We start from the raw sequence: 144,179 nt of genomic DNA on the forward strand, positions 1-144,179 counted from the left end.
ATGAAAATATGGATGAAACTGTTACACATTTTTGTATCTCCTCATCATTAGTTTAGAGAAAAACCCTAAAATGTCTACTTTTGTCCCATGTCAACCATTATGAGTGAAGGGGAGTTCAGTTTTTGTATGCATTTTCATTAATATTTTTAATGTACTTTGATTTTGTGCAACAACTTTCACCACCTTTCCATTAATTTGGTGACTCTATTTATGAACACACGTATGAGGATAGTCAAACACAATGAACACATGTATGAGGACAGGATGACCTACCACACAATACATCTCTATCGCTCATCGGTGTACTGATTATATATGTTTTCTATTTGTCGTTGATCACTATATCTTATAGCGATAAGCCTTCTTTATCGCTCATCACTATATTGAGTATTTCAATTTGTGATCATGTGAAAGCCTTTCATCACCTTCTCACTCTGATTTGAGATCTAATTGTCCTTAGGGTTGTGAGGATCTGCACACTCAAGATAACTCTCAACGTGGCTTTGTAGCTATTAATGCTAGCATTCAAGTTCATGCTGTGAAGGACTGAGTCACCATCAACTACATGACCGCAGATCGGTTCTAGATTAAGGGAATTGAAGTTATGAAGATGTGAAAGTCAATAGTAGTAGTTAATCTCAATGGGTATTGCATCATCACAAATTATTAAGTTTAACCCAGGGTCGAAGTTGTGAGGTGGAAAAATCCCTCATCGCATCATCATAGTATCAAGAGACAATTAATGTAATCAATTTCAAAGGATTGTCTTGTCGAATAAAAGCAGATAAATTGAATAGATATCACTCCATCAAAAGTAATCATATAGGGTTTCATATTTCAAGTTGTGAGGTTGTGATGGAGCAGAAACTAACTTAAATGGTTTTCAAATCTTCACATGCAGTTAAGGGGAACCCATGGTTAAGGTGGAGAAGTTGTGAAATTCTTTGTCTGCTTGTTTGCAGGGTTAGCACTATGGTTAAGAATCATGGTTGAGAGGCTATGATAAATGAGAAGTCAATCAAGTTAGCAGTCGCAATGTTGCATAGTTAAGGAAGATGTATTTTTTTTGGTTGTGACAAGGTGAGATAGTTAAGGATAAAGGCATTGCATCATTGCATGTAAAATAAATGTTCAATCCTAGACCATTGTGAAGGTGTAAAGTAGTCAATTTATGAGGTTTGCAAAGTCACTACAGTTAGGTCGCATTGCTATACAAAAAAGTAAATATTGATTTGATTTTAAATGTGCTATGTGTAACCACATCATCATGATCAATGCCTTATCCATTGCTACAGAGAGTCTAACCAATAAATCTTGAGCTATGACACACAAAGAACTAGTGCAAATTAGTGCTAACCAAAAATTATTTCTTCATAAATTCCAACATAACCAGCACATAAAATGGAGACCAAATTTAGAGAAAATAGATAGTGAAGAATATTCCCTTTGTATTAATTATCCTTGAAGATTATACAATATTGATATAAACTCAAATAATACTCCAAGACAAGACAAGTTATCCTCCAATATCTTCCTATATTCTCATATTTGTACATGAATACATCATAAAAACTACACAAAAGACTTATTGGACCGAATGCAAGACTAGCATGACACTAACAATTACATAAAATTTGGACCCTAACTCCACATGTTGAAAATTCTTTTATAGAAAGGATTGCAACAAGCTTCAGATGGGAGGACACTTTGTAGTGTCCACCCATAGTTTATTATTTATTAAACTCTTTTTATGTCTATTTCATGGATGTGCTAGTTTCAAGGATATTATTTCATAACTTGGACTAGAGATATATCAATGATGATTACTTAGTTGACTATATTTCATGTGTTGTTTAATGATTATGGTCACTGGTGCATTAATGATGCTTTAATGATTTATAGTTAATAAATGTGATTTCTTTCATAGAAATGTCAGACAATGCTTTAATGATGATTACTTCATATTTGTAATGATGCATTATTTTATCTGAGCATTTGATGTTTGACTTATAATTATTATTTTACTTACCCCATACTTAGATGTGTATGGTGTGTGTGTTTGTTTTATCTTTTTATTTGTCATGTTTGATGTGGTTAAGGGAGGGAGTCGTAGTCACTTGCTAGTCGAGATCTACATGATGTACCACTCCCTGTCATTGCTTATCTAGTTTAGATATATTTATATACATGTATATGCTCATCTTTTTACAGAATGTAGGTATCGGGCATCGACTTCTCTGAATTGTCAGGATGAGTGTGCTCTATCACAATAACTCAATGGTAAGAATGGAGAGATAATGTTCAGGTCCAATCCCAGCCATGGCCTAAATACTTGTCTTGCAAGGAGAACTTGTAACTAACTTTTCAACCTTTTTAAAATCTGTGAGTTAAACATGTCTGTGTTGTTTGATTTTGAGCTTTGGTCTATTTTTGTAATGTTGCTTTTATGTGGATTTCGCTATGTGATTTATTTGGTAAATGATTTAATTATAATATTTTGGTTAATCATATAATATTGAGAATTATTAAATATTATTTGATTAAAAAGAAAATATTAAAATATGAGAATATTTAATTGATTAAAAAACTAATTAAATGTGTTTTAATTAAAGGTATTAATCTAAATTTAGAAGTGTAAATTTAAAAAATTGGTTAAAGAGAAATTAGAATATGATGATGTTTAATTAATTATAAATTAATTAAAATATGTACTTCAATTTAAAAGATTTAATTTAAAAGTCTCATTTAAGAAGTTCAACAAAATGAGAATTAAAATATTAAAGTTATAATATTGTTTTATTATAATCATTTATTTAATAATAATTAAATTAGAGTTGCATTTAAGCAATGAGCTTTGATTATTATTATTAATTTAAATTATTGGATATGCTTTAATTAGTGCTTGCACTAATTAATAAACTAGAGGAAAATAAAATATAAAAGAATGAAACTTAAAGATAAAGTTATGATTCTAATTTAGGTGTAATTATATTTATTTAATTTAATAATTATTATTTAGGAGTTATACTTTAAATAATAAATTCTAAATAATATTATTAGTTGAATTAATAAATATATTATTAAAACGTCTAGTGAATTTATTTAAAGATATAGTCTAATTTTGGGTCTGATAATATTTATTTAATTTAATAATAATATATTTAGGAGTTCATTTTTAAATAAAGGCTAAATATTATTATTACTTAAATTAATAAATATTATATTAAAAACACTTTGAAAATAAATAAGAGAGCGTAGGTAATTATTTAATAAAGTTTGTTTTAATTAAATTGCATAAAGTGTATGCATAAAATTAAAATATAATAAATTAAATTAAAGAGAGAAAGCTAATTAATTTAATAAAGAGATTTTAATTAAATATCTAAAAAGTTGTGCATGAAAAGGTAATAAAGTAATAAACAGTAATTGATTAGTGAGTTCCCTCTCTAATTGCACAATTAGAGCCCCAATTTAGGGGAGAACTCTTTATCAGAGATCTAAAGCTCATTTTACAATTACACAGGTTTTTGAGAGCAAAATTCAGAATTGGATCAAAAGAATTGTTGAAAGTTTTAGAAGGTTTGGATTTGCATGCATTCGCAGATTGTCTCAAATTTTAGTTGTGGTTTTAAGGTAGAAATTGAAAACTCATTGTAGAATTTTATTGAAAGATATGTCTACTTCATGTCTTAATGTGTGCTTACATAATGCTTATTAATTTACTATATTGATTTTTGGATAAAGAATTATGTAGTAGATTTTGAAAAAAGAAAAAACTTATTAATCAAGAAAAATTTGATTGAGAAAAATTATAGAAAAACTATAGAAAATTATTGTGATTGTATTCTTATAAACCTCTTTCTAATATAACAAAAAAATTGATTATTAAAAATTGGAAGAAAATAATAAATTGAACAGTTAGGGTTTCAAAATAAATTTGTCATTAGAACTATGTGATTATAATGAATTTTCTAGATATAGATGAATATTATTCTTATATCTAACATAATTTAATTGCAATATTTATTAAAAAAAAAAAAAATTAATTGAGAGGAAAACATATTGTAATTAAACTTATGCATACATGTGAAAATAATTATGCTAAAAATAGAAAGCTAAGTATAATATGGTTACATGCATGTGAGAACAAATATGTTAAAAATAGAAACTAAGTATAGTATGCTTACATGCATATGAAAATAAATATGCTAAAAATAGAAAGCTAGGTATAGTATGGTTACATGCATGTGAAAACAAATATGTTGAAAATAAAAAATTAAGTATAGTATGCTTGCATGATTTGAGAGATCAAAGACATGCTAAAATACTAATTGCATTTTTATTTTTATTTTATAAAAATATAATTTAGTTTTCAGATTTATTTATTTAAAAATAATAATAATAATTTATTAATTTCTAAATGAAATAAATATTATCCATTCAGTTATAAAGTGAATGTTGGTATTAGTGATTATTTAAGTTTAATTAAACTTTTAGTTGCATATAAATAATTTGATAATTATTAATGCAAGAGGGAAGTTAATAAATAAATATTTAAAATTTTATTATATTTTAAGAGAAGTTGTGGTAGAGTTCACTTTGTAATTATTTAGTTAATAACTATTTAACTTTATGAGAGAAATTATAAATAATTAAATTAAATTTATAATTTTATCTCTAGTTACATTATGAATTAAAAGAAAAGTAAATATTAATATTGAACTTAAATAGAAGTCAAATTATTATTTTAAAAATGAAATCGATATTAGTATGTAATCTAATAATATAGATTTATGTTATTAATTAAATCATTTATGATTTAAGATTATTTAAATTAATAACATGATAATATTGCATGATATTAAATATATGCACAAAAAGATTGGATATTTAAATACTTATTATTTTAAATAAGTATATTAGCATAAAAATTTATATTAACATGTATAATCTTATTTTATTTCTAAACACATCCTTATGACCCAAATTAAACAAGAGAAATTGGCGGAATTAAATCATGTGGTTGAAAACTATGTATTTTATAATATTCTAATTATAGTCTTGTGATGTTTATTTTCTTGATAGTTTTTCTTTGTGGGTTTTTTAGTTGCCCAAGTTATGAAGTGCACTAGAGGCAGTTTTTGAGATTTCTCTTATGATTATTTGACTGGATGTCATGATGAACTTTATTATTTGAATTGAGATTTATGTTTTATGAGCTCTATGCTATTGAGCATTTATGAGAACTTGGGTTTTGAGAATCAATATTATTTTCGGATTGTCTATTAAGGAACCAAATTCAAACAAATTTTTTTTTGTGGTATGGGACACTATTGTGGTTTGCAATTTTTGGGAAGGTAGTCTAGTTGCATGTCTATGGGAGTGGTTTGTAATGGGGGTTGGGGCCCAAAGTGGCTGCCAAGGTAACTCATTGTAAGTTGTATAACAAGTGATAACATAGTAATTAAAATATCTTGCCTATATCTTTTCCTTTAAATGCATTAAAAACATAAGTTAGAGATTTTTCCTCATCCATGCCTTGAGTGCTTGTATAGACTAAGGATGAGATGGAGATGATACCTTGAGAGGTATGACTAGTTTTCTTGTCATCATGAGAGGGTATTCTAGTTCCACATAGAGTTAGTAGGGAGCTGAAGTCCTGAGAGACTACCAAGGTAACCTTAGAGTTGGCTCATGTGATGACACTCCATAGTATGTAGCCTGAGTCTCTTTCATATTTTTTTTTTATTTGTCTCTAGTGGTGTACTTGTTGGATATTATTTTTGATGGTGTATTTATTGTGAGTTTTTACTCATTGATTGGATGTCATTTATTGTTGACAGTTGACTTTTATTAATGAATGGTCAATTATTCATTAGTGGTGTTTTTATTGTTGGAGTTAGTGATTGGTAGTTTTACTTTTATTGATGATAGTTGTTCTCTATTGATCATTGTGCTTGTGACACTTGACATTGATTTCGAGGTGGTTGTATATTTTTGGTCTTTGTATTTGTATGTTGACTTGGTATAAGATGTTAATATTGGAATGAGTGTCCTTTCAATTTTGATTATCTCTTCTTTTTAAGTAATTTGTGTTACCCTTGAGGTAGTTTTGGCTATTAGGATTCATTGCCTAGGATTATTTTATGATTCGATTATATGTGTGTGGATCGTACATTATCTCTCCTACATAGTGGGAGTGGGAGCCTAATTAGGTGACCATTGAGTTAGGAGGTAGTGCATTCTTACCATTTGGGTTCCCCTCAAATTGATAGATGTTGGATGCTCCTTGATACAGTGGTACCATTATCATTCTTCCTCTTATCTTAATGACTTATGTTCATTTGATGCATCTATATAACTTGTGTTTTGAGATCCTATGGGGTATTTTATTGTATGTTGATGTACTTGTATCTATTTTCACATACCCTGTGACATGTGTGGTGGATGTTATTCATTAAAAAAAAATCATATTATTAGTTGTACTTATGCATTTGATTATATGACTATGTATGTGTTTATTCATTTTATGATTATGGACATTGTAATTGAGACTTCAACTTATTAATAAAACTTTCTTAAATGTGACTCAACATAAAGGAACACTTGAGAAATTGAAACTGTATTTGTAATTGATTATGTGTCTTGATGTGTATGTATATATTGCTTCCACATTATTGTTACTTTGATGTTGTTTAAATGTCTTAAAAAATAGTTCATTAAACTTTGTAACATATTAGGTTTATTTCTTTTGGGTTCCCAAGCAAGTTGTTGCACACTTGCCAAAAAATTGTTGGAAAATAAATACAAAGATATTTTTAAATCAATTACATCACAAAACATTCTTTTTACTTGGCCAAAACTTTGGATGCAGTTGCAAAAACTAGCAAGTGACATTTGTCAGTAGATATCTCTCTCGAAAAATTAGTTTATCTTAAGCTCCTATCATTTTCCATGCCTTTTCTATGTTCTGTATACCTCTAATTGCATCCTAACTACATCATTCAGCTACACTAGTGATTGTCACTAGATGGCAGTACCTTAATATCTAAAATCAATTCCCATATGGTAATATTTGTATCAATATTAGGCCAATTGGTATTCCTGACTACCTCCAATTCATCCAAGAACTTAGTCCACTTGGCATCTTTTATGGCTTTAATCTCAGCAGTTACCTTGGACATTCCTACCTCTATCTTGTCAAGCATGTCAAGCATATCATAAACTGTTGTAGCACTTGCTTCATTATTGCAAAATGACAAAAATCGAGGATGATCAAGAATATTTTTAAAAGAGGATGACCACTCTACCCAATCTTTCATTTTTCCTTCGCTATCCAAAATTGTAGGTACAAAATTAGGTGTACTTGCAAAAATTATCTTCATCTTGTTTTGGCTGAGCTACATATTGCCACCAAAGAAACCATTCAAATATTTTGCCTTATGGATCACTTTTCTAGTATTTACAGTGGTTACCTTTGGAAAGTCTTTTTTTGAGGCAGTAAAGTGACTAAACTATCAAAGAATTTTATGTAGGGGTCCCATGTACTAAAAAGTGGAGATAACAGAGCAATAGCCTCTTCACATTTATACTTTTCTCTTTCTAATGCAAGGTAACTACTATGCACATTTTGAGAAATTGTTTTCAGTACATTGATCTTATGAATTAGCAAGTTCTTCATGGTTCTAATCTCTACATCCTTTCTTGCTTCCAAATTTATTTCATCAATATCCATTGCATGTCCTAATGTTTTTGTTGTTTCAAAATCTTGGCCCTCTCTCTGCACACCTCTGTCATGGATCTTAGTAGTGTTTCTAACAGTTTTCTTCAAAGCTTCTACATCCATTTATAGCTTGATGGTTGTCTACTCCAAAACATATGTTTTCTTCATCTCCTCCTCATAGCTTCTTCTTGTCCTAAGGTGTCTCTCATATGACGTTTCTTCTAGATGAGCTTGAAGAGTATCCATCTTGTTTTTGCTCATCAATTCTACTAAAGTATGTATCCCATATAGCTAATCACTAGAGGTAGATTGCACATTCTAGAAAATAACATTCCCTCTAGGGGATTCCTTGATTTCCATAAGGGTGGGCTTATCATGCTCTGGAGCTAAAATTCAAATCATCATTGTATAAGCATCTATGTTGAAACCTAACCCTCTTAGTTCTCCATGCTAATTTTCATCTTCAAATGAAATTGTTCTTTCCTATCTCCTCATTTGATCTAAAAGAAGAGATGAACTAAGATCCCATCCTGAGAAAACAATCATGCCACTCTTTATTACCAAATATCTTGCCTCTTCGTTTCACTTGTAGGATCATATTCTTGTAGTTTTTCACAAGTCCACCAACTACATCTAAATCACCTAGCTTCATTTGCAGAGCAAGTTCATTCTACTTTATCTTGAATAAGAAACTCTTAAACTCCTCAAACTTTATAGAACTATCTGTAGACACTTAAAATCGTCCCTAAACACTATATTAATTAATTTTAATATTTTCCGTGACATTGTAATTAATTATTAATTAATTAATTTTCTCACATTCTTCTACTTATTTAATTTAATTAATTAATTAAATGAGTTCATTCTCTTAAGTATTTAAATCTAATTTAAATACTTCTAGCCTTAATTTGTTAAATTAATTTAACACATGATCTTCCATGTTTCTCCATTTTTAAATAAATTTTATTTATTTAAACCCTCACATCCCATTAATTCCTCTAAACCCATGATTAAATTTTATTTTATTTTATTTAATCTTAAGCCTAACCTAGAGCCTAGCCTATAACCATCATTTTCATCCTCTTAATCCTACTCCTTATCTAATCCCACTTAATCATTTCTAATCTTCTTCCTAATCCCCCTCATTAGCCTAAGAGTGTGCTCACACATGTGTGAGATGGCTTGCCTACACACTCCCCTTTGCACTCTTATCTCTGACTCTTCTTCTTAAGTTTGCTCACACGTGTGAAAAAACTTTGAATTCTTGACCATTTCTGTGGCTTGCATGTCACCTTATGTGGCATCTACATGGATGCCACCTCACCAAGCCCTCCCTCAAGCCTATAAATAGATGCCTTGTCTCAAGCATTTGGCATCTCCTATTATTGCATTATTACCATGTCATTTTGAGTCTTGAGTTCTCATGCTAGAGTTTGTATTGTAGTTTGATTTTCATAGAGATTTCTAAGTGCATACTAACTATTGAGTAGCTGATTTAGTTTGCCTCATGCATTTTTAGTCTAGTTTTTTCATGTATTAGCATCTTCATTTCATTTACATCTTAGTTTAGCTTGCACATCTCATTATTTTCTTAGTTGCATTCCATAGTTTTATCCTTGAATACCTTCAAGTATAGCTTTCTCCATAGCCATTTCTTGAGGCGTTCTTCATTTCATCTAGCCTAAGTTCATATTTCTTTTTCATTCACACTTGCACATCCACTCAAGGGATTCAATCCATTGTTGTGTTTGGGAGAGCACACCAAACATATGCCCCCCCCCCCCATCTGAACACACCAACAAGGCCTCTTATGGGTGCCCTTGTTGAGCTGTAGAGGTGGCTAGAAGACTTGATTTGTTGGCCACTTTGAGTTGCAAAACTCAAGCAAGCATTAGTTTAATTTTCTTTCATTTTGATGAATTCTTATAACATGTTTTAGTTTGAACTAATGTTTTTTTGTTGATTCATGCTCTCAATAGGTCACATTTTATAGCACACATTTTGACATGCTTGGTGGGACCCATGTCCCTAGTTTCATTTTAAAAATCTGCAAACAACCCTGGTTCAGTTGTAAAACATCGCATTGTCATTTTCGCAAACTGCAGCGTCATCTGAGATTGTCATCTACGCAGACCAACATCTCTGCAATAGTTCACAACCATGCTTGCATTTTCTCTTAAACCATTCTATCGTCAACATTTTTAATCTTTCATCTCTATAGTTTAGTCTGTCGTCTGTGAACTTAGTTCTATTGTCTGCAAAGTTTAGTCTATCATCTGCGAGGTATACTTTATCGTCTACGAATTCATTTTGTCATCTGCGTTGTGTGTAGTTCTTAGATTATCATCTCTGACTTTCGACGTCTTCGAATTTCACATTATCGTCTTCGTATGAAAACCATATAGTTTGCCTTAAAATGTACAAAGTGTCTTCTGTCATCTGCAAGTTTTAGCATCTTCATAGTCTGGCATCTTTGCTTTTCGTCATCTTCACAAACTAGCGTCTGCGCCTGCATTTTGGCATCTCTAATTTTTTAGCAAAATTGTGCAAATGTGAACAATTATTTTTGCTAACATATTGACTTGCAGGCTTTACTGACGATTTTGATGCAGAGAATTAACCTTGAAAACCTAAAAAGCAAAACCAATAGTGATTTTATCACTAAAGGAGATTTGTAGTGATTTTTATCACTTAAACCTTAAGGGCTAATGAACTTGTATTGATTAAACACTTTCCTTTGAATGCATGAGTGTTTAGGTTAGCCAACATTTAGACTTGGTACTTAAAATTGACGTGAATGTGTAGAGTAGCAACCGTTTAGACTTTGGTGCTTAAAATGGACATGAATGTTTAAGGTAGAAGATACATTTGGATTTGGTGCTTAAAAAGAATTCACACCATCTTGAGTGCTTTAAATGATAATGGACATGTATGCCTAGGCTAGACAACATTTGGAATTGGTGCTTAAAATGGAAATGTATGCCTAGGCTAGATCACATTTGGGTTTGGTGCTTAAAATGAAGTCATACACTCTTGAATGCCCTAAAGTAAATTGACTTTTTTTTTTGCATTTTACTTTCACGCACTCGCTTTACTTTCTTGTTGACAAACTCACATTTTCATTTATGTTGGTGTTATTTCAAGTTTGAAAGAACCTTGCATGTTTTAATCACGAGTGTCTTCAAGTAGATAGAAAACTTAAAGCTTCATTGGGAAAGAACAAGTGTCTTTTAAACCCCAAGACCACTTATGTATTCTCTCCCCTTGCACCTTCGGGTGATCTTGGGTGCACAAGAAATAAGTGGTTTTGTTTTTCTTTTTTTTAGGAGGCTTGCTTGAGGATTTCATCACCCCTTGGGATGACCTCAACTCCAGTGTTCTAGCAGAGTATAAAAATTGGGAGGTGAATCGAAAGACACCTCTCTTATAAGTGGAATATTGTCACTCTTGGCTAAGCTCCAAATAACTTTATACCTTTGGAAAGTGAAGGAGGAGATTTGGGTTATCGTCTCCCCTCGGCTGTGTGGCAGTATTTCCTTTCATCTACAGATTTGGGCATCACATACCTTGTGTATATCGAGGACGCCCTTTAGATAAGCCTTGTTCATCCTAAAGATAGCCTTCTTAGGATTGTTCGCATGTTTAGCATGCTTGTTCAAACATTCAAAAACCAAAGCCAAAACATCAAACAAGTTCTAAAATGAGTGAAATTGTGAGGTAACCTTTCATTGAGTGAATTAGGTTAAGTGAGATCTTCTTGACTCATGGTTCCTTTTGGCAGTTTGCATTTTGAAATTGGTTGAGTCTAGTCACATCTTATTGCAAAGTTTTTGGGTACTTAAAATTTGGGTCGTGTTTTATTCCTTCCATGACCGATAAATTCAACCAAGTCAAACATAAGAAAGTGAAGTTGTCCAAACCACCCATCTACAAGGAAAGGAAGAACCTAGCACACGATGAAAAATAATTTTGATACGCAATCAAAGACATTCAAAAGGAAGAAGCTAGACAAGACCTCTATGGTAGAATTGAATACAATAGAAAACTTTGAAACTGGTCTGCTTTCCCAGGAGTGAACCCAAGGTTTTTATTTTTAGTGAACAAGGACTGAGTTAACTGCATTAGTGACCACAACACTTTCATCTTTTCATATCTACCTACATCTTTCCAAACTCCTAGTCTTGGATTTTCAAATTTTCTTTTAGAGAGCTTAAATCTTAAAATATCTTTTGACATTGCAACATTAGACCTTTCATCTATACGCAAACATTTATCCTAATCACACTTACTTATTTGGGATCACAAGTCCATCTCCAAATAGTGAGCAATCAACTTGGTGTCCTATCTTGCCTAAAGATCACTTGGCTATCCTTGGTAGGAGAAAGATACTACTATCCTCTAATCAAACTTCGTTTGCTAAACCAAGGTCTTTTGTTCACACTTGGGTAGTTGACCCTTTAATCACATAAGGTTAATAGCTCTCATCCTCTTTTTCTTTTTCTTCCATAATCTTTCACCCATTGGCTTGGTCACTCTTGTATGGTACACACATGATCAGAAAGGTTCACATTTAATCCCATGTCATGTTTGTGGGAATCAATGAGGCAATCAAAGATGGAGAATCCTTTTCCTCCACTCACAACTTCATTAGGGAGCACAATTCCCTCTAGTTCGAACCTTGGTATGCCTAACTCAACATCCACACAAGAACCAGAAGATCCCTTCCATAACACAACTTTGGGGGATAATGACGAAGAAGTATACCAAGATGAAGATCCTATTGATCCTAACAATGTACCTAGAGATGTTAGGACATTACTTGCAAACCCCTACAATGTGGAAATTATGGAAAAATCCATTAGGGCAAACAAAACTGAGATATTCCTAAATTTGGTCAAGGATGGTGTTAATGTTACCCCAAGATTTGATGAGAACACTTTGTTTAGACAAATTACAAAAGGTGGTGCTCCCATATTGCCCACTTCAAATGCAGCTCCAACTTCTAGCAAAGGGAAAGAAACCATGGTAAAAACTTGTGCTATGCCTACATCTAGCACTTCAACACAACCCATATTTCAATTGAGTGTAGAACATATTCAACAAATCATTAGTGTCATGCCCAATGTCACCACACATGCTAGTATTCCATAATCTTCCTTGACAACCTCAATTGTGGGATGCTTAGGCATTGGACAAGTGCCTACTCAACCAATGGCAATTCCGACACAACCAATGCACTCCTCTTATTTACAAGTGCCAACCACTATGGTAAAGACATCCATGCCAATTCCAACAACTGCATATCAATACATTGGCCAAAGTGGAGTACCTCCACCACCTCACACTACATTTGGGACTCCTTACAATTTAGGAGGTGGATTTGTGAACTCCCAAAAATCACAAGTGCAACCTAATCAAGATTTGTCTCAACAATTTCAAGAATTGTGAAATTTGATCCTTAACATGAACAACAAAGGGGTGAAGGATGTCTCTTTTGAGGAAATTTTTCCTTTTCCATTTGATAAATCTATTAATATGGTGCCATTTCCACTTGGTTATGAAATTCCTAAATTTTACAAGTATATGGGAGAGACATGCCATGTCACCCATCTTAAGGAATTTTCTATTTTGTGCCAAGAAGTAGCCTACAATGATGACTATCTTAAGAGGCTCTTTGCACGAAGTCTGGTAGGCCCCGCACTTAAGTGGTTAATGAATTTACCTAAGGGCTCCTTTACTTCTTTCAATGATTTGACAAGCAAGTTTATAGCACAATACTCTTACAACATTGAACATCATGCCTCATTGAGTGACTTGTGCAACACAAAACAATGAAATAGAGAAACTTTTGCCAACTTCCTACAAAGGTGGAGACATCTTGCTAATTGTATGCCATATAAAATTGAAGATTCCCATCTTGTGGTAATATTTATCAAGAACTTGATACCCAAAATCTATTTCCACATGAAAATGGCTAGCCCCAAAGACTTTTCCACTTTAGTCAAAAAGGGCAAGAATATTGAAAATGGACTTTTGGAAAAAGGTACCATTAAACATTATAGTTCATCATCCTCCAACAATGAGTAAAACAACAATAGAAAACCTAAATTTTGGTCCAAGAATAAGGGTGTTACACATGATGGTGTTACTGATGTCAAAAACCTTCAAGGAGGGAACAACAACAACTACCGCAATCAAAACAACAACCATTCAAATCATGGCAATCAAGGCAATCAACAATTTCGTAGTCAAACAGAATTCTTTCCACGCAACAACAACTACAATCGTGACTATGATCGAAATAGAAAGTTCACTAACTTTTGTGAACCTTTGGAGGCCTTCTTTCAAAAATTAGTGGATCACAACTTGATGGTATTTCCTAACACACGTCCTTTTGATGAAAATCAACCAAAGTCAAAATGGTATAGGGAAAATGAATATTGTAAATATTATTGTATCAAAGGACATGACACCAACAAATGTATCAAGCTCAAAGTTTTTATCCAAAATCTTGTTGATGATGGGGAAATTGAAGTAGAAGGAAGAGAGATCACAATCCCAAGGGATCCCACTCCTTTTTCATTTTGTAGAAGATTAGAAGGTGCACCAGTAAATTTTTGTCCAATAAGTGAGTTTGCCAAAGTTATACCTAAGTCTCTCACCATAACAAAACCACCTTCCACAATAGTTCCAGAATTAGCTAATGAGGATTCAAATTCTTGCAAGGGAAAAGAGAAGGTTGAAGATACTAAAATCAACACCACAGGGAAGAAGGTTACTTTTGCTGATTTAGGAATGGGAGAGTATAAGTTTGAAAATGCCTTTTGTATTGGGCAACTACCACTCTCCCCCCGTTCCTTTGGAAAACCTTCTCAATTATCACCTTCTACTAATAAGGAAACCATGCAAGTTAGCAAGACAACATTTGAGCATTAGGGTTCACATAGTGGTGAGCACATGGAAGATAATATCCTAGATTGGCTATATTATGATGGAAAAGATGAACCTATGGAGTTTCCTAAGGATAAATATGTTAAGGCACCTCCAATTATTGAAAACATAGGATATCATGGTACTGGCCTTGGACCAAAAGAAGACAGAATTAGACAACCCTTAGAAGATAATAGCTATCCTAAAGGACATGGATTGGGATCCATTAAACCTAAGGTGTCCTTTGCTGAAAACTATTGTACGGTTGAACCTAATTCTAAGACTAAAGAGGAGGAATTCTTCAAAGTACCTTTCCAATACATTGAAGATGACCTAGATAACTATGTCCACGCCATTACCATAGATGACCTTTCATCCATTAACCTACCTCTCACCAATCCTGACATGATAGATTGGTACCTTCAAGATACACCACCATCTCTTGACATTTGTAAGACTGATGAAGCAGTGATGGCACTTTTTGGCCTTAAGAATCTTAGAGATTACGAACATGAGATCCAATACAATGAGGAAGCCTACTTTGGTAGCCAATTCAATTCTCTTAGTCGCAAAACTGGAAAAAAAAATGGAAAAAAAAAAAAGAAACATCCTCTAGCGAAAACTCCTCTAGGGCACTTTTGGATGACGAAAAAGATAAAATAAAGGATGCATCTTTTGGTGAAAACCTCTTAGAGGTTCCAGAAGAGGGAGAGCTTGACTTGCCATTTAGATCTTTGCCACCAAAAAAGTCACCTATTTTGAATGAAGACACAATTCCAGTCAATTTAGGAATAGAGGATAATCCACAAATCACCTACATTTTTGTTACCTTAAGTCTTGAGGAACAAAAAGCCATGACCGAATTCTTGAAAAAGGGAAAAATTAATTTTGCATGGACATACAAAGACATGCTTGGCTTAGACACAGATTTGGTTTTGCATCATTTGACAGTTGATCCAAGATTAAACTAGTGAAGCAAAAGTTGTGCAAAATGCACCCTAAGGTAGCACTTCTAGTCAAAGAAGAGTTGCAAAAAATGTTAGAGGAAAAGTTCATATGTCCTATTGACTATCCTGAGTGGGTCTCCAACATTGTTCCTGTAGGGAAAGCATATGGGTGCATCTGTGTTTATTCAAATTTTTGAAATTTAAATCTCGCATGTCCTAAGGATGATTTTCCACTTCCTAACATAGATATCATAGTGGATTTGACTGCTGGACATGAGATGTTGTCTTTGATGGATGGATTTTCTAGTTATAACCAAATCAAAATTGCAAAAGAGGATCAACATAAAACAGCATTTACTACCCCATGGGGAACCTTTTGTTATCAAGTCATGCCTTTTGGCTTTAAAAATGCCAGCACCACTTATCAACGTGCAATGACTACCATATTCCATGATCTTCTACATGTCATAATGGAGGATTATGTTGATGATATCCTAGGAAAATCCAAGACAAGAGAATCCCACATTGATGTCCTTACCACTATTTTTAATAGGTTGGAGAAATACAAAGTGCACCTTAATCCTAAGAAGTGCGTATTTGGGGTCAAATCAGGCAAATTGTTAGGCTACATTGTGTCAAGAAGAGGTATTGAGGTAGATCTAGCAAAAGTGAAGGCCATCATGGATATGCCTCACCTACCACATTGAAACAACTCCACAATTTTCAAGAAAAGTTACAATCTATTAGGAGATTTGTGTCACAACTAGCAGATAAAGTCCATCCACTTCAGCATTTGCTTCACAAGGGAAACAAAGTTTCAATGGGATTGTCTATGCCAAAAAGCATTTGAAAAAATTAAGACATATTTGGCTAATCCTCCAGTTTTAGTACCTCCAGTTGCAAGATGACCATTGATTCTATACATTTCAACTACTTCAGTTGCCCTAGGAGCACTTTTGGCACAATTAGATGAAAATGGGAATGAGCAAGCCATAAATTACCTCAGTCGAACACTAGTTGGCTATGAGTTAAATTACACTGCTATTGAGAGAGCATGTTTGGCTGTAGTCTTTTGTATGCAAAAACTACGTCATTATATGCTTAATCATACTACATATCTCATTGCCAAGATATATCCACTCAAGTATTTGTTATCAAAAGTCGCCCTCACTGGTCGAGCAGCTAAATGGGTCTTAATTTTAAGTGAATTCGACATTGTTTATAAGGATCATAAGGCCATTAAAGGACAAGTAATTGCAGATCAACTTGTTAAAGCTCCTCTTCAAGGAGACTATCCCATTGTAGCCGATTTTCCAGATGACACAATTATGACCCTAGCCCCTACTACACCATGGAAATTATTTTTTGATGGATCCTTTACACAAAAGGAATCGGGGGCAAGAATTTTGTTTGTGACACCACAAGGGGACCTCATCCCTAAGTCTTATAAAATTTCAATCCCTTACACAAAAAATATAGTTGAGTATGAAGGTTTAGTCATAGGACTACATCAAGCTATCAAATGGAATATCAAAAACCTTCTTGTCTTTGGAGACTCACAGTTGGTCATTAAACAAGTCACAGATGAATACCACACCAAGGATGAAAATTGTTGCCCTACCGCAGAATAGTTGAGGATCTTAAGCAACATTTTACAGAGATTGTTTTTCAAAAAATTCCAAGGGCTAATAATAAAGTAGCAGATGCCATGGCTACTATTGCCTCTATGATTGCCATGCCAGAATATAGTCCTAAATGTGAGTTTCTCATTGAGAATCTTTTTACTCTTGCTTATGAGAAAATTGATTCAAAGTTGGTGTGTGAGATTTTTGGTCCTGAGTCTCCATGGTATGCTGAGATCTTTTCCTATTTACATCACAAAACCATTCCCATAACCCTCACCCCAAATCAAAACAAAACCTTTGTCTGCCAAACTGCCTGATATACCATCCTAGGTGACACACTTTTTCGAAAACACTTTGATGGAACCCTCCTCTGATGTCTCAGTTCAGATGAAGCCAGAATGGCATTAGAAGAGGTTCACCAAGGGATTTGTGGTACCCACTCTAGCAGCCTTACGTTAGCAAAAAAGCTTCTTAGGATAGGTTACTATTGGCCCACCATGGAAGCAGATGCGTATCATTTTGTGAAGAGATGTGTTCCTTGTCAACATCATGGTGATTTGATACATGCTCCCACCTAAGACCTTCAATCCACCATCACCCCATGGCCCTTTTCCCACTGGGGATTCGATCTTGTTGGTCAAGTATACCCAAATTTCTCAAATGACCACAAGTACATTACTACTACCACTGAGTACTTCACAAAGTGGGTCGAGGCTATTCCATTAATCTACATCACTTGGAAACAGATCTCAAAGTTCATCTTGAACTACATTATTTGTCATTTTGGTAATACCTCAAGATATCATGACTGATAATGGAACCCCTTTCAAAAATCAAGAAGTTGCCACATTGTGTAGGAAATTCAGAATTACCCAGCATTTTTCCACTAGATACTACCCCCAAGGCAATGGCCAAGCTGAAGCTACCAATAAAACCATCTTGAAAATCCTAAAGAAAATCGTTGATGTAGCTAGCCATGATTGGCATATCCAAATTGCTCCCGCCCTTTGGGCCTACCATACCTCCATCTTCACCCCCATAAGAGCCACCCCATTTTCCCTTGTTTATGGTTCCAAAGCCATCTTTCCCATCAAAATTGAGCTCCCTTCCCTCAGAATCTCTCTCAAGAATCTGATATCGGAAGAAGAATATCGAGTTGCTCACTTGCAAGAGCTGGCACTCCTTGATGAGAGATGACTCAATGCCCTAAACCACCTCCGCATGTATCAAAATTGCCTTCAACTTCAGTATCACAAGAAATTCAAGCCACGGGAGTTTGAAGTGGGTGACTTAGTTTTGCAACATAATATGAAGAACCTCCAGAACTGTGAAAAGAAATGAAAGTTTAAGGCAAATTGGCTAGGTCCATTTATCATTATAGCCAAATATGGTTCTAGAGCATATCAGATTGCTACTCCAGAGGGAGATCCGCTTCCTAAGCCTATAAATATCCAACATCTCAAGCAGTTCTATGCTTGAGCCTTTGCAGTTCCTGTACAGTGTTTATAGTCTCGCAAAAATCCAAAAAAATTAAAAAAATCCAAAAATCCAAAAAAGTTCATAAAATGTTCCTGAAAAAAAAAGTATGATTGATCTATTGTCCATAAGGCTCATTTCACTTCACTCCATTCCACCATTCCATTTCCCTTGTGCAAAGTCTTATCTAACCTTTTGTGTTTCATGCATTCAATAAAAGACCTCTTGTCTACGAGGCTTCATTTCACTTCCATCTTTTGAAAGACCTCTAGTCTGTGAGGCATTTTTTCCGTTGAGTGATTGTCAATCCCATTACACTGAGCTTTTTCACAATAGTGACCACACTTGGACTTACACAAAATCACTATTTGAGACTTAATGATTCAAGAAACTTGTTCACTTCACAGCCTTTTTCAAAAATGCATGATTTTATGATCATTGATATTTCAACTTGACACACTTTTATAGGATGAATCCTTCCTATAGGCGACATTGTGACATTCACTTCTAGACCTAAGGTTCTTGGCAGGAACTATGGACTGAATGACTACTTGGTCATGAGGTCTCTTTTTGGTTGATTTTATTTTTTTGTGTGTTAGTGAAAGCCTTTTATAGTGCACCTTGATCTTCCATATTTTGGTCATACCTGAATGGCTTTCATTGACTACACATGTTTTTGTGGTATGATTTTTTTTTGAGGCTTTATTTCATATGTGTTAGTTTTAGGTTATGTTAATGCATTGTGTAATGAGGGCAATAGGTTAGCAGACGTCCCACCAAAGATCCCTAAAAGACTTTGGGTGTGCCCAGACCTCTCTATTGCATATATGACATTTGATTCATCATGACTATACAAACTAAACTTATCATCCTAAAGTCTCTATGGTTTTGTATGTCTAGTCCATGCAAAAGAGTCATGACATTTATGCTTCTATAGCATATAATGCATAAACTCATTTGTAAAAATAACTTAAGGTGTGCTCTCTGTATAAACACAACGGAATCTCTTGATATCATGTAGTTAGGATGCATGTAGTGTAGGTAGGGTTTCATTCGAGTCGTGCTTGAGACAAGGTTCTATTTATTTCCCTCTTCCTATGCTACGCTACTGGGTTTCTATGAGTGACAGTTATGATAGATATTCATTCATTAGTTCATTTCCATTAGATTGCATTAACTTCTCATTATTGCATTCGTTCATTTTCCATTGCATTAGTGTTCATTTGATTCATCTCATTTAGTGTTCATTAGGCATTTTTAGTTCATTTAATTAAATTGCATTAGATCATTCCATTCATTGCATACCTTCATTTTAGTCATCACGTCTAGGGGAATATACATCATAATCACATATCACATATATATAGTGCATCTATGTACAATAAAAAAATGCATATATCTCATAATCGCCCACTAATTTGCATCACACACATGTTAGGCATCACGTACATATGCATACATCATAAGAAACATCATATAGCATCACATCCTGCATTACAAATGTTAGTATCCACATCATAAACATCATATGCATCACATAAATCCATACACATATAGAGTCATCGAATCATGTCATGTATATATCTCAAAAAATAGTGTTTGTACAGTCCATATACAAATCATGTAGAATCATATAGTACAAATGCATCATCAAAAACTTACTACATCTACACATATATGTCAAAAACTTATCACTATATAACATCAAGCCACTGGCTATGAGGACCCAGCCCCCCCTGAATCCCCCCCTCAAGGAGGTCTTTGTTGTCCTATGGACTGCTCTGATCTAGCTTTTCCACCTGAAATCCATGAGCTGGCTCCCCTCTCAAAATTTACCTGTCATTGATCAACAAGCATGACCTCAATATAAAGCGACCTATAATAGGTTGCCTCTCGTATGGTTCATGCCTCTGCTCGGTCATCACTGAGATAGTTGCCCTAGGCTATACCATCTATATGGCTATGTCCCTCTACCTGCGTATCCATCCATCTGCGCTTTATGGGTGGCCCACTCAGCCTGTAAGGCAGCTAGCTCTCCTCGGAGCCTCTCCAGCTCTGCCCGCCCCTCTACCCCTATGTGGGTGCCCATCTCTGCAAACTCCCCACCATCCACCCATGCCTGTAGGGCCTGTAAGGCCTCCTATGCACTATCCCCTTGGCCCTTTGCACCTACAACTCTGCTTGTACGACCCCCATGGCCTACTCTAAGCTATCTTCTTGTGCTTGTTGCACCTGTGCTATCCCCTGTAGCCAAGCTACCTCTATTTGCAAGTTGTCCCTCTCAGCCCTAACCATGTCTCAATCCTCTCCCTGTACCTATCCTTGTGGAGGTGCTTGTGGTGGTACCTACGACAGTGCCTATGGTGGTGCCTAGGGCTATCCCTGTACCTATGCCTGGGGTGCTATCTGTGGTGGCCTCTATCCTGATGTTGGCCCTGGCCGTCTCCTCACTCAAACTCTGCACTCATGAGATCCCTCTTGTGCCCCCTGTGCTGGTGGTGGCATCATAAGTGCCTACCCACCATCCCCTACTCCATCCCCCTCCCCCTGTGCTTGCTCTACTGTTGGAGGTGCCCCTAGCACTATAAGCCTGACCCACTAGTGGGTTGCCCACCACAGTGCATATGTCGGTGTCATACCTACATCTCTCCTGTCTTAACCATGCACCCATGGCACTGCTACCATCCCCAACCAAGAAGCTCAGGCCAATCGTAAGTGGTCCCATGTCCCCACACCCATCCGCACTCTCGTGACACAACAAGATATAAAAATCTATCTGGTACTATGTCTTGTGTCCTGTCAAACTATCATCGCACTCGAGAGGGCATGTAGCACATGATCACATGCATGGATTGGCCAATGGTCTAATAGTTAGTTTGTGTGTACGGGAGGTACATCTTGTTAGTGTAGTTTTTTTATTTTTCCTATTTTGCTAGGTTTTTCTTACACTTTTAATAATCTAGCTTAGGTTTATAAAGCATGTCTTGTTAGGTGAATGGTTGTGAGGTGTCACCTTCCTACATGTGAGCATCCATTAGCTATCTTAGGAAGATACTTTGCTATCTTTAGTCCGATAGATGGTTGCTCCTCATTGGTTGGTGTTTCCACCTCCTCCCTCTTCCTAGCCTATATAAGCATGCTACCTGGTTTGTATTTGTATCTCTTATTTTTGCATCCTCTTAATGCTATTTTGCTTCCAGCATTTGCATTACTCTCTTGGAGACTAACTCTATGATGCTATTTTGATTTTGTATCATTTGCATTCATAGTTTAGATATTTACTCTTTGCACTAGTTTTCTAGATTATTAATCTTTTCAGATTCTAACATGGTATCAGAGCTTTTCTATGTGCAAGAGTAGATTTTAGTTTCCTTATTTGAGAGATTTGGGGGGGGCAAATAAACTTTATTGTAAGTTTTTTGAAAAACGAAGTATGCTCTTCTCTTGCATCTTTGGATGATCCTGAGAATCAGAAAAGTTAATAGTTTTTCTCTAGGGTTTCAATCTCAAATCTGACAACCAACTTGCATATTTGGAGTTTTCAATCAGTTTTGCAGGTTCCAGCATGCCATTGATGGACTTAAGAAGCTGATCTAGCATTTGCATGTCATATTTTGGTTGCTGGGGTCATTTTTTAATTTTTGGAGCCATTTTTTACTGTTAAAGGCGTCTGATTTACACTACAGCAACATCTTTTGTACATCAGCAAGAAAAACGCTTTTTGAGTTTTGTTCGCAGCCCTGAAAAACCATCTGGGTATCTTTTAGATTTTGCATGCAAGCTGTATATTTTTCATAATCAAGCATGCAAAGCTATAGCCATACCCCTCTCCGTTGGCAGTCGCAGATTTGAATTCAGTTTTCAAATGTCTTGTTCTTGCTCATACGGACTCCGATTTTGATGATTCGTATTATGAAATTGGCTATTTTTTTGTGCTTTATCCACTAGTGGAGTTGGTTTTTTATTTTCATGCACGAATTCTTCAAAAATTGCAGATTCTCAGCCGTGACTGTGCATAGTTTTCATTTTGGAAACTTTGAAGCATCATAACTTTCTCATACGACCTCGTATCGAGGTGATTTTTTTTTTGAAAGTGCATGATTTTTCGAGTAGATCATAGTGGTGCTATTTGTTTCCTTGATTATTGTGCCCAATTTTCACTTTTAGTATATGCTCTTCATGAGGAGACCCTATCAGTTTTTCTTCCATAGCTTGAGCATAAGGACGTATTTTTTCAATCCGAAAAATGCGTTGGAAAGCTGGTTCTGAGATGGAGATGACGGCACAAGCTTTTTTTATTTTTGCTACAATTTGGTTGTCTGTTTTGGCAGTCAAAGCCAGATGTTCTATTTTGTCTTCCAAGAGCCATATCTCGCTCATTCGGACTCTTTTCTGGGCTCGCCAGATATCATTGGAAAGCTAGTTCTGTGAGTTATTCAGCTGCAGAGGTATTTTATCCAAATTTTTCTCTAGGTTCTTTCTCCTTCGAGTTTTGCACTTTCACACTCTAGCAGATTACTTGGATTCTACAAGTCCTAGAATCTCTTCTTCTGTTCTTTTGGCTCACTCTTCTTTCTGACTTCTGAGCATTGTATGCTTCTATTCTGTTGCATTCCTTTTTCTGTAAATGCACTGAGATAAAGTGCCTGCTTTTGCATATCTAGGATTTTGTACACCTTGTGTTTGTTTGTACTCGCACTCAATTATAAAGTGCCATGGGGGGTCATGATGTTTTGCCATTTTGTGCTCATCCACCTTTGTTAAGTGAATTTGTCTTCCACGACATTAGCCCATGCAGTGTGTCGGTGACACCGCCCTTTATCCTGTGCTTGTACTTCTATTGCACTATTGGTGTTCCTAATTCTTCTTCTTGTAGATGTTTTTGGCATTGCATTTCAGTGTTCCTGTCACCCCTCTCCTTGTTCAGCATTAGGGGGGGTTCACTTGTTGTTCTATGCTTCTTTGGTTGATGGTTCATGCCTTCTATTTCCATGGAGGTTCTACAGATCAGCATTTTGACAGAGTTTGCAGCTTCATGCTTCAGAGATGCTTCGTGCTCTTTTTTGTTCCTCTCTTTGGGACATTTCCTAGATTGGAGGCTTGGTTTCCTTCATCTAGTTCTTTTTCTTGTATTGGGTACCTGATCAGGCCTTGTTGTCGGGACCCATTTTCTTGCTTTCATAGCTTTGCTAGGTTAGCATCCACCTAAGCTTCACTTATGGGGGGGTGTTAGTGTAGTTTTTTTTATTTTTCCTATTTTGCTAGGTTTTTCCTACACTTTTAATAATCTCGCTTAGGTTAATAAAGCATGTCTTATTAGGTGAATGGTTGTGAGGTGTCACCTTCCTACATGTGAGCATCCATTAGCTATCTTAGGAAGATACTTTGCTATCTTTAGTCTGATAGATGGTTGCTCCTCATTGGTTGGTGTTGCCACCTCCTCCCTCTTCCTAGTCTATATAAGCATGCTACCTGGTTTGTATTTGTATCTCTTATTTTTGCATCCTCTTAATGCTATTTTTCTTCCAGCATTTGCATTACTCTCTTGGAGACTAACTCTATGATATTATTTTGATTTTGTATCATTTGCATTCATAGTTTAGATATTTACTCTTTGCACTAGTTTTTTGGGTTATTAATCTTTTCAGATTCTAACACATCTGATCCTCTATGTCATCCTCGCCACTTGCTGCCAGTGTCTACCCCCACCGCTCTATCCCATCATAAGGAGTCCACTCAAAAATGATGATCTCATCTATGCACTAGCACTAGAATCCCAAAGATTATGTCGATGCATATTGCATGGAAAGATGGTATCTGCAAGCGAATGGCTCTCTAGGTTGCCTAGTCTCCCACTGAGTGATAGGCCATGTGACTCTAATGTGCTCCCATGACCAGACCATTAGTAGCATCAGTCCTGGTCCTGTAGTGTGCTGGGTCCAATATGCACACATGTGCAAATCATGATATAGCTCAGCCAAGATCATCTGTCCCTAGCAGTAGACTACTCCCTCCTCCTGTAGCACAGTGCTCAACACTCGCGCCCAACCAATTGGCCACCCATGTCCTGCATGATCTGGCAGCATTTTCCATATTAGTGAGGCTAGGTATATAGTTAGCCTTGATAGCCTCTGCTCTAGTGTGCCCCACCACGATAACCATGACCCCTGGACAGGTAGTCAATGTCACCATCTGTTGAAGCACTCCCTCAGGAACAGATCAGAATCCTCTAGTACATACTTTGGGTATGCGCCTCTGATTGGTACTCACAGGATCCACCACACATCTAGCAGTGTGACTATAGCCTCCCCCATCGATAGATGGAAGCTCCCTGTAGGTGTATGCCATCGCTCTATGAGAGTCGATAGCTGCATTGAATGGGCCCTCAGATTCGGCCACTCATGTATGTGCTCTAGGTCGCATAGTCGCATGTGTCCCCAATCCGCATCTGTGAGCCTCTCCTATACTGCCATGGTCGGAGGATAGTGCTCCCTCGACCTAAACACCACTATGTCCTCCTACAAGATAGACGTGCAAAGTATCAATTTTTCTAGCCTATGATGTCCCTAGAATGGGCCATCTTCCCTCCCCTCATTTTGGTCTAACCCAATTGACACACCCACTAATCATCGCAAACGTCAATATGGGCAGACGCTAATTAGTAGAGATACCGATCAGCGAAAATGCTGATCGACAAAGACGCTAATACCCGTAGATGATAACCTTATATTGTCTGTGAAGATGACAAACTATTTTTCATCATCTCTGCTTCCCCTTCATTTGCGAAGATGACAGGATGCACCCTGTCATCTCCGTGTCACCTTTCGCCCTTTTGGCATCTATGAAGACAACAAGATCGATCCTGTCATCTCCATGGACATTAAGATTCATGTTTTGTCATCTACACAGACGACAAGGTGGAGACTATCATCTCCGCCCAAGTCTCATTTGCAGTGCATTTGGGGTATAATAAATGCGCCTAACCTAGCCTAGTCCTACCAAAACACGAAGAGGATCAGATGACTTATCAGTGGGCCCATCTCGACTACTTGCTAATACTCCTGAATGCACTCAACAAGCTACAAAAAATCAATAGGGTCCATGTTTTCTCTGGATGCTCTACTCATGGTGTGACAATGACCTTCGTTGAGCCCCTTGGAGGATTATATAGGCCCACCTTGCGGACCCCGTTTTGAGCCCCTATCTTCCCTAAGCTTTGTCCATCCCCTGTTTACCTGCAAGTCATGCAAATGTTGTTATTGATTCCCATTTTCTCTGCTTTTTCTTTTTTTTTAAGACCTTTTTTGCGAAAATTGCCCAAATTTTATTTTTTGTGCAATTCTTGTGAGGGGGCACCCTCTTCCTCTATCTTCGCCATAGGACTCCCTCCTTCTCTGGGGTAACCTGTATTTTTTTCCTTTGATATGATGTCGTCCTGACATTACATCAAAGAGGGGCAAAATGTAGATGCTTAAAATCATCCCTAAACACTATATTAATTAATTTTAATATTGCTCATGACATTGTAATTAATTATTAATTAATTAATTTTCTCACATTCTTCTACTTATTTAATTAAATTAATTAATTAAATGAGTTCATTCTCTTAAGTATTTAAATCTAATTTAAATACTTCTAGCCTTAATGTGTTAAATTAATTTAACACATGATCCTCTATGTTTCCCCATTTTTAAATAAATTTTATTTATTTAAACCCTCACATCCCATTAATTCCTCTAAACTTAAGCCTAACCTAGAGCCTAGCCTATAACCATCATTTTCATCCTCTTAAACCTACTCCTTCTCTAATCCCACTTAATCATTTATAATCTTCTTCCTAATCCCCCTCATTAGACTAAGAGTGTGCTCACACGTGTGAGATGGCATGCCTACACACTCCCCTTTGCACTCTTGTCTCCCAATCTTCTTCTCAAGTTTGCTCACACATGTGTGAGAAAACTTTGAATTCTTGACCATTTGCATGGCTTGCATGTCACCTTATGTGGCATCTACATGGATGCCACCTAACTAAGCCCTCCCTCAAGCCTACAAATAGAGGTCTTGTCTCAAGCATTTGGCATCTCCTATTATTGCATTGTTACCATGTCATTTTGAGCCTTGAGTTCTCATGCTAGAGTTTGCATTGTAATTTGATTTTCATAGAGATTTCTAAGTGCAGACTAACTATTGGGTAGCTAATTTAGTTTGCCTAATGCATTTTTAGTCTAGTTTCTTCATGTATTAGCATCTCTATTTCATCTTAGTTTAGCCTGCACATCTCATTAGTTTCTTAGTTGCATTCCACAGTTTCATCCTTGAATACCTTCAAGTATGGCTTTCTCCATAGCCATTTTTTGAGGCATTTTTCATTTCATCTAGCCTAGGTTCATATTTCATTTTCATTCACACTTGCACATCCACTCAAGAGATTCACTCCATTGTTGTGTTTGGGAGAGCACACCAAACATAACCCCCCATCTTAACACACCAATAAGGCCTCTTATGGGTGCCCTTGTTGAGCTATAGAGGTGGCTGGAAGACTTGATTTGTTGGCCACTTTGAATTGCAAAACTCAAGCAAGCATTAGTTTAGTTTTCTTTCATTTTGATGAATTCTTATTACATGTTTTGGTTTGAACTAATGTTTGATTTTTGATCTATGCTCTCAACAGGTCACATTTTCTAGCACACACTATCATCACTCATGAATTCATGAGCTTCAATAATCCTGTCATCTATCATCTGAGCCTCTAGCTACAATTTGTTTTCTCTTTGACCATCTTCTGATGCTTGACATATCAAATATCTTCTCCTTATATCATCAAAATAGTTACTTCCCCTTGGCAAAATTTTGAGGTCTTTTTGTTGGGCTTTCTCTGGTAGTTCAACCATTTTTTGTCTTTCGCTTCTCTGTTTTTCCCACTCAGAATTCTCAGGAATATCTTGTTTAGCTTGATCTTCCTCTAGTTGGTCCTTGGAATATCTTTTTCTAATTGCCTCTAGAACTTGGGATGCTAACTCATGAAAATTTTCCACGCATTTATCCAATTTGGACCAGTAGTCTTCATCAAGATAAAAACCTTTGAATGATGAATTTGCCTTTTTCATCTCATATTCAAAACTAACAATATCCCTATACTTAATCATCCTCTTCCTACATACATCTTCATTAAGCCTATCAGTTATGACATCTTCTTGCCACATGGGTTTTGTAGGAGGAAAATTATATCCTCTCAGACTTTTTAGGGCATGTCTAATTACAATGAATGGGTCATAGGTTCTAGCTAGACCAACTGGTTTTTTATAGTTTCTCAAAAATCCATTGGTTTTTTTAATGGTATTTTTTCCAATCTCAACATCTCCTACTTTGGTGATCTACATAGGAAGGTTCCCTTCTTGAAACCTTTTCCTAAGTATTCTCTATATAAGGAAATCAACTGCCAAAATACTTCTACAAACCCTAGCCTCTTAGGGACATATTTGGGTAAGATATGCGGTGGCTGAGGGAATGCATAAACCCTTATAATAGTATACTCTTCAAATAAAAAGACACTTCCCCAATCATATGTCAATTGCTTTCCAGCATCATAACACATTTTAGGTTTAACAATCTTTCTAACATTCCTAGGGATTCTTTCAACTAACAATCCTATCATCTTTAAAACTAGATACACAAAATCATTGTAAAAGGAAATGACATTAGAATATGGATAGAAAATTTTCCATACCCTTGTTCACTTTTGTACTAGTAGTCTGTCAACCTATTCTTGTGTTGATTTGAAGAAACTCTAATAAAAAATCTTAGCATTCATGAATAGGATCAAATGCATGAGTAAGGAATAATGATGGAAACTGAAATCCTTCAAATTTCCTTGTTGGACAAAAGTGATCACCTTATGGATCTGATCAATGATATATTCCAAAAAATCATATCCAATATTATGATTTGGGTCTTGGATATTCAGAACCATAACATAATGTTCTCCCAAAGCTTCCATGGTTCTATTTGAACCTAGGGTTGTGTTAATTCCAAATACAGTATTGTGAAAGTATCTTTGGAAGAATTCCAAGGGCATAATCTTGTCAATATCTTTCCTTTTTGGAATATCTCCCACATTCTTCTTTGTAGATGGAATATGTCTAGTCATGTTCCTGCCCATGTAGAAGCTCTTATGATTCTTGAAATTCTCAGTTAACTTCTCTATCTCTATTGGCAGTGAAATAGGTCCTTCCAACTAGAAAGCTTCTAGAAATGTTTCTTTATCCAAGGATAGAAAAATACTTCTATCTTTTCTATGAAATGACTTGTTGACAGGATTATAGCATCTAATTAGTGCTTTCAACAGGTCCACGTCTACAAACACTTTAGGCATAATTAACTTGCCTAAGTTTCTTACCCAAGGGTTACAAATTGGAACTTTCTCTACTTTGTTCTTATAAAAGTACTAGAACAACTTGTATCCAATTCTATCAGGAACCTCCACATCTCTACATAATGCAATGGATCTTTGAAAACTAGGTCATTGGCATTTTGAGTATTCATAGAACCAAGCAAAATATGAATCCACTCTTCTACAAATGTGTTGGGTAATTTTGGTTATGCAGTTGATTCTTCAATTACTACTTGTGCAATTAATTCTCCTTCTCTTTGAGCCATTTCTACAAGTAATTTTGTCAATTCTTTAAAATATATCAAGAAAAATTAACATATCCCTATTTTGAAACTGTAAAGTCAATTTTGAAAGGGCTTCAATAGTCATAAAAATGAAAGATTTTGACCTAGGTTTTTTTAAAAGGGTTAACAAATTTTAGAAACCCTAAGCAAGGAAAACACAACTCTTTCATGATTTTCACATATGTTTTTGACAATATTCCGGGCAAGGCAAAAATCAAACCAACATATTGAATGCTAAAAAATCCCTAGAAATCACTCTGCAACTTGAAATTCACTCAAAAAATCTCCCTATCTTTCAAACCTTATTTTATTCTATAACGGGAGCATAGCATTAATGGCATTTAAGGTCAGCACACTTGAAAACCTATCAATTCTTTAAAAGCTGGCAAAATCTACACTTTTTCATAGCTTTGTACATCTAGCTCATGTTCATTTTTTCTAGCTCAGACATGGTCATTGAAATTGCTTTTATGGATGAACCTATAATGCATTTCAGATAATGCTCAAATTTCCCAAAAAAATTTAACAAATTTACAATACATTCATGTTATAGAAAATAATGAATTTTTACAAGTTTACTATTTATATCGAAGGAGTGTCTTATCAAATAAAAGAAAATAAATTAAATCGATATCACTCCATTGAAAGCAATCTTCATTATTTGAAGTTGTGAGGTTGCAATGGAGAGCAGAAATTATGTTAAATGGTATTCACATCTTCACATGCAGTTAAGGGTAATCCAAGGTCAAGGTGGAAAAGTTGTGAAACACTTTGTCCCCTCATTTGTAGGGTTAGGACTAAGGTTAAGAATCATGGCTACAAGGCTATGATAAATGATAAGACAATCAAGTTAGCAGTCGCAACATCACACGATTAAGAAAGATGTACATCTGGTAGTTTTCAAGAGGCAAGATGGCTAAGGATAAAGGCATCGCATTATCACATGTAAAATAAATGTTAGATCCCAGAGCATTGTAAAGGTATAAAACAGTCAATTTATGAGGTTCGTAAGGTCGCTGCAGTTAGTTCACTATTAGTCCTTAGATAGTTTTGACATTTGAGTGTCAACACATTTAATCACTTTTTGTATTGAAGTCAAGTCAGATTTTCAGTAAGTGCTTAGTGACTTTAGGTGTTAAGCAATATATAAGTGTTGAGTGACATATAGCTGCCAAGTCACAGTTGATGTCGAGCAAGCCAGAATGTTTCATATGTCGAGTGAGCTGAGAACATAAATGTGTCGAGTGAGATAGAGTGTAATAGGGGCCAAAAAATCCAAGATAGTATGTGTGTTGAGCATCAGTAGTTCAGTGTGTGTCGAGTAATACAGAATTAGCATATGAGTTTGTGCCCTTAGAAACTCAGATGTAAACCATTTTTGGAGCTGACATAGAGAGATTTTGAAAGAGGAAAAGGATAAAAATGAATCTTTTACATTCCCTATGCGATCTACATGCAACCAATCGGAAAAATGGAGAAGAAATGCAACCAATAAGAAAAATGTAAGGAATGATTAGGAATTTGAGATTCAATATGGATCATAGATCCATACCTAACCCTAAGTCTTCACAATCTTTAAAAGGAGGTTGAATAACCCATTGCATATGCGGATGAAAATAGTGTATGGGGAGATTATAGAAAAATTACAGTGTGAAGAAGGAAAGACTTAGAGGAACAAAATAGAAATTTCATATCTAGTTGATCATAATAGTACAAGGGACAAGAGACATGATTAGATATCAGATCTTAGAGGATCAAGATCAGAGAGAGAGCAGCTCAAGTACCTAAATCTAGTAATTAGAGATTGCATACTATTAGGTTCATTTTTCTAATACTTTCTTGCCATTGTATTAGAAGTTAGAAATCTTATATTGATAGGTTAGCTTAACAGCTAGGTAGAAGAACCTTTGAAGAAGGTGATTAAAAATCTTATGTATTAGGTGGGTTTAATAGCCTATTGTAAATCCTTTAATAGGGTGACACTTCATGTAAAGTGTTTGTAAATCCTCTAACTAGGTCACTATTAACATAGTGTAAAAGTCTTTAATAGAGTAGGCCTTTCACAGGGCAGACCAGCAAAAGTGGTTGAACATTTATTGCCACAATGATTTTTGTGGGTACCATCCCCACCCTAGTTTTACCTTCTTTTTCTTGGAGGGTTTCTAGGTTACCAAATCTGGTGTTATGTGTTATTGTATGTGATTTACTTCATATTCATTTATATATTTACTTGCATGCAGTTTCCTTTTCAATTATATATTTAAATTGTAGAAAAGAGTTAAAAGTGTTGTACTTTTGATTCACCCCCCCCCCCTCAGAAGTACACTCCCCAATTTAGACATTCCAACAATTGGTATCAAAGCATAGGTTCTCATAAGGAGAAGCCTAACAACTTAGAGAAAAGGTGTAATGCCCCGCCCGGAGATCCTTGGAAACAAGGATGAAATACAAGCCAAGAATTTTTTTTTTTACAAGTATGAATGCACATGACAACATCATATAGGGATCACAATGATTGCAATGGAAGACTTCACCACCATCCCGGCAACCAACGAATCTCCAAACGCCACTACCAAACTAACACACACAAACAAAGCAAACAATGACAACGCACATGATGAGGGCACAAGAAACAACCACTCATCAACAAAACACCAAGATGGGGTAAAATGCAAAAACTTGAAATTTGGCTAAGCCTGAAATCCTGAAGTCCTGAAAATTGGCTAAGTCTGGATTTCTGAAGCCCTGAAATTTCCTAGAATCGATAACTTATCTTTGAGATGTCTGAAACCTATCTCAAATGATTTGTCACATATATTAAAATATATCTTAAGTATAAAGAATTAAATATACGTCAACTTATACTTAAATGATATATTTTAAACCCTGAAGGACTACAACAGAAACCCAAAAACTAAATTTCAAAAGAAACCTCCTGAATATAAAATGCAACAACATAGGCTTGAAGAACGCCCAAAAGGGTATTCAAATCAACTATCAAAATGATCAGAACACTACAAAAAGTGCTCGTTGTTGGCACGCGCAGGTTTTAACCAAAGAGTGTGTGACACTTTTTTACTAAGGGAGGGTGACACTTCTCCCATACTGCGTGCAACACTTCTTAAGAAGGCGTGCGATACTGGAAAAGTATCGCGCGACATTTCTCATGAAGTTGTGCGACACTCTTCCAGTGTCGTACGATACTTCTCCAGTAATGCGTGCAATACTTTATAGTATCGTACGACATTCTTTCTATGGGTGTGTGATACTTTAACAGTGTCGCACAATGCTAAACAAATGTCACTCATAGAAAACAAAAACACTTCAAGAAACTCGAAAAAGGCCAAACACACAGAAAAAGCTCCACACCGGGGAGTACCGGATCCATATTCTGAGGTGAGAGCACTCGAACAATAATAGAGTAACTGAAAGATAGAACACTAGAATCTAACCATCTACCAAATAGAGAAGGGAAAAAGTACAAAAAGGAAACATCACATTCAACTGAAAGAAACATCACAATAACATAGTTAACATTGCAATGAGAAAAATAACCAACTAAGTACGCGGTTCCTCCCAACCGTCAATAGCATCATAAGACCATCGTGGGTCCTAGCCATCCCCCGCGCGTAACATCCCAAACCACCGACCAGATCATTGGTACTATCGTAATAGGGACATCACTACTAAAAAAATGCAACAAAATAAGCATAAGGAAATCTAACATGCTAGTAGAAAAGCATAAGATAATCCTATAGTAGCTAACATCACCTATCGCATGCTAAACAGCAATAAGCAACAGATATGCTAATACAACAATTCACAGCATCTAATCATATGTTAAACATCATGATAAGGGAATGCGCCAAGTAAACTAACATCATCTAAACATGATATACAAGCATCCCAATGAAAGCATAAATCACATGAAATCATACTCCGAAACTCAAAGTACCAAGTGAAGACATCTAGCAATGGTCGCACTAGGAAAAAAGATTGTCTCTGTACACCAATCCCTAGCAGTGGTGAAGGTAGCTACGCCTCCCAACCATGTGGCACCCATAGGTCCACACCCGCTATGCTAATGGAGATAATGATCCAACCACAAACACACATAAAATACAACATCCATGGCTAACACTCACGCTAGACAGTATGATGGCTGCAACCAAGAACCTAAGACAATGCAAGGAGTACAGGTCCTAATCAGACACTCAAAAGGCTACTAAGTAGGGACTGACATCATGGAGAGTCGTTTGGCATCAAAAAGCCCAAGCTTGGATCGTGTGTCCTCAAACTTAAATGGGTGCTCACACATTGTGTCCTCGAACTCAATCGGGTGCTCACACATTTTACTTATCATAAGTTTTATTAACAATCACACATTTTCTTTAATTATCACTTATTTAAAACTTCATATCCTTCGTCAACCTTCGGCGCCATAAACGCCAAGCTGCAAGATAGAAGCCCCCTCCATATGCTACCTTACCCTACCCATGCTCATCCTACAAAAAGTGCCCATGGGCATGCATACTCCCATCCCAACCCCAATGATCATAACTTCTAGAAAATCCACGAAAGATCGAGCCTCGCAACTCACCCAACAAATGTACGCGCACGTACTCGTGTGTGGCGCACCACCATCACGAAGATCATAACTCAAGGACAAGAATGAGAACACAATGCAAAGAAAACACCCAACCGAAAGCAACTCAAGAGGATGGATTCTACATGAATCCCAAAGCCAATAAAACCATACATCATAAAATCACTCAACCGGCCTCAATCTGAGAGTATGGATTCTACACGAATCTCAATGATGCGACAAGACCAAACATCATGAACCTACTCAACCGGCCTCAATCCGAGAGTATGGATTCTACACGAATCCTAGCATTCACGAAAGAAAAGCAAAGGTCTAAAAGATACAAAAATAACAGGTATAAAATCACTCAACCGAACACAATGTTAGGAGTACGGATGCAACATGCATCCCAATGCAACATAAAAGTGTAATAGTGGTCTGGCTGATATCCAAATGGATCATCCAGGTCCACGTCCCACATTGTGATAAGAAAACTTGAGAAAACAGGGTGGCACGCAAAATGAGGTAAAAACCCCAAATTTTAGAAAAATTCCAAAATTAAAACCCATTTGGCCTTTGGGTTCAAAAACCCCAAAAATCCAAAAATAAATGGAATCGAACACCGTATGAAAAAATGGCCAGCATAACGGCGTAAAAACCCAAACCCCCATTTCAAAAATAGGGAAAACGTTCATACCTGACCAACCAGGCAGAACCAACAAACAGAAACGGAGGGGAACACTAGTTCTCATCCTCCTAACATACAGCTACAAGAAATGGAAGCAGAAACGGAGTAAAACCAATAAAACAGGAAGGCCCTACCTAATGGAAAAAGGGGCAGAATCCGAAACTTGCACGATAAAATAATCAATCCGCCAAAACTGCTAAAACTGACGGCAAAGCAAGAACTCCTCGAGCTGAATCCAACGAGACCAACCTCGTAAAGATCCCAGGCTCATAGCTCCCAGAATGAACAAAACAAGAATCCTACAGAAGAGGATTTCCAAATTGCTCTCCAAATTTCAATTTCCAAATTGTGATAAGTGATTTATGAAATCACTTTTCCAATTCTTATTCACTTTTTGGGTGAATAGTCAATTCTGGAAAATAGCTAGCTAGAGTAGTTAAACTCCAAATCGACCCAAATGAAAATAGGTTATTATCCGTAATGGAACTTCACCTTAAGGCAAAGCTACCAGAAATTAAATCTGAAAAGATTAAAACCCGAAAACCCCAAAAACATAGAAAAACACTTAACACTTTCGCAACAAATGCGAACTTCTAAATGCACAGACACACTCACTAGTCTAATCACATAATGCAAATGAGTTCGGATTTACTAATCACCGAAAGGTTTAAATTAAACATTTAATAAAGGATACGTCGACCATACAAGGACAACATTGGTAAAATATGAATGGCTGAATCACTAAATCCATGTTCCACTACCAGGGATATAAATCTTGCACACTAAACAACACGATCAAGTGCAATTGCATATAATAACATAGCCAAAGAAATAAATGCATTAAATCACCTAATTTAACCATTTATTTAATTATATTAAAATAATCTATTTACATCACTCACACAACGCAGGAATGAAGTAAATAACCATAGCATTAAATCCATCAAATAACATAATCATTGGTATGTCCAAATACCAGATAACCAGATATCATCATGAAACACACTGTCATCTCAAAATGGCATTTTCATGCAATATGATTAACTGAACAACATAGTAGTCTAATATCTATGATATTGGAATCAAAGAGTAACATCTGACCCTCGGGTCTTCTCAAATGTAAACATAACATGAGTAACAAATATCTCTCTAATCAGAAATAAAACAAGGTAAATGTCCGTAGCACATAACCAAATAATCCAACAAGAACAATCCATTTTAATTACTTAAGCATTTAGTAATGATTGATTACTCTGCATTAAAAAGGCATTTAAAACACATAAGCAAACACAATCATAAACATGACTAACCACTGCTACAGAAACCTAGTCCAATGTAGCATGGTAAAAAGTACACAGTGCAATCTCTGCACACATCTCAAGGTAATCACGGAACAACCTCATGATACCACATCGATCCTGGTAACCACTGGCACAAACCTCAGTGAACCAAAAATCAAATCACAATCTCAAAGATCAGTCAAAAGCATAATCAAAGCAACTGATACAGAAACATAAATCCAAACACCTCAACAGTGTAGACCACTCAGGGTCACAATCATGATCCATCACAACAAAAGATCAGCAAGGTTGCATCCATCAGGATGACTAACAAAAGTCAAATGGGAGAGGCACTACAAAAGGTCTAAATATGGAAGTCTTCAAACTTGGAAGATCATAGACAATCAAGTGATTGATGTGCATCTAGCTCTACACAAAATGGAAGAAGCTAGAGAAGAGTTAAGAAAATTCTTAAAAAGAAGGAAGGAGATAAGCATAGCTGAAAATGACATACACTACAAGGAGATTGATACCACATAAGTTTTTTCCAATGGAGACTCCAAGGAATTTGATACAGCAATAGCAAAACTAATGGAGAAAAATGGGGCACAAGCTGAAGAAATCAGATTACTCAAGCTTGAACAAGAATCACAAGCCATAATTCTTTGTGAAGTGACTGAACAAAAGAAAAGAGCTATTGAAGACAAGGCCATGATAGAAGATGATAAGAGAAATCTTACCAACAGACTAGAAGAGAAGACAATTAAATTTGAAAAGATTTCAAACATGCAGCTAGATGCCTTAAGCCAGATAATGAATGCTTATCATGAGCTAAACATGAAGGGCATTGAGATCTCCACCTTGAAGATGCAAAATGAATAATTGTAGAATTAATTGACAAGAGAAAAGGAGATAGCAGAAAGCTACAACAAACCCAATGAGGCTATCAAGTACTTTGAGCAACTACTGAAATCACCAAGGGCTAGTAATGATACTTCAGGACTTGGTTACACTAGCACTAAACAAGGAGAATCGTCCAAGACTATAGAAGAAAGAAACAAAAAAGGTAAGAACACTAAACCTACTTGTCATTTCTATGGTAAAAGGGGACATACCTCTAATGTGTGCAGGAGCAAGAACAGTCATCAACATGATAAGCCTACCAATGCAAGTTTTTGTCACAAGTGCAAAAAGAAAGGACATCAAGCACATGAATATAGAACCAAGACCATGAGGACATCAAAATTTGAAGATCACTACTACAATTGCAAAAAGTATGGACGTAGAGCATTTGAGTGCAGATCAAAGCCTATGTGGACACCTAATTAGCCTACAAGAGGAAACAACTATGGTCATCACTACAATTGGGATTACAATACCAGGTATAGTTGTCACTATTGTTAGGAATATGGACACATTCTTGAAAATTGCATAAGGATGCATTTTAGAGGAAGTTACAGTAGATGGTTAAGTCAAACTACATGTTTCAGTTGCTTGAAGACTGGTCATATCAGCAGGAATTGCCCAACAAAGTCAAAGGCATCCAAGATAGAAGTAAACAAAGAAAAAGAGAAGGTTGATGTTGAATAGATAAGAGGGCAAATGAATAAGACTTGGAAGAAGAAAGATGATTGTAGCACATCTAATGGAGGAACCACTTCACCCAAAAGGTCAAGTGATCACACTCCATCCAACTAAGAAAAATAGATGTATGGGACTGATATACAAAGTTATATCATACATCATTCCCAAAGAACAAAGGAGTATTGGAAGGAAGAAATTAGCATAAGAAAAGATGCCAAGAAAATTTTTGAAGAAGATGTCGAGTTACCCTTAAATGTTGATTGAAACTCCAATGGATGTCGAGTTTCCAATAGCTACCAAGCTGATAGTTGAAGCCGAGTAAAGTAGAAGTCTAGTGGAGGCCAAGTAAATGAATTACAATGGGAGTCGAGTCATGTTGAATCCTTCAAGTGTCGAGTTTACAGTTGCATACATGAAGCATTTAATGCTAGGTCTTTGAAAGGTATAAGGTCAAATTTTATTCATTTTTATGCCATTCGAACACAAAGCAAAGATAAGAAGAGTGAAGAGGAAATCAAGAAGCTACCTTATAGTCATTTGCATGGATTTCAACAGCAAGTTAGCACGAACTCATCAATTCAAAGGTATTTAACAAGTGCCAAACTACACAGAGTTAAAGTTTTTAATATGTTTAAAACCCTAGTTCGATAAAATGGCCTCTAGTTCAATAAATCCCAAGGCAAAGAAAGATCATGAGATCCAACTAGTTAGCAATGAAGTCAAACAGTCTAAATTTAGGCCAATTCTTGAAGTTGCCTATAAAAATGACCTGGTTGGCGGATTATCTATTATCCCACCTAAGTTTGTCATGGTTCAAGATGTAAGGAAGTGCTAAAATTGCAAAATTGGTGCCATAGGTGACCTAGAAATCTTCCATGCCTATGATAAGCTATGTGACAATGGGATATTGAAGGACGAGTTCCAAATTTTTGAGAAGAAGGGACTAACCAAAACCCTAGTTTTCCCTATGGTGTTTAAAATAGAATGGATTCACATTGTTTTGAGTTGAATTCATGATGGATATTTATGGTTAGAGATAGAACCTATCAAGATTACAAAGAGGATTGTGCATAGGGTTACTAGTCTCCCAACCCTAGATCGGTCAAAGACTTTGAGAAGTGACAGAAACGAGGTTATAGAGAAGAATACTGGTGTGAAATGGAATAATAGGGGAATGAGTATTGATATTGTTACTAAACCCCTGCTTGATTTTGCTATGAGGATAATTTCACATAAATTCTATTAATCCAATAGACTAAACAATGTACCCTACATAGCTATTGATGTGGCTTATAAGTTGGTGAAGAAAGATCATACCTATGATCTAGCAGAATTTATTTTGCAGCAAATTAATGAGAACCTAGGAGCTATAAGGAGATCAAAAGGTGCTCAATGAAAATTTCACTCAGTTCTTATGTGCATATTCTTTTATGTGATGGAAAAATTCCCTTTAATTGGGAAGGTGAACTGGAATTCTAACAAGTCTGCAGTAACACAAATCAATGAGTTCATTGATCTGATGGGTGACAACTTTGAAGCCCAAATGACTAGCTACTTTGAAGACTTTAAGAATTCTATGAAGCAAAGAATGAGAATATCAGTTTCATTGGTAGAGAAACATGTCAATGACATATGTTTCTTGGTTGATATTGACTACACCTACATCCAAGCAGCAATACCAAGGGTAAGATGGCTAAGGCCATTAGGATATGAATTTGATGTGGATGAAGCCTCAGCAACAATCACAGCATTGCTAGCAGAAGAAATTGATAAGGTAGCTCCTCACTTTGGAACATATGATTTTGTCAAGTCCAAAGTTGAGAGTGAATTGAAAATAGCCTCTATCATCAAGAAAAAGGATAAAATGGTAAGGAAAATAAAGAAGACATTTGGAGCAAACATTGAAGGAGAAGCAGGAGAAGAAGAAGTAGAAGAAATGGAAGGAGATAGTAAGAAAGAAGAAGAGCAAGGGCAAGGCCCAGTTGAGCTGACACAAGGCCAAGGAGAAGACAAGGAGGAAGGTTCCAAGGGAGAAGAAGCTGAGGAAGCACCAACACCTGCCAAAAAAAAAGAAGAGAAAGGCAGAAAAATAGCCTTCAACTCAACCTAAGCCCAAAAAGGTCACCAAACTAGCTCAAACTAAGCCAATAGAAACAAGGGCCACTACAAGGGCAACCACTCAAAAGGCCAAAGAGGAATTAAAGGAAAAGAAGAAAGCCACTACATAGCCTATTGAAGAGCATAAGAAAAGAAGAAGGTATGTGGCTTAGCCAGATACAAATGATGAAGAAAGGACAGAGTCAAAGGACATAAGCCAATTTAAAGTGGTAAGTCATCCTACAAAATTTGCAATTGATAAACTATGTAATAAGATTAAAAATTCATATTTAAATGATTTAAAATCTATTAATTTCAATAAGCTCAGTAGGGAAGAGTAGAATAAAATAGAGGAATCTATGTATGACGTGATGGCAGAATTCAAGAACACACCTCTAGAGCTTGACAATACCATGCCAAAGGAACTATATGAGATAGTTGAGAATAAGTGGCATTATTGTCTAAAGATGGAAAGGGAGATCATAGAATCTACCCTAGCTCAAGTGAAGCCTGATATGACAAAGGCTCAAATAACCAAGGCAAACAAGAAACATAGTGGGAAGTTTGCACCCAAGTATAGAGCCTTTTGCATTCTTCAAACCAAAGTTGAAGATGTTGTAAATAAATCCACACAGATATGGAAAACAATATATAAAATTACTAATGATAAAGTTGAGGAAACCAATAAGGTACAAACTACTACCAAATAGAAGGTAGAGAAAAAGAAGGCAGAAGAGTAGAAAGGAGAGGCAGAGACAAAGGAAATAGAAGACAAAAAGAAAGGAGAAGAAGAAAAGAAAGATGAGGAAGAGAAAGGAGAAGAAGAGAATAATGAGAAAGAAGAGGAATCAGCTAAGGGAGAAGAAACTATGGCAATAGTTGATCAGCAGCAAGAGCAGCAAGAAGAAAAATAGAGTGTGCAAGACACACAATTGCCACCTCCCAACCCTCCTCACACAACCACTACACCTACAGAAACAATAATCATAAAGGATTCTAATGAAAATAAAACTTAGAACATCAATCCACTTACTGCAGAGGATTTCTCAAAGATCCTTCACCAATCTACTCTATAGGCATAGTTGTGTACAAGCCCTATATTGGTGAGTGTAGATGAACTACAAAGAGTAGTAGCAGCCCCACAAAAGGAAAAGGTGAAACCTAATGATCCACCTTTCACATACATAGCTACTAGGACTAAAGTTTTGATACTTCCACCACCACCTCCACCAAGTGCAACAAGTGAAACTATTCAGATGCCGAGTGCAGAGGAGAGGAAATTAAATGAAAAAGAAGATGCAGCAAAAGAAAAGGAGCAGGCTACAATTCAGACATTGGTAGAATTACCAAAGATTGGCACTCCTACTAAGACCATTTCGGAGCCGAGCACTGATTCTATCCCCTTGTAATTTTCAACTCCAAGCTCGAGTTCAACAAGAGTGACCAGGGTATTTCACTATGGAGACCCTGAATTAGATGAAGATATTGTGATTCCTTCCTATGATTCCAAGACTATCACAATGGCACAAATGATTGAAATGCAAAATGTGTTGGATATAAGGATGAGGCAAGAAATACTGAGAAAGGAGTTCAAACACAAGCAAGCACTTCATGATATAAAGGACATCTTTTTGGATGCTCTCAGCTTGCAGTCACTAGATGAAGCCAAGCCAATAATTAAGCAACTATTAGACATAGTTGACCAAGTGACAAATGAAGACCAAGACACCAATGTTAAACTCATGGAAAGGTGAATGAAAAGATACCAAGCAGGATTGCACTTGAATAGGTAGATTTGGCCAAGAAAATTGATAAGGTCAAAATTTTCCTTGAAAACATTTTTTCATTGTATAGGAAGTTGTGTGATTTTTCCAATTTCACACAAGAAATGAACCCAAGAATAATGAGCTTGGAAAGAAGCTTGAAACTCTCAAGTATGCAATGACCTAGAGATCTAACTCAGAGTGAGAAGCATTTTTCACAATCTCTTCACACACAAAGGGAGTTAGTTGTACTAACAGCAAAGGAGGCCAATATCAAGGCAAAATTGATGCAAATTCAGTCCTCCATAACTCCTCATTTAGAAGTCCTCCACAAGGAACAAGTTTATGCTAAAATATTTTTAAAGAAAGATCCAAATCTTTCTACCCTTGTTGGACTTGTACACCTTGTTGCAGAGACTGCCATCCAACACAAGTCACTTGACATAGCTTTGGAGAATTGGGATGCAGCTCTAAAAATAATAATGGAGGTAAATAGTATTTTTTTGGCTAAGTATGGTATTACTCCTTAGAACCCTTTGACATAAGTGTCAAAAAGGGGGAGATAATAAGAAAAAGGAGAGATATATGTTTTGATAGCCAAGAGGGGGAGATACAAAAATTTTGGCAATCATATGGAAAGTTACTCTGATAACAAAATGCAGATATTTCATAAGCATTAATATATCAAATACAGAGACATAGGTACAAAATATAGGTACAGGATAGAAGATAAAGAGTATCAGGTGCATTTCGCATAGAATTTTGGTTGCAAGAGTGACAAGGAAAAAATAGCTCAGGGGGAGTTAAGGTATTTTGAACAAATTTTGAACAATTTTGAAATGTTGTGGATAAGATACTCATAAGGATAGACTAGTAATGTCTAGTTAAGTGTTTTTGACACTCATGTCAAAGGGGGAGATTGTTAGTCCTTAGATAGTTTTGACATTTGAGTGTCAACACACTTAATCACTTTTTGTATTGAAGTCGAGTCAAATTTTCAATAGGTGCCAAGTGACTTTAGGTGTCAAGTAGTATATAAGTGTCGAGTGACATATAGGTGCCAAGTCACATTTGATGTCAAGTAAGCCAAAAAATTTCATATGTCGAGTGAGCCAAGAACATATATGTGCTAAGTGAGATAGAGTATAATAGGTGTCGAGCAATCTAGGACAGTATGTGTGTCGAGCATCAGTAGTTCAGTGTGTGCCAAGTAATACAAAATCAACATATGAGTTTTTGCCCTCACAAACTCAGATGTAAACTATTTTTGGAGCTGACATAGAGAGATTTCGAAAGAGGAAAAGGATAAAAATGAATCTTTTACATTCCCTATGCGATCTACATGCAACCAATCAAAAAAATGGAGAAGGCATGAAACCAATAAGAAAAATGTAAGGAATGAGTGGGAATTTGAGATTCAATATGGATCATAGATCCATACCTAACCCTAAGTCTTCACAATCTTTAAAAGGAGGTCAAATAACCCATTGCATATGAGGATAAAAAAAGTGTATGGGGAGATTATAGTGAAATTTTAGTTTGAAGGAGGAAAGACTTAGAGGAATAGAGTAGCAATTTCATATCCAATTGATCAAAACAGTACAAGGGACAAGAGACACAATTAGATATCAGATCGCAGAGGATCAAGATCAAAGAGAGAGTTGCTCAAGTACCTAAATCCAACAATTAGAGATTGCATACTATCAGGTTCATTTTTCTAATACTTTCTTTCCATTGTATTAGAAGTTGGAAATCCTATATTGATAGGTTAGCTTAACAGCTAGGTAGGAGAACCTTTGGAGAAGGTGATTGAAAATCCTATGTATTAAGTGGGTTTAATAGCCTATTTTAAATCCTTTAATAGGGTGACACTTCATTTAAAGTGTTTGTAAATCCTCTAACCAGGTCACTATTGACACAATTTAAAAGTCTTTAACAAGGCAGGCCTTTCACAAGGAAGACCATCATAAGTGGTTGAACATTTATTGTTGCAGTGATTTTTGTGGGTATCATCCTTGCCCCAGTTATACCTTCTTATTCTTGGAGGGTTTCTAGGTTACCAAATCTGGTGTTATGTGTTATTGCATGTGATTTACTTTGTATTCATTTATATGTTTACTTGCATGCAATTTGCTTTTCAGTTATATGTTTAAATTGTAAAAAAGAGTTACAAGTGTTGTACTTCTGATTCACCCCCCTCTCAGAAGTACTCTTCCCAATTTGGACATTCCAACATTCACATTGCTATATAGAAAATTAAATATTGATTTGATTTTAAATGTGGTTTGTGTAACCACATGAACATATCACTTTGCATCTGAATTGATAATCAATGCCTTAACTGTTCTGAACTTATTTTGTAGGGTCGCAAGCTCAAATTTTTAACTTCGGTTAAACCTTGCGACAATGCGGTCCTAAGCATTCACTACTCCATTTGTATTAGTTCTCCTTGAAAATCATGCAATAATGATGTGAAATCAGAAATACTTCAAAATATGACAACTTATCATTCAATTTTCACTTGTATTCTCAAATATGAAGATGAATACATCACAAAATGGACACAAAGATTGATTGGACCAAATGCAAATAGCATAACACTAAAAATTGCATAAATTTCAGAACGCAACTCCACATCCTGTAAATCCTTTTATAGGAAGGATTGCAACAAGCTTTAGATGGGAGGACACTTGTCAGAATTTAATTTGAAAGAAAATACACAGATATTTTCATTTGGTTACAATACAAAACATTCTTTGTACTTGGATCAAAACTTTGGATGCAAGTGCAAAATTGGTAGGTTGCATTATCAACAAGTATCTCTTTATTAAATTCAATTTGTCTTTAGCTCCTATCAGCATCCATGTTTTTTCTCTATTATTTATGCCTTTAACTACATCCTAACTAGATCTTTTATTGTACTAGTCATTGTCACCGGATGGTAGGGCTTTGATGTCTGCAATGACTTCCCATATGGAAATATTTGTATCTACATTTAGCCAAGTGGCATTTCTAACTGCATCCTACTCATCAAAGCATTTGATTCACTTGGCATCTGTTATTGCCTTGACTTCAGCAATTACTTTAGACATTTTTGCCTCTATCTTGTAAAGCATGTTAATTATATCATAAACTATTGTAACACTTGCCTCATTGTTGCAATAGGCTAAAATCCTAGGTGATGATCAAGGATATCATTAAAATAAGTTAACCACTCTACCCGGTCTTTCATTTTTCCATCATTATTCAAAATTGTAGGCATCAAACCAAGTGTACCTATAGAAATTATCTTCATCTTATTTTGGATCAATTAAATTTTTCCACCAAAGAAACCGTTTAGATCCTTTATTGATCATTTCTCTAGTGTTTACAGTGGTTTTCTTTGGAAATTTTGTTTTTTGTGCCATCATGTGTACCAATCTATCAAAAAATGGAGTATATGGCCCCCATGTAGTGAAAATTGGAGATAACATAGCAATAGCTTCTGAAGACCTATATTTTGCTCCTTGTATTGTAAGATAATTACTTTACACATTTTGAGAAACTATCTTTAATGCATTTATTTTGTGCATCAAAAAGCTTTTGATTATTCTAATTTTAGTATCCTTTCTTACCTCCAAATCTTCTTCATCAATCTCCATTCAATGGTCTACTGCCTCCCCTATTTTAGGTACTTGGCCTTCTATCTGCACACCTTTGCCACAAATCTCTATAGCAGTTCTAACAATTTTCTTCAATGATGCTACTTACATTTCTAGCTTTATAGTCTTGTGTTGCAAGAAATATGTTTTCTTCATAACTTCTTATGGTTTTAATGAACTTTTCATAGGCTCCTCCAAGTTGAGCCTTCAAAGTATCCATGTTGTTTTTTCTCATCAGTGCTACTGAAGTATGCATCTCATATAGTTGATCACTGGAGGTAGACTGCACATGCCAAAAAATAACATTCCCCCTAGGGGATTCCTTGATTTCCATAAGGGTGGGCTTATCATGCTTTGGAGCTAAACTCTAAATTTCTATAGTCTGAGCATCTATGTTAAAACCTAACCCTCTTATCTCTCCATAGGGATTCTCATCTTCAAATCAGATCAACCTCTCTTGTCTTCTTATTTGGTCTAGCAAAAATGATGAGCTGATATCCCATCCTAGGAAAACAATCATACCACTCCTTATCACAAAGTCTCTTTCTTCTTCAATAGTGAGAGTTTTACTTGTGGGGTCATATTCTTGTAGTTTATGCACTACTCCAGCAACCACTTTGTCAGAAACACATGGCTTCATTTTCAAAGATAATTCATTCTACTTTATTTTAAACAAGAAACTTTTAAATTCATTAGATTTGATGAAGTTTTCATCACTCATAAATTCCCAAGCTTCAATGATTCTGATGTAGGAGCATCCTAGGTTGTACTTCTATCCTACATGTTTTCAGTTTTCCTAGTTTCTGTTGAGTTGCAATGTCTTGCATTGCCAAGTTCTTAGTGATTGTCAAGCATTTAGTGGATGTCGAGCTTCCTAGTTGATGCTAAGTTCTCAGTTGTTGCTGATTATTCTTTGGTTTTTGAGTCATCCTTTGGATTTTGAGTTCATGTTGTTTTTGAGTTCATTTGGATGTCAAGTTCATGTGGATGTTGAGTTTGTTTGGGTGTTGAGTGTCATTATTTCATGAAGCCTTCATTTATCAAGTTTTTTGTGTGTAGTTTCCTATTGAGGCCGACCTTTGCATTTAATTTAGTATTAGATATCTATTGTGAGATAACTTTATATAAGAGTTTATTTAGTTGTATTTGCAACAGGTGGACTTGTGGTCGTGCGTGTATTTAAGAGACCTTGGTTAGAGTCTTAAGGGGGTAACTTAGAGAGAAGGAATAGAATGCAAAGTTGGATCATCAATTATTGTAATTGAAATTGATATATGGCCATAATCTAGAAGGCCTTACAGATGGACATGTAATTGATCATTGTTGAATATATGAGTGAAATATTTTACTTCCTCTATCTCTTGAATTATTTATATTTGTTGTTATTTTCTTTGGCCCTAGTTCTTTGTACCTTCCTATGTTTGACTCTGTCATCAATAATTTGAGCTTCTAATTGCATCTTCTTAGCTCTCTACTCATCTTTTGATGATTGAGATACTAAGAACCTCCTTCTGATATCATCAAAATATTTACTTCCCCTTAGTAGAATTTGGAGGGCATTTTGTTGATCCTTTTCTAAGTATTCCACCATCTTCTATCTTTTATTCATCTATTGTGCCCACTCAGAACTCTCAAGAATGTCCTCTTTAGGCTAGTCTTCTTGAAGTTGATCTCCATCATTAGTGAACTGAGAAAAAAAAATCATCATCTGAATACTCAAGGTCTAATTTCTTCAGGGACTTGTGATGCAATTTTCATCAAAATTCTCTACACATTTATTCAATTTGGACCAGTGGTCTTCCTTAGGATAGAATCCCTTAAAGGATGGATTTTCTTTTCTCATCTCCTGTTCAAAGCTAAGAACATCCCTAAAATTCATCATTCTTTCCCTAAAGATATCTTCATTTAACTTATCAACAATGACAACTCCTTCCCACATAGGTTTTGTGGGAGGCAAATTGTACTCTCTCATGTTCTTCAGGGCATGTTTGGATATATTGAATGGATCATAAGTTCTAGTTGGCCCGGTTGGCAATTTATAAAAAAAATTAAATGCATTGGTTTCCTCAATGGCATTTTAACCTATTTCAAAATCCCCTACCTTAGTTCATCTACACAAAAAGGATCCCTTCTTGACACCTTTGCCCAAGTATTCTATATTCAAAGAAATCAATTTCCAAAATACTTTTATAAACCCCAATCTCTTAGGGACATATTTGGGTCAGATATGAGGTGGTTGAGGGCACCCAAAAACTCGTATAATAGTATACTCTTCAAATAAGAGAACACTTTCCCAGTCATGTGTTAATTTCTTTCCAACATCAAAGCACATTTTAAGTTTAACAACCTTTTTGACACTCCTATGGATTCTTTCAATTAGCAACCCTATCATTTTCAAAATTGGATAAGCAAAATCATTATAAAAAGAAATGACATTAGAATATGGGCAAAAAAATTTCCATATCCTTTTCCATCTCTGTATTGGTAACCTTTCTCCGCGTTCTTGTGTAGATACAAAGAAGCTCTGATCAAATATATTAGCATTCTTGAATAGGATTAGATGCATGATCAGAGAGTAGTGATGGAATTCAAAATTCTCCCATTGTCCTTGCCAAGCGGCAATGATCTCCTCATGAATTCTATCAATGATATACTTAAAAAATTCATACCCAACATTATGATTTGGGTCTTGGATATTCAAATCCATGATATAATGTGCTCCTATAGCATTCATGGTCCCATCTGAACCTAGGGCTTTGTTGATTCCAAATACAGTATTTTGAAAATATCTTTGGAAGAATTCAAGGGGCATGAACTTTTTGATTTGTTTCTTCTTTGGAATGTCTTCAATGTACTATTTTGATGAAGAAATGTGTTTGGTCATCGCCCTACCCATGTAGAAGCTATTGTGCTTCTTTAAATTTTCATTCCATTTCTCTATCTCAATTGGTAGTGACATAGGTCCTCCCAAGTCAAATGCTTCTATGAACATTTCTTTATCTAAGGATAAGAAAATACTTATATCCCTTTTGTGGAATGACCTGTTATCAATATTTTAGCACTTGATTAATGTTTTCACCAGGTCCATATCTACAAACACTTCTGACATAATTAACTTGCCCAAGTTCCTTTCCCAAGGGTTACAAACTGGAATCTTTTTTGTTATATTTTTGTAGAAATACCAAAACAACTCATATCCATTTCTTTCAGGAACCTTTGCATCTCTACAAAGTACATATGTGTCCTTGAAAGTGTGGTTGTCTACATTTTGGGTATTGGATAAACCAGGTAAGATATGTATCCATTCTTTTACAAACATGTTGGGGACTTTTGGATGTACAGTTAAGTCTTCAATCAGTGCTTGTGAAATTAGTTCTCCTTCTCTCCGGACTATTTCTACAAGTAATTATGTCAACTCTATGTACTGTATGTTGAAAAGTCATTGGAAATCACTCTAAAACTCACAATTCACTCAGAAAACTTAAGCAATTATAAAATTGGTAATGAAAATGGGAATTTCCCTATCTTTCAGACTTTATTAACTTCTACAATGGGAGTGTGGCATTAATGGTATTTAAGATCAACACCCTTGAAAACTTATCAATTCTTGAAAAGCTCAAACATGGTTGTTAAAATTGGTTTCATGCCTTAAAACTGACAATTGTGACATTGTGAAGACCACCTTATCACCGCTTTGCCACATTTTCCTCACTTTTCTTATTTTTAGCTATGACTATGTGAACACCATTACCCTTTTAATGTATTGCAACCTTGCATCTTATCTCTTTAATTGTTGAGTTTGGCTTAAGATGTTGGGATTACCCTCATTCGCACTTTATCTAACATCTGGCACTTTCGCTATTGTTTATACCCTATCATCTTTTGTCCTTGCGATGTTGCAATGCTTTATAGTCTTACCTTATCGCTTGTTCACAACCATCAAGAAAGATGTTGAAAACTGTGTTATGTTTTTAGAATTGAGAGTTGCGATGGTATGAAAACCACCTTTCATTGTTTCACCACAGTTTCTTCTCTTTCTTTGTTTCTAGCTATGACCATGTGAAATAGGGTTACCTTAATTGTCTCACAACCTTGCATCTATTTTTTTTAACCACTACTTCTACCTTGCAATGGTGTGATTTCCTTTATTTGTGCCTCTGCAACTTCATTTTTCTTTTCTCTTATGACTGTTGCGATCCTGTAATAAGATCCTTATTATATAATGAAAATTTGGATGAAACTGTTCTACATTTTTTATATTATGAATTGTTAACAATATTGAAATATGCATAAAATTATAATGCAATTTCTATAATACTCATAAACCCTATACCCTATACCCTAAACTGCCTAAAAAGAATTAATAAATTTCTTATACTCATTATCGCATTACATAATGAAAATATGGATCAATGTGTTGGTAAAATTACCTTAATTGTTCAATAACAATATGCAAAAATGGATGAAATTGTAATGCATTTTTATAATACTCAAATTGCTTGAAAACATTTTAAAAATTTACAATAAATTGCTTGTTTGCAACCTATTTGAATGTTCAATTATCTGTGGCCACAAAGGTGCGAAGCCTTTTATTTGTACATTCAATGAAAAATATAAGCATAACAATAAAGTTTGGGACCCATGGATACGTGATCGAAAAGAAATACCAAACCAAGAAAGAACATTACTATTGATTGAGGTTTTCGATGCGACAAAATAAATGTCATTAACTATAACATTTTCTTTTTTTTTGATCGAAGGTTTCCACCCTAACAAGTAACCTTAAATTCTTTCAAAACTATAATTTTGAGTGAGGCAGGGTGTCAAAGAAAGATACTGAGAATGGAAGCTGGGGTTTCATAGAATTAGGGTTGCCCGTGCTTGTGGAAGTTGTGGAAATGGATTTTGGAACCACAACTTTCAAGTGATTTATGCCTTCCACTCAAGATTTTGGAAATAAACTAAACCAAGGGTTTTGTTTGAAGCCACACATATTTTATGGAATGAGTGCTAAGAATTCTTAATCAATTTTGCTAAAAAAAAATGAATGAAGTTTGTTTGGCATGAGATTTGAATTTGGTCATGACAGTTTTTTTTTTTCATAGATTAAGTTGGACAAAATAAAACAAAATGGAACCTTTGTGGCCCAGAAAGAGAATGGAAAAGAAGAAGAAGAATGTTTGAATGTTATAGTCCAATGAACAACACAAACATAGGAGGCATAAAGAAGAGGAAAGGCATCTAAAACAAGATCTATTGGAACATCTATAGCTATCTTCTCAAAATTCAAAAAGAGTGAAGGAAGGGGAGGTGGGAGTTAAAGATAGGTGTGGGGAAGCCGGGGATGTATGGACAATGAAGATAGGATATGAATTTTTTTTGTTTCATTACAGTAGAAGATTGGAAAAATGCCCATTTTTTCAAGGATGGACAACAAATATAGGCAAACTCGTCATTCCAAATGTATTTGTCAATACTGGCCTACTGCAAGAAATTATAAACAGATATGATCCATAAATGAAGATAGTCAAATCATAGTCTGGTAAAGCAATAATTAGCATTATGAAACCTACAATTGAGAAATTTTTTCAACTAGAGATGGGTCACAAAACAATTTTGAATAAACCAAAATTAAGAGAGGAATATTTTTGTATGGAGAGCTTCTACAAGGTTTCTTTGTTGCCAGTCCATTGCCTGAAGATTGGAGGTGCAAGGGCCATATTAGAGAGAAATGAAACTCCACCATTTGATATGAATATGTTAGACCCTCACCTATAGTATACTTGCATGTCAATTGGATTGGTATTTGGAATTGATGCCCCCCCGCCCATGCCCCTACTATTGGATATTTTATTGATGGTTGTTGCACCTGACGTTAATCAAACTAGCCTAGGAATTTTGATTTTGTAGCATTTGTTGCTAACAAGATAAACAAGGACTTGCTCATATTGAAAAAATATTTGTCCAAGTTGTGTTTCAAGAATTACTCTTTTTTGATGCATATGTTTCTCTTCTTCAGCCAAGAGAATAATGCTTAGGAAGAAGGACTACCAATTCAGGAGTATGATGTTCAGGGGTTTGGGTAGCCTATACAGTTATGGTTCAAGGTTTGGGTTTGGACATGCTCGGTTTCAAACTACTTATGTTTTGAATAGCACTTTGTGAAATCACCTATGCAATTGCTAAGGGGGGAGTACAATCATACTATGTTGTTGGAGACAAAAATGTTTCTAAGGCCTAAACAGTATCTTGACCAAAGCCCAATAGACCACAATTGGGGTGAAAATTTCACTAGAATTAGAGTATATGGTTATGAAGGATGCCCTCACAACCTCCCCATCACAGTACTTGATCTAATTGTGTATCTAGAAACTGTGCAACAAATGGCAGTCTCCAATACATAACACTTGACTTCAAAGAACAAGTAATCATTATTTCCTCACACAATGTCATTTAGGGATTTCGTGGTCATGACATTATAGAGTTTTGATTGTATATTGAGAAACTTAGTAGATATGGACTAAGTTAGGGTGATTCAAGGAGAGAATTTGATCTAGAGGGATATATATCAAGGGAAAGGGCTTCTCAGAAATTATATCCTATTGAACATAAGGAAATACTAGTTGATGATCTTATTAGGAACTTGGAAAGGGATAAATTTGTAAGAAAAAAGATGTACAAAAATGTGGAGAGAAATTTCAAGTGGAAATTAAGAAAAGGAAAGATTAGTATAGACCTTCTCAGTGGTATCACATATCCACTTAGCAGAGCTTTCAAATTGTTAGAAGAGAAAGATGAGATTTTGAGTAATGTTCCCAATGGTTTGTTGCAAGAACAAGCAATTTCCATTGCTCATATATCACGTCAACAATACATACAGGTGGAGCACATAGAAGAAAGAGAAGACAATTATGGTTAACATTGACCAATTTCAAGGGATGTTATTACTAATGAATTGAGCTTGGAGCCCCCTACATAGTACGATCAGTTGATATTAGTGAAATTGAACATAACCAATTCGTATGTAATGATGATTGCATATATTCCAATAAGTTTATATATTTATTATTTCAATATAGATGAAGGAAGTTAAGCCAAACTTAAAATAATTTGGATGGTAAAATGATGGATAAAATGTTATAGGATAAGGTGCAAAAGGGACTTGAGGACATAACTCCACATAAGGTTAGGGAAATAGTTAACAATGTTGGTGTTTTGATATACCAAGGTTTCCATTTTCAATGTGCAGTAGTGCATGAAGGTTATAAAAAAAATGAAGATGGAGTAAAAGGTTGTAAACTAGAGGATTCTATAAATCTTGCTAACACATCAATGAAGGATCCATACTAGAAAGCTTTATTACTGTAGGGATTGGATGACACATATGAAAGACGAATTGTGATGGATAGTAATGAAGCTTTGTGTCAAATAAAAATCCATAAACTAAGCATAAGAGACTCAAGACACATGGCATCATTGAATGTCACTACTAGAACAAAGAACCAAGCTCAGGTAGATGATTTGTTCAAAATGATGAACAAGTACAAATCATTGTTTGAAAATTTAGATATTGAAAAGAAAGCATGGAAACAAAAAGTGATTACGTTGGATAGCAGGAAATGAAAAAGCTTTAATTTTGAAATTACATACCACTATTAGGGACAAAGAGATATGGATGGAATGGAGAATGTAATTTTCTAGTGCAATAAAGCATAGGAATTGGATAACATATTTACAAAAAGACATGATCAGTTAGATGACTTGGCAATTAGAATTGTTGAAAATAGATGTCACAAGTTCATGAAGATGGTGGACAAGTATCGAGTCCTTTACTTGGGCACTTTCAAAGCTATATGAGAGAATGAGAGATCAAAGGTTAGCATTAAAGAAGACTTGAAGATAAATGATCCTCTAAACTCAAGGTGTGAATGGTTTGGACATGATATCTTGAAACAACATGCAGACTGCGCTAGGAAGTTATGCTTTGATATGATGAAACTCAAGTGTGATGTTACACATGTATTGTCCAGCGTCCTTGAAAATGATTTGACAATGCCAATATAGAAATGGAGATTATTTTTTGCTGATAGTTTCTCAAATGGTCTCTCAGAATTGAAGACCACATATGACATGGTTGATCACGTGTCAATGATAATGGATAGAAGGGCCTGATAGGAATTTTCAATGCAAGTGTCAACAAAATATGTGTACATTTATGAGGATGATGACTATGCCAAACATGTGTGTAATGTATCTAAATTCTTAGCAAATTGAAAAGGCAGTAATGATGCTTTTTTGCAATATATGTAGAGATTGTTGACATATTTGTTTTCTATTATTAGAGCTAGAAAAAGGAAATGCATCCCATTGTCAACCATGTACATAGAAGTTGCATACAGAAAATGCATTTAAAAAGTAAAAGTCTACTTATGAATTTGGTATACTTTCTATTATTGGTAAGGATATGTTTCTCAATTTCAATAGTTTCTTCTAAAGGTATTGTTGAATCGATTTTGATATGGTTTCTCTCCACAAAGCAATACTTGCCTTTATTGTATGTTGATAATATCTAATTGAAATAAATTGAATTTTAATTGTTCGCTTTTTTGAAAGCCATATTCCATTTCATGTCAAATATTATTGGTTTCTTGTAGCCTCAAAACCATGCAAACATTTTTTTTAAAGGAAAATAGCATTACATTCAACCAGTGTTACACCAATATGGGGGTACTTCAAGACAGTGGGACACCAGTTTCTAGGACATCGAGAAAATGGGCCTCATTTTTGGGATGGCAGGGGGACAGCGGCAAGGGGAGGATAGGCTAGAGAGGGGCTTTGTATAGTATACATATAGAACTTGAAATGCTAGTTATGAAATGATGTTTCAATAGTTCACTAGAACATACCAAATTAAAATACTTGAACATAGAAAGATTGCAACATGAATTAGAAGCATTGACATTAAACATAGTTATTACATACCCAATAATAACATTCAAAAATCAAAATTCAAATAGAAATTCAAGTACACATCCCAACGGCAGCATAGTTGCAAAATGGCAGAGGTGGGGGTGCTTGGGTACTCAAGTACTTGGTGTGGACATGTCTTGAGCATGGAAACTTCAAGGTTTGGGAAGGGAGTGAGAGTCTCTGAGTTGCACTACATTTAACCAACCACAGAAAACAAAAGTAACACATACAAATTTATAGCAAAGAAATACTTCATTTGCAATCTCTTACATCTATTCATCAAATTTCTTGCATTGCACAGTGTATGAAATGAAATGAGTAGTAATTTACCTCAGTTAAATAAATTACAGATCATATGACATTACAATTGAAAGTCATCTTATATGAAGAGTTACTTAATAAGAAAAAAACTTCAATCCATCCATGACATTCATTGCATTTACTCCTTGCAAAATAAGAGCAGCAATACGTATATAACAATGGCATTCCCTTAACATATTGAAGAGTAAATTGGATCTATAATGATTTATAAACATTAATAGTGTACAAAATATATTTTAGATATCAATTATCAATGCACCAAATTGTCAAATGTAAGTGCCACTGGTCTCCTTTTTTTCAGAAGACATTAGTTTATATATTGAAACATTTGGTTCATCTGACATTATTTGCTACAATTGGGATTTGTCATTGAAATGAACAACAGCCACATGTGGCTCAAAATATTCAATTACATAAGTGCATCTAACCACATTTTCATGCACCTTCACATCTATGCATTGAAGATGGGGTGGAAGTTGGTTGTTGCCCTCTATCAAAAGGAAAACCAGCCATGTCAATGTACTTTGCCTTCCACCATACAATATAACCTCTCAAGACATCTAACATGTCCTCATACGTACTAGTTGAGTTGGAGAACATTTTCTTGTTCACAGCAAGTGAATCCTCCATATTTTGATTGATCGGCTATCTTTCATGCAAATGAAGACAGTACTCCATATTTTTCTATTTAACCTTTATAAGCAACATTTTGAGCTCTTTGTTTTTCATTTCCAATTCAACATTCTGCAACTTTAGGTGCTAATAATCTGCTTCACATGCATCCAAATTCTCTAACAACAAAGATATATATTTCTCTTGAAGCTGACTATGTTTCTCTTGAAGTGAGCTATTGAGCTATCATCCATAGTGAGATCATTTGAGGCTACATTGTCCCCATTGTCATGACTATTGGTTGGCCCCACCACACCACCAATATTTGATACAAACAATGAAGGTACTTCATCTGAAATTTGACATTGCCTCCCATTTGATGAGTCGTTCATCTTTCCACACTTCCCAAAAGTAGCAAACTTTGAAAATCCTATAGTTGTAGTCATGGGAATATCAGACAGTGATTGATCAAGAGCTTCCTTTCTACGGACATCTTTGCGACTACCCATGACTGCATCAACATATAATAACTATGCTTACATTCCAATAAGAAAGTTTAATAAAAAATCCCTTAGAAATAAAACAAAATTTTCATTTTGCGAACACAATGAATAGAAAGGTGTCACAAAATAGCATCATAGGTAGTCAATATTGTTTACTGGAGGTAGGAGTATTGACTTAGTACTGTGATAAGATTGAATAATCTCCAATTTATTATAACATCCATCAAATTGAAGAAAAATATTCAACAATTTATGATAAAATTTATTGTACATTTGAAGTAAACATTAGATATATTATAAATTGAAATAATACTCTATAAAAATAGTTGATCCTATTCAGTCATCACCAATAGACTAAACACAACTAAAAAGACAATAATTATAAATAAAGTAGAATCGCACCATAGAACAACCACAATATGATAACAACCAATTATGACAAATATGCTAGACAAATTTAGATTTTCCTTGATGTACATTAACAAGAAAGCGTAACAAATCAACATGCATAAATCATAAAACATAGTTTGAATGGTCCAACTGAACTGGAAATAAGGACTTAAAATAGTAGAGAATTTAACAGATATAAATGAAACAATTGCACATTTAGAATAAGCATTAGTTCCAATTTCATTGAAGAAGGGCAGATTTTGACCAATAGCATCAACGGTGCTTAGTAACCCTACTAACAACATTGTGTACACTATTCAATGAAAAAATTGGAGACCATTGCTAGTTACAATGGAATATAAAGAAATCCCTAATGTTTTGACACTACTTTACCACTTCTCCATTATTTGTTTTGGGCAACACAACAAATTATTTCATAAAATCTATAATGCCTCTTGGGTTCCTTGTGCACCATTGGAGAGGTGATACCTAACATGTAAATTCTGAGGCTACATCTTTTAGAGATAGGAAGGGGATCACCAAATTCTTTGGTCACCTTCAATGTGTCCTACACTTTACCCTAACATTATGCACACAAGTTGGATGAGTGTCGCCTCCAAATAAATGACATCAATATATGTATAAATCAATAAACTATAAGCTTGGGGAAAAACAAAAGAGAGACAATAATACCTTATGTTGCTCCAAATCTGTATTAGAGGACAGGTCACAAATGTTCCATGCTTCAAATGAATTGAATGAGTCACTTAAAACTTCAAAAAAAGAATGAGGGTATGGTAGCCTAGCAGTTGGGTCAAGAACCTCTACAATTTTTCCTTTTGCAGCCCCTACACAAAGTGGTTTGTTGTGGCACATCACATCACTGCCCAGACCTTCGATGATACATTTACCTACCAATATACCCTAACATCATAGATCTACATGATGACCAATAGCATAAGAGAAAACTACTTCCTCTTTGCCTCCCTCATCATCATCCACTCCCTACAATTGTAAAATTTTCTTAGAGGAAACCTAGGTTGTCTATCCCAATTATGATTATATTTGCTTACAAATAGAAAGAAATTATACATCTGTCACTTTTATTTATTCATGAGGACTCTCCAACTTATCCTATGCATCTATCTAACTTTCCATGCCCTTTTCAAAAGGTGTGAGTTTTTTATTGTCTCATGGGTGTGAGCCTATAGTTCCAACTAGCCTTATGGATTGCTCAACCAAAGAATTGTGTTACATCGCAACATCTCTCCTCACTATGTCCTAGCCCAAAAAGAGTAGAAAAACACTTTCTCAAATTACATTAACTCTAAACCAATCTTCCTTTGGGCAATAATCCAAAATACATTACATACATCTCCATCTGGGGCCTTCATCATGGATGGAGTGTTAAAGGAAACACCACCACTATTGATTTGCATTACATATATAACCAAATAATATATGTATTAAGTCACATGGATGCTACTATCAATATTCCATACACTCAGGTCTCTATTGATCACTAAATTGAATGTAAGAATACTACTTCTTCAAGATGTTCAACTACAGACTGTTGTCCTCCACACCCTTGAACCACCATTACCATTAAGAGTGGATTATAATGAAATTTAGAATACCAATAACATATTTATCGAATAACGCATTGCCTGTGCCAACCACATACTACTTCCCCAAACTTTAATCTCATTTTCATCAACCAACATTGCTTGTGTGTGCTTTCCTAAAACAAACTTATTGTCACTCTTGCATTTCACCAATGTCAATTTAACACACTCACATACAGAAGTTGGGAGAGCAAGCACATTCTTGTCTTTGTTAGTTTGTGGTGACTAATCAAGAAAATACTATATGTACTTCATAAATTCTAAAAAAATTTGGGTCGTGGCTGACATGTGGCCGACATGTTGTAACCCTAAAGCGGCATAAAATTACTTGTATAAAGGGATTAGGGTTGGGTATTTTTATTAAGTTGTGATGCAAAATTGGTTCTTGTGATAGTATTGAGCTGTAAGGGATTACAGATTGTAATCAAGTTGTAATCACTGGATTGTAATAATATCAAACTTGCTATTTGGTGGACATAGCCTAAGGATTGGGTGAACCACATTAAATCTTGGTGCCTTGTGTTCTTTTCTGTGTGTTCTATTATTTTCTATTATTGGTTATATTTGCATGTAATTGTTATTTATATATGTGGTTTAATCCTAACAAGTGGTATTAGAGCGAGGTTGTAGTTTTTCAATTATCCTCTACAAGAAAATCTCACGATTGAGTGGGAGTCTCACGGTTGAGTGGGAGCAATGATAGACAAGGGTAATTTGAGGGTTGAGAGATTTAATGGGAAGAACTAGCAGTTATGGAAGATGCAAATGGAGTACTATCTTTATCAGAAGGATTTATGAAAGCTATTGGAAGGAAAAACCAAGAATCAGGGATCTATGTCAAATGACGAATGGGATCTTTTAGATAGAAACACACTTGGAAGTATTCGATTATGCCTGGCACCATTAGTGGCATTTAATATTACAAAAGCAAAGATAAAAAAAGAGTTGATGAAAACCCTAGTGACATTGTATGAAAAGCCCTCCACTTCAAACAACGTATTTCTCATGAAGCATTTATTTAACATGAAAATGATAGAAGGTGGATCTGTTGAAGATCATTTAAATCAGTTTAATACTATTACTATTTAGTTATCTTCTGTAGGTATCAATTTTGATGAAGAAATTAGGGCTCTCTTGATTTTGTGTTCTTTGCTTGAAAGCTGGAATTGCTTGGTAATGGTTGTGAGTAATTATGTTCTTGGATCTGGTACCCTAAAATATGATGATGTGATCAATTTTATTTTGAGTGAGGAAACTCATAGGAAATCCTCAGGTGGATCTACATCAGGAAGTGCTTTGAATGCACAAAGTCAAGGCAGAATGATTGATAGAGGAAGTAATTCTGGAAATTGCAAAAAATCAAGAGGAAAGTCAAAGGGGAGGAGTTTTCAATTGAGAGGACCGAATGACTGCTGGTACTATGGGAAACTAGGGCATAAAAGGAAAGATTGTTGGAATCGAAAGAAAAATGAAGGAGATAAACCAAATGGAGACAAGGAGGCAAATGTGGTAAGTAACAAATCCGAAGAGGATGCTTTGCTTCTGTCTTTAAAAAGTGTTGATGATTCATGGATTTTAGATTCTGGTGCTTCATTTCATGCTACACCTCATAGAAGTTATTTTATTAATTATGTCCAAGGGAATTTTGGGCTTGTTTATTTGGGGGATAATGAACCCTATCAGATTGTTGGAAAGGGAAAAGTTAAGATTAAGTTGCAAAATGGGAATCATTGGCTACTACATGAGGTTAGAGATGTTCCAAGGCTGAGTAGGAATTTAATTTTAGCAGGGCAACTTGGTGACAAGGGTTGTGTAGTTACTTTTAATGATAAAAATTGGAAGGTTACAAAAGGTTCTCTTGTAATAGAAAAATGTGTGAAAGTAGGCACATTATATCTTTGTACAGGTCATATTGTTCCTTCTACTTTAATTGTTTCAAATAAAAATGAATGTTTAGGAACAATTGTTGTAGTTAAGCAGGGAGAATAGATAGCTGCTATAAATTTTGATACAGCATTGTAGCACAATAGACTTGGACACATGAGTGAGAAAGGTATGAAATTACTTCATTCAAAGAAAGTTTTACCAAGTCTGAAATGTGTTAATATAGATTTTTGTGAAAGTTGTGTGTATGGAAAACAAAAGAGAGTATTTTTGTAAAGACTGGGAAGGAAAACAAACAGGAGAAATTAGAGCTTGTGCATACTAATGTATGGGGACCGGCTTAGGTATCTTCCCTTAGTGGCTCTCATTATTATGTTACATTTATTGATGATGCAACTAGAAAAGTATGGGTTTATTTCCTTCAACAGAGATCTGATGTATTTTAAACTTTTAAGAAATAGAAATGCTTGGTTGAAAATGAGACTGGTAAGAAATTCAAATGTCTCAGATCTGATAATGGTGGTGAGTATTTGAGTCATGAATTTGAAGATTATTGCTACACTAATGGTATTCATAGACATAAAAATTTTCCAAGGACTCCATAGGAAAATGGAGTGGTTGAACGCATGGACAGGACTATAATGAACCGTGCAATGAGCATGAGGTTGCATGCTGGTGGGCAGAGGCTATGAATACTACTATATATTTGATTAACAGAGATCCCTCTACTCCTTTGCATTTTTGTATTCCAAAGGAAGCATGGACTAGTAAGAAGGTGAGTTATTCTTTTCTCCAAACCTTTAGTTGTGAAGCATTTGCTCACATAGATTCTGAAAGCATAACCAAGCTAGAAGCTAAGTCAAAGAAATGTGTATTTTTTGGATATGGCATTAATGAATTTGGTTATAGGCTTTGGGATTTTAAAAATCATAAAATTATAAGAAGCAAGGATTTCATATTCAATGAGAAAGTGTTGTACAAAGATCTATTGCGGCAACATGAGAAGAAAGAAGATGATTATGTAGTATTGGATGATACTCCAAAATTTGATGTTCCAACTATTCCTCATGATGTGCAACAACTGCAACAAAAAATACCACACACAACAATGAATGTTAGATGGTCAACAAGGAAAATTAGACCTCCAGAAAAATTCTCTCCCTCTTTGTATTCTATTTTACTTACTGATGTTGGTGAACCTGAATGTTATGATGAAGTTGTGCAGTTGGATACTAGGATTTAGTGGGAGTCTATAATGAAAGATGAAATGGACTCTTTGCTGAAGAATAAGACATGGGATTTATGCAAGTTGCCTACAGGTAAAATGGCTTTACAGAATAAATGGGTTTACAAGTTAAAATAAGAGGAAGGAGGTAAGAAAATATTTAAAGCCAAGTTAGTTGTAAAAGGATTTGCACAAAAAAAGGGAATCAATTTTGATGAGATATTTTCTCTTGTTATTAAAATGACTTCTATCCGTACTATTTTAAGTATTATGCCTACTGAAGATTTTCATTTAGAGAAGCTTGATGTTAAAATAGCCTTCCTTCATGGTGATTTAGATGAAGAGATATATATGGCTTAGCCACGAGGATTTGAGGTCAAAGGTAAGGAGAACTTAGTGTGCAAATTGAAGAAAAGTTTATATGGCTTGAAACAAGCACCTCGGCAATGGTATTTGAAATTTGACAGTTTTATGCATGAGCATGGATACAATAGGTGTCATTTAGATTATTGTGTTTATTTTAAGAGGTTGGATGATGACAGCTATATTATTTTATGTTTATATGTTGATGATATGCTTGTAGCTGGGTCTAACATGGATCATATTAAGGGACTAAAATGCCAATTAGCACATGCATTTGCTATGAAGGATTTGGGGGCAAAAAAAAAATCCTTGGTATGAAGATTTGTAGAGATCAAAAGAATAGGAAATTGATTCTATCTCAAGCTGATTATGTTGAGAAGGTGTTGCAAAGTTTCTCTATGGAGAAAGCTAAAGTTGTCAGCACACCTTTACCTATTCATTTGAAGTTGACTAAAGAGATGTGTCCCAAGACACAAGAAGAGGAGGATAAGATGTCCCAGGTACCCTATGCTTCAGTTTTAGGAAGCTTGATGTATGCTATGGTATGCACTAGGCCATATATTGCACATGCAGTGGGAGTCATTAGTAGGTATATGAGTCATCTAGGAATTGAGCATTGGAATATAGTCAAATGGATTCTCAAATATTTGAGAGGAACATCCAATAAGTGTTTACACTTTGGGGGCTCTACGACTGATTTACAGGGCTATGTTGACTTAGATTTGGTAGGGGATATTGATACCAGGCAGAGTACTACAAGTTATGTCTTTATCGTTGGTGGGGCAGCCGTGAGCTAGGTTTCTAGGTTACAGAAGGTTAATTCTTTATCCACTACAGAGGCAGAGTATGTTGTTACTACAGAGGTAGCCAAGGAGATGATATGGCTTTAGTTCTTCTTGAAAGAATTGGGACATCGTCAGAAGGATAATTATTTGTTTAGAGATAGTTAGAGTGCCATTCATCTTGCAAAGAATTCAGCTCTGCATTCAAAGACCAAACACATACAATTGCGGTACCATTTCATTCAATCAGTTTTGGAGGATGGATAGTTAAAACTGGACAAGATACATACAAATGACAATCCAACAAATATGTTTACAAAGGTAGTGACAAGGGAGAAGTGAACTCCTCTTCAGCTTCGGTTGGTCTTCTAGTTTGAACATGAATAAAAGAATAGCAGAGTCTAGGGTGGTTTAATCCAGTGGGAGCCCCATGTGGTAGTAGTATTGCTACAAGATCAATCTCCAAGTGGGAGATTGTTGTCTAGTGTGGAGTCTAATCAGTCCCCAAGTGGGAGATTATTAGTTTGTGGTGACTGATCAAGAAAGTATTGTACATACTTTAAAAAAAAAAATCGGGCCATGGCCGACGTTGTGGCTAACAAATGGCTAACATGTTGTAACCCTAAAGCAACATAAAATTACTTGGATAAAAGGGCTTAGGGTTAGGTATTTTTATTAAGTTGTGATGCGAAATTGGTTCTTGCGACAGTATTGAGGTGTAAGGGATTACAAATTGTAATCAGGTTGTAATCACTAGATCGTAATAATATCAAACTTGTTATTTGGTGGATGTAGCCCAAGGATTGGGTGAACCACGTTAAATCTTGGTGCCTTGTGTTCTTTTTTGTGTGTTCTATTATTTCCTATTATTGGTTATATTTGCATGTAATTTTTATTTTTGTCTGTGGTTTAATCCTAACAGTCTTTACACTCAACTATTGTTGCAACAGTGTCTTTCATGGCAGACGTATGACATAGAATAAATCATTCATTTTATTTTTAAATATCAAACCAAAATGTTCACAACCACCAAACATGACTAGTGAAAATAAAAATAAAAATAATACACAATTCGATCTTACATAAATAGAAAATAATATTGTGTGTTCCTCGTTACCTCCACCCTCTCACTTCTAGAAATAGAAGGGATCCCCCTTATATCATCCTCAAAGTCAATAATTTTTTTAGCACTTACAAAGATTCTTTTTCCTCTACCAGACTTATTTTGTCATGCATGAGATTGTTGTGTGCAACTCTTACCACCTACAACTGAGGTAGAAGGTGGTGTATATGTTGATCTTTCAACAACACCATCCATAGAACTCTTATCAGCTAAATATGAAGTGTCCTGTTAGTAGAAAATTTAATAAATATCATCATATTTCTCTAAAGTGGTTCACATGTTTGCACATATTTTTTGCATAAAGAACAAGTTGTTAAATCAAATTGATCATACCATGATCTCTCTTCTCTTCACCAATGCTACAACCCTTTTCAATCTCTCCTTCTTAAACTTATCACTCTCTTAGTAATGCATTTCCTCTTCAATCTTGGCCAGACCCTCTTCTGGAAGGCATTCAACTAAGGAGACCTTGTATAGTTTGCATATGCATTGTTGTAAATGCCTTCTTTGAGCATCAAACCTTATCATCATCTAGTAATCAACACTTGTGGCCCTCTTAAAGTCGTATCATGTTGATTTTGACTCATAACAACATCGCTTTCTATTCCTTACAAAAGGCCTCCCACAGTAAGGTGCCACAATAAATTGGAGATTGTGAATTTGCAACCTATGCAGGTTCATCCTTGCAATGTCCCAAAACTTCTTTCCCTCATCAATAGAATAACTTCTGACAAGGTAGTAATATATCCTCCTTGGGCAGACTTCTCGATTCTATATTGACCCCTCCCCTACATAGAGGGAACAATAACACAAATATAAACATTACCATACAAAAAATACTTATAGCATGTAACTGTAATACATACGAGTGTCATCTTCCTACAGATTACATCATTTATCAACAATGAATACAAAATTCAAACCTCACTACAACTAAGGGACATGTCACCAGCAACATCAGTATCACACTCGTGAATTGCAGCATCTCCCACGACTTCCCTCGATGGAAAATCCACTGCTCTAGGTTTTTGGCTTTATATTTGAAATTAAGTGTAAGTCAATGCAACTATTCATACACCATTCATTTGAACTATATGATGTTGAAATGACTGTAAATGATAATGACTTTAATTGTCACACTTACATGGCCATCTCTGCCAAACCTGGGAGAAGTCCTCTGCACAACAATCTTGCTCTCCTAAGAAAGGAAATAAAAAGAATTACACATTTTCAACTTTGTTCTCTGTACTTGGAGGATAATCTATTTTTTGGGTGTTTTCAAACCACTACATCTTACTAGCATATTTTTCATATCCGCTCTTTCCTTTCTATAGGGAACCTCTTTCATATCCACAAAAGGCTTTGCTCTTTCCCATATGTAGGGCGCCTAAAGTGAATCACTGATTTCTTTTAATTTATTCCTTAATTGTAAAATCCTATATAGTCTACAATAATATAACAAGACTGTTACTAAACACAGCTTCCATATACATTTAGTGCCCTGCAAATCCTAACAGTTTTGTGAGGTTGGTCTTTTAAAAAAACACAATAGAAATTATTGCTTCATTGTCTCCAATCTTTTATATTTGTCTATATTTAAACTTATTCAAATTTTAATCTATCTATATGAAGCTACTATTTTTTATTAAATTGTGTTGCATAATGTACTATTGATGATACCTTTTACATTTTTCATTTGTTTGTGGAAATCAGGTAGATTGGAAACTAATGCATTTCAGTCTAGATCTATCAAGTTGAATGGTCGCAAGCAAAATCTTTCCTTCAAAATAGCAATATGATTTAATCATAGGTTTCTCCTTAATAGTACTTAACAAGGGTTGCGTTATTTTTGAGTGAATTGTTGATGTTTGATGTTAAATACATTTATATCTCCTATGTTTGGTTGTAGGCATATGTAACTCAAGATGATACTCTAATTGGGACCTTGATCGTGAGGGAGACTATAGCATACTCTACTTGTTTGAGACTTCCTAATAAGATGCCCTGGTCAGAGAAATCAGCACTAGTGGAGTCTACACTTGTTGAAATGGGTCTTCAAGAATGTGCCAACACTCCTATTGGAAATTGGCACTTGAGGGGAATCGATGGTGGAGAAAAGAGAAGAGAGCATTGGCTTGAAAATCCTCATAAGGCCAAGGTTGTTTTTTTCTAGATGAACCAACAAGGGGTTTAGATAGGTAAGAATCAGTCACTCTAATTGTTAATTAGTGGCAGATCCTAAATCCAGAATAGCATCAAAGAGGGTTTTAATGATTTTTTATTGTTCCTTATACACCACATAATGCTCCATTAATGAATATATTATTCTTTGCAGAGCATAGACTACTAACTGCTAGTGGTTATGACTAATTGGGTAGACTATTGATTATCACTAATTCAAACTACATGTATTGATATGTGGTGAATTGTTAATTCTAGTGCATCTACATTTTTTATTACCCAAAAATTAAGAATTTGGCGAGGGATGGGCATACTATTATAGCTTTAGTTCATCAACCAAGCAGCGAGGTGTTTGAACTCTTTGATAGTCTCTACTTGCTTTTTGGAGGGAAAATTGTTTACTTTGGCTAGGCATCTCAGACATGTGAGGTAAGCTTGCTTTGTTATAATGGTTGGTTGCCATATTTAATAATAGTAGAGTTATTGTCATTGGGCTTAGTTAGATGGTAGGTTGTTGTATTTAAGAATATTTGAGTTACTGCTACCAATCTAGGAACAAGAATTTTTGAAGTTGTACAAAGGATTTAAAGTTGGATCAGGATGTAGTTGAAGAATAAGTTGATGGAATTCTTTCGATCACAAATGAATTGTTTCGAAATTTCTACTGAAAATTGCGATCGTTGGTAGATACATTCAATGGATATTAAACATTTCTCTACCACTAAAACTACAAGGCCCATTATGCATTGTATAATGGCTTCCCTCTTTTATTAAACTATATTTCCTTTTCACTTGAAAATGACAAGATGAATGTCAATTCTATAAACTATTTGAAATGAATCAAAACAATTTAACAGTACTATCAATGAAGGTCAACAGTCATATTACTGAGAATGTTCTTTATATACATATGTTACATAAGTAAATACTCTTAATATTATCTAAAAATTATTTGTATTATATAAATCAAAAGTAGTTATCATTTATGAAATAATAGCACACATATTAACAAGGAAAAAGCATCTAGAGAACACTCAAACTTGTAGAGTGGTGACCTAGCTAAGGTCTGAGCATCAAAAATAGAAACAAATACAACAGCTTTAAATAGCTAGAACTATTGTTTTTAGATATATATTTTTCCCTAAATGGAATGTGCTTATTTAATACCCTTCATATGAAATTCCCCATTAAAAAATTGCTACATTGATTGATGATTATTGTGGTATTAAATATTGATCTAAACTAGATTCTTGGATTCTCACAAATAAGAATTGTTGTAATGTTTGTAGTTTTTTTAGCAAGCAGGATTTCCTTGCCCACCTTTCTGGAACATGTTTACCGTACAAGGTAAATGGTTTATTAATGCATACAGAAAATAGACAAGAATATGTAACACAGTAGTATTCCTTTTATTATTCACGTGTATGTTGAAGATACCACAGATTGATATGATTGCTTACAATGATGATTACAACCATAATCCAAAGTCCATTTCAAATGGTGTACATATACCATTCTGAAGGGGTGACTCAACTGTCACATGTCCTTTTGGATGCTAATCTACCCATCGGCTATTTTATAACTTTACCAACAACATGCTAATCTACCCATCAGTTATTTTATAACTTTACTGACAACATCATCCCCCCAAAAATAAAATTCATCTCCGGATGAAAATTACAAAATATACACCCATGTCGCTTTCTCTGCTTCCAACTCTTGGGTACATTGAGCCAAGTGTCGATGTACTGCCTTCAACTAGATGATCAACTCCTCCCAAGTTCTCTATGCATCCACCATGACAGCTTCACATCCAACACCTACTCCAAGTGCCTCAAAGTGTATCACCCCTCTCGAAAGGCTTGCTCTATTGTTCTCTCCACCTCTGGCACACAAACACTCCATGCCTGCAACAGCTCCAGGTCTCATCAACTGGTCCTACTTCCCACGATTGATAACTGAAGCGATTAGGGATCTAGGGGCAGCGCCCTCACGAGGTCAAGGGGTAGCGCCCCCACCACCAAGACCAAATTAGTACTCTCAAAGCCACACAAAATTCCATGGAATACGTTGTTTTTGTGGTTTTCTTCTGATCCCACACTCTTTCTGGCAACTACTTATGTTTTACTACCTGTTTATATCTTTCCCTTCCCTTGGGCATCATGTATTATTCATTCTGAACATTTTTTATTTATCATCATTTTAATTTTTTTCTATATCTTTCTATTATATGGCTACATCTTTCTCCTTTTCTCTTTTTATTTTTTGCGGCAAAGTTTCTTTGGTGGCAATGATTCCCACTTTGTTGTCCTAAACTTTCCCTAAAATATCATGTTTGTGGCACAGTCATATGCTACATTCAACCTGCTTCACGTCCGTATGGACTATGCAATTCGGTCATATGGTAACTTTCCTTCATCCATACGGTAACTCTTCTTCATCTGTAGGGAAGCTCTTCTAAAATTTGTATGATGGTCACTTGGTGAGATGGTTTAAGCTTAATCCTCCTGAACTTTGTATGGGTTGTATGGTGCCTTCACATATCTTTTTGCATTTGTACGGTGCCTGTGTGGATTGTGTATGTATGGTGCCCAACCGTATAGGCCTTTTCTAAATCTATATGGCGTACAGTCTTTTTCCCCTTCCTTGTTTTTCGTACGGTGCCTACATGTATTCCTTTCTTCCTTGCTTTCTGTATAGTGTCCGACTGAGCTGTATGGGTTGTACAGTGTCTTTATAAATCTTTTTTATTTCTTTTTCTTTTTTTTTCTTCCTTTTTTTATCTTTTTTTAAATCAATTGTTCGTCAACAAGGGAGTATTTCTTTCATGATAGATTCTTAATTTTGACTCATTCACCGCGTCTAGTACTTCCTTCCTGTCAAGCATCCATAACTTAATCGCCCCGTTATCACCAACTTCTTGTATTTTGTATGGTCCTACCCACTTGACTCTGAACTTTCATTCTACCCATTATACTTCAACACTAACTGGCCTGGTTGAAACTTATTTAATTTTAGGTATTTATCATGCCATGCTTTGCGCCTATTCTGTGTCACCTCCATGGCCCATTGTGCCTACAATTGTCACTCATCAAGTTTATTTAAGTTACACAATATCTCCCTTAGGTTTTCCATATTGCCTAATTTGTTCTTCAAACTCCATACCATGAATTCTGTCAACTACCACTCCTTGCCATCAATAACTGTATTCTTGATTTTAAAACCTTCACTCTACACTGCTGAAGTTTTTATTAAGCCTTTCCTCTTTGTTTCCTGTGCAAATTGTACAATGTGTTTTCCTTGCTGTCAGCACCTTTCTACTAATTTCGTGGTGTAGTATAACCTTTTCTTTCCACGTAGTCTGTTCACCGTGTACTGTACGGTAGAATCTGTCCTTTTGTTGTCTTTAGCTTCAGTCGTAATGATCTTTCCTTCTTCCACTTCTTTGTATTCCTTCAGACATGCATTTTCTTCTCCCTTTTCATCAACCCTTAACATATTACAGCTCAGAAAGAGCTCATAATCCTCCAACTGCTAGTGGAAAAGGTCATTCAATGAGTCTAGATCATCCTCATTCAACCCTTCTTCCAGTCTCAATAATCCCTCTTCATTAGGTTCCATTCTCTTCTTCCCCTCGTTATCCCCTCCACCTTCGCCTTTGAAATCCGACGATGTTGCCTCCTCACCTACCATTTATTTGTGTAGGTTAATTATGAATCTTCTGCCGCCGCACTCCATTAATAGGGTATTTCATTTTCAGTCATGTTTTACGTTTGCTTGTACTAACCAACTTCATCCAAGAATAGCATCATATCCTCTTCTTTTTAGTGGAATGACCACGAAATCCAATAAAAATGGTTGTGTTCCAATAGTTATCAGTTGCGCCATCAAGGTTCCCAATAGTTTGATCTCATGTTGGCCTGTCGTGAGGAACTGAAAGGTTGGTGGCCATAGTATAGGTTGTCTTAACTTTTTCCATACATATTCTGGTAACACATTCATGCCTGACCCTCCTTCCACAATTGTGTCTATCAAAACAGTTCCCAAAATGCCCATCTCGACTATTGTTAGATGTTGTCTTGTTGTAAGTGCCAATAGCATTGGGTCTATTGTCGTCGTTCCACTACTGTCCCTTCCTATTTCCTCTGTCACTTTAAAAAATGGTGTCATATTCGAAATGGTCATCCGTAACTGGGTCATTGTGAGAAGGTCACTTAATTTGATCAAGACTTCCATTTGCATCACCTGCCTTATTATGTTTTTCTCAGCAGGTTTCTTTTCGAGGTTGCAGCAGTGTCTTTTACTTGCAGTTTTCCATCTAACTTTGTTCATGCTTGCCGCAACCTTTTCTTCTCTTCCTCTACATCTGGGTACCTTGGCTTCTCATCATGCTCCCGTGTGACAGCTAGTATTTTCTCATCACATGCTTCAATGCTTAACAAATTCACCGCCTTCTTTAGGCATTTTGAATCCTCATGGTCTCTTAGACTACACCATCTACATAATAGTTGTGGCATCTCCTTCGTGGTACAATCTCTATCGAAGTGCCCCCAGAGGTTGCATGCATGGCACTATATCATCAATCATCCACTCATGTGGTACTGTATTCAACTTCAGCCTCCATTATTATTGTTATTATTGGTGTTACTGGTGTTGTTGTTTTGTCCACTTTTGTTGTTTCTGTACCCACTTGAGGTGGCACCGTCATTGTTTCTATTTTCAATCCCTCATGAAGTGAAAGTTTCCTATGTCAGGAGCACCTATTGATGCCCTCTTGTCTTCATATTAAATGGGCATTCCTTTTTGGAATGTCCCATAATTTGGTAGATATCATAGAACTGATTCTTCGGACAGGTGTGACCTTATGTCTTGCATTTTGTGCACCATAGCTTATTTTCCTTAGTCTGGCTATTCTCTTTCTACATATTCTTGAAATCTTTAATCATTCTGATCATATCCTTTTGGAGAGCTTGGACCTTCTTACTATTTCATCACCACTGTTATCTTCTTCAGAAGACAATTCATTTGAGTTAGATGAGCTACTTTTCTTCTTCTTTTTCATTTTCTGTTCACTCTCTAAGTCCATCACTCGTTTGTATGCTTTGGTGTATGACGATGGCGGCACAATCTTCATTTTCCTCTTTAAATCCTAGCGTAGTCCTTCAATGAACCATCTCTTTTTTAGCCCCTCCGCTGGCTTACTTTCCATTTTATTTACTAATTCTTTTAGTTTTTTAGCATAGACATGGACTATTTCATTTTTACCCTACTTTGTGGTGTAGATTTATGCTACTATCTCATTGTCGTCTCGTAGCAATTGAAATTCGATGATAAACTTCTTTTTAACTCTCGCCCATGTAGTTAATTTTTGGGGATTGGCATCGGTAAACCAATCAATTGCTACACCCCTCAGGGTTGCTAGAAATTGTCGGACCCACTCATCTATGTCGATTACACCATTCGCCATCCAAATTATTTTGCATGTCTTATAGTGTCTGATTGGATCGGTCGTTCCATCACCATTAAACTTTGGCAATTCTTCCTTTGGTCCTACCATTACTATTTGAGTTTGAGGTATTTGTTGTGTACCCACGTTGTTCTGCACACCTGCGCTATTTCAGATAGTCATCTTATTTCCAACAGCCGCATTACTTGGTGAAAAAGAGTATTCCTCAAGCGAAGTTGTCCGTCCAGGAGGTGTATCATAGACAAAGAGTTCACTCCATGCTCGTGCTCTCTCAGTACTCAAAGTCGTGCGAGTTACTTTGCTTCCGTTTGGATTCTCTACCCTCGGCATATACAAGTTAAGGAATTCCTCCCTTGTTTCTTCTACCAAATTCCATCGCTGTCGAATCTCTTCTAGCAATTCCTCGGCACTCCCTTGTATGCTAGGTGAATGCACTCCCTCTATCTGTGCCCTTTCACCCTCTCAGTGTCCGTCAACAATCTGCTGAAGCCTCCATCTGCGCTTGGCTTGTTGTGCCAAAATTAAAATTTCTTGTGCGGTGTGTATTTAATCTTTTTCCTTTATCTTATCCCTATCCTTGTTAAGTTGATTCGACATTAGTCTTCATTCCTCTGCCTTCATTCCAAGTCCATTGGGCAACGACACCAAATGTTTACCATACAGGGTAAACGATGTATTAATGCATGCAAACAATAGACAAGAATATGTAACACATGAGTATTACTTTTATTATTTGCATGTATGTTGAAGATACTACATATTGATATGATTTCTTACAATAATGATTACAACCATGATCCAAAGTCCATTCCAGACGGTGTACATATACCATTCTAAAGGGGTGAATCAATAGCCACACATCCTTTTGGATGCTAATCTACCCATTGGCTATTTTATAACTTTACCGACAATATGCTAATCTACCCATCGGCTATTTTATAACTTTACTGACAACAGAACCCATCTGATCACTTTCTAAGATGTATTAGCTCATATTTTGACAAAGTGAAGGTACACTGAAAGGTTCAATGAAACTACGGGTACTTTCTACATCTTGGACCTTAATTTGATGTTGTGAATCTTACAATTCATTGAAAGGTGTTTGTTTCATGAAGATTAAGCTTTTATTCATGTGATTAGATCAAGAGATTAGATGATCCTTTTGACAAAATCACAACAAGCCAAGCTACCCAAACTCTCGTGGAGAAGTACCAGCACTCTAAGCATCATCAAGCAGCACAGGCCAGAGTACGTGAAATATTGCAAATTGTAAGCTCCATTGTTTTGAATCTTACTACTCTAATATTGAAGGAAATGAATTTGTAGAAGCATTTTGTGATTTAAAATTTTGATTTGCAGAGAGGAACGGTGTTGGATTTAGGGGGCACCCAAGCTAGTTTCTTGATGCAGGGCTACATTTTAACGCATAAGTCATTTATTAATATGAGCAGAGATGTTGGGTATTATTGGCTCAGGCTTGTCATTTACATTTTTCTCACAATTTGTATTGGAACCATCTACTTGAATGTTGGTACATCCTATAATTCCATACTAGTAAGACTTCATTTTCATGTCACCCGTGAGATTTTTATGGAGATATTTTTGTACTACTCAAATTTTTCACTTAAACATGTTCTACAACATGTGTTCAAGCTAGAGGAGCTAGTGCTTCCCTCATTTTTGGCTTTGTTACTTTCATGTCTATTGGAGGCTTCCCATATTTTGTTGAAGATATGAAGGTAAATTCATGTGCTAAAGATTGAAGCTTTGATGTTTTCATCTCTTGGCTGAACTAAATGGAATTATCTTCAGCTAGATCATTATGGATTGTGGAAATTTCATGATTATAAATGAAATTATTACTTTTATTGTGTGATGTAGGTATTTCAGCAAGAAAGGATTAATGGGCATTATGGAGTTGTGGCTTTCATGGTGGGCAATACTCTATCACGGACGCCATATTTTCTTATGATTTAAATAATATTAGGGGACGGTTTGTTATTACATCGTTAGGCTACATCTTGGGTTCAGCCACTATGCCTTTTTTGTGTTGTGCCTATATGCAAGTGTTACAGTGGTGGAAAGTCTCATGATGGCCATAGCTTGTGTTGTGCCTAACTTCCTCATGGGTATTATCACTGGTGATGGCATTTAGGTAATTACTTTTTATTCTTGCTTTCTATATTTTTTTTGTTTTTAAAAAAAAATCCTCAAAAAAATATCAAGGAAATAAGATCTAAAGATCTTCCATTATAAAGTTGGACAAGACTAAACTAATATGGAATTTAATTTCTAGATTCAATTGTACATGATTTTTAGTATTGTTTTACATCGTATTCTATGGTGCATCATTAGGAAAGAGAAGGATAGTAAAGAAAGAAAGATATGATTCGAGACTTGAGAGAAAATTCAACTAAACAACTAATACCCATGGCCTAACCTCTCGTATCTGAGTTATGTCACTATTAGCCATTAAAAATATTCATTTTGTGGTGTCTACTTATTCATCTTTATCATCATTATGTTCATGCTAAGGATTGGATCATCTTGACTATGTTGTGATGATCAAGATTTTAAGTGCATTTCAAGAATCTAAATTTAAAAAAATTGAAGAACCAATTTCAGTAAGTTTATTATTCTCCAAATCTAATGACCGTCTTTAGATCCTGTAAATCTTTGAGGTAGGATATATACTACCTTTTGCTTGATTCTAATGCTATAAAAAAGATTAATAAAATAGTACTCAATTTTATATATATATATATATATATATATATATATATATATATATATATATATATATATATATATATATATATATATTTCATATTTTATGATCTTCGTGTGTACAATTTTTTTCCAGTTTAAAAGGTAGGGTTTATTTGTGTGTGTGTGTGTGTGTGTGTGTTGTAGAGGGTATTCATGATTCCCCAATACAACTCTGATAAGTAGATTACCTAGAAGACGGAGAATTATGTCTCTTCTCGTTCCTCTCTTGGTGTCACCTCCTCTCTGTAAAAGCTATCAAAAATGCCAATTAAAGACTACCTGATCAATACCTAAAATTGAGGGATCTTCAAAGAAGATCTCATACCCACATCTTTTATGAGACAATTATTGGTGTTGGTATACCAATAAACAGTACTCTGCATACCCTTTTGAAAAATGGAGATGATTTTTTATGGATTGAAAGCATATTTAGTGGAACTTTGACGGGAATGGCTTCCATCTGTCAAATTCGGGAGATTCAAAGACAGGGTATGTCCATCGACTTGCGCAGTGCGAGGGGGACTTGTCTTTGATGGATTGTGGTACTTGTATGGTTGCAGTTGTGTAGAGGCTCAAAGATATCTGTGGAAACGTTGTTGTCAGTCAAGTTTATTTGAGCAATTGTTATGCACAGTACTCGCAAGACACATTTTTCAGTGAAAATTCTTCATCTGGTGAAGTAGAAGATCGAAATTGTTTCCTGTATTTTTTAGTGTTTGTGTTCTTCTATTTAAGGGGTAGTGAATCATGCTATGTTCTTGAAGGATCGAAATAATCATGTTTATATTGTGATCGAGTGTTTGTTTAGGCTTTGAAGCTTAGATTTGAAATGGTGCCTCAAAGAACTGAGATAAAGAAAATAGAGAAGGTGGTGGCTACAATGCTAGGGGAGTAATATATTAAGACAAAAAAGAAGAAACCCTACCTTTTAAAATGGAAGAAACAACAATATATTCAACAATTCTCATACCGGCAAAGGTGAAGTGGCGTGACTGACAAATCGAGCACCAGTATTTTGTCAATTTGATGCTCCTTCACATTCTTCTCAACGCTATTTGATCAATTTGTTCTACACTACCAGGAGAAGGCCGAAAATATGTTCAACTTTTGTAAAGAGAAAAGAGAAGAATGAAGCTTTTGCATAAGGATGTTTACAAACATTTTCACTCCAAGAAACCCTACACATGCGGTAACTTCCCAGTCAAAGTTAGGGAAAATTTCACTGCAGTTACCTAACTAAAAATAGGACGAGTTAGGATGACACGATTTGGACTCAACATGTGGTCGATAGTTGCTATGGTTAGGGACTAGGACATCGGAAAAGATGACATCGAGGAAAGCAGAGGTGTCAGATAGGAGCATTTGACACCCCATGATCGTTGGCGTTGTGTTATGGGGACTTATGGATGGTATGTAACACTTAGGCATGGGGAATTTTGTTGGAGGATAGCTAGTCCCAACGTTTTGTGTTCAATTGGTAGGACCACTTTGTTTTTTAAAGGCAAAGGTTCAATTCTTCCGAGGAACATCTTAGTGCCTTTGGATGGGTTGAAGTGATATTCTCACTCTCATAGTAGTATGTGATAGTGTTTGATTTCTTGTTATTGAGCATTGTTATGTTGGTAGTTGGTGAACAATTTTATAAGATTAAAATTGATTACATTTATCAACAAATGTTTCACTCCCCCCTTCTGAATTGTAAAGCATGGACTTTACTTCTTAACAAGATGGGTACCCTCAACCTCAAGTCCATATAGTCTTTGAAGAATATGTCTATCGGTCATCCACCATCAACCTAATCCTACTTTATCTGCTTCAATGACTCAACCCAATCCTCCTTGATCCTTAAAGGAAAAATTGGCATCGTCGGTCTTATATTGGTTTGAGGTGTGTGCAAGGTGCTTGATGTATAAGCAACAAATTGAGGAGGAGAGAATTTATAGGAAGCACAAAATGAGGCATGAGAACCTCATTACCAATGCTATTCCCACAAATAAAGCTTCAAAGACAATAAGGTTGGGGTTCCATGGAAGGGAACTTCTTATAAAATAGAACAGAAGCCACTTGCTATTTTTAGGGAATATTTTTAAGCTAGTGATGTATATTCAAGCTTAAAACTTAGTTCTGAAAGATAGGGAGGTTTTGAATTTAAAAATAAATAAATAAATTATTTCCCTCTAAAACTACTTTTTAACTAAAATTAAAAATATTAGATGTTTGACAAGTGGGACAAAGCATTCTTAAGGTGGTGGGGCTATTTCCAACCCCACCCCTTTTTCACCGGCTTCCTAGAAATTAGGCGCTTCTACTTTTTAGGAGATGATTCTAAATAATCTCGTAGCAAAATATACTTTGCTCATAAGACCACCCACTTCCTAAAAATAGAGCTTAAGCCCCCCTCATAAGATCACACCCTAAGCTCCAATAGTTACGAAGGATGAGAACGCCACTACCAACCCATATCAACCTCAACCAAAACAATCAAAAATCACAAAATGTCAAGCAAGCAACTTGTGTGATACATCATAATATAGACCCCAAATTTGTGATGAAAGAGAGCTCTCGTAATTCTATGTTGATGCTAAAATGAGTAGGTAAACGCAAGGAAAAAAATCTCCATTACAAGTTGTATAGCATAGACAATTATGTGTACCGTTAAAACCAAAAACAAGTGGCATTTATGACTTGTGAAACTCCCTAACATTGAGTCCCTATCTTTGATGACAAAACCTCTTAAAGAATCCTACAGTTCAAGCCTTCAAAAATGATATTATATGATATGATAGATTTTAATGATGTCCACGAGGCTAAAGTAGGCTATGGGACCTACACGATCACCCCCCCCCCCCCAAGGCAAGAGCGGAACTAATCTAGCTGCAAAGTTTTGATTAACTTGTATCTCCTTCTCTGAAGTTTGATAATCAGAGACGTCATTCTCTTCACTTGATCTTCCTCGAATAAGTAGTTGAAGTCCTTGTTTTGTAATATCTTTGTATAACTGGATCTAATGTCCTTGTATGCTAGGCAATCCTTGACAAAGTGTTGCTTTGTCTCTATTGCTCCCATCTTACAGAATAAACACGTTCTATCTGCCCACTCTTCCTTTGGAACTTTCCATCTACCAGTTTCACATCGCAGTCGGTCTGAACTAGTTTTGAGTTGCACCATCAGCATTTTTGCTCTCCAATTAATAGGTGCTCTTATATAGGCCTTTTCATCATGGCTAGAAATGGGGTTAAATTCTTTAGTGTAATAATATTTTTTCTGCCCTATGTGCCTTGTCCATAAAATATTGTGAAATTTTTCAATGACAAACTTCTTTATTTCTTTAATGCTATCCGGACAAGTATGGATGTTGATATCTCATTTTTGCATCCATTTGTCATTTTGCTTCATCCATGTGCTTTTTCGCTTTACAAGTTTTTCATCTACGACTAGCTTGGGCCAACGATGTGTTTCTAGACCTTGGATTTTCTTTAAATAGCTTAGCATCCAAACCAATGTGACAACTTGTAATGGAGAGGAACCCACCTTTGCCAATAAGATCTCATACGGCATTGTGGTCTTGACTTTAAGATTGCATGTGATGAAGTACTTTTGAATTCTTTCTACCTGTCGCCATTTTTGTTCGAACATACCACCGCCCCACACTTCACATCTGTATAGAATAACCAAAGCGATCAGCAAACCAAAAGAGTTTTCATGGTCGTCCAATCCCATAATTCTTCATTCTTGCACTTGTTTTGTAGAGAATATAACACCTTCCAGCCCCTTTGAATCTTTTTTGATCTACATGTATCCCAATTGAGTTTGTTATGAAAATCTATGCCCAAGTATATGTACTCCTCCACAATCTCAAGAGGGTTACCCTCAAATAGGAACTCATCCTGTATACCCTTATTCTTCTTCAGTGAGAAGATCATACCTTTGATTTTGCTAGTGTTCACTTGCATTCCCATTTCATGGCAAAAACTTTCTAGTGCTTTCAAGTGTTCTTTCAAACTTTTAGCCATTCTAGCAAGTAGGATGAGATCGTCTGCATATAAGAGCAATCTTATCACAAAGTGGGCCAATTGTAGCCCCTCACTATTGGTCTTGTTTATCCATTCTTCTAACTTGTCAATATAGAGCCTGAATAATGTTGGAGATAGCAGACACCCTTGTTTAACTCCAATATTGTTGCCAAAATCCTCTGATAGCCCTTCCATCGTTCTGATTTTAGCTTTGACCTACTCATACAATTTGTGAACAGTAGACCTAAGTTCTTTAGGAACTTCCAACTCTTTCATTCTATCCCAAAGTTTGTTACGAGGCACTGTGTCAAATATTTTTTTAAAGTCCACGAAACAATAGAAAGCCTCGGCCCCCTGAATGTCCCAAATTTTCTCTATCAAATATCTAAGAGTGATGTCGTGTTTTATAGTAGTGTTTCGATCTAAAGCCTACTTGCCCTTTTGCTTTTTTGCCTTTTGTTTCAGCTCATTTATTGATTTTTCGATCTAAAGCCGGCTTGGATTTTTGCTCTTTTGCCTTCTGTTTCAGCCCATTTACTAATTTTTCATTCTACCATGCTACCAAATAACTTTCTGAAGAGTGGATTGATCATGATGGTTCAATAATTAGAAGGGTTGTTTATATCTCCGCTTTTGTGGAGTGAGATCACCATACTTGTTTTCCAATTTATAGGGAAGCCTTCTCTATTGACGTTGTTGAAAATCTTAGTAATGTGTGTTGTCAAAGTTTCAACACCCCATTTTAAGTATTCATCCTATAGTCCATCTATATATTGTGCTTTACCAATAGCTAACCTCCTTATGCCTTGAATAATATGCTTCTAGTTGAATAACTACTTGTAGTCTCAGTTACCATAGTTTTATGTTCTCCTAAATCAAATGTTTTCCATGGGTCACCACACCAACAAAAGATTGTTTTACACTTTATAGCCTCTTTGCTTGTATATTAGCTATTTAACGACCTTCGCCTAGGCCTAACTAGCATTTTGTGCAATGTTTAATAGTCAAACATAGTAACCATAAATATTGTGTTTCAGGATGCAAGTTCAATTAACGTCTAGGCAAGAGTTATGAAAATAATTATTTATTTAACATACTTGTATTGGAACAAAGGAGACTTTGCCCTAGAAATAGGAATTTTTGCATGTCCGTATCAACCATAACGCACAATACCACTACAAAGTTTAAATAGCGTATCGTATAAAAAGGTGTTAGAACCAAGCACAATTATCAAACACCACACCAATGTCTATGCCAGCATCAAATCAGCATTTTACTGTTTTTAATATTAAATTAAAAATCATTTTACAATTGTATCTTAAATTTAAATTTAATTAAAAATTGTCGTCATAGACATCGCCAATCTAGCACTTCGTTTGGGGAAACAAATTTCATCAATTAACATATTATCAGATTTCTACAATTCATTTATAAAACCAAGTTCTTTTCTGGATTCGAGTATGTTTATTTTTTAACATCAACATTTCGATCACATGCATGATCCATCATCGTGACGGAAAAGTGTTAGATTAGAAAAAGTAAAAAGATGCAAACCAAGCCTAGCTCAAGAACTTAAACTAGGCAAAACAAAATTAAGGATGCATAGAAAAATTGTAGATGCCTCGCAATCTGGTATTTGTCTTGTAGTACCTTGATGTATGTAAGATAATTTAATCAAATTTATTTGTGAGACAAATGTCCTCGAAAACATTTCTAACGTAATCTGCTTTCTTTTCTGATGTACTCTAGAAGTCTATTCTGGAAATAAATGGTTGCTCACTTGAGACGAGCCCTTGACTGGTCTAATCCAGTTCTATTAACTTACAGAAAAAAAAAATCAACCTTTAGTAGGTTGTCCTTATAATACTAGTCTGTTACAAGTATCTATCCTTGGGAAGTTTGTAGTAACATAAGCATTCAAAGTGTCACGATAGCAGTAAGCATGCAAGCCCTCATCCACGCTAAGAATATTGCTACCATTTATGCCAAAATCAAAAGAGCCGTTAACTATTGAATAAATGAATTTATAGCATTGTAAACGTATTTCTTGAATAATATAACAGATCTTTGTGCCATAGATAGCAACAATTTCTCTCTCCAGCCGTAAATTATAGCAACAAATTTTCTCTCCAGCCGTATCTTATATGAAGACCCTGTATACATAATTTGTTCAACAAAGTAAATCTCTTCTTTAGTATTGAAGGCCAACTCATAAGCCCCCATAAGGAAGACTGTAGTTTTATTGAATACCAATTTACAAGGTGACTTGTCTGCCCCTTGCTTAACAAGAATGGAGATGGAGATGCAATTGCCTCCCCGAGGCCACTATCATGTTGCATGTGATCTAACCAGAAACCATGCACGGATGCAAGGACCTATTGTAATGATAGGAAATTAATTGGATGAAATAAATGACTTTTCCAATCTATACCCAGAAATATCAAAACACTGCAGAATGATCTCTGGACATCATCAATGATCAACATATCGGATCAACCTCATCCACTTTTTAAGTAAGCAGATGCTTGATAGAAAAATAAAATTAGTATTACATTAGTCCAAAGCTGCTTTGTTCCACCTCCCATTTGATGGTCTCGGTATAGCTTCAAAGAGTGGTTTAGCCACAGCAGCTGTTAATACACTCTGATTGTCACCCTTGGCCACCCACCTAGATCTTGATGGTGATATTTTTCCAGGATCTTGCAAACTTGGGGTGCTTGATGATCTCCTAACCTTGGACGTCAAATCTTGCCCAGCCTTACCATTCCCCGGACTATCGCCAAAACCCTTCAGTGAACCAAACCCAGCAACAAATGCATCGGCCATATGAGGGTCACTGACTGTGAATGGATGGTCAGTGGCACCAGTTGTATCACTAGCAAGAGATACTTTACCACCACATTTGGGTCTTAAAGACAGGCCTTTCCCACCTCTCCCGGTTGAACTGGCTTCCTGCTTGATTACACTTTCTGTTGAGCCTAATGAATAGTCTGTGCCTTCACCCTTAGACCGCCTCCTTACTGAGCTTTCATTTGTTTTCTCAATTTCATTGTAACCTGCATCTGCAACAAATCCCATATTGTGGATGCCATTTGTTGTACTTTTTGTTGCATCTTCACCTGTAAAATCTACCCCAAGCTTCATCAATAGATCTTCAGCAGAAGAAGTCTTAAACATTTTATTAAAATCTTTGGATCCATCATTTGCATATGTTTGAGGTGGTGTTAATGGCTCACACTCCATGCAAGATTTATTGTCTGTTTTGTATACAGACATCTCTGTTCCTTCATTACCCTTTCTCTGACCTGGCGAAAGTCCATAATAACCCCTCAAGAGACTCATAGCAACAGAAACTGTCTTTTTCTCAGATCTCTTTTGCTCGGGCACATAGATGTCGGAAATACTATTACAATAAGATGAATGAATTCCATAGCGCGGTGGTCTCCCAGAAGGAACAGAACTGCACAGAAATTCAATCAAATGATTAAAAGGATCACAAAAATCTAGTTCAAATGACTTAAGTAGACACTGGCGTACTGCATAAGCAAACCAATTAATTATACAACAATTTAATCATAGGAAAATCAGAACCAATGTTGTATTTTCAGTCAACTGTGTTCCATCAAAGCCAACATCAAGAATACCAAGTAAATTATTGCATAGGCAATATCTGAAAAGGCAAGTAGGTTTCTTCTATTCTAAGAATGTAATCAATTTAATTGATTTGTAAAATTTAGAATGCTCATTAGAAGGAACGAGGTCTAGCAAACCTTTCAGAATATTAAGACTTGGCTGACAAAAGTTGACCATTAACATCAATTTGTTTTTAGATTTGTGTTAATTGTCACTCCCAACAGGATTACCAAAATCTTAACAGTTGTATATTTTATATCTAATATTTGAAGATTGATCATTGTTGATGACTTTTAATATCCATCATACCAGATTGGTCTGTACGACCTTTGAAATGCATCATTCTAGTCTATAGGTCAAACAACACTGCACAAGGGAAATTATCCTTGTAAAAATGTACAGGTGATAGGGATATATAACTAAGAAAGAATTAATTAATTGCACAATATATAGGTATATATATAAATGTTTATGTACAACCACCATACATCCTTGGACAATTATAGGTCCTCCACCAAGAGGACTCCACTCAGCATCATTATATCAATCATGCCAGCTAATTCCTCTTCATGGAGTTGCTTAACAAGTTGGTTAATCCACAGCATGAGTTGCAGGGCACAGTTGTGATAAGAGAATGATCCAAGTAACAGTCACTGACCTCATGGTTAGACGACCCATTATGCAGAAACACTTTCTCCTACTTGGAGAAATATGAAACATTTCAATAAACATGTTGAAGCAAGGAGCATCTATAATTCATGAAATATCAAACTACAGTCGTACACGAGGAAATTATAACTGAAAATTATATTAGCACCAACGTACACATAGCAGCCCATGCATTGAACTTAAAATAGTACTTAGATAAGCCTAAGAGTATGAATGTCACCGATGAGAACAGGCTCCTATATGTCCTATTGACAAGATGTATGCTGAAGAAGAGGTGACGAAGATTCAGGAGCTGCTTCAATGGAGATTAGTTGTGGTGCATGCATGTGTGTTGAATCTGCTAAGGGATCCCAAGAACGATGATGTGATTGATACATATTAGTTGACCCCTGCAGAAACTTCCATACCCACAAAAACCAAAGTCAGAGCAGTAGTACTTTTGCAGAGGATGTACCATTAGCCAGGCTTGCTCCATGCTGTATTTGTTATTAGTTTTTTCAGTTTTACTGTTCAGTGTTTATCATACTTACTAATTTGAGGTCTACAACTTCATCTTTTTAGGATACATGACTTTATTGGATATGCTACATAATATCAGTCTTCAAAATGGCCACTACAATTACTTCTTCAAATTTCACTATTGTAAATATCCAGACTTGCTCCACTATTGTTATTTAGTTTTCTTCAGTTTTTTTGTGTATATCATACTTACTAATTTAATGTCTATGACTTAGTCCTTTTTTAAGTTTTTTATGATGCATGACTTTATTGTATAGGCTCCATGCTATATCAGTCTTCAAAATTGTCACTAAAATTATTTTTTCAAATTTCAGTTTTGTGAATATCAATTTTCATTGGTAGTCAGACCGTTTACATCTATTTTAAAAAATTTAGCTTCTTTCCAATGAGAACTTTTAATACTCGTTGAGATTGAAGTCGCAATTAGAGCTCAATGTAATTACAATTTTCTTATATTTTAGTATAATAAATATGACAATTCTATGCTATATTTCAATCATTATTTACATTGCATGCCTCCTCCCAAAGAGTGCTTGAAATCTTCCAGAAATTCCAAAACTGCATCCCATGTTCATAACTTAAGAGCACGAGCAAATTGTTAAATGCCTAAAAGAAATACCAAAACATAACATTTCGCAGCAAAGACTGCCATTCCGAACATCATTAAGAAGGAATTATTGATACTCTCACATGATTAGACTATAAGATTTGATAGGAAAGATCCACATGACATAGGGATATGCTACTAAGATCTCATCTTGTATCACTTGAGAATGTTTTACATTTAAAGAAATTGAAGCTTTGAGGAAAGACACATCTCAAATATCAACGTAAAATATCCCCTTTAAATGAAGAAATGGGAGGACAAAACAATACAATAAGAAGCATTTAATTGATATCTTGATAACCTAAGAATAGCATAAGAGCTTCACAGACCAGCAATTTACATTCTTGTGTTCTATCTGACACCTTAAATAATTCTAGAATGTTTGCACTCAATACATAGTTAATAAAGACCATTTGGGGAATGCTAGTACATTCTGGAATGAATTTCAAATTGCATGATTCATTCCTATCCTGGATCCCTTTCACTAGATTGATTCTGGAATGAATACAGAACATAAAGTGGAAAAACAAAGTTTTTGCATGAAATTACAGTAGCATTATTCAATAATAATAAAAGAGAATGCATCAAGGTAAAAGTATCATAAATCTAAAGAGGTAAGCCCCTAACTGTCCAGAGTGTTGATATTATGTTTAGAGGCACCATATACACATGCCTTAATCATCAAGATTGTAGCATTGTTACCATTAATTTATACCATGCAGTCTAGTTCAAGTGTATATTGATCATTACAGAAAGATCAGCTGGCAGAAATGTAATTAAAACCCACAATTGCAGGTTTACAAGCTAGAAATGTCTCTGCAAAAATGTATAGAAGTACCAGCCAAGTAAGCAAACTGAACAGATAGTGCGCAATCTCAATTTAAAATCGTTATTTCAATGAAGACAATGAGCCATATGTAAGCCATGTTTATTAAAAATATGAAAGACTTCTAGCCTTCTGCACCTCAACTTCAATAAATATGAAGTAAACTATTATTCAAATGACCTCTATGGCTACAAAGAAGGGCAAGCTAACAATTGTGATGAAAAGAGAAATTTTCAAACTTTGATTCAAATTTATATTTTTTCAACTGTGCACTTTACCATTTGAATCTTGAAAAAGGGAAAACATTGACCAGAAATATCTCAGGCAGTACACTTATGCAACAAATGTGAGACACTTTTCAAGTGCATAAGAAACTAGCTAAGCAATAATTCATACACTAAAACTAATGCATACCAACGTATCAAAATATAATCAATGCAATAATTTCATGCAACCAAAGATATACATACCAGAGGTGCTAAAAAAAGCATTCCCCTTGGTAAATCTCTGATTGAGCACCTTCAGAGAAGAACAAAACTTGCTATCATGAACAAATTTAATATATTTTTTGAAAAGCAAACATGTTGCATTATCAATCATCCATAGCTGGCCCCAGAAGAATACATTTGATAAATGTTTAATCCAAATCAAGGGGGAACTTCATCAAAATCAATGTATACCTGGGTGTTTTGGCATTATTTGATAAAGCAGCTGAAGGAGGATGCCTTCCAGGAAGAGGTATGTGCAAAGTCTTGTGAGCAAACATTTGAAGATCTGTCATCAATCCATTCATCCGTTTTATATCTGATACCTGAACCCAGACAAAACATTTGATTTTTAACCATGCTCTAGTAGTAATTCAAGACAAATCAAAAAGAATATGGTGCCGAACTCTTCACAACAATTAATGGCACCTCTTAACATTAGTATTATAGCAGATTTCCACTATGCATAAAGGTATTATTGCTTGTTTCTGGATTTATGATTGTGTACGAAAAATTCTTACACAATCATAAATCCAGAAGCAAGCAAGAATGCAACTTAACATTAACAAACAAACAAACAAAAATTTTAAAATAATTGAACTGATTTACAACCTAACAGTTCAAATAAAACAAATGAACCATCTTGGTGAAATAATTATCTCAAATGCAGTAGGATCTCTACAATAAAATCATAATTAATAGATCTTAACTTTAATCCGGATTAACCGTATTTAGTATTTACCATTAAATTGATCCAACAAAATAAAGCTAGGCAGCTAAAGGTTTTATGGAATCAAGCAGGTACAGGTGTTATGCCGCTAAATCTCCATTCTAAAAAGAACTCACAACCTAAATTTCAAGAGAAATGCAAGGATCGGCCACATATTTCCTTAAGAGACTGCTATCATTTCCATATACAATAACACTCACATAGCAAATTTCATCAGAATACCAAACTACAATGAGAAAGGTTCTTGCATCGACAACTTGAGATCTATAGTAAGAGCACCATCTGTGCAATAAAATCAATATTCAATTGGACCAAACTTCAAGTTCAGAATTAGTACCCTAGCATTGAAGGCAATAATTTTTCTCTACAATTTCAGATTGTTAAAAAAGGTTGCAAAGGTATTTCCAAACTACACAGAAGAATTATCAACCCATATTGCAATACTAGTTCAATTAAAAGAAGTAAAATATACCAAAAAAGTTAGAATGCATTTATTAATTTAACATTCATCATTCAATATCAGTGTACTAACCATCAAGCTTCCCAAATAAGTCATAGCTTTTTACACTAATACTATCCACCAAAAATTTGAAAACTCATACATGACCTGTTACTTTAATTTGATACATATGATGAAATCAAAAATTAAATGCTTCCACATTAGTATAATCATTGATTAAAACTTGTCATATCAAATACATTAGGGTTTTGGCCACATTCAGGTCTTATTGATTAATAAATTTATAAATTAATCAGAGCATCATTGTAACAGAGTGGTAAAGTATGGAATATATAATACTAATTATAAAAGATCTACAATGCCCTTAGAGATGTGTTTGGATTTTCATGTACATTTCTGATGCTTCATTATTTTAGCATGTTTCCTTTATTTTATGCATAGTGTGGGGATGCACTAAAATTCCCTTTGTGCAATCATGTTGTGTGATCATGTTTCATTGCAATTTCAGATTCGAACTCATTGATTATGGTCACATGAACTTTTTGACATTCTTATATTTTTCCAACAACCAGTAAATATAAAGAAACCTCCATGTTAGTCATGAATTATATGTCACCCAGAGAAAAAATTAGTCTGCATTGTTTACCATTTTAATATTTTTATGCAAAAATATTGTAACCTCAATACATCATTTTCAGCAGTAGTTTTAATGGCAAAAGTGATCCCATCTGTGAAAAACTTGGAGGAGTGATTCCACAAATTGTCAGAAGGCTCAACCAAACCTATACAACCACCCTACCATTTTTGCAGGCACAGTTAACCTGGCCCAGGCTTGACCAAAGCCTGTAACTATATTTGTTATTGCTTATGAGAACAAAGGCAAACCATAGCACTCTTGGTTTGCATTTTAATTTTCCTTGATGTTTTGTCTTTTAACCTACAAAGAGTAGTCACAATGTGTTATATTACAATGCATTTCTTTTGGCCTATTTAATACTCTAAAACGATCTCGTTGCTTACTTGCAAAAACGTTCCCATCTGGAGTGATTCCACAAATTGTCAGAACACTCAACCAGACTTATACAACCACCCTGCCATTTTTGCAGGCACAGTGAACCAGGCTCAGGATTGACCAAAGCCTGTAGCTATATTTGTTATTGCTAGGCACGCCATAGCACCCTTGGTTCACATTTTAATTTTCCATACTGTTTTAACTTTTAAACCCAGAAAAAATAGCCACAATGTGTTCTATTACAATGAATTGCTTTTGACGTATTGAACACTCTAAATGGAACTAGTTGCCTACGAAGCCATGTGTACATATTATGTGCTGAAAGGAAAAACCCTCTGTCCATAAAATAAATTGTTGACAAATTACTGTATAGTAAGGTATTTATAGTTTTATGCACCCCGTAATGGTTAGATCATAGCTCACCTCCCTTAAAAACCATAGCATTTAAAGACAAACTTGTAATTTCATGTGCTATAAACCGGGTATAATTATTTTATCAGCATTTAGAAGTTTCAATGCATCTGCAACTGGACATTCAAATTCAATGTTGATTTTTCCTGGCCTATTTTTTTGCACTTGATGATAGTGCTCAAACACATGTTGAGCAACTAGCAAGCAGCAGATCATACTTCATAAAAATACAAACCCTCATATCTCAAGTTTTCAAGTGTTGGTTACTTATGGTTCTTATCTGACGACGAACAAAAACACTTAAAATACACTTTCTTTGAGAATTTCATTCCTTGGCATTTCGTCCATTCTCTCAGACCTTCTCCACTCGTTGAACCACCAAATTGCATGACAAAATTAGGAAGATGTCAGATTTGAAACTTTTTATTTGAGAAAACTGCTCTTGGCTGATACTGGTTGGATTTCATTGTGTTAAACACTTATAAATAGCAAGAGACTCATTTTCACTCCAAACCCCACAAATTTGCAGCTCTATTACCAGTACCATATCCTAGAAAACACCATAAGACGAGAAATGTCGTACCTTTCCCAAGTACAAAGGAAATACCTCCGTAGAAACTTCTGATGAGAAAAGATTTAGAAAAAATTGTTTTTCTAGAATGACGAGTTTTTCAATTTCAAGCATACGAAAAAATATGTTTAGATGCTAACAATCTGATTAGAGAGAGAGAGATTATTATACTGGCCACACATGTCAATGTAACTTTATTTATTTCTCGTACAATATTATTGTAAATGATCATGGTTTTCCGAACGTTTAGCATAAAAACCTCTACCGACTAAAACTTGCACTTCTCCGAATACTGACGCCTCAGTTCCAGGTATCTACAGTTAAAACTTTGGTAGATGGGTAGAAAATCTTGTGAGAAAACCTTCTGTACATCACAGTGAAAACTAGAGAACTAATCAATTAGACGATTTAACTCCTGAAAGTATACTGAAAAAAAGGGTTGATCAAATAAAATTTGAATATTCGATGGAAATGTGATCTTGTACCTCGACTCCGTACTTAATGGCAATGCCCGCCAAGGTGTCCAACTTTGACACAGTGTGCTCAATGTAGTTATTAGAAGCTCCTCCTGCAGATGATGATGGCGACGATTCCGAAGAATTAGCGGCTTCAGATCTCGTTGGAGAAACAGAAAACCCCGGATCCATCCTTCTCTCGGCCTCCAAACGAACAAACATATCCTGAAAAAGAAAGGAATGCCCCCCATGCCCCATCAGGCCCTCATCCCCAATTTCCACCTCATTTCACATGCCGCAACAAAAACCCACAAAATCCCATTCCTCTGATCCCGATCTGCTACAATTCGATTCAACAAAATTGAAGGCAAGAAAAGGCAAAACCCTAGCTATGTCCAATTTCGCCAAATGTGCATCAAATTCGACACGGAAGGCGGCGATCGAAATGCAGATCGGCACCTGCAACCTCCGATTTGCTTGATCCTTCATACGTAAGCTTCGATTAGTGGGTTTATTCGCTACTTGGACCGGCGGAAACACTGATGACAGATGTACCCAATTTTTGCAAATGATGGTTAGAGAAAAAGTATGCGGGTCAGGCCGAGTCCTGGCTTAAACGCTGGACAAAAAGTTGACATTTCGAATTCGTTCAGAGTAAAAAATGTACAAATCTTGTTGGTTTACCACAAAAAAACCATAAATTTCGTTGGTTTACCATTGCCGACGCGTTTTGAACCGTTAAACTAATAAAATTAGTGAAAACGTGTACCCCAAATGCTCTCAAAGCCTGGCTGCGTGTCGGTGGTCAGCGGGTAGTTTAATTGTTCATGCTTTTCCATCATCACCGCCGGGCTTGCCGGAAAAGAATCACATATTTATATTCGGAGTTTTAGGGTTTTCTTATCGCCTTTTATTTGTTTTTGGGGGAGGTTACCCACAAACTTGTCTTCTTGTTGACTCCAATAATGAGTTCTGTCTTTGAACTGAACATCCTTTGAGACCAGTCGTGTGACACGTTTTCAAAGTTTAATTTCATGGAGGAGAATTTCAGATCCATCAACTAGCTTGGATATTTTGATCACTACATGGACATTTTGCATTGTTTCCCGATCCCTCACCACATATGTAGACATTTTGTCCTCTCAAGGTAGTGGGTATTGGGTTAAGATTGTGAAAGCTACGACAATAGACAACTCTTTTTTAAAATGTGTTGTTCAAAATATTAAAAAGATGTCATGGGTAGGACAACTCCTTTGAATTTATTTTTTAATAACAAAATTTTTATATGTTTTGTGGTGAGAATTATGTACTTGAGTCCTAGGATTGGACCATATATTTGGAGTTAGTTTTGTTTGATAGATTAATTTTAAAATTGAGCTTGTCTCTTTTAGTATATTTGTTTGTCTTTATTTTTATTAGAGTAATTGTGTGTAATAATAGTTTTATAAGTTTGTGGATGAGAATTGTTTATGATCTAATTTTAGGTTGTTATTGATAAAAGTTATTCTTGAAAGAAAATATCAAATTGTAAAGTAGAGAACTTTAATCCTAATGTTGTGCAAGGATTTTTCCTTCTATCTCTTTGACACAATGCAAGAGCCTTCATCCTTTTCACTTGTGTTTTGTGTATATACTACTTTAGTATGTTAGAAACACTAAATTAAAACAATCAAAAAGCATTTGCATACTAATTTGACATAACTTCATGAGAGACAAAGTGAAGCCCTCAAACGAGAATATGAGCCATGGATAGGCTCTCTCAATGAGGATGATCACTTGATGTAGAGTTGTGTCTAATAGCTAAGATGACTTGATTATGTATGTATGCTCAAATGCTCCAATGGGCTTCAATGGAGGATTTTTGATAGATTTTGGTGAATAGATTTAATGTAAAAAAATGGCTTCTCAAAATGGCATTATGGCTTTTACTTTCTAGATTGTGTTAAAATGGCTTAGGAGAGGATTCCTTAAATAGGCAAAGGGCTTGAGGGATCAAGGGCTAGGATGCAAGGATGAGAGAAAGCTTATGGAAGGTTTAGATTGAATGAGATGAGAGCACGTGGATTGTACTTCTTTACAGCCAATCAGGGAGTGACACATGTCACGGGGTCATTGTTTAGAGCAAGAGGGGTTGAGGGGTCAATAAAAGAGGCTCAAAGCTCATAAAGACCCTCATAATGGCTTGTAAGAGCAATGAATGGGCTTGTAAGAGTCATTTATGGCTTTGTGGGCTTCATAAAGTTTTATGGTTGGGATATTTGTGAGAGAGTTGAGATATTTTGACTTGGGTTGGATTAAAAAAGTCTTAAGCTTGACTTAGGAATGTGCAAATGATTAAGGTTTGGATTAGGCTTGGGTTAAGATTGGATTAGGGATGTTAGAGATGGGCAAGTGGATGGCATTTAATGAGGGTGGGTGAAGGAGGAGATATTTGTTGGCTTTGGCTTGGGTTAGCAAGTCTTAACCCATGTTTAGGAAATGTGACAAAGTTAGGGTGGGGATTAGGATTAGGGTCAAAGATAAGGATTGACATCTTCTAGAAGAGTTTAGGCTTTGGATGAGGATGAAGACTTTCTAGAAGAGTCTAGAACTTCACAGGATGAGGATAAATAAGGTTTTTAGTAAATAAATAAAGTTTTATTTATTTCAAGGGTTTGGGTTGAGGAGATATTTATTAAAATATTTTTAATAAACATGAGGATTAATATTTAATCTTAATTAAATATTTTGAGTTGGGATTAGGGGTAGGAAATGATGGGATTAGCCTTTAATCGAAATTAAAGAAGGATTAAAAGATTTTGGAAGAGGTTAGTGGTCTTAAGAAAATTGGCCAAGTTTTGGGCAAAAAATAAATTAATTATTTATTTTGAGATTTTTGGTTAATTTATTAATTAAATAATTAATAAATAAGAAAATAATGTTTATATAAGATTTAAACATTTTTGGGAGGGATTCCTTAATTAAATATTTTTAATTAAGATAAAGGGATTCAATGGCATAAAAATTAATTAATTAATTAATGATGATGTCATCAAGGACTTTTTCCATAAAATAAAAATATTTTATTTTCTAAAGGATTTTTTAGGTGTCTACACTTTGTTGTTCTTGTAGATCATTTGGAGCAAGAAACTTGAGGATTGGACAATGAATGCATAACCAAAATGAGATTAACATCAATGGCTAAACAAATGGGTGCTATAGAAAATGGTGAGTTATTAGATGTGTATGCACACATGGAGACAATTGAAGATAGCTAGGAATTATCCAAAAAGAAACCCTTACTAGAGGAAAATACAAATGAAAAGCCCATTAAAAATGCAATGAACAATCAAAATTCGAGAATGAAAAAAAGATACAAGTGTCTTCAACTAAGAAACAAGGTTTTTAAAAAATTATTCAAGGGAGATTTGACACCTATGATGTAGTGCATGGAATCATACTTATGTTCATGTCACATCTTTAGTTGAGTTATGGGAGAGTTTGGATTGCCCTCCAACCAAAACCATGTTTCTTCGGGTTGCTTGGATTGAAGGTCCAACCTTTATCATCTACGATTTATAGTTAGAAAAGAATCGAAGAATATTTCAAAGTTCAAAATTTGGAAACTTTATCTAGTGGAGAAAAATTGTCGATGGGCTCTAAGAAACTATGCTAGCGAAGTCTAGCATGACTATACATGTACAATCTGGTGATCTAGTTGCAGTTAAGAATTAAGAATTTGAATCTGGTTGGCAATGGGATGGGTCCCTTTAGTAGAAGGAGGATAAGACAACCAAATAGAAAATTTATAGAGAAGGAAAATGGCTCCCACCTCTTGGGGGGGTTTTGAAAGTCAATAATGATGCCTATTTTAAGGGGATCCCTAGATAAGCAAGAATTGGTGGCATTGGTAGAGGTAATGATGGCACTATGTACTATCATGTTCTTTTTCTTCATTTACAAATGACGACATTCTAATCATTTGTTGGAGGCACTTGTTATATTGCATGTTGTTGAATGAGTGTGCTCTCTCAGTTGGAGAAGGGTTATTTTGTGAGTTTGATTCATAAATAATGGTTGGCATGTTGAATGATTGCGAGCTAGATGGAGATTTTTTGGCAATTAGCATTGGTCGCTAAGCATATCCTAAATCTATGATGTCCATGGGAATAATTATCTTTTTATTAAATTCCTAGGGAATGGAACAAAGTGGTAGATTGTTTAGCTAATTGGTATTTTAAAGGCTTAGAAGATTGGGATATTAATGGTTGGAAAGCTTTACCTCTAGATTATTTGAAGACTTTAGTAAAATTTAACATGAATGATAGAATTTTGTAATTGACCCTTTCAAGGTATTCTCTTAAGTATTGTCTTATTTTCCCTTGCTTGAGGTCTATAGTAGATATGAGACCTTTTCTCTATATTGTTTGATTTCTCTTGAATAAATTTGCATCCCATTCTTTTCAGAGAAACAAGGTAAAATATTAGAATACCATCTCTATGGTGATATTATTGAGTATATTGTAGAATGCAATGTATAACTGTCATTTTTCTTTTTTTAAGGAGAATACCATAAGAACTAGACTTTTACAAATGGGTTAAACAAAATTAGGAGAACATAGAATGGGATATTGAAACAATAAAGGGGTGTGGTAAAGGTTATATTTCATGCATTTCTAGAATTATTGACCAAGTCCAAGTACTACCTCAATATACATGGGTATTTTGTGACCAAGTTTACTACCTTCGAGCTTGGACCTTTGATTTCCATCCTAAAGGCTCATCTCTCTAATGCTACCAATGTGGATAGAATTATCATTATTAAACTTATCCTTTAGACCAATCCTCGAAAACATTGTGTCTCAACTTGGTAGAGTCATGTCGTGTAAATATACATTAATTAAATTTTACAAAATATGTATTCATCCAAGATTTTGTGTAGAAATGGATCTAAATAAATCATTTCCAAGGAATATTAGATTGTTTAACTTAGGGTTTCAATTGGAACAACCAACTATTTATTTGAACAAAACTAGTGTGTACTTCTATTGCTGACAAGAAAGTCGTCTTATTCAAGACTACATTAGGATCTATTGGGTCTTACTTCACACATTCTTATTTTGTTAATATCCAAAGAGCTAGTGAATAAAATATCCTCTTGTTAGATGCCAACATTATTGTAGCTTCTTCCCCTCGTACTAATTTGTCTCCCTCTACCTCCACACTTCAGTCTCCCCCTATTTTTCCTAGTGAGAAACTTATGGGTTACAGAGATGATATTGCATTGTCATAAAAATTTAGCACCCATAATTGATCCTCTAGGACCTATTATAACACCCCTCCTTTGTTATCATTGTAGACTTCATTGTTAAAGTCCTATCAAACTCCTCTGCAGACATATTATCCCTTAACTAATATGTGAAATGCAATGCTTTGTTATGTAGAGTAATTATCTATATCAAATAATGATGGTTATTTACTTTCTTAATGATTATTCTTTAATTGTTCTTAGTTAGTAAATGTAATTGCTTTCATGATGATTTCCTATGATATGTCTTCAAATAATGATTATTTTATCTTCACAATGACATGTTATTTATATTAGAACATGATATTTATACTCATGAGTTATTTATGGTACTTACCCCATACTTGCATATGTATGGTGTGTGTGTCTATTTTACTATTCTGTTTGATGTGCCTAATGTGGTTGAGGGAGGGAGTTGTAGTCTGAAATGTCCCCTTTTCTAATTTTATATGGTATTTCACACCTCTAATCAGATTTTCAAAATCAAACAACTAATATCACAAAGATCCACCAGATTTCTCAAGAAACCCCAAATCGGGTATGCCAAAAATTGTGCCAAAAGCTTCACAGCTTCACCTATTATTAATAAATCTGAAAGTGGACATTTTTACAAAAAATTTAGCAGCATAACAGCCTACAAAATGATATTTCCAGATCCGTATAGCCTTTACACAACAGTTCTCAAATGTAGGACAAAAACTATGCTCATCGGGCTCCCGAAATTAACACAAAAATGCCCAGAAACACCACAAAAACACTAATAATCTATCTCATAAGTTTAATCACGTCCCAATACATATATTCAGCTCTATTTTAACACCTTAAAGTCTAAAATATAGCAGCAACCCAAACTGATATGAAATACTCAACTGAAAACACCAAACTCATACAAAAAACACAACCGAAAACCCACAAATCTACATTGTTCAACACAAAGGCAAACTCTGTATGAGCATGCACATGGAATGGCTTCAAACTCCTGTCCTTAGCCTTCCTGGAAACCTGCAAACTCCTGTTCTTGGGTCTCCCTGGAAACCTGCAAACTCCCGTTCTTGGGTCTCCTTCTCCACAGGTTTGGCAGCCTTTGAAGAATAACAAAGAATGAGCAAAATCAAGTTCTGGAATCAGCCCAAAATGCCTCCAAACCCCTTAAAAGAGGGCATAACTGTAACTCACGTCCAAGAGAGGTTAATGAAACAGATTTTAATAATAATTTTCATTTATTAGTCCAACGGTTTCCAAAGATTAACCCCCTTTTTCCGAAACTTCACTTTCTTGGGCTTGCCTGCCTTAGCAAAGATTATTATTTTTAAATTATTTGAAAAGGGGACACGACAAGTCCTCCCCTCCCAAACATTGCTTGTCCTCAAGCAATGGCTGAACAATAAACCAATCAATCCACCTGGATCCCAAATGTAGTCATGAACTATACTACTACCAATTAACACAGGCTCCTGCAATATCCTTTGCAATATGACCAAGAGGAATCCATAATCAAACGGACAATTATAGCTCCACCAAACTCCAAAATCACAACTTCCATAGTCAGAAACCCATGAGACACAAACTCTTAGAACATCAAAACCCAAGTAAAGTGGACTACCAACACAATAAATACCATCAATGCATTCCACTGGCCTATACGGAATGTACAATCCAACTTTGCAACAATGGTGAATGCTCCCGAATGAAACTGTACCAAGTATGGAGAATCCACACACTATACAATGCTTGCAGTCAACACAACTCTGTAGATCACCGACCACTATCTCATAACCATAACTACCATGCACCCCTGATGGTGAAAAGCCATCACAAGATAAATAGCAAGAATTCGAACCCAAACCAAATTTTCCTTCCATCAACTCTCAACATAAGAATCAAATGCTAACTGATGTACATACCTTGCAATATAATGTTGATAGAAAAAACCAACCTTAGTCAACAACTCACCAAGAACAAGTGATACAACCCACTGTGACTGATCACCAGCTAAGTCAGGAGATGTCATAGCCAAAGGAGTAGAATCAATAACAACACCCGCTGAAGCATCACTCTGAAACTCCTGCTCTAAGTCATGTATTATCAAGCTATCAACTGTAGAACCTATTGCCATGTCATGCCCATCACAACCCTCATCCTGAGGTGTCAAACTATCCCATAACTGATGACAAGCACTAGAAGCCAAAGTACATCTTTGTATCATCATCTCATCAACATGGTCATCAAAGGTAAATTGATGAGTGTACCTCATAGTGTAATGTCGATAGAATGCGCCAATCTCAGTCAGTGGCTCAGACTGTAATCCAGATGAAACTAACTACAATTGATCATTAACCATGTTAGAACTAACTACTACCTCCCAAGATATCACCAAGGGAGTAGTATTACTAGCAGGAACCATGCCAACTGCCGACTCACCAACATCACACATGATCTTTGATACATCTCTAGTCTCCGTGCCTTCAATACTAGAGGCCACCACCCTATCAAGCATACAACAATCTGCTACAACACCCAACTCAACTAAACCTGACTCTAGTGGGAATGAACCTGATATGCCAATGTTAGTATCAAGGATGGATGCATCCCCATCTCCGCTGTCTCTGACAATCTCGGCCATGAACATCCTCGAATCACCAAACACCATAGCTTGTGACTGTATAGAATCAAGTAAAGATTGTAGTCGCTCTAACTCCATGGTCACCTTAGCCAAATGAAACTGTGACTCCTTGAAAGCCAACTGTGTACTCTCAAGAATCTCAGAAGTCACCTCAAGCTGCTCAGTAAGCTCACTCACCTCATCTTCCTTGGCCAACAATGCATCATATGTTGTACTACCCCACTCCATAAGATAATCTCTGTCGGCTACCAACTGCATATAATTCTGTCTCAAAATTTGAATAGCCTCCCATAGAGAGTGGATCTCTATCAAGGAAAGATAACTTCCTTCCTGCTCATCACTAGTAGGAGAACCCCATCCATAAACTGCTAACAACTGACGAGTAGCATCAAAATGTTGGCAAGTGATAGCAATGTCTCGGTCACTAACTCTCAACTGATTAGACACCTGATGGCACTGGCTTGACTGTCTCCTACAAACCTCCTCTGATGCACTGTCTAAAGGAGTATAATCAAAGTCACTAGTCTCTAGAGTATTACAATCCATATCCTGTGAATCAAATCTAAAGCTCATATCAACATACGGAGTATCAAAAACATTAGCACTGCTGTCCAACTCCTCTGCACCCAAGGAAACTAAGTTTTCAAAACTACCCACTACATCCTCCTGGATGTCATCAATGCCAATATGATCCTGGGACTCATCTGTACACACTGCCAAATATGAAAGATCATCAACAAATTCCAGCAAACATGGTCGACTGGATATATGAACAAAGCCCAACATCGGTGTATAAAAACTAATACCAACATCAGACAAGATATTGGCACAAGAAAAGACAACACCATGTAATCTGCTAATCAAATCCATGATAGCACCCAAAAAAACACTGCTACCAAAAAGTGTTAAAGATCTCCTGTCAACTGAATCCCAAATGCCAATATAACAATCTCGAGTCCATATCCGTAAACTAGAATCAACTGGTAACTCAAGCAAACTCCTCACCTGAGTAATATGACCAATACCAACTAACTCCACATACCTGTCATGATGAGATAATGAAGTCACAATACTATCTTTGTTCACCTTCAGCTGGCTGGACAAATCATGTGAAGTACTACCAGCCTCAACCTCATGTGGTGAAGCATCTAACTGTGCCTGGTACTCTTTCTTAGAAAAATCATGAATGCTCAATGTCTGCTCATCTCTACCATGTATCTCACCATCCTGCACAACAACATCCTCATAATCATCATCTGAACCCACTACACTGTAGTCACTGCCTGTTGTAACTATACCATCCTGAATACCTGTGGCATCACCCTTTGACGACCTGTAAACAATTGTCTCAATTTGAGTATCAAGTTGACTGTTATTATCAATCTGCGTAATATCCTTTCCCACCACCTCCTGTGGCAGAGTAGAATCTGAGACCTCTACCTGGCTATCAGCTAGTTTCTCAAACTCCTCATGCAAGTTCTTGGGAATTGTGTCATCTGTCCTGTGAGAAAATCTGCCAAATAGAAATCTAGTCAACTTATCCACCTTAGCTGGGTCGGACAACATGTCATTCATTATACGGTGGTGCTCAACCAACTGTTCAGACATGTCATGGCTTATTTTCATAAGTTTATCTCGAATGTCTAAATAACCATCCTTTCTACTGTTTTGACTCTGGATATCAATTGTCCAAGATCGTGTCCTCTGAGACTCTGTACTATACCTGTCCATTCTGGATAAAGTAGAGTGTAACTCCAATAGGATATAACTTCTTCAAACACCAAGAACTAACATACAAATGATTAGAAGTAGCATGCAACCATAGATTTTGACATGCAACTAATTAGAAGCAACATGCACCCACCAAATTATGACATGCAAGATCTGGGTAGTTGTCAAAACTGACATGCAAATTTCTACAACCACCAAATTCACCAAGAACTAACATGCAAATGATTAGAAGTAGCATGCAACCATAAATTTTGACATGCAGATGATTAGAAGCAACATGCAACCATAAATTATGACATGCAAGATTTGGGTAGTTCTCAAAGCTGAAATGCAAGATCTGGGTAGTTGTCAAAACTGACATGCAAGCTTCTACAAACCCTCAAGCTGGCAAGATCATGGCTCTAATACCACTGAAATGTCCCCTTTTCTAATTTTATATGGTATTTGACACCTCTAATCAGATTTTCAAAATCAAACAACTGATATCACAAAGATCCACCAAATTTCTCAAGAAACCCCAAATCGGGTATGCCAAAAATTGTGCCAAAAGCTTCACAGCTTCACCTATTATTAATAAATCTGAAAGTGGACATTTTTACAGAAATTTTAGTAGCATAAAAGCCTACAAAATGATATTTCCAGATCCATATAGCCTTTACACAACAGTTCTGAAATGTAGGACAAAAACTATGCTCATCGGGCTCCCGAAATTAACACAAAAATGCCCAGAAACACCACAAAAACACTAATAATCTATTTCAGAAGTTTAATCACGTCCCAATACATATATTCAGCTCTATTTTAACACCTTAAAGTCTGAAATACAGCAGCAACCCAAACTGATATGAAATACTCAACTGAAAACACCAAACTCATACAAAAAACACAACCGAAAACCCACAAATCTGCACTGTTCAACACAAAGGCAAACTCTGTATGAGCATGCACATGGAATGGCTTCAAACTCCCGTCCTTAGCCTTCTTGGAAACCTGCAAACTCCCATTCTTGGGTCTCTCTGGAAACCTGCAAACTCTCGTTCTTGGGTCTCCTTCTCCACAGGTTTGGCAGCCTTTGAAGAATAACAAAGAATGAGCAAAATCAAGTTCTGGAATCAGCCCAAAATGCCTCCAAACCCCTTAAAAGAGGGCATAACCGTAACTCACATCCAAGAGAGGTTAATGAAACATATTTTAATAATAATTTTCATTTATTAGTCCAACGGTTTCTAAAGATTAACCCCCTTTTTCTGAAACTTCACTTTCTTGGGCTTGCCTGCCTTAGCAAAGATTATTATTTTTTAATTATTTGAAAAGGGGACATGACATAGTCACCTATGAGTAGGGATCTACACGATGTACCACTTATTGTCATTGCATGTTTAGCTTAGATATATATAGGCACTTGTGCGTGCTCATCTTTTATGTAGGTTGTAGGTGTCAGGCATCAACTTCCCTAAATTGCTAGGATGAGTGTGCCCTATCTCAATAACTTAATCGTAAGAATGGGAAGAAAATATTCAGGTCCAATCCCAACCAAAGCCCGATTACTTGTCTTGAGAAGGAGATCATGTATCTGACTGACTACCTTTTTATAACTTGTGAGTTTTTCTTTGTGTGTGTTGTTTGATTTTGACTTTGGTTGGTTTTTCTTATGTTATTTTTATGTGGGTTTGACTATGGGATTTGCTTGATAAATGGTTTAATTATTATGCCTGGATTAATCTTATGACATTATAAATATTAAATATTAATTGATTAAAAAGGAAATATTAAAATATGATGATATTTAATTAATTGAGAAATTAATTAAATATGTGTTTTAATTTAAAAGATATAATTTAAAAGTCTAATTTGGAAATTTTGAGAAAGAGAACTAAAATATTAAAGAGTAAATATTAATTTATTATAATTATTTAATTATTAATAATTAAATTAGAATTATATTTAAATAATGGATTTTAATTATCATTATTAATTAAAATAATAAATTATGATTTTAAACATGTCATGCAAAATAACTAAAGTGAAGAAAAGGAAGAAAATAATATTTTTAAAATAAAAGTGCTTTGAGTGTGCAAGAAAATATTTATTAAATTAATTAATTTAATATTTAATTAAAAATCAATGACTTTTATTAAATTAAAAATTAAGAAACCCTAGTTAGGGTTAGGACTCTTTATTAGAGGTTTTTTGGTCATTTTAGAGATAGACAAATTTTGGGAAAGCAATTGGATGGAGAGTTAGAATTAGCAGGTTTACACAAAGGTTCATGGTGATTTAACATTGAAGTTAAAGAGTAAAGTCAAAACTTGGGAGTATTTTAGATCATGTGTTTTGGGCTTCTATTATCTTGGAACTTCTGCTGGCAAATTTGAGGTAGGATTTGAGAACCTTTTAAATATTTCTTTTAAAAAGATTGTCTTCTTCGTGTCTATGAAGTTCTGTTGTAGTGATTGTTATAATTTATGAATGAATTTTATTTGTGAAATTTAAAAGGGAAATTACTTATAAGTTATATTATTTTGGAGAAATTAAGAGAAAGCCAATTTACTATTCTTGTGTAGAAAATTCTGATAAAACTTAAATCTTGAAACCCTTGTTTTAATATTAACAAAATCATGTTGCATGAAATCTATCAAAATCATGGGTTCTTCTTGAGAAAACTTAAGTGTAAAACAATTAGAAAATATGAATATTCATCCAATTTAATATTTTATTAATTGTCTTTTTTAAATAATTTATAAAATTAAAAAATAAATTGAAAGTCAAAGATGAATTTGACATTGTCATTCAAATTAGAAGTTAAAATCTAATACTGGAATAAAATAAAATTGAGAAAAATTATATGTTAAACTGAACATCTTTTGAGAACAATCGTGTGACACATTTTTAAAGTTAAAATTTCATGGAGGTTTTTAGATCCATCAAAATGCTTGGTAGATTAAAAATCACTCACCACATATAGATATTTTGTTCCCCACATAGACATTTGCATTATTTCCCAATCCCTCACCACATGTGTAGACATTTTGTCCTCTCAAGGTAGTGGGTATTGGGTAATAGATTGTGAAAGTTGTGACAATTGACAACTCTTTTTTTAAATATTTTGTTCAAAATATTAAAAAGATGCCATAGGTAGGACAACTCCTCCTTTGATTTTCTTTTTTTTTTAACAAAAAATTGATATGTATTGTAGTGAGAATTATGTGCTTGGATTCCTAGGCTTGGACCATATATTTGGAGTTAGTTTTGTTTGATGGATTTATTAAAAAATGAGTATGTCTCTTTTAGTGCATTTGCTTGTCTTTATTTTGATTGGAGTAATTGTGTGTAGTAATAGTTTTATAAGTGATTATTGGTGGATGAGAATTGTCCATGATCTAATTTTAGTTTGTTATTGTTACAAGTTAATCTTGAAATAAAATATCAAATTGTAAAGTAGAGAATGTTAATTCTAATGATGTGCAAGGGTTTTTCTTCTATCTCTTTCGCATAATGCGAGAGCCTTCATCCTTTTGACTCATGCTTTGTTGCTCTTGTATATCATTTGGAGCAAGAAACTTGAGGCTTGGATAGTGAAAGTAGAACCAAAATGAGATTAACATCAATGGCTAGACAAATAAGTACTACAGAAAATAGTGAGTTATTGGATGTGTATGTACACATGGAGGCAATTGAAGACAGTGACAAATTATTATCCAAAAAGAAACCCTCACTAGAGGAAAATACAAATGAAAATCCCATTAAGAATGCAATGAACAATCAAAATTCAAGAATTAAAAAATGATGGAGGAGTCTTCAACTAAGAAACAAGATATAAAAAACTATTCAAGGGAGATCTAACACCTGTGATATTGTGCATGGAATCATAATTATGTTCATGCCACATCTTTAGTTGAGTTGGGAGAGGTTGGACTTCCCTCTAGCCAAAAACATATTTCTTTGGGTTGCTTGGATTGTAGGCTCGACCTATATCATCTACAATCTATGGTTAGAAATGAATCAAAGAATATTTCAAAGTTCAAAACTTGGGAATCTTATCAAGTGGAGAAAATTTGTCGGTGAAAAATTATATGTCAAACTGAACATCCTTTGAGAACAATCGTGTGACACATTTTTAAAGTTAAAATTTCATGGAGGAGGTTTTCAGATCCATCAAAATGCTTGGTAGATTAAAAATCACTCACCACATATAGATAGTTTGTTCCCCACATAGACATTTGCATTATTTCTCAATCCCTCACCACATATGTAGACATTTTGTCCTCTCAAGGTAGTAGAATACATGTGAACTTTGAGACTTTACTCCATATGTATACCTTATGATTCGAGACTTACTACATTGTTTGACTGTTTAAACATTGATTTGTACTAACGATGCTATGAGGTGTTTCACCTTATGGTGATGATGTGAACTATGGTATCTTGACGAATAGGTTATATGCATTCAAATAGTTTAGTATGCTCTATTGATGATGTTTATAATGTTTTGGGTATACATATGCATTATGATGATTATTTTAGTATTTTAATTCAAACTGATGATTATGTTATGATGATCCAATTATGAGATTAGTGATGTTAATCTATTTGAATAAATTTGAAAAGCTTATTTAATTGAAATTTATAATGTTTTAATCAATTTGATTATGTAAATTTGGTTTGTGTGTGTGTGTGTGTGTGTGTGTGTGTGTGTGTGTGCACGTGTGTGTGTGTGTGATTTTATCAAACTACTGCTATTTGTATTAAGTGTGCAAGAAATTTAACCATGGAATTAATCAAAGAAATAATAATTGGCCCTATGTGAAAATTGTAAGACCAAGGTTGAATCCAATGAAGTGATTTGAACCTCATTGTCAAGTGTTTAATTTGTATCATAATCTGAATGTATGTGTATCATTATTATTTTTTTTACGTGTCAAATGTTATATAAAAGTAAATCTTATGGCGTCACTTGACACTCATTATACGTAGTGAGTATTGACATGTCAATTAGGGTTGGAAATATAACCTATTAACCTAAAATTGTTTTAGTTAGTAACCTAACTTAATTCCCCTTGATTAGGGTTTAGTGGAAAAGTTACATCCTTAGGATTTTGGAGATCAAATATTTCAAGCCACTTGTATAGGTCATGAATTGATCCTAGAAGCCAAATTTATTGTAATCCAAATGCCCAAGTGGTAATGGTATGGGTTAGGAACCTTTTCCACCCTTCTAAAATATCTCAATTTTCCTTTGTTGCAAAAATGGATCATCTCCATGAAGTTACCCAAGTTTACACTCTTGCTAAGAGGTTGCTTTTATGCTAGGGGCAAGTAGGGAGAGCAAAGGAGGCTTAGAGTCAAGTTGAAGTTATTGCTATTTTTTGGTGGTGAGTTTAGAAGAGTTGGAGGGTTGAAGAGTTGGAGGGTGTTCACCCACTCTCTATTTTTAGAGAAGTCAAGCTTTGGAATTGGAAGGAGGAAAGGATTAAGTTCATCTCAAAATTCATTCTTTCCATAAATTTTGTGAAGGTAGGTTTCTCCATTGCCACATATATGTTCATTTTGTTCATTGCTTAAGTGTGTGTCTAAATCTCTTGCATGTTTGGAGTTGTGTTTGTATTGTTATCACATGAGGGATGAGTATTGTGGGTTTTTACTTGCTTCCTTTACATGTTCTTTTCCTTGTTTTGTTGGGAAAACTGTGAAGGGAGTGTTGGCATTACTCACCCTTGGATAGGGAAGAAGTGGCCATGTATGGGGGAAGGGGTTAGTTGGACACCAAGATAGTGCAGAGTCTCTCCTCGTGGTGAGGAGAGGGAAGAAATGCAAGTTGTATGAGCCCTTGCATGCCAATGACATTGATCTTACTTTGTGGGGGATAAGGAGGAGGAAGTATGAAAGTTTATGTGAATTTCTAGCCTTGAAAGGGCATCTATATATGTTTTTATAATTGGGAAATCTCCTACCTGGTAGTCCACCTTCACCCCTATGTTATGGGATCGATGTGAACCCAATTGTACAAGCCTTAGAAGGGTGTTCTTATTTTGTGTTTCAAGATGTGAGATTTGATTTGGTTGTCACTTGGTTGGTTACAATTTCTCCTAGCTCGGTGAATGACCTTTCAAGGCCTAGGATGGGAGGTGAGCTCTTCATGGTTGTTCTATGTGTTTTTTGCAAATTGCTTGGATAGGTTCTTATGATGGAGCAACCCAGTTTTGGAGCCTTGGTAGTGTTCCTTGAGCCTTTTGTTGGAGACTTCTCCTTCTGATGACCTTTTATTGTATCTTGTAATCTTGTTATAAAAAGAGAATTTGTATCTCTATTGAGACCTTCTGGATTGTATTTCATGATGTAGATGTTATTGTAATAAAAAGAATTATGATCCTTATGTATAAATTTGATGGTAGAACGAGAAGATGTAAAATAGATCTCATTGCAAATCACTTGTAATTGCTTAGAATAACATAAATGCATAAATCTAATTGTTTCACAATTCAACCTCATGTAACCCTTGATTTAAATTTTGAATACAAATTGATTGATTTTATTACAGAAATGTTTTTCCATGAAGAAATTCAAATTAGATTATGGGTAGATTTACTTATGTTATTAAAAATCAAATTTGATGTTCAATTGATATAGCTCTCTATAATTGCATTTCAATTTAACATAGTGAATTAAATGGTAAATCAATATGTTAGTATCCAGGTTAAAACCATTGCATTCTACCTATTAATTCACCCCTAAAACATTTGATACACTCCTAACAATACCACTATAAAAAAGGAGATCCCCATAACCCATTTGAACATTTCTGAATTTTCACAAAAAAAAAATTCTCCCACAAGAGCCTACATGACTCTGAAAAATGTATGGGGGATAATTAGATCATCTCCATACAAAATTTCAACTTTACATGGTCAATTTAAGATAGGGGAATAGTATCACTTGGCATATACCCCTTAAAGTCAATTTTTCAAACTCACGCCTATATGGAAATTTGGGAGAAAATATATCTAACTAAGATTGGAAGGGATGAGGGGGTCCCAAACCACCCCCCACCCTCAACATTTCCTCACTCATGCAGGTATTCATATGCATGTAAAAAGGTCAAAGAAAATATAAATTGCAAAGTTAAAACTTATCCTAACTACCCACCCTCCTAAGTCCCCACCTATAAAACTTTATCATTAACTAACCACCCATTTAGTTTCACTTTTTCCCAAACTCCCACCTCTTCTCCCATGCATCAAAAAATGCAACAATCCATTTCCCTATCATGTGAGTTGGAAATCTCCACCCCCCCCCCCCTTCCTCATGTCTTGATTTGGAAGGAGCAAGTTGGGGTCTAAATCAACACTTCTATGTTCACCTTTTTGTCTCTCCATTTCTTCCCCAACTTCCATGCAATTCTCCATCACCCATGCTATGCGTGAAGGAGGGATAACATAACTTGGGTGCATTGCTTAAAGCAACCAAGTGGCCTGCAGACATGGGTATGCACACTCCCTTGTGATGTCATTCTGAAATGATGGGCCTTGGGTGTGAGATGTGTAGTAGACTTGGTTAGGTGAAGTTTTAGTGGTGTTAAGGGTTAAGGGGTAGTTAGTATCCTTTAGCTAGAAATTATTAAATTATAATGATGGTTAGTATTTTATGGTGATTTGAGTTTAGTATATATTTCGGATTTATAAATGTTAGTAAGGAGTATATAGTTAGTAAGTTTATTATAGTTGATAAATGATTAGTATTAAGATAGTTTTAGTTATTAATTAAAGGTGTTAGGAGAGGGTTAGTGGAAAAGTTAGTGATGTTCATGCATGGCTTCCTCTAAAGCCTCCAAACGTTTCCAACACCCAGAAACAAGATGTCCATCCTTTCCACAAAAATTGCAAGTCTCAACTGATTTCTTCTTAGTCTTGGAGGAAGACTTGGTAGACTTTGAAGAAGATTTACCCTTGGAAGGGTTAGCTAGAGGTTTAGGATCAGTTTTTGGTGTATCTTTCTTCGGTTTAGCTTTCAATTTTGGTTTCCCCTGAGAAGACTGAGCAACCAATGCTTGGCTGGAAGAGCCGAAAGCATCCACTTGTTGGATCTTTGCCTGTTCCTATGTCAACCGATCACAGAATGCCTCAAAAGAAGGCATTTGATGTTTGTTGCCCAAAGCATCCATAGTGGAGTAGAAAGTGGAAGAAAAGATCTGATAATGTCCTCACAACTTTGAGAGTATCAAAAAAATACACTCATCATCTGTTTTGTTTTGCCAACATCCTTGCAAAATTGTACACGGAGATTTGAACTTCATCAAGAAGTTCTCAATGGTGGGAAAGCTGGTAGGTGTTAAAGAAGTCAACTCTGCATCAAGTTGTAGCTCATAAAACTCATTCATTGTGCTAAACAAGTTGTGAAACTTGGTCCAAATAGCCCAAGGAGTGATCAAACCATCCAGATGAAATAGGAGACTATTAAAGATGTTTAGTACAATCAAACCCATGGCTTCATCCATTTTGGTTATATGTTGAAGAACCTCAAAAGGGCACTGCAAGATAGGTTGATTCTCATCTAGACATGACCATAAGCTACGTGACATAAGAAGTTAAGTCATGTGTGCTTTCCAATTGTGGTAGTTGTGTGGTGTTAGCCAGGCCACAGAGGGGTCTGACATCAAGAGAAGAAGACAGAAGTAGAAGGATCAATTCTGAATTAAATTGCAAAAAAAAAAATGCACCCCCCCACAAAATATAAATATATCCCTTGTAAACCAAAGAAACAACTATGGGAAGCACAAAAATTGAGAAGAAAACCTAGATGCTAGATGCAAAGAGGGAGGACATTGAATCCTCTACTTCAATACCAAAAATAGAAGCTCAAATGGTCACATCATTAAATGAAACTAGCATCATTGTCTCTGGTTTAGAGCTAGCTTTTTAACACTTCTTTTGGATCGAAAAAAGACCTTTGTATGCTCAAGTTATGGCCAAAAATGAATTGTTCCAAAGAGTGAGCTCTCTAGAAAATTATAGACACTGGAAAAAATTTGACGGTCATATGGCCTTCAAATGGCCGTCTACTGGAAAAAAAATCTAGTCATTGGAAAGATGATGTCGGCAGACCATAAAACAACATCAACACTTGAAAAAAAATTTTGTCGAAAGTTTTTTTCCAGTGATTGGGAGATGACATCACTTGTCAGGAAAATGATGTCACCTAAATAGAAGGTGATGTCACCTGGCTACAGTGGTCGTTAGGCGATGGGACAATGATGGTGGTGGTCACTGGGCAGTGTAGTGTGGGTGGGCGATGCACTGGCGATGGTAGGGCACGGGCTTGGCTGCGGTGGCGCACCACTTGAGATGAGGTGTGGGCGGGGTGCCCATGGTGGCGAGTGGTTCGCTAGTGGCCGCCAAGTGGTGCGCTCAAAAAATAAGATTTTTAATTTTTTTTTTTAAATTTGAATCTGTACAGCTCCCGAGAGGCCATTTTTTTTTCTAGAGGCTATTGTAGTCAAAATTGACAAATTGTATATGAATTTCGATTATACCAAGCCTACTAAGTGCGATGGTGGTGTTCGTTTTTGCCCAAAGTAAACCAAAAAAAGGTGCCTCCTCCAAATTGAAGAAAAAAGACCATGAAAAGATGGGTTTTTCATCTTTGAATCACGACTTCAAGATCTCTAGACTAGGCAACAATAGGGAAGCTCTAATACCATATAGAAGTTGAGAAAACCAACATCATAGTTCGTTAAGAACACCTACATGCAAATAACCTGTTGCTAAAGGAAAACCAAAGAAGGAAAAAAGTGCAACTTGGAAATCTCAACAAAGTGAGAGCATAATGTATTCCAAGATAATGAAAAAGAAATTACAAGCGTTCAACCTTAAAGGTGAATGAAACCCTAAAAAAGGGAAAAGAACTAGGTTGCGCATAATAATTAATATAAAATATTAATTATATGCACTTAAGAAATAGCTTAAGTAAACTAGAGTAATAAATAACTTAATTAATTAAATCAAGACAATCTAATTAATAAGCATAAATAAATAAATAATCTAACAGTTAGGATAAAGTGATAAGGGTTAGAAAATGTTTACGTTACTAAATTAATTTTGGGTAATTAATAAATATGTTTAGTATTTAAAAATTATATTTAGTAAAAAGGTACATTTGAATTGAGATATTTTAAATGTGTAGTTACAATGTTATTGTATCATCTTAAAATGGAAGCACTTCCATCTTAAGAGCGTTTAGCCCTTCGAGTAAGTGGTCTAGGGTCATGTCAAGCACCTTGAATGGGTCTTTGCATGGATCTGGCTCTTTTCCTCTTGTTCTACTTCTCTTTTTCTATTTCCATCTTCTTTCTAACAACTTTCTCTATGAAACTAAGGACTTTGACTTTTTGGGTCAAGGATGACCTTTTAGGTCAATATTGACCTAGACCCTAACCTAGGTCAAGGATGACCTCGACCTTGACCTAGGGTAGGGTCGACTTCATCTCTAACCCCAAGTCCAATTTTCAAGTTCCAGGAGTTTTGAGATATCGGGCTTTGGAAAGTTTCATTTTCTCAATTCCAAGTTGGTTGTTTTGAGTTCCAGAATGGTACACTCTTAAATTACATTTAATCTAGGTCCATTTCTAGGAGTTAAGGTTAATTGGGATTTAATGCTCCCATGTCAGCCTTCTCTAGAAGTTTGTGCCCTAGATCTCTATATAAGGAAGCCTTCTCTCATTTTGACATCCATCATCTACTATCTATGAGCAAAGTTATTATCTAATGTTTATGATAACATCTATGATCCATTATCAAGTATCCATTTTCAAGTGAGCAAGCATTCTATCATTCAAGTTTTCCCTTGAAGATCAAGGATTGAAGCATTCAAGACTTTGAAGGGATTTGGTTCAAGCATTCAAGATTCATCATTAAAAAACCCTAGATCTATCCATCATGGTGGTGTGATCTTCCTTCAAGATCCTCTGTTCATCTTTAAGATCTATTCATTCTTCTGTCAAGATGGATTCCAATCATACAATCATAGAGATTTTGATTTACATTTGCTAATGTTGTGTTCAAGCTTTCATATCAATATACTTTTTTATATTTCAAATACAATTGCATATCTATTGAATATCATAGCTTCATTGTCAAATTTACTTCTACTATTTGCTAGCATTCTCTATTTCAATTCTATGATTAAGGTTGATTCCAAACTGGGGTTTGACTAAGGCAAACCCCTCATCTAAACAACAAAACTATTTTTCTTGTAGGTATAGGTGTGGAACAATGAATTAAAGTGTAGATTTGGATACCCTTTCTGTCAAACTTATAGGATCAGTGAATAGAAATTTTGTCGAAGCAGTGCAAGTCAAGGTCAACTTTTTGGGGCACAATTGTGCCTTGGGGTAAGATTGTTTTGCACTATTTGGGTCAAGGTCGACTTGCCTTCAAAAGGACAAATGTTTTCTAGGTTTTCTCTGTCTCGACATTTCCAGTCCATAGTAGATTGCAAAATTCTCTGAAACTATACATAGACATCAGAAATCACCATTTTCTAGATTTACCCTACTTTGAGGTTAGTATTTGTCTTTTATTCATTCAAAGTTTCAAGTACTTAATTTCTATAGTAGATTATAGGATTTTCTCCTTTCTTCATATTCTCCATCATTTGATTCATTTGTGCATTGATCAATTTAGATCATTCCTTTTTGGAATTTGGGTTAAGGATAGATCCTATATTCTCCTTCACAAATTTCTTTCTATCATCCATATATTCCTCTACCCAATAAGGTGAGCACATACACTCATTTTTCACCTTATTCATTTTGGTGAACCCGACAAACTTATTCTCTTTTCTTTTGTGGAATTAGATGCCCTATCAATGTATTTTGCAGTGTTAAATTTAATTTCATATTTGTTAGGTATTTTCTTGCATTAAGATTAGATTTAGTTTATGCTCTTGCATTTTAAAATTCGAAAAAAAATTCTATATATTCATTAAAATACAAAAACATTTCCTACATTTCATTTACTATGAAGATTACTAAGATTCCTTGGTAAGTGGTTATGTTCTTTATTACCCTTCTTTTAGCATCTCTTTACCATACTTATGATGTTTATGAGAGTACCATTCATTTTATTATGTTCCTGATCTTTCATTTTATTCTTGCTTATTCTTTTATGAATTTGACCAATGGTAGGCCGGGCAGTTAGGGAGGTATCGCCCCACCCATGGCATAAAGTTCTCCTTGTCGTCAGATTTTCCAGATGGCTAGATTGATGCTCAAATAGATGGGAAATTCTAGGATGGGCAACTAGCCAGCTGGCAGAGGGCCTCCAAGATGGAAACCCCAAGATGGAGAATTGGATAGTTTAGCTAGTCTTCCTACATTCAAAATTTTCATTGAAGACTCATGTGGTAGACTTATTGTTCTTTTTTATTATGTCAAGGATCAGGTAGATGATACACCATCTCCTAATCTTCCTATCCTGATTTTTATTATTCTTAATCTGATGCCTAATTCTTCATCTATTAATCCTCGTTCTTCCCATACTTATGATGGAAATCAAGCTATAGTTTAGGATGTGGATTTGCAAGATTTCTTTGATTTATCTTCTCCTCTAATTCATGATGATATTAAAGGAAATGGAAAAGACACTTCTTCCAAACCTATTATTCCACCTTGTACAACCTTTTCTTATGAGGGTGATAAACAATCACCTCTTGTAGAAGCTTTACATGATATGCACACTACACGATATAATATGATAACTAAACAAGGTTATAAAGGTTTAGGGCTTGGAGTTAATGAGCATGGTATTAAGTATCCCATTCATATACCTACTAAACCAGATTTGTATGGTGTTGGTTGTTCAAAGTCTCAAGTTAAGGTGAAAGATGTTAATCATCATCCTCCTCTTTATAATTTGTTTCCTACACCTACCTTGGATAACTCTAATATTTGTTAAGAGGTGGCTAAATAGGTGTATGTTGAATTAACAAATTCCAAAAAAATAAAATTAAACTTATACTGAAAGATGCCTTATCCAAGTACAAATGTCCCTTTCATTATCGTAATATGCACTTACTTGTTGATTGTAGACATTTCAAATTGTATGTTCGCGAATGAGCTGCTTTACGAATTATATCTCACTCTTATGCAGTTTTACAATTCCTTCATAATTTTGATATAGAGGATTCCCCTCATTTTGATATAATATAGATTTTTACTCCTCTTGTCTCTGGACTAGGGGGCAAGAGGTGTATTTTCATCCAGTCTTTTAGGATCCATTAGGTCTTATATTAGTCTTAATTGGTATTCTTTGCTCCTACTTTTCTATGATTTTGTATTATTCTCTATTCAAGATATCTTTTCTATGACATTTTTTGTAAAGGTATTCCTTGTCTTCCTCCCTTGGGGAAAGGTTCCTCCTTCTTTCTCTTTTTCTAGGGAACTGCTTTCCTTAGCTTAGTGGTACTTATTTAAATTGAAATATTATTTCATCACACTAACATGTTTTGATTATGGATAACCTTTTTATACAAGAGGTTGTTGTCCTAACTCATCACCTCTTCTCAATGTTAAAAATTATGTTCTTTATAAACTCTTACCCTTGCTTTGGTGTTAGACTTGTTTTCCTCATTCCAAAGATTCCTCTTCCTTTTTTTTAGGGGGCTTGATGATTTAATCTTTGTTCTCTTTTGGTTTATCTTTGAAAGATGATATTTTATCTAAATGCACTCCTCTATGGTGGGGGTCTTGTTGATATGATCTCTTTCTCTGAGGATCCTTTTTCCATGACTAACATATCCCTTTTCATGATTATATATGTTCTTGGTTGTAAGGATCAATATCTTTTGCTAGGAATATGGTATACATTATTGTTAACATGATATCTCCTTGCATTATGAAGTGGGTATCCTTTTCCTCTTCCTTATCATGTCTAGTAGATAGCCACAATAAGGAGGGGGGGAATATATAGGGTCTCTGTTTTTATGCTAAATCTTTGAAGGTAACATACATAAGTTGCTAAATCCCGAAGAGACACACATTTTTCAAATTTTAGTATGCTAAATTCTCTAAAGGTAACACACATAAGTTGCTAAATCCTGAAGAGACACACATTTTTCAAATTTTCAATATGCTAAATCTTCCGAAGGTAACACACATAAGTTGCTAAATCCTGAGGAGACACACATTTCATATTCATAGTGATACAAGAAGGTGGATCTATGGGTATTCTAGAAGCCATCAGAAGATGCATTACAATTACAAGCACAATTTTTGGGTGAACTATTAGGTTTGGCCACCTATTTGTCTCTCCCTCTCTCTTGGTGATTCATGATAAGGTGGGCATCTTACTAGTCGAGGTAATCACTTTTTCTTTTCTTTATTTTCACTTTCATGCTAGAAGGACTGGATCATGAAGCTATGATATTTATAGGGTTTCTCTTATCTTTCTTATGTAATCGTTTGTGCTTTTATGATAGCTTTCCAAATATGATATTAGTATGAGAAAATATTTCTTAGCAAGGTTTCTTGTGCTAGTTGATTTGGGTTTGTTTAGTACTAACTCTTCTTTTGTGTTGTTTTGGTTACTTTTTGTTTCACACCCTTGTGTGTGTACGTTGAGTTAGAATCCTTAGCTTGGGGGCTTGTGTCATTAGCTAAGTTTTTTTTATCTCATTGTGAATCCACTTGGATCTCTTCTTTCTTATCCTTTATCAAGAGTTTGCATTGAATCCATACTCTTTCTAAAGTGAGGGCTTAATGTATCATCTTAAAATGGAAGCACTTCCATGTTAAGAGTGTTTATCCCTCTAAGTAAGTGGTATGGGGTCATGTCAAGTTCCATGAATGGGTCTTTGCATGGATCTGGCTCTTTTCCCCCTATTCCAATCCTCTCTTTCTATCCTCTTTTTAACAACTTTCTCTGTGAAATTAAGGACTTGACTTTCTAGGTCAAGGTCAAACTCGACCTTGAACTAGGTCAAGGATGACCTTGACCCTGACCTAGGGTAGGGTCGACCACATCCCTAACCCCAGATCTAATTTTCAAGTTCTGAGAGTTTTGGGATATTGGGCTTTAGAAAGTTTCATTTTCCCACTTCCGGGTCAAGTGTTTTGGGTTTCAAAATGGTACACTCTTAAATTACATTTAATCTAGGTCCATTTGTAGGGGTTAACGTTAATTGGGATTTAATGCTCCTATGTCAGCCTTCTCTAGAAGTTTGTTCCCTAGGTCTCTGTATAAGGAAGCTTTCTTCTCTCATTTTGACATCCATCATCCACTATCTATGAGCAAAGTTATTATCTAATTTTTATGAGAGCATCTATGATCCATTATCAAGTATCCATTTTCAAGTGAGCAAGCATTTTACCATTCAAGTTTTCCATTGAAAATCAAGGATTGGAGCATTCAAGCCTTTGAAGGGATTTTGTTCAAGCATTCAAGATTCATCATTCAAAAACCCTAGGTCTATCCATCATGGTGGTGTGATCTTCCTTCAAGATCCTTTGTTCAGCTTCAATATCTATTCATTCTTCTCTCAAGGTGGATTAAAGGAATACAATCATGGAGGTTCTGATTTACATTTGCTAATGTTATATTCAAGCTTTCATATCAATATACTTGTTTGCATTTCAAATACAATTGCACATCTATTGAATATCATAGCTTCATTGTCATATTTACTTCTACTACTTGCTAGCATTCTCTATTTCAATTCCATTATTAAGGTTGATTCCAAACTGGGGTTTTACCAAGGCAAACCCCTCATCCAAACAACAAAACCATTTTCTTGCAGGTACAGGTGTGGAACAGTGGATTAAAGTATAGATTTGGATACCCTTTTTTGTCGAACTTATAGGATCCGTGAATAGAAATTTCGTCGGAGTAGTGCAAGTCAAGGTCAACTTTTTGGGGGCACAATTGTGTTAGGGTAAGATTGTGCCCCACTATTTGGGTTAAGGTTGACCTACCTTCAAAAGGACAAAAGTTTTATAGGTTTTCTCTGTCTTGACATTTCTAGTCCGTAGTAGGTTGCAAAATTCTCAAAAACTATACATAGACATTGAAAATCACCATTTTCCATATTTACCCTACTTTGAGGTTAGTATTTGTCTTTTATTCATTCAAAGTTTCAAGTACTTACTTTCTATAGTAGATTACATGATTTTCTCTGTTCTTCATATTCTCCACCATTTGATTCATTTGTGCATTGATCGATTTGGATCATTCCTTTTGAGAATTTGGGTTAAGGATAGATCATATATTCTCCCTTCACATATTTCTTTCTATCATCCATATTTTCCTCTGTCCAATAAGGTGAACACATGCACTCATTTTTCACCTTATTTAGTTAGTTCTTTAGGAAAGTAATGTTACTTTAGTTAGTAATTGTTATCATGTGGATAGCTAATATATTAGTGTTTTATAATAGAATTAGTGTCTAGCTTTTATGTTAATAGATTTTTATGTTAGAAATAAAGTGAGTGGAATAGTATGAAATGGTCAATGAATTGAGTATTAAAGGGATGTAGGTTCATAAGTGATAGTGGTATATGATTTTATGGTAAGGTAAAATGTATGTCAAAATCAATTTAATAATGAATATCTAAATGTTTGATTTAATTCTAAATAGTTAGGTTATGATCGAGACAAAGTGTTAAGGTATTTCTAGGGCAACCTAAATGCAGGTCAGTACACCTTTAGGTTTAACTTGTAAGATGAATTGAGCACAAAAGGTATAAAATCAATACAACCTAACTTATGTCCTCAATAGAAGTTATCCAACCTTTATGTTGCATCTAAACATGAAACTATAGTCTTATAAACCAACTTATTCAACCAGACATAGGTTTTCCTATAGCCCTATAACTTAGGGTTTCAAACCCATGCAGTAGGATGGAATACCGACTCTACATCCTCATGTGTTATAATTTGAACTTAATTGTATACCTAGACCTCATAGCTCAAAACTAATTGTATCATATTGTCACCTTCTATAACATACTCAATGATGGTATATATTATTATGCGTTAACTTAGTTGATATTACCTACTAAAAAAAAGTGTTGGTGTATTTTTGCCCTAATTTTTGGGCATGAAAACAATAAAGGGATGTGGTAAAGGTCATATTTTATGCATTTTTAGAATTATTGACCAAGTCCAAGTACTAACTCAATATATTACATGGGTATTTTGTGACCAAGTTTTCTACCTTCGAGCTTAGACCTTTGATTTCCATCCTAAAGGCCCATCTCACTAATGCTACCAATGTGGATAAAATTGTCATTATTAAACTTAGCCTTTAAGCCAATCCTCAAAAATGTTGTATATCAACTTGGTAGAGTAATATGGTGTAAATAATCCTTAATCAATTTTTACAAAATATGTATTCATCCAAGATTTTGTGTTGAAATTAGATCTAAATAAATCATTTCCAAAGAATGTTAGATTTTTTAACTTGGGGTTTTATTTGGAGCAACCAATAGTTTATTTGAACAAAACTAATGTGTACTTCTATTTCTAACAAGAAGACCACCTTATTCAAGACTACATTAGAATCTATCGGGTCTCACTTCACACATTCTTATTTTGTTCATATCTAAAGAGCTATTGAACAAGATATCCTCTTGTTAGATGCCAAAATTATTGTAGCTTCTTCCTCTTGTGATAATTTGTCTCCTCTACCTCCATGCTTTAGGGTTCTCCTAGTTTTCTAGTGGGAAACTTATGGGTTACAAAGATGATATTTTATTTTCAAAAAAGTTTAGCACCTGTAACTAATTCTCTAGGACCTATTAAACCATCTTTTGGTGATTTCAAAGTCTAAATATCTATTATGTTTGATCATAGCATCATGCATTTATTTCCCCTACTTCTTTTCAAAATCCATGACATTCCCAAAAAAATTGAGTCTGGCTTGCTTGGAACATGTTGCAATTTCCAATAGTGTCCTCAAGATATGAGCCCAAATTTTTCTTGAGGCCTAATAGTAGGATTTTCTCTTGAGTTTTAGATTTGTGGTCATTCTTGATCAAATTTAAATCTTGAAATTAAGAGAATTTAGTATAAAAGGACATATCCTCTCCTCATTTGGATTTGTTTATCCAAGTGAAAGAAAATACATGATATCTCATTCAAGTGCAAGTTATTGTCAAGCAAACGAGTAATTTGAGTTGAGCAATCGAGGATTTGAATTCAAAAGTTGAAGGAAAGCATCCAATTAGAGATCTCCAAGTATCCATTTCTTTAAGATCTATTCAATTAAAGGAAATATTCTCTAATTGATGCAAGTTTCTCCCATGATGGCCAAGTAGAGGAATTCTCAATCAACAAATAAATTCCATTCTTCCATCTTGTTGATATATGATTCAAAAGATCATTTGAGTGAAAAGATTGTTGCAGAAGACTATGTTTTTCAATCATTGTTTTGTTACTGATGTCAAACCTGCTACATGTTAGTAAGACAATTGCTTATATGTTTCAAGCACTATCACTTAGTTGATTGATGAGAAGGATTTGATCAACAAGGTGTAACAAAACCACCTAGAGGAAAGGTTGAGTTATGATTATGTATTGAAGTGCAAGAATCAGTTAAGACAATGATAACATAATATATTGATGATCTACTTGAGGTTACAAAATGACTGGCTACACTTAGAAAGTTTAGAAGAATAAAGTTAAACAAAGTTTATTTGCTAAGCTTGGCCAAGTTGATAGTAGCTGCCGAGCAAAGTTAGTGCAAGTCGAGCAAAAAATCAATTGGAGCCGAGTGAAAGCAAATTCTAGTGGATGTTGAGTAATTTAGTAGATGCCGAGCAAGTTAATTGATGCTGAGTTATTTTCAATTGATGCGGAGCACCAGTAAAATCTAGTTAATGTTGAGTGATTTTACAGTGGATTTCAAGTAACACAGTATGTGCTGAGCATCAGAAGATTGATAATGTTGAGCTGCTACATTATGACAAAGATCAAAGATTCGCCAAATGAAAGCTAAAAAGTTTGTTTTCTTGGAACTTTTGAATTAGGATGAAGATAAGATTGATGAGCTGGAGGCACAAAATCCTATGTAAACCATTTTGGAGGCAAATTCAAATGGATTCTAGGAGAAGTTTCTAGAAAAGACAAGATATGGGGTGGATACATTGTATCCTACCTAATCCATCAAAAACTCTAATTTTGGTGATGGATAATGATCGAGAAATGTGTTCTAATTTCCTATATATAGAGATGTTTGGTTATGAAGCAAAGAGGTTGGAGAGTTTTGATGCAAAAATCTGACAAGGAGAAGGAAAGGGGTTTTGCTTCATCAAATGACCCAAGAGAAGAAGTCTATAATGGCATACTAAGCAAGAATGCTTGAAGAGGTTGGATGCTGAAAGGGTGAACAAGTTGTTAGAGCTAAAAAGATTGGATGCCAAGCATAGTTGAGGACTGAATAGTGATCTGTAATCAGCAAGTAAGGTTGTATGTTGTATCAGATCAAAGCTTTACTGTTACTTTCTAACAATTGTATAAGCCTAGGGTAAATCCTTTGGAGTAAGGTTGACTTAACAGTCATTGGAAAATCCTTTAATAGGGTGACATTCTAAGTGAATGGCCTAAAGTCCTCTAACAAAGCTCACTTTTAACAGGATGATTGAAATCCATTAACTGGGTCACATTTAATAGTGAGTATTGTAACCTTTAACAAGGTTGGCCTTTAACATGGCATCACTTAGAAGAGTGAAAAAGGAGTAGCATGTTACTAGTGGGTTTTCCCAAATTGGGTTTTCATATTAAATCATTGTGTCAAATGTGCTGATGGATATGTTGTGTTTTATACTTTAGATTTTTGCATGTTGATTTGACAGTAACGTATTAGTTTTAGTTAACACACAAGGAATGCATGCATGGTTAAGGATGTTTTATGGGTTCACTGAATTGTGAAAAGTTTTATTTGTATATCTAGACCTTGAATAACTATTTTACCCCCCCTCTCAATTATTCTAAAAGAATTCCAACAATTGGTATCAAAGCCATCTACTTAAGAGGATTAATTTTAAGGTACTAGAAGCACAAAGATCAAGATGTCAAAAAGAGAGGTACCCATGCTCAATAGAGATAACTTTCCTACATGGAAAATTTTGATGAAGCTACACCTTGGAGGACTTGGAGATTATGTACAATCTTGCATTGTAGTAGAACATGTTGATCCAGTAAGAGCCCTAACTGCTGAAGATTTGAAGAAAAAGAAAGAACACAATCAAGCAATGTTGGAGATTGCCTTTGCCCTAAGCTATGTTGAATTTGATGATATCAAAGGCCTTAAAATGCAAAGTAGATGTGGGATGCCCTAGACACCATCTATGGAGGAGACAAAAATGTTCAAAGAGCCAAGTCAGAGAGCTTAAGAGATAAGTTTGATGACATGAGAATGGAAGAAGGTAAGAATATTGATCAATATGTTGCTAGGATAAAAGAAATTGTTAGTGCAATAAAAGGTGCTACTAGTAAAATAGATGATGATATTGTGCTAAGTAAAGTCTTGAGAACATTGCTACCTATTTATGCTATGAGAGTATCTACAATCCAAGAGTTAAGATGTATACCAGGGAATGATCTAACCCTTGAAGGTCTGGTAGGAAGACTCACTCCCTTTGAGCTATCTAATTTTGACAACTATAAACCAGAGAGTATTGAATCAAATTTCAAAGCAAAGTTGTTACTAAAGGATTCTGAGGAGGTGAAGTAGAAGAAGAAGAAAAGAAAGATAAAGTAGGCATCCAGTGACAGTAACACAGATGAGGAAGACATTGAATAATTGGAAGCATTTTTGGCCAGAAGATTTCACAGAGGAAAAGGGAAGTTCAAAGGTAAGTTACCTATCATTTATTTTAATTGCAATGAAGTTGGTCATATTGCAACAAGATGTACATAGAAAAATAACTTCAGAGAAGGGAACACGCACAAAAATAGAAGAGAAAATGATGGAAGAGACTACATAGACAAATGCAAGAAATCATGCTACATTGCTGATGAACATGACTTTGATGAAAATGATGACGAAGTGGTATATGTTGCAATGAAGGATGAGGCAACTACACTTATGACTTGTGTGAACAAGAATGACAAATAGATCATTAATAGTGGATGCTCACATCACATGACTAGAGACAAAAGTAAGTTCATTACCTTAACCTGTTATGATGGAAATAGTGTAAGATTTGGTAATGATGCACCATGTTTTTTAAAAGGAAAAAGGGTCTATCAAACTCAGATGAGATTTCATGTGACAATGCTTATTATGTTGAAGGATTGAATTATATCTTGTTAATTGTGTCACAATTGAATAATTTGGAATGCAAATTTGAATTTGAAAATAAATCAACCAAGATATATGACACAAATTGAAACTTGATTGGAAAAGGTGATCAAACTAGAAGTAATTTGTTCTATCTAGATATAGAAGATGCTACTTGTTTTATTGCAAAATTTGATGATGTATGACTTTGGCACAAGAGATTATGTCATGTTAATTTTGATAATTTGATTAGTATCAGTAACATGAAAAGAGTTAGAGGTTTGCCTAAGTTCAAGAAATCAGAAAATATAATGTGTAAAAAATGTCAGCTAGCCAAGATGACAAAGTCAAGCTTTAAAAGTAAAGCTTATACCTCTAAGGAAATACTTGAAATTGTTCATACTGACTTGTGTGGACCCATTGAAGTGCAAAGCTACAAAGGAGATAAGTATATAATGTTGTTTGTTGATGATTACTCTAGGATGATGACAAACATGTTTCTAAAACAAAAATTAGATGCTTTTCAAATGTTTAAATGGTACTTGGCAAGAGTGGAAAGAGAAATAGGTAAGAGTTTCAAATGCTTGAGATCAGACAAAGGAGGAGAGTTCACTTCAAATGAGTTTGAGATGTTCTGTAATGATAGAGGAATCAAAAGATAGATATCTGCACCTAAGACCCCTCCACAAAATGGAATTGTTGAAAGAAGAAGCAAATCTATAATGGACTGTGCTAGGACACTCGTGGTGGAGAAGAATGTTGCTCTGAAATACTGGAGAGAAGCTGCAAGTATTGTTGTATACACCTTGAATCATGTGCAAGTTAAGAAAGGTACTCATTCAACACCTTTTGAACAATGGTATGGATATCCACCTAATGTGAAATACTTTAAGGTATTTGGAAGCAAATGCTATATTCTTAAAGATGTTAGGAGTAGAAAATTTGATGCAAAGAGCGAAGAAGGTATATTCCTTGGTTACTCCACAAGAAGTAAATTTTATAAGTGTTTAAATACTAACACTAACAAAATTGTGGAAAGTGCAAATGTGAATTTTGATGAGTTTACAGAAGCAAATGAGGCTGAACCTACAAAAGAACTAGAAGCATACAAATCATTTGTATACTATTATAAAGGAATGCCTATTGAAGAAGCTGTCATAGATCACGTTGCAAACCAATAGCAAGTCTCAACAATTGCCTAGTTACATCCTATGAATGCTGAGTTGCAAAATGAGGAAAATGTACAATCTAACTTTGAGATTAGCACACATGAAAGAGATGGTGAAACACCTGACAGAGATTTACATTGTGATATTGAAGCTGAGAGATAGAATGCAACCACAAGAACTGAGCCTATACTGTCCAAATATGTCAAAAGACAACATCTTGCAGATCAAATCATTGGAGACAAAGATGCAAGGCCAATGACAAGAAATAGGTTGAGAAGTGAATCATGTTTGTTAAGCATGAAGGAACCTAAGACAGTGAGAGATGTATTCGAAGATGATGACTGGTACAAGGCTATGGAAGAAGAAATTCAGCAATAGAAAAGAACAAGACTTGGAGTCTAATTCCTAGGCTAGAAGATAAGAATGTGATTGGCACAAAATGAGTGTTTAGGAACAAGTTAGATGAGAATGGTGAAGTGACAAGAAACAAAGCAAGACTAGTTTGCAAAGAGTATGCACAAGAAGAAGGAATTGATTATGGTGAAACATTTGCCCTTGTTGCAAGAATGGAAGGGGTAAAAATTTTGCTTGCTTATGCTGCATACACAAGTTTCAAAGTTTATTAGATGGATGTCAAGTCTACATTTCTAAATGGCATATTATAAGAAGAAGTCTACATAGAACAATCAGAAGGTTTTGTTGATAAGAATAATAAGAACATGGTATGTAGATTGCACAAAGCCCTGTATGTATTGAAACAAGCACCAAGAGCATGGTATGAGAGACTTCATACTTATCTTGTTAAGATTAGATTTGAAAGAATAGATGATAAAAACAATTTGTACATGAAGATAGATCAAAAAAAGGTATACTATTATTTGAAATATTTGTTGATGATATCATATTTGGAGGACAAGATGCTCTGTGTAAGGATTTTACAAATCAGATGAAGCAAGAAATTGAAATGTCAATGTTTGGTGAGATCAAATTCTTTGTGGGATTACAAGTTTATCAAATGAAATATGGTGTATATATCACCCAGTCAAAATATGTCAAAGAGATATTGAAGACATTTGGACTAGAGGATTCAAAACCAGTAAGTACACCAATGGTAACTATAGACACCCAAAATTTGGCAAAGACTTAAATTATGCAATCCTGATCAATCAAGATTGAATTAAAGAGAAATCAAAAGAAACACAACAGACTTTTAAATCAAAAATCGCATCAGGTCATTAATCACCTTTTAAATCGACAAGACCTAGATCAACTCTAAAAGAGGAAGAAAACAATTCAAATTCATAAAACAAAATGCAAAAAGGGAGAAAGAAAAGACAAAGTGTTGAAAATAAATCATTTAGTCAATCAATAAAATCACTTTATCCTCACAAGATGAAAATCTCCCTTTTACCATTTAAAAGAATTTGAAAAATCCTCATATTATCCCCAAAACCAAGTCTGTTGGACTCTTCCTCTTGGTCTTTTATGAGATATTTTGAGTTTCACTTTCACCCCCAGTCAAAAGTGAAAATCTTGGTTATTACCCCAATCCCTTCCGAAATCCTATAAATAGGAGGGAAATCTAAGAGACAAGCAACCCAAGTTTTTATACACTATATGCATATTTAGACTCATTATTTTAGCATTGTCATTATAGCGATTTCATAGCATTGTTAGTATCATTTTATGTCATTTAGCATCATTTTGTATCATTTAACTTCCTTTATTGCATATTTAGCTCATGGCATGTTCGCTGCAAGAGCATTTCTAGGAGTTGCATCACACACATAATCCACATTATAGTCATAGATCTTGCATTCTTCATCATAGATCTGCATTTTTAGCAATATCCCATTCTAGAACTGTCACTAGAAGGCTAGTCTAAGAGCTATTTTAGTGGTTGTAGTTAGGAAGACATGAGACATTTGTAGAGATTACTTGTTGTTGGTGATATCTTGGGTCTAGCATAGTTTTTCATTAGTCCATTTGCTTTCTACATTAAAGTCTCATGAATACACATTCTTTTATCATGTACAAAATGGTGCCCACCGTGGGGCTGAACTAAAAGCCTCTCTACTTTCAAGTTTTTCAATCTAATCCTTCTTTTTTTTATAGTATAGATCTGTGTTTTGCTTGCTCTCTTTTGTGCAGATCTAGTCAAGTACATATTTTACTGTGTCTGGGAGGCCTCATGTTAGCAAGAACAACATTCCAAAGTCTTTCCCGAGCATGGAAGAGTCTACTCTAGGTCCTCTGACGCTTCTGCACTTCATTTTGATGCTTTCAAGCAACATTCTAACACTTTTGAACTCTATTTTTGCACATTTAATCTTACTATAGTGCTTATACATCATTCTGTAATGCATTTTCTTTATTCTGTAATGCATCCGCACATTCTTATAGCACTTTTAAAGAGTTCTGTGACACATTTATTCATCTCTGTCAAGCATTTAAAGCATCTTATAGCGCATTTGATATTCTTATAACACATTTGCATGATAAAATAGAGCATTTGCATGATAAAATAGAGCATTTGCATAATAAAATAACACATTGGCATGATAAAATAGAGCATTTGCATAATAAAATAACACATTTGCAAGATAAAATAGCGCATTTGCACGATAAAATAACGCATTTGCACAATAAAATAGTGCATTTGCATGATAAAATAGAGCATTTGCATGATAAAATAGAGCATTTTCATGATAAAATAGCGCATTTGCATGATAAAATAGCGCATATAAGGTTTCCTGTGATGCATATGAGCATTTCTTTAGTGCATTTGATAAAAGTTGCACTTTTCTGCATCTAACTTCTAGATCTGAATATTTTTTGCTTACAGGTCTCTTCTACATCAACAAGCAAGCCTTCAACTTGCAAACAATGCACAATAGGAATGAAGACCCTCATAAATGTGCTTAGCCATTGCTAGCTTCGAATCAGGTAGGTGGTGTAGATGCTTAAAATCATCCCTAAACACTATATTAATTAATTTTAATATTGCCCGTGAAATTGTAATTAATTTTTAATTAATTAATTATATTGCTCACATTCTTCTACTTATTTAATTAAACTAATTAATTAAATGAGTTCATTCTCCTAGGTATTTAAATTTAATTTAAATACTCCTAGCCTTAATGTGTTAAATTAATTTAACACAGGATCCTCCATATTCCTCTTTTTAAATAAATTTTATATATTTAAATTCCCCACATCCTATTAATTTCTCTAAACCCATGATCAAATTAAATTTCATTTAATTTAATCTTAAGCCTAACCTAGAGCCTAGCCTATAACCATCATTTTCATCATCTTAAGCCGACTTCTTCTCTAATCCCACTTAATCATTTCTAATCATCTCCCTAATCCCCCTCATTAGCCTAAGAGTGTGCTCACATGTGTGAGATGGCATGCCTACACACTCTTGTCTCCCACTCTACAAACTTTGAATTCTTGACCATTTGCATGGCTTGCATGTCACCTTATGTGGCATCTACATGGATGCCACCTCACCAAGCTCTCTCTTGAGCCTATAAAGAGAGGGCTTGTCTCAAGCATTTTCATCTCCCATTTTTGCATTGTTACCATGTCATTTTGAGTTTTGAGTTCTCATGCTAAGAGTTTGCATTGTAGTTTGATTTTCATGGAGATTCCTAGGATCATACTAACAATTTGGTAGCTGATTTAGTTTGTTTCATGCATTGTTAATCTATTTTATTCATGCATTAGCATCTCCATCTTAGTTTAGCTTGCACATTTCATTAGTTTCTTGGCTGCATTTCACATTTCATCATTGAATACCCTCAAGTATGGCTTTTTCCATAGCCATTTCTTGAGGCATTCCTCATCTCATTTAGCCTAGGTTCATATTGCATTTGCACTCACATTTTCATAATCATTCAAGAGATTCATACTTTTTTTGTGTTTGGGAGAGCATACCAAACATACCCCCATCTTAACACACCAACAAGGCCTCTTATGGGTGCCTTTGTTGAGCTATAGAGGTGGCTGGAAGATTGGGCTTGTTAGCTGCTTAGGGTTGCAAAACCCAAGCAAGCATTAGTTAGTGTTTGTTCATTTCATTTTGATGAATCTTTGATGCACTTTCAAAGTTTTTAACTAATGTTTGTTTGTTAACCCATGCTCTTAACAGGTCACATTTTCTAGCACACAAGTGGACCATTGCTCTTGTTGATTAAAAGTGTGGCATTTCTGAGCTTTCAAACATAGTTTAATTAGATCATTCAAACTTGTTGATCTGATAAAGAAGTAGGCCTATTCTCTCAACTCTTTTGAGTTGATCAGAATGCTTAACCTTCTGTAAAGATTGGTTACAATTGAACAAGGAAAAGAACCCACACATAGTCTAATTAGGAGCCCCCCTTGTTTTCTGTAGTATAAGGGCTAGAAATAAATCCTTTATGTCTGACGTGTTTGGGGAGCCAAAGCAGCAGGGATATGCTCTCACTCTCTCTAGTGATCAGATTTCCAGACTTGTCTATTGACTTCCATTTCTTGCTTTTCACTAGGTAGAATAATCTTGCCATAGAAGGGCTACCTCCCAAGTTGCCTTAGCAGGGCCAATGAGAGGGATTGCCCCCAATCTCGCATTCTTAATCGAATGCAAGCCACTTGTGTTTGGCACATAGCCTTCCTCTAGTAGTCCCACAAGGGATTGCACCAAACCTCCCTAGCGTTGGTAGGAAGCTCTTTATTACAAGAGAGGTAAATCCGAACACAATTGGAACACTAAGACCTACTAGTCATCAACCTTAGATAACCTTTCTAGGAAGACATCTTTTTCATTTTCTAGGGGCATGTGATTTTTCATTTTGTTTTGATCTCATTGCTATTGTGCTTGAGTGCTTTCAAACTTAATAATGAGCACCAGTGTGAATCATAAGCTTTCTAGGAAGACAAACCTCAGACCGGTATTGAGGAATCAAGTGTAAAACAAAGACATTGCTGAAAAATCCTTGAAACAACGCATTTGATTAATAAAATAGTGCTTCTAAACATTCTTGTAACACTTTTGATTGTTGTTATGATGCATATACCTATGAAATAGTGCATTTGAGACTTAAAACCACACATTTGATTCATAGAATAGCGCATCTGAGCATTGAAATAGTACATATGAGCAACAAAATAGCACATTTGATTACTAAAATAGCCCATCTAAACATTCCTGTAATGTATCTGAGCAAAAACACGAAACAAAGGATATCTGCAAACATGATACTTGCAAACAAACTATAAATTTGGATACCATTTTTTGTGCTAGCATTTTACAAAGACTGGAATTTTTCGTATCTAATCGAAAACATCTTTTGAAAACCAGCAAGGTAACATCATCATCAACACAACAATCACCATTACGTCACTTTGCACATCAAGCTGGGAACATTTAGAGACACACATTTGTACCTAACTTTGCAAAAGTAGACCTCATCCTATCAACATCGACAATCACCTTATGTAAATTAGCTTGTTGCTATGAACAAATCACGGTCAACAGAAACTTTCACTTCTTGCAAAATGCTTGAACACTAAAAGGATCCTACTCACTTTTCATGCCGCCACACAAAACAAGTGTACCAACAAAACCAAAACAGTCACCCATACGAGTAAGTTCTAGAATAACAAGTGAAACTGCCAAACTCATAGAACCTTTAAACCTCTCAAAATATGCCATAGCAACGAATTGCGCACCAAACGAAGTCCCTCCTGAGTCACCCTTATTTGATCAAAATTTAGAATCCCTAACCACAATGGGCTCATTTCACGCATGGGATGATAGAAGCATTGAATCTAAGATTGAGGATTTTCAGCAAAGTCTTGAACTTGTCGACATCATGAACAAGATTCTAGAAAAACACAAAGAATGATACATACTCGCATTAGCACAACAAGGTGCAAAACTGCCATCCGATTTTGATGTGACCAACTTGAAACGAGATCAAGAAGAATCACCCTTAGATGTGGTCACACAAAAATTGCAAGACCTACAATTAGAAATGGAAAAAATGAAGAGAGGAAAAGCACAACCCGTGGAGTTTAGCCTTGAAAAAGTATGCCCCCTACCATTTGACAAAAACATCACCTTCACACCTTTTCCTCCAAATGTGCAAATACCAAAGTATGACAAATATTTCAGCACATCGGATCCACAAGATCACTTGAGGCAATTTTACATGCTAAGTATGGAGTTTTTCCACGACACAACATACTTGATGAGTCTATTTCCTAGGAGCCTTGGGGGGGAAGCCATGGAGTGGTTTTCCAAATTACCCTCCAATATTAAAAATTTCAACCAATTGGACTCCATTTTCATCACCCAATACTCTTACAACATTGAAAGAGAGGTTACAATGATCGATCTATGCAACACAAAACAACTCCTAGGAGAATCGTTCAAGACCTTCTTACAACGGTGGAGGCACATGTTCACTAAGTACCATAGAGACATACTAGATAAGGAAAAGATGGATATTTTTATCAATAGTCTCTCCAAACCGATGAATTATTGGCTCCAATTTCAAGGGCCTAAAGACTTTTAGACCACTTTAGATAATGTAGCCAAGGTGGAAGAAACCTTGGTAAACAATGACATAATCAAATTATCTAAAGATGGTAAAGGCTTTTCCAACAACTCCACACACACACATAACTCCTCCTATTGGTCCATAGACAAACATAAATCATGACGGAGAAACAATAACAAAAAATTCATGAATGAGGGGGTAGTTGAAGCTAATCATGTCAAAATGCACACTCAACCCCCTTTAAACCAATCGGGTCCCAATGTCACACCTCAACAAAACAATATCGGCCCATTTTACCGACATAGCACAAAGACTCCCTCAACATCCAACTAGCAAGTTGCTTACAATCAAGCTCCTCCACCATGAAGATATTAGTCTTTTGATATACCTAAGGAGTATACACCCATCGAGGTGTCCTATGAGAGTGCTTTACAAACACTCTTGGCTGACGACCTCATTGTATTACCTAAGGCTAAACCATATGAACCCCAAGTCAAGCCAAAATGGTGGAATGAGAAACACACTTGTGCCTATCATTGCAACTGAGGGCATCTAACTAACAATTGCCTCATCCTTAAGGGAATCATTCAAAAATTAATAAACGATGGAACCATTGAAGTAAATAATCTCAATAATAATGAAGATCATACAGCCTTTAAGAACCCCTTCATGAGTCATGAAAAGGGGGAGTCCTCTAAGGCTAATCAAAATGCACCTTCGCAAACTAAAGTTAATTATGTGCACCACTATGACAATACCATCAGCATGATTTTTGGATTTGATGACACCATAACTGTCATCATAATGAAAGATAAAAATAAAAAACAGTCCTCAAATGCCATCACCCAAGGTCAAGCCTCCAAAATTACCCTACCAGGACCAGTGAAAAATCCTGACCGAGCAACTCCAAAATCCTCCATGCCCAAATATGACTTGGTTAACCAATTGCTTAAGACTCTAGCCCACATCTCTATTTTTGAACTACTGCAAATCTCCCCGGAGCATAAAGAGATACTCACTAAAGCCTTAGTGCCAAATGACCTAGATGTGAGTAGATTCCAAAACATGGTCAACAATTTAGTTGCTCCTCATTGCGTATCATTTTCAGTGTGAGATGACATGTCTGTCATATATCCACAAAACTCTCCTTTGCACATAGAAGTATTCATCCATAGGAATCGAGTTAAAAGGGCATTGGTCAATGGTGGGGCTGGTCTGAATATCTGCACACTCATTTTAGTGAAAGCCCTTGAGTACACAGGGGATGTTGTTGACCCAAGAAAAAAGATCACCATCAAGGCCTATGATGATGAAGAAAGGTCCTCCAAAGGCATGGTCATATTACCAATTAGAGTAGGGCCGATCATGAAAGAAATCATCTATCAGGTCTTAGATTTGCAATTAACTTACAACATTCTACTAGGAAGATCATGGATCCATGACATGCAAGCCATTCCCTCCACCTACCATCAGTGCCTCAAATTTCCATACATGGGTCAAGAGATAACCATACCCAGAGATCGACATTTTGCACAATATTATAACTCACTTGTCCCTCATAACAAAGAAGAAGCTGATACACCAATAGATGCCAACAACCAGCCCATAGTTACAGGCACTTCACACTCAACTAACCAAACAAGCAACCACTTATCAACATCAACTAAGGGTAAAGAGAAAGTGGTTTGTTTAGGTCCTTCCGTTCCTTCACCACCACCATCATCAACAAATCTCAAACAACTACACTATGGAGAAATGGATAAATTGATGAAGGAATTTGATAGAAAATGTAAGTTGCACTGCAAAGGGGTAGGTGAGTACTCAGTCTCCCTACTTGATCCCCCACTATCTCTGAGGTCTCATGGAAAACTAACTTCTACCAAACCATATCATGCACATTTTGTCAAAGCAAGTGGCACACCTCCAAACTTAGTGGAAGACATTAGTCAAAAAAACATTAATATCTCCTCCCACCTACATGGGAAAGGCTTTGATCTAATGAAAAAGATGGGATAAATGGGAGATGGTCCCTGAGGGAAAGGGAAATGAATCATAGAAACTTTGATGGCATAGTTCAAGTCCAATAAATCTAAAACAGGGGTAGGGTATGATGGACAAGACAAGGCACAAACCTCCTCTACCTTGGTATGGGTACCCAAACCAAAGAATAGTTATACCTAGGTAACTACTGATGACATACATAAGAATTTGGTCCTCTCTAGTTCACATTCTTCAGAAGAATCACCCCTAAATACCACCAATAACAAAGATGATGATGATTCCACTCAGTGAGAATTTGAGTCACTATCTAAGGAATCTCTCCATGACAAAGAATGTGATGTTGTCCACATACCCACCCCTAACAATTTGGCTACACAAAGAACAATTTAAAGTCCAGGAACCACTTCTCCAAGAAATAGAACATATCAGGATAGCTTAGAAGATGATGAACACATTGAAGGATTTCACTTTCAAACTTTATTCCCTGACTTATTTCTAGTGGAAATTGAAGATGATTACTATGAGCATCTCACAGGCTCTACTTTCCCCGACACTTTAGAAGAAGCCCATGTCATAGATCTTACAGATATAGTGTATGAGCCATCTAACAAAGTTATGTCTTTAAACCTTGTTGAACCCTTCCCATGCTACAAATTTCTTTCCCTAGTCCATCCTGAGCTCATTAACTGGGATACAATTGAACCCTATCACCTCCCTCATTTTGACACCGACCGTGAAGCTTTCATTTACCTTAACACGGTTGAACCATCTCATCAACAATGAATGAAAGAAGAACATATGGTTGGGTTGAGTATCAATCACCTCAGTCACACTAGGACAGGGCAAGTATACCAAAAATTTGGTAACCACCACCAAGTTGTGGCTAATCTTGATAAAAAAATAGAAACAAATAGAAGTAACGTATCTCAAGGTGAAAACCCAACTATGGCACCCACATATGGAGTAATTAATACCTTACCTAAACATTCTGAGGAACGATCTTCTATTTTGATTGAGCCTACAGAATCGGTCAACATCAACACAAAACAAAAACCAAAGGTTGCTTATTTAGCACAATCTTTGAGTCCAGATGAAAAGAGGGCATTCATTGACTTCTTTGAAGAAAGACAGATCAACTTTGCATGGTCTTATGCAAACATGCCCAACTTAGACCCAACCTTAATCCTCCACCATCTTAACATCTCTCCAGAGGTTAAGCCAATCAAACAGAAACTCAAAAAGATGCATCTGCATATAGCTCTGCTAGTGAATGCAGAATTGGAAAATTTAATCAGTACCAATTTCATCCGACCCTTAGCATATGCATCATGGATCTCCAACATTGTCCCAATATCGAAGAAGAATGGAAACATACGCATCTGTATCAACTTCTGGGATTTAAACAAAGCATGTGCTAAAGATGACTTTCCTCTCCCTAATATTGACACCATAGTCGATCTCATAGCAGGCCATTCCATGTTTTCCCTTATGGATGGATTCTCAAGATACAATCAAATCATAATAGCACCAAAAGATTAAGAGAAAACAACTTTTACTTGTGCATGGGACACATTTTGTTGGAATGTAATGCCCTTTGGGTTAAAGAATGCTGGGGCAACCTATTAATAGGCCATGACCACTATTTTCCATGATATGATGCATATCTTCATGGAAGATTATGTGGATGACATTCTTGCCAAGTCCCATAGTCGGGAAGAACATCTTCCCATATTGGCCAAAATATTCACCTGCTTAGAATCATTTAAGGTCAAGCTCAATCCCAAGAAATGTGCTTTTGGCATCAAATCAGGCAAGCTCCTTGGATATATTGTCTCAGTTAAAGGGATATAAGTTGACCTTGAGAAGTTGCAAGCCATAGTTAGCATGCAACCTCCAAAGAACTTGAATCAGTTATGCTCCCTTCTAGGTAGGCTTCAATCAGTGTATCGGTTCATTTCTCAGTTGGTAGAAAAGTGCATATCGTTCATCACAAGTTTTCTTTTTGATATTGTCTTATTGTTTTAACCTAGTTAGTTTGATGGAACAAGATGTTTATCATTTGTTTGATTGGTTGATCAGTTTGGTTTTCCATCAATGCCAAAGAGAGAGATTGTTGATATATGATTGAAAAGATCATTTGAGTGGAAATATTATTGAAGAAGACTATGTGTTTCAATCATTGTTTTGTGACTGATTTGAAACCTACTACATGTTGGTAAGACAATTGCTTATATGTTTAAATTACTATCACTTAGTTGATTGATGAGGAGGATTTGATCAACAAGATGTAACAAAAGCACCTAAATGAAAGGTTGAGTTATAATTATGTATTGAAGTGCAAGAATCAGTTAAGATAGTGATAACATAATGTATTAATGATCTACTTGAGGTTACAAAATGACTGGCTACACTTAGAAAGTTTATAAGAATAAAGTTAAACAAAGTTCATTTGCTAAGCTTGACCAAGTTGATAGTAGGTTCCAAGAAAAGTTAGTGCAAGCCAAGCAAAAAGACAGTTGGAGCCAAGTGAAAGTAAGTTCTAGTGGATGCCAAGTAAGCTAGTAGATGTTGAGCAAGTTAGTTGATGCTGAGTAATTTTTAGTTGATGTCGAGCACTAGTAAAATTCAGTTGATGCCGAGTGATTTTACTATAGATGTCGAGTAACATAGTATGTGCCGAGCATCAAAAGATTGATAATGTTGAGCTACTGCATTATTACAAAGATCAAAGATTCATCAAATAAAAGCCAACAAGTCTATTTTCTTGGAATTTGTGAATTAGGAGGAAGATAAGATTGATGAGATGGAGGCACATAATCTTATGTAAACCATTTTGGAGGCGAATTCAAATGGATTCTAGGAGAAGTTTCTAGAAAAGACAAGATATGGGGTAGATACATTGTATCCTACTTAATCCATCAAAAACTCTAATTTTGGTGATGGATAATGAGCAAGAAAAGTGTTCTAATTTCCTATATGTAGAGATGTTTGGTTATGAAGCAAAGAGGTTGGAGAGTTTTGATGCAAAAATCTGACAAGAAGAAGGAAAGGGGTTTTGCTTCATCAAGTGACCCAAGAGAAGAAGTCTGTAATGGTGTACTAAGAAAGAAGGCTCGAAGAGGTTGAATGCTTGAAGGGTGAAAAAGCTGTCAGAGCTGCAAAGATTGGAAGCCAAGCAGAGTTGAGGATTGAATAGTGATCTATAATCAACAAGTAAGGTTGTAAGTTGTATCAGATCAAAGCTCTACTATTACTTTCTAACAATTTTATTAGCCTAGGGAAAATATTTTGGATTAAGGTTGACTTAACAGTCATTGGAAAATCCTTTAATAGGGTGGCATTCTAAGTGAATGGCCTAAAGTCCTCTAACAAGGCTCATTTTTAACATGGTGATTAAAATCCCTTAATTGGGTCACATTTAATAGTGTGTATTGTAACCTTTAATAGGATTGGCCCAATGCAAATTTGGAGCAATTTTGGTTTGTATATTCTTTTATGTTCAGAATGAATTTCCTTCTTTTGGAAAAGTTACATGGAGAAGTGATAGGACTATCATATCCCAAATAAATGAATATATAGAAAAAATAGGAGACAATTTTGATACCCTGATGACAAGCTATTTTGAGGATTTTAAGAAATCCATGAAGCAAAGAGTGAGGATACCAATTTCCTTAGTAGAAAAACATATTAATGATGTATGCTTCTTAGTTGATATTGACTTCACCTATATCCAAGCAGCAACTCCAAGGGTGAGATGGCTAAGGCCATTTGGTTATGAAATTAACATTGATGAAGCATCCACAACAATAACTACATTATTGGCAGAAGAGACAAATACGAGTGCCCCACACTTTGGCACTTATGATGTGGTAAGGTCAAAGATAAATATGGAATTAAAAACTACTTCCACATTGAAAAAGAAAGATAAATTGATGAAGAAAATTAAGAAGAGATTTGGTGAAGGGGTAGAGGCTGAAGCTGAAGAAGATGATGATGACAATGATGATGACTTGAGGATGAACAGGAGCAAGGCCCAATGGAATTAACTCAAGGCCTAGGTGAAGATAAGGAGGAAGGTGTTGAGGAAGAAGAAGCCAAGGAAGCACCAATCCAAATTGAGTCAAAGAAGAGAAAGGCAAAAGAACAGCCTCTAGCTCAGCCCAAACCAAAGAAAATTGCCATGCCATCACCCCAAAAGCCAACAACCAAAGCTACAACAAGGGCCTCTACTCAAAAAGCTAAAGAGGAAGCTACAAAGAAGAAACCAATCAAGAAGACACAAGAAGATCCAATGAAAAGAAGAAAATATGTAGCTCAACCTGATACTGATGAAGAAGATCAATCTGAAAAGGTAAGCCATTCTTCAGTTGATACATTATGCAAAAAGTTTGGAAGTGGAGATTTAAGCAACATAAATAAAGTTGACTTCAATAAGTTCACTAAAGATGAACAAAATAGAATAGAAGAATCAGTGTATGGAATTATGGCACAGTTCAAGTACACCCCTCTTGAACTAGAGACAATTGCCAGATGAACTGTCTAAAATTGTAGAAGATAGATGGCATTTCTATTTAAGAATGGAGAAGGAGATGAGAGAAAAAACCCTAGCAAGCATACTGCTTGATTTAACTAAGGAGAAAATAAAGAAAGTAGTCAAAAGGCACAATACCAGGTTTACACCTAAATATAGGGCATTCTTCATTCTCCGAAACAAAATGGAAGATATTGTACAAAGAACAACAAAATCATGGAAGAACTTATACAAAAAGATAGAAGATTTTCTTGAAGAAGAATACAAGGAAGAAGCTACTGCTCCACCAAAAGAAAGAAGAAAAAGGAGAGAAGAGAAGACAGGAGTAGAGAAAGGTAGAGAAGAAAAGAAACAAGAAGATGAAAAGAAGGAAGAAGAAAGAAATAAACAGAGGAGGAGACACAAAAGCAAACTGAAACGACAACAGCTGAGGAAGAGAAGCAACAAGATCAGAGTGTGCAAGACACACAAATGCCACCTTCTAGCCCCCCTCATGTACCCATCACACCTGCAGAAAAAATAACTGTACAGGATGTTCTTGACACTTCTGCTCAGAACATCAATCCATTAACTGCAGAAGATCTCAAAAGAATCCTTAACCAATCTATGCAACAAGCAAGATTATGTGCAGATCCAGTATTGGTCAGTATGGATGAACTAAAAAAACTAGTAGAAAACACAATTAGAGATAAGGTGAATCCACAAGAACCACCTTCCATCATCTCTACAGCTACTAGTGGTCAACTTCAAATGCCAACAGTTGTTTCAACAAGCATAGCTGACACCACAGTTTAGAAGCCGAGTGTAGTAGCAGACAAAGAAATAAAACAAACAGGATAGACTATTACATCTTATCCTTCAACACAAACTCAAGGTGCACTTCCTACAATTACAATAACTGATCAAGGTAGACAACACATTTTTGGTGAAATATGGTCTTAACCCTTAAAACCCTCTGACATAAGTGTCAAAAAGGGGGAGACAAGATAATGGGGGAGATAAGATAAAAAGGGGAGACAAGATAAGAGGGAGACAAGATAATGGGGGAGATAAGATAAAAAGGTAGAGCATAATATACAACATCAAATTTTGCTTACCAAGATAGCACTGATAATGGCACAATCAACTCAGGGGGAGTTACAATACTTTTGAGGTATATATATTGTCAATTACAATTTTTGATTAAGGTTTTAACACCTCTATATATACCAAGAAGATTTGTACATGTACTCATAAGGTTAGTTAAGTGTTTTTGTCACTCATGTCAAAGGGGGAGATTTTTAACCTCAAAATGGTTTTTGAGACTTGAGTGCCAACACACTTAACCACTTTCTACATTGGAGCCGAGTACACCATGTATGCCGAGCCACAACATGAGCCGAGTCAGGAAAGCCTTCAGGTGTCGAGTGAAGATCAGGTGCTGAGTGAAGTTCAAGTGCCGAATGACTTTAGGTGCCGAGCATGATACAAGTGCCGAGTGACATTTGAGTGCCAAGTCATAGATGATGCCGAGTAAGCTAGTTTGTTATATGTGCTGAGCATCTGGAATCAGTAAGTGCCGAGCAACACAGAATGCACATATGAGTTTGTAACATTACAAATTCAGATGTAAACCGTTTTCATGGCAGACATATGACAAATTTCAAAGATAAGAACGAATCTTTTGTTTTTCCTATGCAATCTACATGCAACCAATAAGAAAAATGGAGAAGGCATGCAACCAATAGTAAAAGTGCAAGGAATGAGCGAGAAATAGAGATTCAATATGGATCATAGATCCATACCTAACCCTAAGTGTTTGAGTATCTTTATAAGGAAGACTAAATCCCATTGTATGTGTGTGGATGGACGAGGGTGTGTAAGGAAAAATAATTTTTAGAGTAAAGAGTATTAGATCATAGAGGATCAAGATTAGAGAAAGTAGATCAAGTGCCTGTATTCAGCAATCGAAGGATTGTAAGCTATCAGGTTTATTATACCTAATACTCTCCAACAATTGTATTAGAAAGAAAACCCTATGGTGATAGGTTAGCTTAGCAGCTATTTTGTAGATCCTATAAATAGGTAATTAAATCCTTTAACAAGGTAAAACTTCATATAAGGTGTTTGAAATCCTTTAACCAGGTCACTATTGATATAGTGTAAAGCCCTTAACAGGGCAGACCATCAGAAGTGGTTAAACTTTATTACTACAATGATTTTGTGGGTATCATCCCCACCCCAATTTTACCTTCTTATTCTTGGAGGGTTTTTGGGTTACCAAAATCTCAAAGTGTTATGTGGTGATGCTTATGTGTTTCTCATAATTGTTTGATATGTTTATATGCATGCAATCTACTTTCGATGAAGAAAAAGTTTTAATGGTCAAAGCACAGTACTTCTAATTCACCCCTCCCCTCTTAGAAGCATTATTCCTATTTGAGTATTCCAACATGTTGTTGGTGGTTTTTTCCAAAGTGGGTTTCAACATTAAATCATTGTGTCAAATGTGTTGATGGATATGTTGTGTTTCATGCTTTACATTTCTGCATGTTGATTTGATAGTAACATATCAGTTTTAGTTAACACACAATGAATGCATGCATGGTTAAGGATGTTTTATGAGTTCATTGAATTGTGAAAAGTTTTATTTGTACATTTGGACCTTGAATAACTGATTCACCCCCCCTCTCAGTTATTCTAAAAGAATTCCAACACTTCTCTCTCTTCTTCACTTGCAATTATCAAGCATATCTACCTTCTAAATCTAGGAATGTTAATCATAAATTTATACATTTTTAAAGGCATCTAATTCTACATCTCATTCCAAGGTGAAATATTTGGACTCCAAACACACTCAAGAATCTTCATGTATTTGAGTGATTACTACTTCCATTCATGAGGGTTTCATATAATGAGAATCGATATTTTACCTTTTTAGATTACTTTTCTTTATGCAATTTCTATCATATTTCAAGGTTGACTCTTAAAAAATGTGTAGACCAAAGAAAAACCATTTTACCAATCTTTTCCCAATTTTTCTATGTACAGGAACTATTTTTACACATAAAAAAAGTGTCATCATATTGCAAAGGAATGTGCCCTACATTCGATGTCTAAATACATACAATTGTAATATTATTTCATTCGATCAATTTTGGATGATAGGTAGTTAAAGATGGAAGAGATACACATAGATGGAAATCTAGTAGACATGTTTACCAAGGAAGTGCCAAGGGAGAAGTTGAAATCCTCATTTGCTTCAGTTGGTCTTCTCGACTAAAAATAATAAAATAAAAGAACAAAGTCTAGAGTGTTTTCATGCTAGTGGGAGCTACAAGTTCAATGATGCTATGACCAATCTCCAAGTGGGAGGTTATTATTACGGTATTTGATTAGTCTCAAAGTGAGCAATTATTGTTATGGTATACACTAGATGAGATATTATACATGCTTCAACTATGTGTAGTCTCATTAGTTTCTAAGTGGGAGATCATTGTTATGGTATGCACTAGACCATATTATAATTATTATGGTATGCTTTAGTCATAAATAGTTACATGTATATTATGGTATTTGGACCATATATTGCACACGTTGTAGGAATCGTTAGTATGTATATGGGTCATCTTGGAACTAAATAGTGGAATATAGTCAAAAGGATTCTTAGATGCTTGAGAAGTACATCCAATAAATGTTTACATTTAAGGGGCACTATTTTAGATTTAAAATGCTATATTGACTCAGAGATAGTAGGGGATTTATTTACCAAGTGAAGTACTACAAGGTATATGCTTATTGTTGGTGATACAACAATGAATTGGATTTATTGACTACATAATGTAAATGTTTTATCCACTACAGAGGAATAATATGTTGTTTCTATAGAGGAAGCTAAGGAGATGATATAAGTGTAATATTTCATAGAAGATTTAGGATGCTACCAGAATTAGAATTATTTGTTTATAGGCAACCAAAGTGTCATTCATATTGCAAAGAATAGTGTCTTACATTTGAAGTCCAAAAACATATAGTTGTGGTATCATTTCATTCAATTAGTTGTAGATGATGGATGGTTAAAGCTAGAAAAGATACACAGATATGACAATCCAATAGATATGTTTACAAAGATAATTATAAGGTAGAAATTGAACTCCTCTTGAAATTCAATTGGTCTTCTATACTAATAGCAATAAAACAAACAACAAAGTCTAGAGTGTTTATTTTATTTTAATGGGAGCTATAGGTTTAACAATGTTATGATCAGAGTCTGAACAGTCTCCAAGTGGGAGATTGTTGTTATGTAGAGCCTAATCAGACTCAAAGGTTAATATTCTCTCACTTCCATTAATTTGGTTTGCCCCAAAAAACTTTAGGGGGGTTTGGGGGAACATCTCAATAATAGGGTCAAGGGTCATGGTACCAAGTGATGCGGTGAAAAATGATTTTATTATTATAAAAGGCTCCAGGAGTTATTTTTCTATTAGATGACATATCCTAGCACTAATTTTTGTAATTGGCATAAGTCTTTTATAAAATGGATTAGGGTTAGTGATTTTTATATTATAACTCTTTATTTGGTGGATATAGTCAAAGATTGGGTGAGCCACATTAAATTTTGTGTGTTTGGTTCTATTTTTGTGTGTTTTATTTCTTCGAGTTATTAGTTATATTTTCATGTAACTATTATATTTATATATAATAATCCTAATAGGAACAAGTAGTGGAGTTGTGATTTCAAATATGAGTAGGATAGGTACAATTACAAGATCCAAGAAAATTGTATTAGTTTCTTCCATGAACAAGTTGTCATTCCCAACTTGTTCCTAGAAAACTATCATGTTCCCAAAAAATTGACTTCTTCATGCCATTTTTTGGCGAATATTTTGGATTAGGAAGATAGAGACCCCTACTTGCCAAATCTACAATAACATATAGATACAAGATTCTAATAGTCGATAAATTCAAGTTCAAAGTACCATTTTTTGCATCTAATCTCCAATTTTACTAATTCTCTTGTTTTTTCTCCTGTACTTAATTTACTGGATCATATCTATTAATTAATATTGAATCTCCATTAAGTATTAGCATTCATCCTCCTTTTAGGTGTTCTAATAAAATTCACTTTAATGTGAGGGTTTGTATTATAAGGGATATGGTATATAGTAGCCCCTATACTACTTTATTACTATTTACTACAATATGGATACTTTATATAATGAATGGATAAGTTTGAGAGTGAAGAGGAACTAACCACTCCCACTACCATTTTTATTTTTTTGCACTTTTATGAACCAATCTCTACCTCACTCCCCAAACTTTTAGAAGTCTCCAAATATGACACCTTTTTCAGCTCTCCCTACCTTTGACACTAGGTCTAGATGAATGACAATATTAGGATTATTTTTTCTCTCTCTAACTACTTTAACGTATACCATGTGAAGATGATAGTATTTCCATGAGTTCATCATAGATTATTAAATTTATCATGGAATGTTAGAGGGCTCTCCCTCCACCAAAAATTTAGAGTAAGAGAGACATTAAAATAGAAATCAAATTTTCTTTTCCTTTAAGAGGAAAAATTAAGTGACATCCAGTCACCTCAATTAGATGTTTTATTTTGATAATTTTCATAGAGTTGTTAGTGGCAGGGCTATTATTGATTTTGATCCCTGGATCTCTAACTTTTTTCTTGATAGTGGTGAAGACCCTTCTCATTGTTGTGTTTGTGTCCATAATTTTATTAATGGATAATCTCTAGATTTTTTTTTCTCTGTTTATGCTCCTAATCATTTTAAACACAAATTTGGTCCATGGGATGCAGTGGCCCAAATTCATCCTAAAGATGATTAGGTGTTGGGGGAATTTTTATACAATGGGGCACTATGACAAAAACACTTACTACAATTATTGAAAGCTTAGCATTGAACATTTTTGTAGATGGATTTGTTATTACAATATAATTAGAGTGGTAAACCTCATTCATAACTGATTTTCAAATAATGTAAAGAATTAGTTTACTTGGTTGAACTGTAGATTTGGCATTAATAGGAAGATGAGAAAATTTGACTAAGCTTATGCACTACATAGTCTCCAATTGGAAAAACCTCTCTCCTAGGGATTTTTGTGCTTGTGGATTGCTCTACTACCCTTTCTAATCATTTTCCTATCATTTTTTCCATTTGCACTTCTAAAACTCAAGCTTTTTATTTGAGCTCCCTACAAACTCAATACTACCCACCTAAAGAGCTATGAATGTTCTATTGCTTTAATAGTAATTTGGAACTCTATTCCCTACACCTTAAGAATGAGATTATTAGATTGAGTGGTATTATCTTACTTTAAAATAATGCATATTTTTCTTCAATCATGGAGATGAAATTGTAGATAAAAACTCCTTGTGGGAAGGTTGAACATGCTAGGAAAAGCTAAATGATAGACCTAATAACAAAAGTATTGAAACATCTATTTTGTCCATTGAAGGGTAGCTACAAAAGTATAATTTATAAAAGGTTAATAATCCTTATAATGAAAATAATGAAATATCTATTTCTTCTATTGAAGATTAACTACAAAAAATAGATCATTATTAAGTCAAGGTGCTTAGATAAGAGCTCAAATTCATCAGATCAATGAAGGGAATAGGAGGTCTAAATTCTTAGTTCAACATTTCAATTATAAGTGTAAAAAGAGAGAATATTGGTGCCATGTGAAATGAGTGTGGATTATATATTGATCCTATTGATATCACTACAATATTCTAAAACTTTATGAGAATCCTTTTATGAAAGATTAAATTTGAGATACATGCAACAAACTTCACATAATATTGTCAAAGGCTCTACCCTTAATAAAATTTATTATAGATATAGTCTATATGTGGATCAAATTATTTCCTTAGAGTATACTGAATATGTATTTTTTTTTCTATATGAAACCCTATTTACCCAAAAATTTGAAACTTCAATTAACCCCCTTCCTAAGTATATTTTTCCCTTTGAGTGTGAAATCTTCATTGCTGACCTCGTTGCTTATTGGAAACTTGTTTAGCACTCCCCTTAGGATTCATAACAAGAGCTTAACTGCCTCCTATGTACTATAACTTGAGTGGTTGTATTAGGCATTGAAAGATCGATCTTTTGGTACAACAACAACCCCACTCTAACAAAGGGTATCAAAGATTGGTCATAGTTTTGAATCCTCAAATGCTCACGTAACACTGAGGGGGAGATTTTTGGAAATTTGTTCAATACTCCCCTTGGGATTTGTGATAAGGGCTTAACCACCTTTTGTGTACTATAAGTTGAGTGGTTGTATCGAACATTGAAAGATCGGTCTTTTGGTGCAATGACAACCCCACTCTAACATTGCTCACACTATATATGTAGTTGGATCAAATTTTTAGAAAAACATAATCAAACTTTTGTTATCTCAGGTTTATAAAGCCCCTAACTTGACTGACAACATTAATACCTTACTATTAGGCGGTTGGGCTAAGATCCAAATGTCTTAACCTTTCACAATGGTTCAAGGTACTGAGCAAGTCTTCAATCACAAGAAATGAAACCTTCTTGTAGATGGTTGATGGGTTAGGGAGGTAATAAAACTAGAACTATGCTAACTTGATGATTAATTACAATCAACCACTGACATTGCATAATGCATTTCTCAAAATGTGGTCTTTTCAAATCTTGGAAAATACAACTCTTAAATGTAAGAATAATAAAGTGGATTTAGTGATGTGGAAACATAATTTTTAACAAGTAATAAACTATTATTATCTTCCCCAAAAATGAAATTATCTTAAGGTCTAGCTACAAGAAAAGGTGGTGGCATTTCCAATAGAAAAATTCTCTTCTCAAAATGGGGCTACCTACAAGCGACAAAACCTAGAATGAAGAGCCTATGCCTATTGTGCAACCTGGAATGAATTGGCTCAAAGTAGAACAAGTTAACATCATCTCTCATTTTATCTTAGTTAAAATGGAATGAACTTTCTAATTATCTCAAATATTTTAGGGTAATCTTTATTCTGGCAGAAAGGGAAAAGTGTGCTAAGCTTCATAATCTTTGTATGGAATTACAGATGGAAGTGAATAGATCTCCTACTCTTGGAGCCTTTTAACTATCTAATTTATCATACATGGAATATTTTTGTAATTAGCGGTAGGAACAATAAATTTTAAGTGATATAATTGTTTCCATTATAAGGTCCATTCTTAATATTGGTCACTTTCAAAGGTTGTTATTTTTGGGAATAAGTAGTTCATTTTGTATATATAGACTTAATAAATTTTCTAGAGGAGGAAGGTAGATTGTTGGAGCAATTATTTTTTGGGATATAGCCAATATTTGTAGGAAAAAGGTAATTGAACTCCGTGATATTACATTTTTAAGCATCTTTGAATGAAAATGTATATATCAAAACTATGTGTTTTTTTTAAAAAATTATTTCTATACCATGAATTAAGCTTTGTTTATTTAGAAGGTTGGCAATTCTATTTATTTAGAAAACCCAAAAAATATTTTCCAATACCAGGCCAATCAAATAAATTGGTCCCAACCTAAGAGGTCATAAATACTAACTTTCTTAGAAATATTGGCCAAAGATGATGAAGTTCTCAAACAAAAACTAAACTTCAAAACCTCTTCAAAAATCTTCATCCTGTGTTTCGTGTTGTAATTAAAATATTAATATTTTTGATGTAGATGTTGTTAAACTAAATTCAAAAGGTCTACCACTATAAAACTTAAGAGTGCCATGATATTTTTGTCTCCTACTTATGATACTTGATCCAAGGACAGAGGGAATAAGAAGGGAGACAAAGCGACCATCAACTTGGACTCAGGTGAACAAATTGAAAAAAACATGATTGATCCAACTACAAACTCCCCAAAAGAAGACACAAAATACCTTGCAGGGGATATTATTGATCTGGGATACTAAGGACTTTAATTGATACCTTATTACCATAAATCTTACACTTTGGTCATTCCAATGGCCCAACCATGGGGAGCCATAGTGGGACATATGAACCTATTAGTCCACATCCCCTTGTCCAAGGGAGAAAGGGATATCTTTCCAAATTTCAATGGAGATGGGAAGGTTTTGGTAGATAAACATTTGAATACTTTTAATTAGGTAAGTAGTAGTCTAGCCATACAATATGAAGATGTGGCAATGATATGTTCAAAGATATTGACGATGAACACTCTCCCTTGGAACTATTGACCTAAATGAAGAAAGAGATACATAAGCCAATGAAAGAATTTGTGATGAAGTATAAAAATATTGTAAATAAGATCCCAACTTCCAGAGGACTCACAATTAAAAATCATAAATGTGTATTTTTAAATTCTATGCCACCTAACATTAGATTCCATCTTAGGAGAAAAATAATAGCTAACTTGGCCACCGGGTAGACCCGGGATGTTGAATTAAGTGATATGTTTTCTTTAAAAGGTCAAATGCCTAAGTAGAACACTTCTTGCCCACCATCGTACCAAGATATAAGCAATAGGTAGTTTAATCCACAAAATAATATTGGAAAAGAATTGGTTCTTTGTCTGGGACAACCAAAGGCAATAAATAAGGTACCTCAAAATAGACAAAATATGTATGATTTCAACCTAATTATGGACCATGATGGAAATTCATGCAAGACATGATTAGATACATCCAAATGGTTACCATTGAAGACGTGTTAGGAGAATCCATAGAAGAAGAAAGGACTTTAAAGGAGCATGGCAACTCTGTAATCCACTTCTTAAAATATAAATTTGATACAAGAAGAGGAGGTGAAATGTAGTTATTCAAGAAGATCTTATTGTCATGTCCTTACCAATGGTCAAAGAAACTTCAAGGCCACAAGTAATTCATCCTTGCTAGAAACTCTTAATAAAGGTAAAGAACCTGCCACTTAAACTTTTAATCCTAGCCCTCGAAGTTCTCGAGGTTTAAATGGTAATCAAGTTTGATTTTTAACACACCTTTAATATTGTGGAGTTTTTAAAGTGAACTAGGATTCAAATATCTCTTGTTTGAAGTTAAATTCCAAAGAAAATGATAAGTTTTTGATAAGATAAATAGGTTTTAAAGGGACCCTGAAACCCAAAAGTAGCTACAAACCAAGGCTGATAACAAGCCAAAAAAGCCCAGCCAAATAAAACAAGTCAAAAGGCTAATAATAAGCACAAAGCCCAACCAACAACAAAGGCCAACAAAAAGGCCAGAACAAACTGTCTTTAACAAAACTAAGCAAAAACATGTGGTAAGTTAGTGAAGCATGTCCATGGAGAATATTCATAGGTGCAACTAAATAGTCATCAATTTGTAAATAATCAAATCCCCCATTGCTCAACTATTTCCTTTCCCTACTAAAATACCCTCATCTTAAGATGAGATATTTATCAATACTCAAAATTATCCTTCTCCTACTCCTTAAAAACCCAATCATATTTATGTTTCTTTATTCTTGAATGGTCATAAACTCACTAATTATATTATTGATTATGGCACTTCTAACAATATCATGCCTTTCTCTACAACTAAATCCTTAGTCTTAAAACTCACAAAGACCTTTGGGAGGTGTTACTCAATGCACAGAAAGAAAGTCCCTTTATGCGAATAAATTAAATCGCCCAAGTATCTCCCACAACTTATCTAGACAAGAGAATGAATAAAATTGACTAAAATAGTAGCAGATATTCTTAATAGCTGTAGTATATTACTAAGTCAAACTCTCTACAAGAATATGTGGGGAGAAGTTAAGATGTATTGGTTAGAGGCTATGATTCCTATAGGGAAACAAAAAGTGAAGTTGGAGCTTGAAGCTAAATGCAAATTTATTGTATTCCCTTCCAATGAAACTATGTGGCAATTATTGTATGAAGAGTTTGAATTTGGAAATTATCCATTTCTCTCTAAAAGCAAAAAAAAACACTTTATCCAAGATTTAGTTCGCAATAATGACCTGTGGGAAATCAAATTTGATGGTTTTTTTCTATAGCAATATCTGTGGTGGGGATGCTTCTAATTTCACCTTGAGATGAGAATTTTATATTTTCTTTTAAATTGGAGTTTAAGGTATGAAGCTCTATTACTCGTGTTGTTGAAAGCAAAGAGGAAAAAGGTGAAGTTGTTGAAGGTGATTGGTGATGTTGAATCAATTGTTAAGCATATAAGAAATATATTTACTATAAAAATGAAAGGTTGATTCAGTACATGAATAAAGTATAATATGAAATTGACTCTTTTGATGCTTTTTCCATTAAAACAATTCCTGGGGATCAAAAAAATAGGTTTATAATTCTTTAGCAATTTAGCTTCTGTTGTCTTGCCTTACTCTGATTTCAAGAAAATATGTATGGGGTGCAGATAATATATAAACTAGTGTAGCATACAATTTTGATTATTGGAAA

At 35.2% G+C, this 144,179-nt stretch overlaps 1 protein-coding gene and 1 pseudogene across 1 annotated transcript; one reads left to right on the forward strand and one right to left on the reverse strand.

The window, feature by feature from the left end:
- The first annotated feature begins 25,384 nt into the window (after positions 1–25,384).
- LOC149554041 (ABC transporter G family member 11-like) lies at positions 25,385–72,614 on the forward strand (annotated as a pseudogene).
- Positions 72,615–79,220: 6,606 nt separating this feature from the next.
- LOC149554042 (uncharacterized) lies at positions 79,221–88,453 on the reverse strand. Its single transcript, XM_089789372.1, has 4 exons — positions 88,335–88,453; positions 87,650–88,238; positions 84,176–84,306; positions 79,221–80,701 (listed from the first exon to the last, which is right to left on the reverse strand). Exons 2-4 carry the CDS (start codon positions 87,875–87,877, stop codon positions 79,795–79,797), a joined length of 1,266 nt encoding a protein of 421 aa, XP_089645498.1. The 5' UTR covers positions 87,878–88,238; positions 88,335–88,453; the 3' UTR covers positions 79,221–79,794.
- Positions 88,454–144,179: the final 55,726 nt, after the last annotated feature.

This window comes from Cupressus sempervirens, chromosome 6 (assembly GCF_028749045.1).
Source record: "Cupressus sempervirens isolate cs-2001-9-10 chromosome 6, ASM2874904v1, whole genome shotgun sequence".
NCBI lineage: Eukaryota > Viridiplantae > Streptophyta > Pinopsida > Cupressales > Cupressaceae > Cupressus > Cupressus sempervirens.

Bases quoted from the DNA above. Each gene is read 5' to 3' on its own strand.
- LOC149554042 (XM_089789372.1), bottom strand. From the start codon at position 87,877: ATGGGGCATGGGGGGCATTCCTTTCTTTTTCAGGATATGTTTGTTCGT. The intron at 84,307-87,649 runs GTACAAGATCAC...GTCTGGGTTCAG, and splicing joins CCATTAAGTACGGAGTCGAG to GTATCAGATATAAAACGGAT. The intron at 80,702-84,175 runs GTATACATTGAT...ATTTCTGTGCAG, and splicing joins AATAATGCCAAAACACCCAG to TTCTGTTCCTTCTGGGAGAC.